This window comes from Diospyros lotus, chromosome 2, assembly GCF_014633365.1.
Source record: "Diospyros lotus cultivar Yz01 chromosome 2, ASM1463336v1, whole genome shotgun sequence".
Taxonomy (NCBI): domain Eukaryota; kingdom Viridiplantae; phylum Streptophyta; class Magnoliopsida; order Ericales; family Ebenaceae; genus Diospyros; species Diospyros lotus.
Genome location: NC_068339.1, coordinates 24,452,991 through 24,597,169, shown reverse-complemented (window position 1 = coordinate 24,597,169; position 144,179 = coordinate 24,452,991). Strand labels below are relative to the sequence as shown.

At 36.0% G+C, this 144,179-nt stretch overlaps 5 protein-coding genes, 1 long non-coding RNA gene and 1 pseudogene across 7 annotated transcripts; 3 read left to right on the top strand and 4 right to left on the bottom strand.

The window, feature by feature from the left end:
- The first annotated feature begins 15,274 nt into the window (after window positions 1-15,274).
- LOC127794043 (cysteine-rich receptor-like protein kinase 8) lies at window positions 15,275-16,839 on the top strand (annotated as a pseudogene).
- A 48,440-nt stretch (window positions 16,840-65,279) lies between these two features.
- LOC127795260 (uncharacterized) lies at window positions 65,280-74,966 on the bottom strand. The gene is made up of 7 exons (XR_008021772.1): window positions 74,774-74,966; window positions 74,444-74,685; window positions 71,479-71,578; window positions 71,314-71,403; window positions 70,684-71,208; window positions 70,501-70,602; window positions 65,280-65,405 (listed from the first exon to the last, which is right to left on the bottom strand). It is a non-coding gene; the product is annotated as an uncharacterized LOC127795260 (long non-coding RNA).
- A 17,122-nt stretch (window positions 74,967-92,088) lies between these two features.
- Window positions 92,089-95,584, top strand: LOC127795258 (cysteine-rich receptor-like protein kinase 44). 2 transcript variants are annotated; one of them, XM_052326830.1, is made up of 7 exons: window positions 92,089-93,359; window positions 93,500-93,634; window positions 93,713-93,858; window positions 94,141-94,351; window positions 94,638-94,734; window positions 94,888-95,038; window positions 95,123-95,584. In XM_052326830.1, exons 1-7 carry the CDS (start codon window positions 92,579-92,581, stop codon window positions 95,462-95,464), a joined length of 1,863 nt encoding a protein of 620 aa, XP_052182790.1. In that variant the 5' UTR covers window positions 92,089-92,578; the 3' UTR covers window positions 95,465-95,584. The 2 variants fall into 2 exon arrangements, with proteins under 2 accessions (XP_052182790.1, XP_052182789.1); XM_052326829.1 differs by having other exon boundaries at window positions 92,093-93,359; window positions 94,497-94,734.
- A 14,976-nt stretch (window positions 95,585-110,560) lies between these two features.
- Window positions 110,561-113,796, top strand: LOC127795259 (cysteine-rich receptor-like protein kinase 44). The gene is made up of 7 exons (XM_052326831.1): window positions 110,561-111,495; window positions 111,619-111,753; window positions 111,838-111,983; window positions 112,320-112,529; window positions 112,674-112,912; window positions 113,066-113,216; window positions 113,302-113,796. Exons 1-7 carry the CDS (start codon window positions 110,715-110,717, stop codon window positions 113,659-113,661), a joined length of 2,022 nt encoding a protein of 673 aa, XP_052182791.1. The 5' UTR covers window positions 110,561-110,714; the 3' UTR covers window positions 113,662-113,796.
- A 13,196-nt stretch (window positions 113,797-126,992) lies between these two features.
- On the bottom strand, window positions 126,993-128,570 carry LOC127794733 (uncharacterized). The gene has a single exon (XM_052325980.1). The coding sequence runs from the start codon at window positions 128,568-128,570 to the stop codon at window positions 126,993-126,995; it is 1,578 nt and encodes a 525-aa protein (XP_052181940.1).
- Window positions 128,571-128,936: 366 nt separating this feature from the next.
- LOC127794731 (uncharacterized) lies at window positions 128,937-130,610 on the bottom strand. Its single transcript, XM_052325979.1, has one exon. It carries the CDS (start codon window positions 130,608-130,610, stop codon window positions 128,937-128,939), a length of 1,674 nt encoding a protein of 557 aa, XP_052181939.1.
- Window positions 130,611-135,911: 5,301 nt separating this feature from the next.
- On the bottom strand, window positions 135,912-136,859 carry LOC127794730 (agamous-like MADS-box protein AGL80). The gene has a single exon (XM_052325978.1). The coding sequence runs from the start codon at window positions 136,842-136,844 to the stop codon at window positions 135,912-135,914; it is 933 nt and encodes a 310-aa protein (XP_052181938.1). The 5' UTR covers window positions 136,845-136,859.
- Between the last annotated feature and the right edge of the window lie 7,320 nt (window positions 136,860-144,179).

The following is a 144,179-nucleotide window of genomic DNA, read 5'->3' as shown; positions in this document are numbered from 1 at the left end:
ATACAACCACAACCCACTGTCTCATAGGGCCCTTAACTCTAATGAAATTGTATCCCTCATGGATACGAAATCCTCTTGAATTGTCCCAGGATGAAATCAACATAATTGTTTCTGAGACGGACCCCACTTCCTGAATAATTCAGTCTCTTATGAGAAGGATTTTCTTGAAAAGATGAGAATCATCCCTCCTAACCCTCAACTCCCAGATGGATGGATCTTTAAGATATTCATGGCTGGCCCATTTGACCCACATGGAATCCTTTTTCCCGTTGATATTCCACAAGGTTTTGCATAATAAAGCATCATTCCAAACTTTAATGTCTTTGAAACCCAGCCCTCCCTCCTTCTTAAAAAGGAAAACATCATGCCAGGCAACAATCGAACTCTTGGAGTTCCACAGAAACATCCTGCAAATCCGATAGACCATCGCAATGACAATGGTAGGAATAGAAAAAGTGGACAACTAGAAACATTCGACCCCTTGAAGGACCGATCGAATAAGCTCCACACGACTCGCATAAGAGAGAGAAGCTACAGTCCAAGAGTTGATATACGCAGCAATTTTATCTACAAATGAAGCATAATGCATAACCTTAAGCTTTTCCCCTGCAAAAGGAATACCTAAATATCGGAAGGGCATAGTGCCTTTGGAAAAATTAGACAGGGCTAAGATATCATCTAGCTCTTGACCAAAAATACCAGTTGTGAAGATGTTAGATTTTCTAGCATTTGCACTTAGCCCAAAACATTTTTCAAAGCTGTCAAGACAGTCCAAGATAATTCTAACCGAGGTAACATCACCACGGGCCATGAGGAGTAGATCATCAGCAAATTCCAAGTGAGAAATCTTGGACTTGGCGCATTTGGGATGAAAATTAAACTTTAAATCCACAGTAACTAATTTGAGGGACCTCAAGAAATAATCAAGGCACAAAACAAAGAGGAAGAGGGATAGAGGATCACTCTGTTGAAGCCCTTTCTTGCCTTTGAAAAATCCATGCAAGCTGTCATTTAGCATAATCGAATAAGAGGGGGTGGACACGTACTCCATCACCCATTTGATAAACCCGGGGGAAAAATAACCCATAGAAAATAGCATGAAGGAACTCCTAATTGATGGAGTCGTAAACTTTAGAAAGATCAATCTTGAGCAAACATCGAGGGGATAGCCTCTTCTAGTTATACTTGCGCAAAATTTCTTAAGCAAGGTGAATATTCTCCACCATGCAATGCCCTTCCACAAAATCGGACTGCGCTGGACCAATAAGGGACCCCAAAATAGGCACCAAACGGGCTGTGTGGATCTTGGATAAACTTTGTAAACCATATTGCAGCATGCAATTGGTCTAAACTCACTAACCATTGATGAGTGGCTTGACTTGGGCATAAGAACAATAGCAATATGGTTAATTTGTTTCAAGATCAAACCAGTACTGGAGAAGAACTCCTTCACAGCATCACAAAATTGGACACCCAAAACATCCCAAGCTTTCTTGAAAAAATCAGAAGAATAACCGTCCGGACCCAGGGACTTATCCTCACCGATGCTAAAGAGAGCCTCCTTAATCTCATGGCTCGAAATGTGCCTAGAAAGACTAGTAGCTTGCTCTTGAGAAACCAATGGACTCGATCTCAGAATACATTGATCAACAGGTGCTCATTTGGGAACTGACGTGCCTACCAATCTATTATAGAACAAGATAAATTCCTCTGCTACTTGTTGTTGAGAAGAGGTAACAAATCCATCCTCCCTACATACGGATATGATGTGATTCCTCTTCACATTTCGTTTCACCAGGCCGTGAAAGAATTTGGAACATTTGTCACTATTCATTAAAAATTCACATTTGGCCTTCTAGGCAAAGAATAACCTTTTGACCTCATTGAGGAACAAAGTAGATTTCCTGAGCCCCTCTACCTTAATCTGAAGCTCAATATTACTCAACCAATCATGAAGCTCTAATTGCGCTTCTTTTAGCTGCTCGATAGCTTTAGCCTCTTTAAAGGATATATGAGAGAAGTGCTTAACATTAAGCATTTTAAGAGGCCTTTTAAGCTGCCTTAAATTCGAACATAGAGCGAATTGATGGTTCCCCTGGATACACTACCTCCATTCAGCCCTAATGAGAGGAAGGAATTTCGCATGACTCGCCCACATGTTAAAGAACTTGAAAGGCATATTAATGGGTCTTTGCTGCTAAAATAGTGAGACAATGCAAGGGGAATGGTCGGATGGTGCTTCCTCCATTCGAATATCTAGCCTCCCAAAGCCCCACACATTTGAATGCCTCTTGATAAACCCTCCTAACCCTTAACCACCCATCCTAAATCTCCCAAAACACTTACATGCACACTTACACCATATCGAAACCCAAGCTAATTTAACAACTAATTCTACCCATGAGACACAAAATAAGATGGAGTTATTCATTAATATTGGCCCCCATCTTCGGGTCGTTACATTAGCACATTAGTTCTTATGGTGATACGACAAGGTTGGGTGATATTATTATTATTTTACTAACGAATATGATGATGAGAACAATGTTTCATTATGCTTGAGCAAGGTTGTTAAAATCGGGATTTTAAGTGGGATCGACAAAGGATTCATAAAATCGAATCGTAAAATCGTAAGATTTTAGAGATAATTAAAAATACCTTTTAATTTTTGTAAATATATGTTTATAATAACATGATTTTGTAGAAAATGAATTAATATCATTTAATAACCTGATTATTCTTTATTATAATTCAAAAGATGATACTTCTAAAATATAGCTCAAAAACTAGCAGGTTGATATAGACAATTTAAAGGCAAAATATAGGTAATTTAGAGGTAAAATATAGCTTAAAATTCTTTAGAGGATGCTTCCAACGTCTTCCATTAGATTTAGATTGCAATTTTTTCTTGATTTAACATTGATTAAATCAAGTAATATCCCGATTTGGGGTTGGGTGGTCCATTAATTAATTATTTGTTTGTCTTAATTTACTTATGCAATTAATGTTAAATTAAGTAAAAATTATAATTTAAATCAGGTAAATTGGAATTTATGCAATCAATGTTAAATCAAGTTCCAATGTCAGATGTTATGTGACATTGAGATGTTGGAAGCATCCTCTAAATTACAACTTAAATCAATGGAGGTCTTTGAATCGTAAAATCATTTGGGAATCTTTGAAGCGTAAAATCATAAAATCGTACATGTAAAATCGAGATTTTATAAGATTTTATCCCAAATTGGATTTTACATGGGATTTGAATCATTCGGGGGTCTTTGAATCGTAAAATCGTACGTGTAAAATCGAGATTTTAACAACAATGTGCTTGAGGATCTTCATAACATGATATTATTATTATATAGTGCGAATATTATGATCAACGGGCATGTTGCATATTTACATCTTGATATGTGGTGGCAAGGCATGACTTAGAGGGCTAAGGTCAGAGAGTTATGAATTTTTCATGGGGAGGTTTATCCTACTCTATTCTTATTATTCATGCCTCTAATTCTTATTGTGTACAATGTTTTGTTATATATTTACTGAGCCTTGTGGCTCATTCTTTTGCTTTGCATCATTCCAGGTATAAACAAAGACAAAGTTGAGGGCGAGTCTAGAAAGGGCTGATCTCGTGTCATATAGATGTGTGCAGAGCTCACCGGAAGAAAGACACTGGGGTGTTTTGTGATATATTATAGCTAAAGGATGTATCTTTTGTAAGGTTAAATGTGTATGCCTAATGGTTTCGTTGTGGTGTCTTGTATGTTATTTATGTAGCCTGTTATGGTGTTGTGGTTTAAGATGTTTTTATATCATTCTATTAATGACCCTCTCACAGATCTTCTATGTTAACGGGGGATTCGAGAGGCGGGTTGTTATACGCGACCTGACCCTAAAATCATATGAAACATTTATGTGTCGACTTGCAAGTATTGGGCTGGAGCCTAAAGTTATATGGGTGTTGGAATCCTACAAATATGAGTTTAATGAAGTGTAACATCAATTGTGTATGTCAAATGATATGGGTGGATGCATAAAATATGCCAAATCATGGGTGCATGCGTGACATGATATTTGTATGCTTATATGTGTATTAAGTAAACTACCTTTACATGACAGGATGTGTCCCCTCGGCATCTGAGCAAGGGCTCTGTTATCGTTGTACCGGTGATGTTTGGGTAGGATAGGCATGTGCTATGCCAAAGAAGGCAGCGTGTGGCTGATGAGTATTGTGAGTTGTGGTATTGAGCATGTACTGTTAAACACATTTACATTTGTGAGCCTACAGGCCATTTGCATTCAATGAGCATAAGCATGTGTTATACATGAAATAAATCATAGCATGGGATAAACCATGTGAAAAGCAAAGCGAGCGAGGAATGTGTTTAGTTGAGATAATATGGTGTGATCACTTATCCGTTGCATGTGCATGATATATTGATATTTGCAATAATACACCTACTATCGTTGCACATCGGCGTGACTGCAAGACGGGGATCTATATCCAACTTTTTATAGACTCGGTGGATAACCGAGAGAGCTACGGCTTGCCACACTCACCTAGGTGGGAGCCAGGATGAGGAATACTGGGTGCGTAACTGAGGGAGCTACGACTTGCCAGACTCACTTGGGTTGAGGCCAGGATGAGGGTGGATGATAGTTTACAGTGCTGATGAGACATCCTCATATACATAGATATGGAATATGGAGTGCACATTGATGAATGTTGTGCAAACCAATGACTATATCTTAGTATTTGCATCTATAAACGACATGTGGTGTGCGAGCAAGTAGTTATGTCATGGCATATCTGTATGTATATACATTTGACTTGTGGAGTGCACAATAGTGTGTGTGGTATGAGCATTTGTGCATTAGTGAGTGTCTATACTATAGCGTGGGTGTCAAATGTGGAAAAGTATAGTGTTATGGATGATGTGACTTGAGATATAGCATGGGGCTTAATGGGGTATAGCATGGCATGGCATGGTACATGATGTGTTTGGTTGCGTGATATTGAAAAGTTTAGCATGAGCATATGGTGTTATGAGTCATAGCATAGTAGTTTCTCATGTGATGGGAAATGTAGTTCCATATTGCTTCGATTCCCCACTGTGCCCTTTTCTTTCAGATAGACTTGTTGAGCCTTGTGACTCACCTTGGTTTTAACCTTATTCCAAGTATAGAAGCTGATGTCAGGAGCGAGTTGGCGTTGCGTCGATCTTGGGTGGCTATGTGTACAGAACAATCCTAGCCAAAAGATCTTTAGAAGTGAGTTGTAGGCAAAAGTGCGGGCATTGTGATTATTATACCTAGTTGATTGATAACTCGTTATGAATGAGGAAGCCCTAATATATGTAATGGTAATTAAATTGCTTTCGTTGTTGTAAATAAAAGTTGAGAAAAATTATGGGCCGTTACAGTTTAAATTTGAGATGGATTTTGAGACAGATTTTATCAGTCTCAAAAAATAGAGAAAAAAAAAATCATCTCAAAATCCGTCTAAAAAAATTCGTTTGAAAAAACATCTCAATAATCCGTCTCAAATTAGAGACAGAGAAATTCATCTGAAAAAATTATCTCAAAATTCGTCTCAAATTAGATACAAAAAAAATTTATCTCAAATTTTAGACATCAAAAATTTGTCTCAAATTACAAATGGAAAAATTCATCTGAAAATCCATCTAAAATTTTCATCTCAAAATTCATCTAAAATTTTAAATAGAAAAAATCCATCTTAAATTTAGTATCAAATTTTGCGACGAGCATTTTTTAGAGGACTCGAAATTCATCTCAAAATCCCTCTCAAATTGAAAATCCATCTCAAATCGACTATTTTCTTATAATGTATGTTCTGTGAGATTCTATTGTTACAAGTGATGCTTATGTTTCTACCTCTTCTTTATCTAATATCGATATCACTTAGTTATGGCATATGCGTTTTTTACATATGAGTGAAATATGTATGACTGAATTGAGCAAAAAATGACTTCTTGAAGGGCAGAGTACTGAAAAACTAGAGTTCTATGAGCACTGCATCTTTGGTAAGTAAAAAGAATAAAGGCATTCACATTGCGAAAAGTTTACTAAACTATATGTAACATCCCGCATCGAGCGATAGGAAGGACCGGAATAACTTACCCTGATGGGCCTACGCGAACTTCCCAGGGGGTCACACATCCTTGAGTTACCCTAGCTCAAGCACGCTTAACCCCGGAGTTCGTTGCCTACATTCAACCCAAAAGGTATCCAGTTGGTGTTGTTTCCATCCTTACTTATCCTCGATATATACTATCATTCTTTGCGCTCTTGGGGTATTACATTCTCCTTCTCTTGAGCACATAACATCCTCGTCATGCGACCTTACAACCGGCCCTAGATCTCTCCCCGTTGCATGACCGATGTGGGATTCACCTAAGGTGCCTACACGCACCCCTCCTTAGCTCAGCATCCTCGCTGAGGTTTGCCCCACCACCACGCTCAGAGGCTCGGGGGTCAGCTCTGATACCACCTGTAACATCCCGCATCGAGCGATAGGAAGGACCAGAACAACTTACCCTAATAGGCCTACGCGAACTTCCTAGGGGGTCATCCATCTTTGAGCTACCCTAGCTTAAACAAGCTTAACTCCAGGGTTCGTTGCCTACATTCAGCCCAAAAGATATCCAACTAGTGTTGTTTCATTACTTACTTATCATCGATATATACTACCATTCTCTGGACTCTTAGGGTATTACACTATATCCATTCTGATCTTTAGGGTCTGGCTAGAGTACTCTCTAAATGTGTTGTCATAAACATGTTAACTTTCATTAATGATTTTTTTAGAAAAGTTTGGGTATTATTTTTAAAATAGAAGAGTGCTGTTTTTGCTACTTTCAAGCAATGGAAAACTATGATTGAAAAACAAATCGAAAGACAAATTAAGCATCTTAGCACTAAAACTCTGTGAGTAAGACAACATACTGAAATTTCATCAAGATCAAAGCTGAAATCACCACTTGATCTTGGCCAAAAGTATGCAAAATCAAAACCTTTTTTATTTCTCTTTTTCCACGTTGTCCTACCCTCTCGATCTTAATCTCAATTTGCTTTTTCTTTTTCTAATTACCCTAATGCACACACACAACACCCTTATATTAAAGCGGGCCCTAATGGGTGGGACCTCACTTAACAATATTTTCTTTCCCATATGAACCCCAAAAACCCTCATGATATGATAACTAGCAAAGCTACCAATTCCCATCAAAGCATGCGTAGAAAGTTTGGCCATTACATTGTCTTGATCATTGATTACATTCAAAATATCAAGGTTGCCATTTTTATTCCTTCATTCTAATGAACAACAATGCACAAACTAAACTCAACCAAAATCGTGACATTAAATTAACCTTTCCAAGAATAGACCAAAACCCTTATCAACAAAGAAATTGATATAAAATAGCAAAGGGCCTTTGTCTTTAGTGTGATGAGAAATTTATACCAAGTCATAAATGTAAATAGGAAAGTCAATTACATATAATCATTCATTACAAAAAATCCGTAATTTAGTGATGGATTTAGCGACGAAATTTTTCCGTTGCTATTTAGAGATGGAAATTCGGATTTGCGACGAAATATTCCGTCATCAAATTTTTTATTTTTTTAAATTTAGCGACGGGTGTGACTCTGTCACTAAATTTTGTATTTTTTATTTATTTTATTTTTATTTTTTAGCGACTGGGGTTGCCCCGTTACTGAATTTTAGATTTTTATTTTTATTTTTATTTTTTTGGCGACGGGTGTGACGCCATCGCTAAATTTAGTATTTTTAATTAATTTATTTTTATTTTTTAACAATGGGGTCTATCCCGTCCCTAAATTTGGTATTTTTAATTAATTTATTTTTATCTTTTAGCGACGAGGTCTATCCCGTTGCTAAATTTTATTTTTTTTAATTAATTTATTTTTATTTTTTAACAATAGGGCTATCCCTGTCGCTAAATTTTATATTTTTTATTTAATTAAATTAAATATATTTAGCGATGGAATATTCCGTCGCTAATTAATAAAAAAAATTAAATAAATAATAAAAAATTAAATTTAAATTAAATATAAAATCACTAAATAATTAAAAAAAATTAAATTAATAATTAAAAATTTTAGCCATTCGTTACAAATGAAAAAAATAAATTAAAAAATAAAATTTATTAATTATGTATTAAACAAAGATTAAATAAATATTAAAATGTATTAAATGCATATTTTATGTATTTTATTTACAAACCAAAAATATCTAAATTGATATGATATTGAAAATTTATAATAACAAATATGTATTAAACTAATTTTTAATCAAATAAAACTTAAATATTTAATAGATAAATTAATTACAACATTTAAGTGGTATATTAGTTGAGTTAAAATTTACAGTATTTATTTTTTTAAGTATTAATTTATGAATTTAAAAAATTTAAAATTTAAAAACTTAATTTAAAATAAAATTAAATGGCTGGCAGCTAAGTATAATATATAATTAATATGTGCAGTGTATATCATAAGGAAGCTCGCAGCTCTGATCGTTGTGCGCGCGCGGGCGACTAGGGATTGAAACTGAGGAAGAGAAGAAAGGAGTGCACTAGGAAATTATCACAGTGCTACACGTGGCGGCTCAAGGCGGTCCCACGTGGCGCTACAAGGTAGCGCACGTGTCCTTCCAGCACGGGCTATTTTTTTTTTCTGTCGCTAAAATAATATTTAATTTTTTAAATAAATTTTATTTTTTATTTTTTAATTAGCTCGCTAATTTTTCTCGTTGCTAATTCCGTCGCTGAAATTTTGCGATGCCATTTTTAGCGACGGGAAGCTGCCCATCACTAAATTTTTTAACGACAAATTTTTCTGTCACTAAATTTCATTTTTCTTGTAGTGTCTTTGTTATATAAGGTTGGTGGAAAGAATTGGCTACAAATTGGGAAGTTCTAGTCAAAAAAATTTGACTTAGGATAGATTGTATATGCAACATCTTGTAATTTAGCTAATGAATAAGCTTGTTGTAAGGTTCTAAGTAGGAACATGTAGCATCCCAAAAATTTGGAGACAAGTAAAAATAATTAATTTGGGTGTTTGAGAATATTTTAGAATATTTGGAGATTTTTGAAAAAAAAAAAAACTTATTTGTGATATTTTGAAGAAATAGGAAATTAAGGTGATTAATTAAATTAATTAGAAGTATTTATAATAATAATAATAATAATAATAATAATAATAATGATAATAGAAAAGTTAATCAAATCAAATTAAATTGAATTAATTAATATATATATATATAGATAGATAGATAGATAGAGATTTGTATGCGTGAGTGCGTGGCCCATCCTTAGCCATTTCATTTTGTGGCTTAAAAGCCACTTAAGTTGATATATAAAAGGCAAAGCTCGGGCAGCAAGCATTGGAGGCAATTTAAGCCACTTAAGTTGATATATAAAAGGCAAAGCTTGGGCAGCAAGCATTGGAGACAATTTAAGGCCATTCCAGTGGCTATTTTGGGCCACATTTTTCTTCCAAATCAGAGAGGAAAAGAGGGAGAGGAAGGAGAGAAGAATTGAAGAAGAAAGAAGAGGCGCGCGACCGTGGAAAATGGAAGGAAAATAGGGAAATCTAGGGGATTTTGGGATTAATTGGTGTCTAAAATTTTCAAGTAAGTGAGTAAAAATTAATATTAGTGTTATATGTTCAAATTACAGCTTTTATACGGTTAAATTATACAGTTTATACGGTTAGAATTAATTAATTTAAGTTACAGGTGTGTTAACTACAAAGAAATATTTTACTTCGCAACGGGAGCACAAGAGAGGCTGAAAGCAACCGATTTCAGGCAAGCTCCTAACACTCTCCTCGCGTTATTTATTTCCCGTGAAAGTCTTCGAGGTTTCTTATACTCTAAATCCTCCCTGACCTTGACTCGGTTCCACGCATCAATAACAATAATTCGCGTGGTAACCACTTAATGACTTTTATTATATTAATGGGTTTATTGTTAATGGAATGAGCTAATCAATGGTGTCATGGTATTTTTTATTTCAACCGTCACGGAGCTTCGTATCGCTCCACTTTCCTTGGGAATGATGTCGTACCCATTGGGCTAGGTTCTTAGAAAAGTTGTTTATGGTTTAATGGGATTTTATTAATAATTTATTATGTATGTTGAGATGGCTTTATGTGAATGAAAAGTAATGAGAATGATATTACGATGTTATGCGGTTATGTACATGAAGGGTTATGAGTTATGGAGAAATGTTATGTAAAGTTAAGTTGGGAAGATATAAAGTTAATAGTGTCAGTAAGTGTGTCTAAGGGTATGGGTACAAAGCCACTAACTGTCAATCGTGGGTCGTGGCAGTTGATGGCTGGATGTATGGGCGCCAGTCATCGGTTGTTACGATAAGCGCTAGACGGCCAGAAGAGCTGGTACTCCAGATTCCCACCTTGGTTTGTGCATTTCATGATGTGTGTGCTACAAGGGGCTGGGTTGCATTCACGTGGGGACATGCTTTGTGTGTGATGGGATGTATGAGCATTTGCATGACCCGGTTGGTCTAAGAGCCAATTTGGGTATCCTAGGTGAACATATGCATTTAGAGCATGCTGCATGTGTGTATTCCTATGTGAGGCATAGCAGGGCCTGATGCTTGGTTTATGGGGGCCTTGTCATCACGTTTATGCTATAGAAGCCCTTGCATTTCTTATGTGTTGCATTACATGGTTCTAATGTTATTGTTATTCTGGACGAGAGTACCGTGCCAGGTGTTGGGAGTACCGACTCAGTGAGCTTCGGCTCGGCTTAGATATTAGCTCGGGGTTAGCCCGAGGGAAGACCAAGATCGAGTATGGGTGGCAGCGTAGTCCACGATAAGACCTTGGGGTGAGACCCACGACAACATAAAGACCTTAGGGGTGAGACCCACGGCAACAGTAAGACCTTGGGGTGAGACCCACAGCAACAGATTATGATGTGGGCGACAGGAATGAGCATGTAAAGGAAATGGTATGGGGGTAGCTTATAAAAGGCTGCCAACAGGTATGTATGTTGGACTTGGGTGCCAGTGTGTGTTTTATGTGGGCCCCAATGATCGTTTATGTGAGATTTATTATATGTTTGTGTATCTAGAAATAAGACAGGTATTGGGCATGGCATGATATGACGTTGCATTGGCATGATTTGCATGGGAAGTCATGGGAAGAGTCCTATCCTAAACCTATAGCCTTCCTTTCTAGAGCTTGCTGAGTCTTGCGACTCATGTTGTTTTACATCATTCCAGGTAAGAGAGTGTCCTGAGACCGCAGGTGCGATCAGCAAGGTTTGGGTCCAGGCCATCGTGTCATGGTAGCAAGTGCAGAGCTCTCTGAATCTAGATCATCGGTGTCATTGTGCCTTTGTTAAGGTTAATGTTTACGTTTTTGAGATTGTCATATGTTATGTAAGCCCAGGTGGGCCCAAGTGATGAATGATTTTGTAAAGATGTTTATGAGATGTTATAATAAAAAGAGATTATGATTAAATAAGGGTTGTGTTATTGTTCGATATCATTTTAGTAATAACCCTCTCACGGATCCTCTATGCTAGCGGGGGCTCCGGGAGGCGGGCCGTTACAGAACATATGAATAGAAATTTAAATTTCGTTATTCAATCTAGTCAAGAAGCAACTTAAAGCATATTTTTCACTCAATATCACCTTATTCAACAAAATATCAAATTCATTGAGATATTCTTGAAGAGTACTTGTTGATTTCAAATTATTTATATCTCCCATAGGATCTTCAAAAGCTCATTCTCCAAATCTTATAGTTAGACAATTTTCCTATTCTTCCTAGGTCATCAAATTTTTTGAACCATTCTTCATAATATATTGATAATGCTCTTCCCTCCAAATGAATAGTTGCTATCTTAAACTTAGATTTAATAGGTGTAGTATCAATTTCAAAGAACTGTTCTATGTACTCAAAAAGGCCAACCTCTCAAATAGTCACTAGAAATTATGGGAAATTTGATGTTTATCAATTGATTTTTATTGTCATTGTTAGATTTAGAATTTCATTCGCGTAGTAAATATGTCTTTTGAACTTGTTTCATCAACGTAGAATGCTAGTAATGAAGGCTATTCAACAAGATTTTCAATTTTAAAATTAATTCAGTTATCAAAAGCCACAAATCCCCAATTGATTTCTCCAACTACGTACTCTAATGGATAGTGTCCTTTGAAAACCCTTTAAGAGATTCTTTTACGTTTTCAAATCTTGAAATCAAGTATTCTCAAAGACAACCATGATCAAAGAGCTGGAACCAAGATCTCTCTGATACAAGAATTATGTGAGTAGGAAAGATGAAGAAGAAGAAGAAGAAGAGGATAAGAATTGAAGAAAAACGTAGATAATTTCAAGAGAAGAATTCTAGGAAAAGAAGAAAAGAATAATTTTCATTTCATTTCTTATAATACCAGAGAGATGAATTACAGGGTTTTTTTTATCCTTTCCATCTTTACTTTGTTAACTTCTCGCTAAATACAACCAAGTAAGAAATAATTCTCAACTAACTATATCTAATTGTTGTTACCATATGTCACCAACAGATTAAGCTTCCTCAATGCTTTAGTTCTTCAAAAACCCTTCCAACTTAGCTTTCTAAGGGTTTTCCAAGTTAGCTCTAGCTCACTCTTAATCAAAAAACCATATCAAGATGTACTAATAAAGATAAACGGATCCAAAGAAACATCTTTCTCTCTCCATCTCTCATCTTTGAAACTAGATATGGGTTCGAGATGCTTCGAAGCTAGATTAGTTCATTCATTTTTCATGATGAATGAACCTATTTGGGATCGAGACAAAGATGAATGAACATATATAGGTTTGCGTTCATTAATTTTTAAAGTCTCTCTCAAACACACACACGCATATTTTTTAACTCATATCTAGATTTGAGATAAACAACAAACTCTTTCATTCATCTTCATGATGGATGAAACCATCTGGTTCAAGATGAAGATCAAAGTCTCTATTCTCCAAGCCCAAATAGGTCTCTTCATCTTTTAGTTAACTATTAAAAGATGATCTGGATTCGTTATTTTTAAAGATGAGCACCTTAGATCAAGATTACTAGGATCGACTCACAATAGTAAATTGGCAAGAAATGAGAGAGGTTAAAGGTGTTCGTGATTTTATGTAACTCATGAATAATACGCAAGTATATGCAATCAAGACAAGTAAAGGGGTAAATAAAGATCGTTTCCATAGAGATTGGTAACTAAACCTCTTAATTATTAAAATTAGTCACAATTAACTATATTTGGATAATTGATCACTCAAATAATTTACTCCTTAAATTGTGTAACTAGAAAGAAAATAAATTAAACAATTCACAATCACTTAAAAATTAAAATTCAATTGATTAAGACTTAGGGTTTTCTAAATTCACCTAGCAAATCCACTTTATCGAATTATCTCAACTTTAAATTGATTAAGTTACGAACCTTGTCAATCAAGCACTCTAATGTATTTATTAGTCTATGTCTAGGTCTAACAAATTTATTCAACTAACATAACTCACTATATGTCTATGTAAATTAGAATTAGAGAATATATTAAGTATATGTACTCATAACATGAAAATATTCATTACAAATATATATATAATCAAAGATTACACATGTAATGTCTTCCCCAATTAACATGTGTTATTTTGTTCAAGAGTTTATTCCTTACTTATCTATGTCTAGCCTCATAAGAAATCTCAAATTATATAATTGGTGATCAAGCAACTACAAATATTAAGTTTAGAACAAAATAAACATAATTGACGGAATAATCACAATAAAAAATTGAGTAAACTAATAAAGTTTCAATGCATAGAATCTTTTAAAAACTCTACATAAGTATTTAGTCATTCATAATGAATAAAATATTTTAATAATTATTCAAGAATTGTTGCATAATTAATATTCTAAATAATTAAAGAAAAAGAAAAACTCAAAAGAAGAAGGAAGGAAGCTCCTTTGTTTATTCTCTTCCCTTTTACAATATTTTATGTAGGTGCACAGCTTCCATAGTCCTCCTCAATATGACGTCAACTCCAATTGCACTTCTTCTCTCCTCTCAATTGCCTTCAATTGCCGCTGCCAATTTATTAATTATTAATTCTCTTATTGTATTATAATATTAATTATAAAATTGATATTATAAATTAATTTATAATATCTTCTTTAAAGATCAATAATTTTTTAATTCATTTCCTTTGCTTGATTCCTATAAAAAAATATAAAATTATGTAAAATTCATATAATACACATTTTAAGTAAGAAAAATAGTACAAAATTAAGATAAAAATATGTATACAATTAAGACCTATCAAAAGACAGAGGAAGAAAGAGGAAAATTATACAATTATATTTTGGTTTTTTTTTTTAACAATAAGAAAGATTGTCATCGTTTTTCAAAACTAAGAGTGTCAGTACTATTTTTATCAAACTATGAGGATGATTTGTGAAATTTATCTTATTTATTTTGATAAATTTTATTTAGGGCATCGGAGGAGGTAGATGGTTAAGTAATGAAACTAATAATTCTGTGATCCAATCCAAATAAGGAAGTGAACATGTAAATGTATAAAAATATATATGTAAAAAAATATTTTTAAATATAAGAAGATATCCTGTAAGGAAATTTAAAAAAATTACCGAATATAATTATTGGGAATCACAATGAATTTTAATTTCATATTAGAATTCGAGAATTTGAGGTTTGATCCTAATTAATGTTTTTGAAAATGAAATAATAATTATTTTTAATTTAAAAAATATAAGAAAATTTAGAGTTGATGTCGTGGCATTTACTAAATAAAATTGATGTCTATTGGAAGAGGGAAAAATACTATGAAACAAATAACATCCCAATAATTAAAAAGAAAAAGCAAGGTAGGGTGTCTCAAGTTAATTTCCTACATTTGTTGATCTAAAATCCAGCACTTGAAAATGATTTGACCAGAAGGAATATTGGTTTTGCAGGAGACGATGATACAAAAATCGTTGTCCTTATTGTTGTTGTTTCGACTGTTTGTTTTGTGCTCGTACCCAACATTGTTATCTGCTTTCCGTTGATGAGGAGCCAAAGAAAGTCGGAGCACAGATTTGGATGTGAGTTAAATATTGCACATTATTTGAGCCTCATGTGAATTAGGCTTCAATTTTTGCTACTTTGATTAACATATTTAGTTTGTGAAGTTATCAATCAATATGGAGCCATGGACAGCATTAGCATCCCAGAATCCTTGCAATACGATTTCAATACTATCTGTGTTGCAATAGATTACTTCTCTGACAATAATAAACTTGGAAGAGGTGGTTTCGAAATTGTTTATAAGGTAATGAAACGTTCAAACTATGTATAAGATATGTTACTCCTATTTTAAAAAATCAATTCTTTTACACTGAAATTGGTTGTTTTGCTTTTGAGTTACTTTGTTGATCTTTAGGGTAAGTTTCGTAATGGGCAAGAAATTGCTGTGAAAAGGCTGTCCTTGAATTCCATACAAGGGGAACAAGAATTCAAAAATGAAATTATGCTACTAGCTAAGCTTCAACATAGGAATCTAGTCAGGCTTCTTGGTTTCTGCTTGGAGGGAAAAGAAAGGCTTCTTGTCTACGAGTTTGTGAACAACTTAAGCCTTGATCACTTCTTATTCGGTATAACTAAACTACAGCACTTGTGGGTAGCAAATTCTGTTGCTATCAACCAAAATTTTATAACTTCCTTTAATATGTATGTTGTGGAAGTTTTAACCCATTTTTAAGTTTTGATTCAATCGTATGAATGGATAATTTTGCAAATCCTATGAAACGTAGATATTTGGATTGGGAAATACGTTACAAGATCATAGAGGGCATTGCTCGAGGAATTTTGTACTTTCATGAAGATTCAAGACTTAGGATAATTCATCGAGATCTAAAAGCTAACAATGTTTTGTTAAACGAAGAGATGAATTCCAAAATATCAGACTTTGGTATGGCAAGATTGTTTATGATGGATGAAAGTCAAGGGGATACAAGTAGAATTGTTGGGACTTTGTAAGTTCTAAATTCCATGAATATCTTATTTAATTACTTAACCAACACTTATATGTTACTTTTATTATAAAAATTGTGTTAAAAGGAACATTTTATTTAATTTGTATAAATAAATCTTCTAATCACACTATTGTTTTGGCCACTACAGCGGATATATGGCTCCAGAGTATGCAATGCATGGACATTTTTCAGTAAAGTCAAATATCTTTAGTTTCGGTGTCTTAATTCTAGAAATTATTACTAGCCAAAAGAACAACTCTTTGCAACAAGGTGAGAATTTAGAGGACCTTTTAAGCAATGTAAGTATGAATATTCACCACCAATTTGGTATGTCATTTACAAGTTTTTGAATGATTTTTAGCACACATTAAATGCATGCAGGTTTGGAAGGCTTGAAATGAAAGGACAGCTTCAAATTTGATAGATCCCATGTTAAGGTCTAGTTCAAGTTCAACATGTGAGATGATAAGATGTATCCATATCGGTTTGCTATGCGTTCAAGAAAATGTTGCAGATAGACCAACCATAGCTTTGCTTTCTATTGCTTAATATCTTGTCTCTCCCCCTTGCAACTCCTTCAAAGCTGTCCTTCTTTATGCACTGTGGTATGAATCAAGAGATGCCAGTGCTCCAAGAAAATAGTTCTAGTTTTGCAGCAACAATTGAGTCTAATAAATCAAAAAACAAATATGTCCTTTCATCAATCAATGAGACTTCAATTACTGAGATATATCCTCAATAATTATTGGGGTTGTTATTCCACTGGTGAACTTATGTGCATGAGTTCATAGAAGTTGGCCTTGTTAGGGATATAGAGAGTATGGATACGTACGTAATACAAAAATAACTTGCTTGATACAAGAAAGTAGTTCTAACCGACTACGATACAAGAAAAACAGTTCTATATACTTGACCACTATTATAACAGCTGATATTCAAGGTAACAAGAGCTTATAATTAAATGAACAACAACAGAGGTTACCAGACTAAAACAGCAAATCAGAGAAGATGGTTGAACAGCACCGCTCCCAGCTGGAAAGACAAGGAATCGGGAACAAACTTTTGGATCATGGAAGAGGCAGGAACAGAAGTAGGTCGAGTTGCGCTTTGCGCTGTCCTGAAGACAGTTAGCGCCCTGCACCAGCGGCAAGCAGACTACGGCAACTATCTCAGCAGGATGAAATGACCTCTCCGGTGAACGGCAGCCACGAACAACCGGAGCTAGCAGAACTCAAGACGGGCTCACTCTCAGTGATGAAAAACTTGAGAATACCAAACTCTTCCAAAGCTCAAAGAAAATAACTCGATATGAGAGATAAAACTTGAGAAAAGATAACAATGTGAGAGCTTGTGAAGAATGGAAAACTTCACACCAATATATATAGGCGCCCACCAAACTTGGAGACCAAGCCAATCAAGAAGTGCTTGGAGACCAAGTATTTCTAGAAGAACTTGGGGGCCAAGTTGTTCTAGAACATCTTGGGGACCAAGCAAAAAATAAAAATAAAATTAAAAATAAAACCACACACACACACATCCAACAATCCCCCACATGAGTGTGTGTGCACTAAAATCATACAAAACAACATGGATTCACTGAGAGCAAATAGACAAGTTATGCATCAACAAGGTGTCTTTTGGACTTGAACCTTCCTTAGTGAATGTCTATCGAATTTACCGAAGAAATAATGAGACTAGCTCTTGAACTATCCTTTTGAAGGTAAATCGAGACAATAGACATCATACACAACATGTCTTAACCCATTGAGTTCTATACGATTGTGTCCATTTTGGTCCTAGACAGCATCCTGGATTTCATGAGAGCTCTACAGAACCCAAGCCATTGAACAGTTCTCATAGAAGCGACCCCACTTCTACTCTCATATAGGGAAGCATTGACTAAGAGTACCTTGTCACTACTCCTCTTATATCAAGATATCAACCTTCCCTTTAACATCGACAGGACACACTCTTCAATTTCTGAGACATGGGGAGAAACTAAAAGTTTCATAGTGTGTCGACTATGACTTATTCCAGCCAGTTGGCCAATTTAACCTAGATCTTGGGATCTCCAGTCAACTAGGTTTGGTTACCACCGGAAAAGTCATTTAAAAGGCTTTAACCCCATTCCCTTCGATGTAAATTTGACTTGCTCACGAGTCACTCCTTTCGTCAAAGGATCAATTAGATTTTCTTTCGATTTTACATAATCAATGGAAATTATTCCATTTGTGAGCAACTCTCTGACAGTGTTATGCCTGCGCCTAATGTGTCTTGACTTTCCATTGTAGACACTGTTCTTAGCCCTCATTGAGGCAGCTAAGTTGTCACAATATATGCAAATGGCGTTAACAGGCTTTGGCCATAATGGAACGTCTTCGAGGAAATGGCGAAGCCACTCAGCTTCTTCGCTTGCTTTGTCCAGAGCTATAAACTCTGACTCCATGGTTGACCGTGCTATACACGTCTGCTTTGAAGACTTCCACGACACAGCAGCACCACCTAGGGTGAACACATACCCACTGGTTGATTTAGTCTCTAAGCTATCGGAGATCCAATTAGCATCACTAAATCCTTCCAGTACATGTGGATATTTTGTATATTGCAATTCATAGTCCAGGGTGTACTTCAAGTACCTAAGTACCCTGACCAATGCACCCTAATGGTCATGCCCAGGATTGCTCGTGTATATCGCTAGCCTGCCTACGGAGTAGGCGATGTCAGGTCTAGTACAATTCATGATGTACATCAGACTCCCAATAATTCTGGCATATTCCAGAGAAGATACACCTTCATCATGGTTTTTCTTCAACTTTGAATTTGGATCAAACAGAGTAATTGCTGGCTTACTCTCGAAGTGACCAAACTTCTCAACACTTTCTCTATGTAATGCGACTAAGAAAGAGCATACCTTTCGGAATTTCTTATTATTCGAATTCCAAGCATAACATTAACAAGACCGAGGTCTTTCATGTCAAAGTGTGAGTTCAACATTTGCTTTGTGGATTGTATGACACTTCTATTCGTGCCCATTATCAACATGTCATCCACATACAGGCACACAATGACACATTCTTGGTTTATGTTTTTCACATAAACACATTTATCACACTCATTTATCTTAAATCCATTTGATAACATTGTGTGATCAAACTTCTCATGCCATTGTTTAGGCGTTTGTTTCAATCCATACAAAGACTTTACTAATTTACAAACTTTCATTTCATGTCCCTTTACGACAAACCCTTCAGGTTGTTCCATGTAGACTTCTTCTTCTAAATCTCCATTCAGGAATGTTGTTTTTACATCCATTTGATGTATCTCCAAATTATATAACGCTGCAATAGCAACCAGCATCCTGATAGACATGATTCTTGTCACTGGAGAATACGTGTCAAAGAAGTCTTGTCCTTCTTTTTTACGATAGCCTTTAGCTACCAACCGAGCTTTGTACTTATCAATAGTACCATCAGCTTTTAATTTCTTTCTCAAAATCCATCTACACCCAACTGGTTTACACCCAAGTGGCAAATTGACCAATACCCAAGTATTGTTTTGCAAGATGGAATCCATTTCACTATTAATAGCCTATTTCCAATAAGGAGCATCAGGAGATGACATTGCATCACCATATGTTTGCGGCTCATCTTCTAACACAAAGGTTAGGAAATCTGGACCAAAGGAAGAGGCCTTCCTTGCCTTTTTGCTTCTTCGAGGCTCGATGTCAATTTCTTGCCCATCTTGGCCTTTTGAAGAACTTGCTTCATGAGTTCTCTTGGAACCACTTGCACAGGGTTTATCTCTCTTAAAAGGGAAGATGTTCTCAAAGAACTCCACTTCTATAGATTCCAGAACAGTATTAACATTAATGTCAGGAATTTCTGACTTTGTTACCAGCAACCTATAGGCAGCACTATGCGAGCCATAGCCTATAAAGACACAATCAATAGTTTTTGGACCAAGTTTAGTTCTCTTAGGTAAAGGAACCTGCACCTTGGCCAAACACCCCCACACTTTTAGGATTTTGTAGGAGGGTTGTCTACTATTCCACACTTCATAAGGTGACTTACCAGACTTCTTATGTGGATTTCTATTTAATATAAAGTTTGCAGTAAGCAACGCTTCCCCCCACAAATTATGGGGTAAACCCGAACTATTTAACATGTAATTTATCATGTCCTTCAAAGTTCGGTTCTTCCTTTCAGCTACACCATTTTGTTGTTGTGTATAAGGTGCTGTCGTCTGATGGATTATACCATGAGATTCACAAAACTCAGATAGAGTTGATGATTCATACTCACCACCCCTATCTAATCTGAACACCTTAATTTTCTTTCCCAGTTGATTTTCAACTTCTGCCTTGAATGTTTTAAAAACATCAAAGGTCTCATCTTTACTGCGTAGTAAATATACATAGCAATATTTACTCCAGTCGTCAATAAATGTGACAAAATAATTCTTTCCACCTCTAGTGGGAGTACTTTTCATGTCACAAACATCACTGTGAATTAGGTCGAGTAATTCACTATTCTTTTCCACAGATGGAAACGGCTTTCTTGTAAACTTTGATTCAACACAAACTTCACATTTGTGTCCCTTATCAATGTTAAAACTAGGTAATAACCCTAGATTAACCATTCTTTGGAGGGAACGATAATTGACATGTCCTAATCTTGAATGCCAAACATCACACGACTCAACAATATAAGTAGAAGAGTCATTCTTATTAATCTTCTTAGGCACTTGGGCCTGTACATTCAACTTGAACATGCCATCATCTAGATATCCTCGACCCACATACATTCCCCCATTGGTAAGAGTAAATTTATCAGATTCAAAAACGAGTTTAAACCCATTTTTGTTCAGCAAGGTTCCAGACACCAGATTCTTGCGAATCTCAGGCACATGCCATACATCTGTGAGGGTCAAGATCTTCCCAGATGTCCACTTTAGCAGTACCTTGCCCTTGCCTTCCACAATCGAGGCTGCGGCATTTCCCATGTACACCTTTTCGGTGCCATCCATTTTCTCATAAGTTGAGAACAAGGATCTATCCTTGCAAATGTGCCTTGAAGCACCTGTATCGATCCACCAGCCTTTGGCGTTATCAACCATGTAAACTTCAGTGATGACTGCAACGAGCTCATCATCTTCCACCATATTGGCATAAGAAGGCTTAGACTTGCGCTGGTTACTACCAGAGCTTTGACCCTTCTTGTGTCTGCAATCCATAGCCCTATGGCCTGTCTTACCGCACACCCAACAAGTGCCTTGAATGCGTTTGTTGGTAGTAGACTTCTTCGGACCCAGCGACCCACTTACTCTCTTGCCTTGCTACTTCTTAGGCTGAGATTTGAGAGCCTCAGCTAAGTGAGCCTTAGCTTCAAATCTGTCTGAGACTTTATCTCCTTTGCGATTGTCTTCTTCAATACGAAGACGAAGAGCCAGATCTTCCATAGACAGCTCCTTGTGCTTGTGCTTGAGATAGTTTTTGAAATCCTTCCATGAAGGTGGCAGCTTCTCAATCACAGCAGCAACTTGGAATGGCTCATTAATGACCAATCCCTCGCTATGCAAATCACTAATGATGATTTGCAGTTCCTCCATCTGGTTGACCACCAATTTTGTATCAACCATCTTGTAATCCAAGAACTTACCTACTAGAAATTTCTTGGTGCCAGCATCCTCAAGCTTATATTTCTTCTCCAAGGTCTCCCACAATTGCTTGGAAGTAGCATACGCTGTGCAATACACATTGTACAGCGGGTCTGCCAAGCCACTCAGAATATAATTTTTACAAAGAAAATATGAGTGCATCCATGCCTCCCTCGTAGCCACAGTCTCTGTTGTCATATTCTCCTCTGAGACAACGGGACAATCCTCTTTGAGGATGTGGGCTAGATTCGTTGTGGTCAGATAGAATAACATCTTCTGTTGCCACCCTTTAAAATCTTCACCATTAAATGGTGGTGGCTTCTCAACATGTGGGGTTGGCTTGGCCACGGCTAAATCGAGCCCTTGCATAGAAGCTATTGCAGAAACGGCGACAGTTGGTGGGCATAGACCCGGGACAGCAACAGGGGGCGGGTTTGAACCCGAGGCAACACCAGCAGCAGCGACACCGGAACCATCAGCAGGAATAGGGGCATCCATCTTTCCTAAACTCTCTTACTAACTGTCTTCAGATTGTTAGGGATACAGAGAGTATGAATGCGTACGTAATACAAAAATAACTTGCTTAATACAAGAAAGTAGTTCTAACCGACTACGATACAAGAAAAATAGTTCTATATACTTGACCACTATTATAACAGCTGATATTCACGGTAACAAGAGCTTATAATTAAATGAACAACAACAGAGGTTACCAGACTAAAACAGCAAATCAGAGAAGATGGTTGAACAGCACCACTCCTAGTTGGAAAGACAAGGAATTAGGAACAAACTGCTGGATCGTGGAAGAGGCAAGAACAGAAGTAGGTCGAGTCGCACTTTGCGCTGTCCTGAAGACAGTTAGTGCCCTGCACCGGCGGCAAGCAGACTACAGCGACTGTCTCAGCAGGATGAAACGACCTCTCCAGTGAACGGCAGCCACGAACAACCGGAGCTAGCAGAACTCAAGACGGGCTCACTCTCAGTGATGAAAAACTTGAGAATACCAAACTCTTCCAAAGCTCAAAGAAAAGAACTCGATATGAGAGATAAAACTTGAGAAGAGATAACAATGTGAGAGCTTGTGAAGAATGGAAAACTTCAAACCAATATATATAGGTACCCACGAAACTTGGAGACCAAGCCAATCAAGAAGTGCTTGGAGACCAAGTATTTCTAGAAGAACTTGGGGGCCAAGTTGTTCTAGAACATCTTGGGGACCAAGCAAGAAATAAAAATAAAATTAAAAATAAAACCACACACACATCCAACAGGCCTTGCGAAACAAAACACTTCCTTGTAAATTGTTGACCAATAACTCAATGTAGAAGATTACGTTTATGGAGAAGTTGATGATTGATCTCAACTCTCAAAATCAAGTCATTTCTGTATTATATATAGAGGGAAAGAAGTAACTCTACTTTTTTATGCCCTGCATACTTGTGACGGCACTTTTATACCCATTTAAGTTTGCAAGTCGTACATCCAACTCCAATTCAAAATTCTCATTTCAACCATCTCCTGCTCATGGGGCTACCTACCTACACTAATCAACTCTAAAACACCATCTGGGTGGTAGTTAATTTAATGGTAGATCGTATGTGTTGCCAAGTCTAGAATTAATCATGTACTCTAATCTAGTTAATTTTACTGTTTTTCTTTTCTTTGGGTTTCACAGATTCACACCATGTGTTTATCTGGTTCTAAGATCGAGATAAACAACCAACCTCCATAATTGTTATATTATTATACTGTTATGAGAACAACTGTTACAAATATGAAAGGCTAGTTGGAACAGTAATTAGTTCAAAATTAATTTAAAAAAGGGGGTAAAATATCATACAAACAACTATATTTTAGCTTGAGACTCAAAGAACCTCACAAACTTGAGAACTCTCAAATTGAATTAAAAATTTGAATTCGAATAATCACACACAGATGCAATTTAGCCATTTTCAAAGTACAAAAGTCTATTTGGCTTCAAGTCCAAAAATATGTTGATTTGTTTGACCCTTTTTAAAAGATAATAACTAATTAGTCCCTAAACCAAAATGTAGTGATTTATTTAATATTTGGCACTTAAAAATAACCCTTATCGATGTAAAGTTTTGTAATGAGATCAAATTAATTAAATTAAGAAAATTTCAAATAACAATAAACCTACAGAGTAATAAGAAATGCTTTGGACCATTTAAAATGATAAGTATCTTTGCTAAGAATTAACTCAACTAATCTTACCAACTTTTTTGGAATCAATTAGTTGTGGCAGATGTTGTTGAGAAAATCTTAAAATTTCAAATTTAGATAATTTAACCTAAAGCATGATAGAGTTGGCAAAACTTAATGTGATAATTGTGATCCAAAATTCAGGTTTATCTGAGATTGGGACTCTTATGTAAGTTTCAAATGATGGCAAATATATTTCAAGAGGGGGGGTGAATTGGGATTAGGGTTAATTTTTCGAATGATTAAAGACCTATTGATGGCAGAACACTATGTTTCGAAATATCAATGAGTTTGTTTTGAAATCAACTTTTCTGTTAAGTATGTTTCGAAACCTACTATGATATGTTTTGAAACCTTATTTTCTGTTTTGCTTATTTTAAAACTTTTAGCTTTTGAAAGCATGAACAATAAGAATAGATAAGTAAAATAGTAAAACAAATGCACACGAGATTAATAGTGATTCGGCACCCCGCCTAGTCCACTACCTTCAAACTTACCCATTTGAAGGATTTTCAAACACAATCACTTTTGCTGGTGATCAACTACAACAAGGGTTTTACCACAGTTCACCCTAAAACCTTATACACGATGAGTTTTTGTGGCTCGACTCAAACCTTACACCACAATGAGTTTTACTGCTAAACTCAAACCTCACAATCAATTAACAAGATAAATAAAACTTATCTTTTACAACCCAACAATTTTAATGTAATGAAAAATCTTACCAAATGGTTGTAGTTTTGCAGCAACAACTGAGTCTAATAAATTAAAAAACAAATATGTCTTTTCATCAGTCAACGAAACTTCAATTACTGAGATATATCCTCGATGATTATTGGAGTTGTTATTCCACCGGTGAACTTACGTGTATGAGTTTATAGAAGTTGGCCTTGAGAAACAAAATGCTTCTTGTAAATTGTTGACCAATAACTCAATGTAGAAGATTACGTTTATAGAGAAGTTGATGATTGATCTCAACTCTCAAAATCAAGAGTCATTTCTGTATTATATATAGACCGAGAGATGTAACTCTACTTTTTTATGCCCTGCATACTTGTGACGGCACTTTTATACCCATTTAAGTTTGCAAGTCGTACATCCAACTCCAATTCAAAATTCTCATTACAACCATCTCCTGCTCATGGGGCTACCTACCTACACTAATCAACTCTAAAACACCATCTGGGTGGTAGTTAATTTAATGGTAGATCGTATGTGTTGCCAAGTCTAGAATTAATCATGTACTCTAATCTAGTTAATTTTACTGTTTTTCTTTTCTTTGGGTTTCACAGATTCACACCATGTGTTTATCTGGTTCTAAGATCGAGATAAACAACCAACCTCCATAATTGTTATATTATTATATTGTTATGAGAACAACTGTTACAAATATGAAAGGCTAGTTGGAACAGTAATTAGTTCAAAATTAATTTAAAAAAGGGGGTAAAATATCATACAAACAACTATATTTTAAGAAAAGTCAAATAAATCAATCTACTTTTATATTTGGAGTCATGTTAACCATCTTGGTAGATGCTATCTTAATATTTTTGAAGGACATTAACTTTATTTCCAATCAAAAGAACCTCACAAAGTTGAGAACTCTCAAATTGAATTCAAAATTTGAATTCGAATAATCACACACAGATGCAATTTAGCCATTTTCAAAATACAAAAGTCGATTTGGCTTCGAGTCTAAAAATATGTTGATTTGTTCGACTCTTTTTAAAATATAATAACTAATTAGTCCCTAAACAAAAATATAGTGATTTATTTCATATTTGGCACGTAAAAATAACCCTTATCAATGTAAAGTTATGTAATGAGATCAAATTTATTAAATTAAAAAAATTTCAAATAACAATAAACCTACAGAATAATAAGAAATGCTTTGGACCATTTAAAATGATAAGTATCTTTGCTAAGAATTAACTCAACTAATCTTACCAACTTTTTTAGAATCAATTAGTCGTGGAGATGTTGTTGAGAAAATCTCAAAATTCAAATTTAGATAATTTAACCTAAAGCATGATAGAGTTCACCAAATTTAATGTGATAATTGTGATCCCAAATTCAAGTTCATCTAAGATTGAGACTCTTAATTTGACTGTGATTATGACTTTAAATTTGACAATAATTGAGACATCAAATTTGATTGTGATTGGGATTTATCTCAAATCAAAGATTTATCTACTTTGTTCATCTTCTAATCAGAATATAATTTCTTGTGTACATCTACAAATGAGTGTTAGGTCTATAAATAGATGTCCAATACCTTGAAATTAAGGTAGCAATATTACTTTTGTAGTACTAATATTATCGTAGTAATATTTTGTTCTTCATGCACGTGATTTTTCCCAATTTGGGTTTTTTACATTAAATTTATGTGTTCGTTTGTGTGTTTGATGATTTGATTTATTTTCAATCTAAAATCCTAACAAACTGGTATCAGAGTAATTGGATCAAACCATCAGCTTTTAGTAGATCCCAACTGTTGGATTGCAACTTTTCATCATCTTTTTGTGCTAGGGTTTCTAGCTACTGCAACTGTCAATGCTGTTAGTCGTTGCTGCCTCCGTCACTGTTGACTGTCGTTGTTGTTGATCCCCTCCTTGTTTGACGTCGCCATCATCGTCTTAGCCCAGATTCTACCCATATCTGCCAAGACCCATTCGCCCAATTCAAATTTGGTCATCCCAGATTTGACCCACAATGTTTTCCTAGCCCAGATCTGTTTTGCCCAAATTTGTTGCTTAGATCTCACTAGAAAAAATCAACGTTTTAGCGAAAGTTTACGATAAGTTGTATCTCAGAAAAAATCAACGTCCTAGCCCAGAAAAAATTGTTGTTCCTCTATGGGTTGATACTAGAACAATTGTGTATAACTAAAAACTTAACCAATAAGTTGTATCTCAAAAAGAGGTTATATTATTACCGAATGGCAGAAGGTATGTATGTTAAAAACCATTTAACAGTTTTTAGGCAAATTGTTTTTAATTTGGAAAGAATGGAGATTAAATATGATTATAAAGATTTGGGCTTAATTTTGTTTATCTACTGAACTGGTCATATTCAACTTTTAGAGACACCATACTCTATAGTTGTGATACTCTCACTTTAGATAAAGTTTACGATACTCTATTTTTAAAAGAGAAAATCGATAAGCAGTTATTGAAAAATTTCAAAAATCGGGGAGAGGGTCTGTTGATTAAAGGGAGAACACATGATAAAAATTCTGGTAATAAAGGAAAAAGTAGATCCAGTTATAGAAATAAAGATAAAACCTATAATTATTGTAAAAAGAAAGAACATATCAAAAAAGAGTGTTATAAACTGTAAAACAAACTTAAGAGATAAGAATCTGACTAGAATGGAAAAAAATAGATTTTAAGTAAAACCAATATTGTTGAAGACAACAATAATGATGGAAAACTTATGGGGGTAACTAATGAAATTATCAAACCTTATAAAGATTGGATTCTTGACATAACATTTCATATGTCTACTAATAGATTGATTTTCGACATATAAAACTTTAACTATTGGTGATGTGTTGATGGAAATAATTCTTCTTATAAAATTGTTGGTATTTGAAAAATTAAAATTAAGATGTTTGATGGTATTGTTAAAATTTTAACTGATGTCAAACATATTCCCGATCTTAAGAGAAACCTTATTTCATTAAGTACTTTTGATTTAAATGGGTACAGGTTCATTGGTGAATGTGGAGTCATTAAAGTCAGTAAATGTGTTCTTGTTGTGATGAAATGCAAAAAACAGTATGGTAGATTATATGTTCTGCAAGATTCTACTATTACAAGCGATGTTGTTGTTTCTACTTCTTCTTTGTTAGACACCAATATCACTTAATTATGGCATATGCATCTTGGACATATGAATGAAATAAGCATGGTTAAATTAAGCAAAAGAAGACTTCTTCAAAGGCAAAATACTAGAAAGCTATAGTTCTGTGAGCATTACATGTTTGGTAAGCAAAAATGAGTCATATTTAATAAAGGTATTCACAATATGAAAGGGATACTGGACTATGTCCATTCTGATCTTTAGGGTCTTACTAGAGTACCCTCTAAAAGTGGTGCCAAATATTTATTGACTTTCATTTATGATTTTTCTAAAAAAGTTTGGGTATTCTTTTTGAAATAGAAGATTGATGTTTTGCTACTTTCAAGCAGTGAAAAATTATGATTAAGAAACAAACCGAAGACAAATTAAGCGTCTCCGCACTGATAATGGTTTAAATTTTTTTTTAAATGAATTTAATGATTTCTACAAGAAAAGAAGAATTCTAAGGTATTTAATAGTTCTAGGTACGCCATAGTAAAATAGTATAGCCAAGCGAATAAACAAAACGTTGATGGAAAAGGTGCGATGCATGCTGTCTAATTCAGGTTTACTTAAGTCATTTTAGACTGAGGTTGCAAACATGACATATTTTCTAGTTAATCGGTCCCTTCATTTGTTATTGATAAGAAAACTCTAGAAGAGATATAGTCTAGTACTCCTACAAATTATTCTAATTTGAAAATTTTCTGATGTCTTGCATTTGTTCATTTTGATGATAGAAAATTAGAACTAAGATCTAAACGATGTCTCTTCCTTGGTTATAAATTTGATGTTAAGGGTTATAAATTATGGGATCTAGAAGTATCTAAAGTTGTAATTAGTAAAATGTTATTTTTGATTAAATTGCTATGCTTCGTGATTTGTCTGCTAAAGAATCTAACCCTATAGGTCAACAGAGTTCTGATATTTAGGTGAATAGGTCAGCAGAGTTCTGAGATTCAGGTGGAGCTTGAAATTAATAATAGTCAGACATTTGAGTCTTCATCTCAGATTGAGTCAAACCCCAAGTAGAGACTAAAAGAAAATACAGATCCATCATAGTATTGTATTGCAAAAGACAAACCGAGAAGAAATATCAAACCCTTTCAAAGGTATGTTGAGGTTTAACTTTTTGTCTATATTTTGAGTGTGGTTGAAGATATCCACTAAAGTAAGGGTTGTGTGGATTTAGTTGGTATTCCCCGTAGTGTGAATTTAGTTGGTATTCGTCATGGAGATTAATTCTCCGTTATTTTGTTAGAAGAAAGAATTATGGATACTTTCGTATTTGAATTTTGTGTCAATGTAGAAATTGTGATAATTGTGACCCAAAATTCAAGTTCATTTTGAGATTGAGACTCCTAATTTGACTGCAATTATGACTTCAAATTTAACTATGATAGGGACATCAAATTTGACTTTGATTAGAATTTATCTCAAACCGAAGACTTATCTTCTTGACTTATTTTCTTATCAAAATATAATTTATTGTGTATATCTACAAATGAATGTTAGAACTATAAATAGATACCCAATACCCTAGAATTATGGTAGCAATGTTACTTTTGTACTACCAATATTATCATAGTAATATTTTGTTCTTTCTGCTAGTGATTTTTCCTGATTTGAATTTTTCATATTAAATTTCCATATTCGTTTGTGTATTTGATTTGATTGTTGTTTGTTTTTTTTTTTTTTTTTTTATCTAAAATCATAACACTTAATAAGTTTCTAGATTTAAGACTTATGTTCTCTATTTATAGACTGGCATGGTGAGTTTTTGTGTAAATTATTAAAGTTATGGGGTTGAGAGAGAGAATTAAGTTTGCATTTAATAAAAAAAGTAATAGAAAGAAAAATAATTAATTAAATATATAGAAATAATAAAATAAAAGGTAAATATGATTTAGTTTATAATTAAAGTGCTTCTAAAGAAATTTGTTATATAATGACAATTTCAAAAATGATGTTAAAATAAATTTACAACTGGCAAAGTAAATCTTCACCCATCACTCAAAAAAATAAAACATAGAAATAAATATCATCAAATTATCATAAATAAAACTGAAAATATAAAAACATCAATTAAAAACGTCTAAAAGTAAACCACTCACCAGAGAGCACTACAGCAATATAAAAATTCACCAAAAACTTAAACTACGAGAGAGACAGGGGGCCTTGCTAATGAGTTGGTAGCCATCTTCATCTTATTCTGTTTTCCTTCTACTGGTAGAAAAACAGATACAATGAAGTTGATAACAATGTTGTAGAAAATTAAGAAATTAATGGCATATCAACGTTGTAGGAAGGGATTGATGTCATAAACGTGGTGGTGTTTATGGATGTAATTCATTTTAAGGGACAAAAAAAATAACCTTATATATGTATTGAAACATCACTTAGTTTCTCTCGGTTCAAAGGTGCTCTTAGTTATTTTTTACCCCGATCTTGTCTGGGATGTACTTGATCTACAAAAAAAGGGTGGGGCTCAATCTTTCGGTGTGTCCTCAACAATGAAGTTTGTCACAAGATCTAAGGTTGAGTGACACAGAAATAATACAATAATTATGCAATTAATTTTATACTTCAATCTTTGAAATTTGCACATTTATATAGGCATGTTGTAAAGTCACTGAGGGGCCATGATTTCTCTAATGGACGGTTAGATGTATGCCTAATAGAAGCCTATGATTCTTCCAAGTAGAAGATTGGATTTAAGCTCATAGGCCACTTCGGATGTGGAGGGGCCTTGGCTTGGGTCCAAGTTTGGGTCTAGGCTCCACTCTTTCAGTTGTGGCCTAATGGGCGTCCAAGTCAAGTTTGGGCTTTGGGTTTGGATTTCATCCTAGTGAGGGGGTACTTTTGTACCCAAAGAGTTGGAATGCCCCATCATGACTTGGCCCCCACTCCCTAGGTTAAATCCCAATGGTCAAGATAGAAGCAACGCCAAAGTTCTTTTTAGATTTTAATCATTGCACCCTTGGTGTTTATTTCCTTGCTCAGTTATTAGTTGCACATTTCTAGCCAGTGGGTAGAGCCTTCTTTGTTTTTTCACACTTAAAAGTGAACGAATTAGGGGTTGCCACGTCACCTTTATGCAGAAACAAGTGTCGATTGGCCTTTTATACAAGCTTATGAAAAAAGACCTGATCTAAGCCTTTCCATACTTTGCATTTGCACTTCTCTACTCTCTTCTTAGACTTCAAAGTCCTCTGTTTAGTCTTCCTCAAAGCTTGGTTTTTCACTTCCCAATCTTTAGTGGGTATGTCTTCTTTTCCCAAGTAGGTAGATGTAGAAAGGGTGAACTCAAGCTCTAGCATGGTCTCTTCTCCTAGCATTATCACTAATACTTCAAAATAAAAGAAATTAATTTTGAAAATTTTTAGAAATTTTTAAGTTGAAAATATTTAGATAATGAGTTTTATGAATGACCCTTGAGTGATTCAAAGAATTAGAGGTCAGTTTAATAATTTTAAACAACCGAATCAATGGAAGGGAGTACTTCATAACTTAAATGTTTAAAGAAAATGGTATGATATGGACGAGCATATCAAGATGAGATTTATGACACTGAAAGCATTTGAGCAAAGACAGTTTTCGATACAGTTAAAATATAATCTAAAAAATCGAATGATCGTAAGAGACTTCTAAAAAGCCAACGGAACCCTAAGAAGGCTCCGATTTTATATAAGAATCAACCCTAAAATGGTTAGAGGACGAAACGATAGTCCTGTGAAAACATTAGGATAAAAACATGGTTATCGAGTAAGTCTTGAGTTATTAATTTTAGATTTTAAGTATTTCAATGATTATTAATTTAGTGTTTAAGGGTACAATTGAAATTAAAGAAATACCCAAGTAAGATGATGAATAAATTTGAGAATTAAATAAATAATTTTTTTAAATATTATATTACATAATATATTATATAAATATAATATAATAGAAATACATATATATAATATATATATATGTGCATGTGTATAGAAAGTATGTATGCGTGATGACCTAGTTTGGGATTTCTTGGCCAAGTGATAGCTATAATATATAATATTTAAATAATATATATACTTGGAGCCCAAGTATAGACAAATATAAATAGGCATTGGGCATAAGAAGTAAAAGACACAAGGAAAAGAAGAAGTAGAGGAAAAGAGAAGAGAGGAAGAAGGGGGAGGAAAGAGAAGAAGATGAAAAGGAAAAGGAAAAAAATAGTAGAAAGCTTTCAAAAAGTTTTAGAAATTTATTTAAAGTTCGAAGAATGTACTCAGGCTAAGGGAGTGTTAGGGCTCAGAATTTAGCATTTAAAAGCCTGACACGAGAGTCGAGATTGATCACAAATTTTGAGGCATTCTGAATTGTATCTAAGGTGAATAGTTCTACTGAAAAACTAGTTTTGTTGCATGTGAAAGTTTTTACTTAAAAACTTAGTTTATTGTGGGTGGTTCAACCCTATATTTGATTTGTTTAATACAAATGATTTGACATGTGATAGGTTATTTTCATGGTTCATCCAAAGTGGTTATTTACATGTGCATTGAATTTTGTGTTTTAAATTATATGCATGGAAATGTTAGCTTTAAATGATGCATCAAATCATGGTATGTGGCATTGGCATGTTTATTTGTTGTCCATGTGGGATGTCAATATGTGTTGTGGCACTCGAGTGATAACACTAGGGAAGCGTGCCAAGGAATAAGACCCACTTGTGGCGGGGGCTGAGAGTGGACACCATCCCAAATTCCTTTGACCAATAGCATTATTTTCAAGGTGGATGTAGATTACTAGAGTTAGTGTTGACCTTTTGTGGACAGGGTCAGTGTTAACGTGGTCCGGAATGCTTTTGAGTAGGAGCGTAATACCTGACATGATAGTAAGGTGATACCCAAGTTCATGCGTTGAGGTTGTCCCTCTTGAGCAGAATTGTGTTATGTCAATATGTCAATGCAGTTTTATTGCCTTCAAAGAGATTGTTCTTTCCTCAGGGTACGGGTTAAGCGCTTTGTGGGATTCTTTCAGACAGGGACAGGTCCAGATATGTCAGCTTGTTTCATGGTCTTGCATGTATTCATTAAAATATTTTTGAACTCTCACTTAAATGATTTATCATCTAATTTGGATTATGTTCCTAGAATATTCAAATGTTTCAGGTGAAACCAGCGATGCCAAGGGGAAAGAGGTTATCGAGATGTAGTTGTTATTAACATATTAGATATATAGTAGGTCTTTGACTTTGTGCGAGATATTCAGTTATCATGTTGTTTTGAAGATATTATGTAAAACGATGGTATGGTTTCTATAACACCCCATTTTCTCGGGCGTGTTATAACTTGGGACAATTTTGGGATAATAATTTTTTTTCTTTCAAACTTAAAGCTAAATCATATCATTCCTTAAATCTATCCCAAAATTTTCATACATTTTCTCGAAAGATAATCATTATACACATCAAATGCGAAAGCAAGGATCGAACTTGACATCTTAACATTAATCGAAATTTAAATCTTACATTAATGTTCCTCAATATAACTTAATACAAAGCATAAGTTCTCAACTAACATTAACCATAAATAGGGTTATACATCATCATTCTTTCAAAACGTCTAGAATTCACAGTAGCAAAACTTAAATACATGGGCTACATAACATACATTCCATTCATCATTCAATTTATCATGCACTTTGCCAAGTGCCATTTGTTAGAACGGGAGATGCTATGACACACACCAAGAGGGGGGGTGAATTGGTATAATTAAAAAGACTTGATAGAAACTTGAAAACTTTTTGACCCAATTGAGGTTTTAGTGACTTAAAACATTGAATATATGAGATGATAAATGTAAAGCAAGAAGAATAAAAGACACAAAGGATTTATAGTGGTTCGGCTTAAACCAAGCTTAATTCACTACCTTAGCTCCCACTAAGGATTTTAAACCAATTCACTCAAACCTCCTACTTACACAAGTAGGCCCTCTAGTTACACAAGTTAGGAAATACAACCTCCCAATTTAATGGGCCCTCTAGCTACTGCTAGGAAAAATACAACCTCCCAATTTAATGGGCCTTCTAACTACACAAGTTAGGAAAATAGAAACGATACAAATGAAAGAGATAAGCTAAGAGTTAACACTCTTAGTTACAAGTTCTCTCACAATGAAAAACAAGGCTTAACAATAAATTTACAATAATAGAACAGCCAAGCCTTGGAGAGAAAAATAAAACAATGAAAGCCCAAACACTGTAAGCTCGAATAAAATTATTTGCAATTGCTAGATCGTCTCGTTTCCGTCCATTAGCCTCATCTTGATCATCTATGACATGTATATATAAGTGTCCCACGAAGTTGAAAAGAAATATAGCCGTTTGGAGCCGTTGGGATTTGAAAAAATAGCCGTTGGAGCTTTTTGCAAAAAGAAATAGTCGATAGAAGAAATATATAGTTGACTATTTTTACAACTAAAGCAAGAAATAGTCGACAGACAAAACGAATAGTCGATTATTTTATAACACAAAATTTCAATAGTCGACAGACACATTCCAATAGTCGACAGATGCTGAGATATGAAGAAATTTTTGAATTTCATGAACAAAAATAGTCGACAGACCAAAAGGCATAGTCGACTATTTTTACTCGATAGTCGACAGATGTTAAAAATAGTCAACAGATGCTTGAATAGTCGACAGAACAATCAAAATAGTCGACTATTTCAAGGCATAGTCAACAGAATGAACCTGATAGTCGACTATTCTTTAGAAAAACTTGAATTTTCAATACATCCTTATTCGATTCTTTAAAAACTCATTTTGATTATCTTTAAAGTAAGTTGAGATTATCAAAAGTATGATTTGAAACAAATTATTCTTAACAAATCAATCTTTCATCCATACTCAATATTTCATATCTTACTTTAAGATTTATATACTAAAAATGCATTTTCTCATTCATATAATCCATATAGTAGAAATTGATTTTCATATAGACATTCATCAAAACCATTTCATTACTAAGAGATATTAGATATCAAAATACTAGGAGATAGTTTTCTAAAATGAACATACTTTCAAAAACATGTTCTAGTTGGTCTTTTACCTTAGAATTATTTTGACCAATGATTTCAAGGAGATTCTTTTTAGATCTTAAAACTTATTTATGCTAATCTCTAACTAATATAAAAGATCATAGATCATTTTAACAAAGCACTTTGAAATTGATTTTAGTTTCCAAACCATATGCTTTGATTGAGAGAAAATAAAAAGACATTTGAAATTTTTCATCATCAAAATTAAACACAAGAGTAAAATATCATCATTTCATGCCTCATTTATCCTCGTATCTGCTACAATCTCCATCTGGAATGTTTGAATATTCTAGGGGCAAAGCTCAAATTAGATGATGAATCATCTAAGTAAGAGAACTTCCGTGCATGAAAGTAAAATGCAAAATATCATTTCCATATTATTTCGGTTTGAGTCGATCACACCCAACTGCTGCTCCCTATTTTTACAACCTCCTTACCAAGTCGAGGTGTATGGGTGCACTCTTGGCAGAGCAGCGGTGCCAATGCATAATTCCAAACCCTTATGCAATGCATGATTAACAATATCATCATGAACATATGCACATTTCGCCATCAATACATGTAAATGCAATCTACATGATATATTCACGTTAAGGTATGACAACATGATAAAATCATTTACTTAAAATTGAGTTTTGGGTTGAACAATTTACAAACTAAGCATTTTCCATAAAACTAAATTCAGTTGGAAAGTACCACTTACTTTCTCAAGCTTATCGGGCTACCTCGATATTCGTGCTTTATCTCGAAATAAGTGCACTACCTCGATTTGTGTGCCAACCTCAAAATTCACACAAGTCACTTCAACTTTAAGCCTCAAAGCATTCTAATCACCATATTTAATTAAACAAGCATTAAAACCTATTTCTATATTTTCTTGCATTTTCCCCTATTATTTCCTCAAGATCCAAACTAAATATTTCTCAAATATTTTCTCAAATATTTCGTTATGAAAATTCATAAAATAATATTTCTGAATTTCTAAAATTTTTTAGGGAATTTTATTTACCTTAACTTAACCTCTCAGGTTTTCTTAGCATGCGTGTCATATTCTCAAAACGCGTGCCCAAACCATTTTCTCTCCCAAAATCTTCGGAATATTAATAAATATCAACTTCCTATTTTTTGGAATTTTTCAGGAATTTTCTCTATTTTGTTTTCTATTTTTCTTTCATTTCATTTCTTTTCTTCCTTTTTCTTCTTTTCTTTTCTTTTTTCTTTTCTTTTTCTTCTTTTCTTCTTCTCATTCCTTCATTCTTCTTCTTCTTCCTTTCTTCCTACCTCCACTGCTCTTGCAACTCACGAACAGGGGTTGCGCACGGCCACTTCGCTTGGCCTCCGTCGCCGCTAACCTCAACCACAGCCAACACCGCTGCCGCCTGCACACACCCGGCCATATTATCAGCCATCACCTCACGGCCATCGACCAGCCTCCTGCGTGCAGCTTGCGCAGCTACTACTGCCACGGCCATTGATGCTATGCGGCCAATCTCTAGCCGCCTTCATGGCCATCACTAACCTTTTCGAGCGTTACCCAGCTCCGCCTAGCTTCTTGCTGCCATCATCCCTCAAACGACTACCATTGCACAGTAGCTTAAAGTTGCCAGCTGCCATTGCCATGGCCAAAATCAGCCCAAGCTCTCCCTCTTTCCCTCATCTTCCTTACGACACTTGGCCAAGCTCTCATGAGCTCTCTCTCTTTCTCTCATTTGATCTCTCTCCTTATTTCTCTCACATTCTCTCGGTCGAAGCTCTCATGGGCTCACTACCATTTCCTTCTTCATTTGCTTCCCTCAATCTCTCCACTCTAAGTCTATTTATAGGCTCACACCACAGCCTCACGCCTGCCTCGACCATCCCTCTTTGTGTGCAAAACCATCCAAAACTTGCAGAGGTATGGCTTTCAGGTTGTAGAGGCATGGCTACTTCGTGCCTGTGCATGCGTAGATATATATATATATATATAACTATATATTATACCATAATATAAAGAAATTTACACATTTAATCTCAAATTTCATCTTTATTTCACTTGAGCAATTCCTTAATTGCAATTATATCATCAAACATCCAATTAATTTGCATTTTAGTACTGAAAATACAAAATTAATAATTCAAAATTACTCGATAATGACGATGCCGCCCAGTATCCTCACCGGGCTATCGCTTCATCCCGAAACCACTGAAAGGTTGCTTTTTACTAAAAATCGGAGTCCCCTCAGGCTTTATTGATTTCTCGGAAGTCCCCAACGATAATTCGGTTTCTTAACTAGATTCGCAGTTGCATTTTACACTACAAGAAAAATGTATTTTAGCGACGAAATTTAGAGACAAAATTATTTCGTCGCCTGACGAAATTTCAGTCACTAATTTATTTAAATATTTTTTTAATTTAGCGACGAAAACCTCGTCACTAAAACTAAAAAGTATTAAATAAAAAAGTTTAAAATTTAGCAACGGGCGCAATCCGTCGCTAAAAAATAAAAAATATTAAATAAAAAATAAAAATTTAGCGACGGGGACCTCGTCGCTAAAAAATAAATAAAAAAATTAAAATTTAGCGACAGGTCAACCCGTTGCTAAAAAATAAAAAAAATGAAATTAAAAAAATTAAAAATTTAGCGACGGGGCCAATCCCGTCGCTAAAAATAAAAAAAAAATTAAAATTTAGATAAAAAGAATTCAAATAAAATTAAATAAAAAAATAAAAAATAAAAAAATTTAAAGTTTAGTGACAAGGTAAGCTTGTGGCTAAAAAATTAAATAAAAAATTAAAATTTAGTGACGGGAAATTTTCATTGCTAAAAAATAAAAACAATTAAATAAAAAATAAAAATTTAGCAATGGGGTACTCCCCGTTGCTAAAAAATGAAAATAAATAAATAAATAATTCAATTTAGTGACGAGGACAACTCATTTCATATAAAATAAAATAAAAATTAAATTAAAAAAATTAAAATTTAGCAACGGGCCAATCCCGTGGTTAAAAAATAAAAAAAAAATTAAATAAAACTTAAAATTTAAATAAAAAGAATTTAAATAAAATTAAATATAGAAAAAAATAAAAAAATTTAAAATTTAGCGACGGGTACGCCCTGCTCTAAAAAAATAAAAAAATTAGATAAAAAAATTAAAATTTAGCGACGGGGGATCTCCGTAGTTAAAAAATAAAAAATAATTAAATAACGAATTAAGATTTGGCGACAGGACAACCCTGTGGCTAAAAAATAAAAAAAATAAAATTTAGCGACAAGAACATCCTGTAGTTAAAAAATAAAAAAAATTAAATAAAATTATTCAAATTTAGCGACGGGTCAACCCGTCACTAAAAAAATAAAAAAAATAAATAAAAACATAATTTTTCACTCCTAACTTTAATATTAGTAAAAATTAAACTAATACTTTTTAAATATATTTCAAATTAAAATCAAAATAAAAACAGAATTTTCACTGCTAATATAATAATTAATAAAATTTTATTTGAATTAATAATGAAATAAAATTAAAATTAAAATTAATATTCATTTCCCTTTACAAATATTAATATTAAAATTAATATCATTAAATAAGTTTAAAAATTTGGTTGTATAAATATAATTTTGAAATATTTAAAAGAGAATACTATAAATATATTTTATATACATCAATAAACAAGAAGGCTTACAGATCGGTTAGCTCACGTGTAGAACTTGGTCATAAGAGATTAGGGGTTCAAATCCGGTAAAGAGCAAAGATAGTAGCTAGAAATAATATCCCAACGCTGCCACATGGCGCCAATGAGGGGAAGAGGGGCTTGCTGTGCGTTGAATTTTGAATTTTGGGGTTGAATTTAGCGACAGGGTTGACCCCATTGCAATAAAATAAAATAAAAAAATTAAAATTTAGTGACGGGCTCAAACCCATCACTAAAAAATAAAAAATAAATAATTAATTAAATTAAAAAAAATAAAATTTAGAGACAAGCTCAACCTCGTCGTTAAAAAATAAAAAAAATTTAAAAAAATTTAATAAAAAAATTAAAATTTAGTGACGGGGTCAACCTATCGCTAATTCCGTCACTGATCAGCGACGGGGGCAACGGGTACAACCCCCGTCGCTGATTATGTCGCTAAAAATTACCCGTCGCTAACCCTGTCGCTAAATTTCAGTTACACCCCTTTTAGCGAAGGAAAGGTTTCCATCATTGAATTCATCGCTAAAAAATTTAACGACGGACTTTGATGTTTTAGTGACAAAATTTTTCGTCGCTAAAACGCTGATTTTTTGTGGTGTTAGCTGTACCGAAAATCGTTCCTAATCCGATTTCTTTTGATACCATAAATCTTATCTCGGAATGCTCATTAAGACCATATCATTTTCCTTAGACAATTCACTTCGGGGCATCCTCTATAGTTGATTCGGTACTTATAACTGTTATCAAGCCAATTTTTCAGTATTCTAAACTTGCCTAAATTACGTGGCAACCTTATGAAAATATGGGTTCTTACATTCTCCCTTTCTTACAAAAATTTTGTCCTCAAAATTTGCCACATGTTCTAAATATCAAAATTTCATCATCGAAATTAGCACCTGACTGATCAAATAACTAGGGAAGAACATACCTCAATACCTTATTTCAAATAATCCTGTTGTAGCTCTTCACAGGAAATCACATATCCCAAGAAAAATTTATACTGACTATAATTCTCTCTTAATCACAAGATCTTTGGCATGTATATCCTATTCAAAACTTGAGAATGCCACTGCTCATCTCAAATTAAAACCCTTGGGTTGACCATGCTCACCAATCCCTAGACAAGTACACTTGCATGCCTTTCGCCTTGGTCCCTAGGCTCAAATCCGCTATTAACAGGCCACACACCCATGGTGTTATCGTCATTCCAGAGCCTCCTTGTTCCATCTCCGAGAGTTGTAATTGACCCGACTCCCTTCACTTCTGATACTTTTCTCATGACCAGTCTAAATTTCCAATTCTCACGGATCCTCTATCCTTTTTTCACAGTTACACTTACTCAGGCTACCAACCTTTGCTCGAACCAACCTCTATTCAAAGCATTTGGTTCATCTCCCGAAACCTATGGAGATATCTGACATTTCGAAGCTTCCAATGCTTATGGTGCTTATGACAATCAATCTTGATTTCACGTTCACTAATATGGAGCCTCATGCTCTCATCATTTCTTTCTCGATTTGCTTACAACCTAGCAAGCCAATCTCGATCTCAACATCTATCGTGATGTTTCCTAACATTATCCTCAATGTTCCTCATGCATCTCCCTATCCGAGGAGTACACCAATATTATCAATAGACACGATTACCACGCGACTTCAATGCAGATGGTACTTTGGTCAAATCATCAAATCATGAATCCATTGCCGATTTTCGAGACACCTCATTCCTTAATCGCACATCAATTTAGAAAATATCCTTACCTCTTGCAGCTGTTTTATAATTCATCAAATTAAAGGTAAAAGATATCGACTTTTAATTATCACCTCTTTCAAAGCCTGATAATTACATCCTTAATCAAGTCGCACACGGCTAATCATCCTATAACCTCTAGCTATCATTGGCAATCATCATTAAGAAATAATCCCGATAAATCTTCTGAGAATACATCATAGTATTTCTCATTTTTCTTACGGACTTTAATTGACCGCAAGTGCTTGTACAACAGATCGATAAGCTCCTTATAATCATAATTTGCTAACATTACTTTAAAGATTATCCAGGTATACGTCTCTTAATTTGCCTACCAGGCTACCTAAACTAACCGTGTAGCCATACGAGAGCTTCATTCTCCGAAATTGAAATTCTCTGATTTCCAATCGATCTAAGGTTTGTAGCTTCTCCTACTGCGACCTGTTATTCTGGCACATATGCCATTACTTGATTCTCTAAATCTCGCCAAAGATTCACACAATTTTCGAGACTTTAATCCATCGCTACACTATCAGGTAAAGCAGGCAGGTACTTACATCACCTACCGTACTCCAATCCTCGCTGAATTTCTTCCTAAAACTCTGAAGTTTCATCACGAGTCCTTAGATCCTCAATCAATTCTTTCAAGAAATTCCTCAAGAATCCCAAAGCCAATTTATCTCCAAAAATCTCGAATCAAATCACGATATCTGGTTCCAATCATCTTCCGTGAACTCTATTTCCTTGCAACTATTGCTCTCAATCCACCATTTATCATGGGCTTCCGAGTTCTCCTCGTCAGGTTGACCACTGATAACTTTACCTAATTCTGGAGGTCTATTTGGCACACTGAACCGTAGTCACAACCTCTGTTGACTAGGTCGCCTCATCATTCCTTTCACGATCGATATACGACCTATTAAGAAACTCTTTCCTTTTTTTTTTGGGTACCCGAATCTACCTTGAACCAAGCATGCCATCTCACAACTCTTCGTTAAGGTTTTAGACTAGCCATGCTCTACTACCTGAAATATTTTTAACCAATAATCCACTGACTCTCACATTTCGTTCTTCAGATCCAATTAATTATCGGCACAAGACCATTAAATTAGTTCTTCCTAGGCATTACACTTACTGTCAGCCAGCACACAAGCTGTCATCATCACCCCGATCACATAGTAGGTTTACTCCTACACCATACGTCGACCCTCACACGAGTACGTCTCAGGTGAAAACTGCACGGTCTCGTGGTTGTTCTCCAAGTACTATCATTCGTTATCGCTGCCTCGAGTCTAACTCCTTTTGTAAGAACATTCATTCTAGGCCCTCATCACGATCGGTGATTTCCTTACCTTATAGGTAGCGCCTAAATGGCTCACAAGCATGCATCTGCCATGTTCATTTCATACGTCAGGCAACATTTCCTTTACAACCCAACTCTTTCTTTGAGGCAATTGCAAACAAAACCATGTCATGATCTTATTGCCATACTAGATACCGAGGTACTCTACTATTCGAGCCTCGCACTGTTCGTCATGTCACCCATTCCCAAGATGACCGTGAACACCAATGCAATTCTTTAAATAGGACACTCAGTCCATATTCAATCCTTTTTATTTCGGGTTGATTCCCTAGGTTTTCGGCCTCGATCAATCACTGCTAGTGGCACACCTCGCATCCTAAACCATTGAGACTTAGACCCATACAAGGTTCAGACCCTACTGGGTTGTCCCAGATCTTCAGCATCTGATCGTCTCCTACGAAGTCCGCTATGATGCTTTGGTCGATAGGTCTCTAGTGCCTTACCATAAGCCATCCATCAGCCCTCTGCACGTGGGTCCCTAGATCCAGATCCGTCGCTGCGAACACCGAACCAGCAATGCTGTTGTAACACCCCACTTTCTCGGGCGCTACTAAACTGGGACAATTCTGGGATAATAATTTTTTTCTATTTAAAACCACCACTAAACCATATAGTTGCTTTTAACCATCCCAAAATTTCCATACATTTATCTCAAAAGAGAATCATCATATATATCAAATGCGGAAGCTATAATCGAACCTGACATCTTAACATTAATCAACTCTTACATCATCGCTTTTTGAACTTAATCCTTAATACAAGGCTATTCATTAATGGAACATAAGTTCTCAACATAACTTAATACATAACATAAGTTCTTAACCAATATTAACCCTAAATAGGGTTATACATTATCATTCTTTCAGAACGTCCAGAATTCAAAGTAGCAAAACTTAAATACATAGGCTACATAACATACACTACATTCATCATTTAATTCATCATGCAATTTGCCAAATGCCATTTCATGCCTCATTCATCCTCGTATCTACTAGAATTTTCATCTGGAACGTTTGAATATTCTATGGGCAAGGCTCAAGTTAGATAATGAATCATCTAAGTAAGGGAACAATAAATATATTTTGTGCATGAACGCAAAATGCAAAATGTCATTTCCATATCATTTCGGTTTGAGTCGACCACACCCAACTATTGCTCCCCATTTTTACAGCCTCCTTACCAAGCCGAGGTGTATGGGTGCACCCTTGGCAGAGTAGTGGTGCCAGTCCATAATCCCAAACTCTTATACAATGCATGATCAATAACATCATTGTGAACATATGCACATTTCATTATCAATACATGTAAATATAATCTACATGATATATTCATATCAAGGTATGACAACATGATAAAATCATTTACTTAAAACCGAGTTTTAGGTTGAACCACTTACAAACCAAGCATTTTTCATAAACCTAAATTTAGTTGGGAAGTACCACTTACCTTCCCAAGCTTATCGGGCTATCATGATATTCGTGCCTTGTCTCGAAATATGTGCATCATCTCGATTTACATGCCAACCTCAAAATTCATGGAAGTCGCTTCAACTTTAACCCTCAAAGCATCCTAATCACCATATTTAATTAAATAAGCATTAAAATTTATTTTCCATAATTTCTTGCATTTTCTCCTATTATTTTCTCAAGATCCAAACTAAATATTTCTCAAATATTTCGCTATAACAATTCATAAAATAATATTCCTTAATTTCTGAAATTTTTTAAAAAATGTTACTTACCTTAACTTAGTCTCTCAGGCTTCCTTGCTATGCGTGTTATATCTTCAAAACACGTGCATGAACCATTTTCTCTCCCAAAATCTCTGAAATATTAATAAATATCCACTTCCTATGTTTTGAAGTTTTTCTAGAAATTTTCTCTATTTTTTTCTTTTTCTTCTTTTCTTTTCTTCCTTTTTCTTTTTTTTTTTTTTTCTTTTCTTTCTTTTTTCTTTTCTTTTTCTTCTTTTCTTCTTCTCCTTCTTTTCTTCTTCTTCTTCTTCTTCCTTTCTTCCTCCCTCCCCTGTTCCTGTAACTCACGAACAAAGGTTACGCACAGCCACTCCTCTTGGCCTCCATCACCGCTAGTCGCCAGCATGCACCCAGCCGCACTATCGGCCATCACCTCATAGCCAACAACCTGTCTCCCGCGCACAGCTACGGCTACCATGGCTGCTGATGCTGTGCGACCAATCTCTGGCCTCCTTCATGGCCATCACCGACCTTTTCGAGCGCTACCTACCTCTGTCCATCTTCTTCCTGCCATAATCCTTCAAACGACCACCATTGCACAACATCTTAAAGCTGCCCGCTGCCATTACCATGGCTGAAATCAGCCCAAGCTCTCACGAGCTCTCCCTCTTTCCCTCATCTCCTTTATGGCTCTCGGCCAAGCTCTCACGAGCTCTCTCCCTTTTTCTCATTTGATCTCTCTCCTTATCTCTCTTGCATTATCTCGGTTGAAGCTCTCATGGGCTCACTACCATTTCCTTCTTCATTTGCTTCCCTCTATCTCTCCACTCTTAGTCTATTTATAGGCTCACACCATAGCCTTACGCCTGCCTCGACCATCCCTCTTTGCGTGCAAAACCTTCCAAAACTTGCAGAGGTTTGGCTTTCGGGTTGCAGAGGCATGGCCATTACGTGCCTGTGCATGCGTAGATATATATATATATATGTATAACTATATATTACACCAGAATATAAAGAAATTTACACATTTAATCTCAAATTTCATCTTTATTTCACTTGAGCAATTCCTTAATTGCAATTATATACTCAAACATCCAATTAATTTGCATTTCAATACCGAAAATGTAAATTAATAATCCAAGATTACTCGATAATGACGATACCGCCCCAATATCCTCACCAAGCTATCACTTCATCCCGAAACTACTAAAGGGTTGCTCATTACAAAAAATTGGAGCCCTCTCAAGCTTCTGTTGACTTCCAGGAAGTCCCCTACGACAATTTAGTTTCTTAGCCTGATTCGCAGCTGCATTTTAGTTATACCGAAAATCGTTCCCAATCTGATTTCTTTCGATACCATAAATCTTATCTCGAAATGCTCATTGAGACCATATCATTTTACTCAGACAATTTCACTATGAGGCATCCTCTACAGTCGATTCGGTACTTATTACTACTATCAAGCTAATTTTTTGGTGTTCTAAACTTGCCTAAATTACGTGAAAACCTCACGAAAATATGGGTTCTTATAGTTTTTATGTGATAAATGAAGCATTTGCAGTTATGTATCATTGGAGGTTTTGATCTTGCTTCCGCATTTTTGATTAGCTTACCTGTTTTAGCTTATTGATTATTAAGTTTGATATGTTGAGAATGTAGAATTAAGATTATTGGGAAATGATTTATGTTGAGTGTTTATTGGGAAAAAAAATATTCCTAAAATCCCGAATTAATGCACGCTTGAAAAAACTGAGGTGTTATATTAACTTTTCGAGCTTTGAGGATTGATCCAAAGTTAGGATTCATTGGGAGTTGTGGTGTCTTTTCTAGTAGGTCGCAAGGATAATGAGGGATTTAATTCTGATTTGGATGTTCTTCTTACCAAGGAGGTTACTCGCCTTAGTAAGAAAGGTTCTAAAGTCACTGATAGGTAAGCTTGAAATACCAGAAGATGAGTATTGCTATACTTACCTAAAGTTTCATTGAGCCCATGCTCGTTGATAATTACCACTACAAAAAAATCGAATTTTAACGGCAATTTTAATTGCTACAAAGTGATTTTGCAACGATTTTCAAAATCGTCGCAAATACAACCACCGTAAAGTATTTAGCGGCGATTTTCAACAACTGCTAGAGTAATCGCCTCAAAGTTGTATTTTTTGCGACAGTTTAAGAATTGCAACGAAATAATAGATTTTGCGACAGTTGGTAACATTTAATTAGCGGCGATTTTAGAATCGTCGCTAAAATCTGTTAAAATCATTGAAGTTTAGCAAGGGCTTTGTAACCACCACTGTTTCTGACATGCACACGCGTTGCCACCTTACACGCCTTGTGGCAATGCTGAAATTTTATTCTAGCTGCTACTTTTCTTAATTTCGATCTCAGGATCTCCTGTACATGTGCGCACACGTGAAGCCAATCGATTTGCAAAGCCTCCTTATTACATACCCATGCATATTAATTATATACTAATTTAACTATTATTTTTCAGAATTACATTTTATATTTTTTAATATAAATTAAAAATTAATTAATTGATTAAATTAAAAATATATTTTTTAAAATAAGAATGCAATAAATTAAAAATAAATTAATTGAATTAAATTAAATAAATTAATTGATTAAAAATAAAAAGAAGAGTTAACATATTTTTATTTTATTTTATTTTTTAATTATTAAAATATTTTCTAAATTTTGCAATGATTTTTCAAAAATCGCCACAAATGTTAATTTTATTTTATTTTTAAATTATTAAATTATTTTCTAAATTTATTGATAATTTTTTTAAATTTAATTATCTAAAATTTAATTTTTAAATTTTGCTTACAATAATTTTTAAAATGATCATAAAAAAATCATCACAAAATATCAATTTTTTTATTGTGTACGCAGGTGCCTTAGGAGCCAGTCTTCGCATTCCCCTTACCTATTAGTTACTGAGGTCTTTTTGATCTTATGGATGAAACCCTCAAAATTAGTTCCCAATGAGTAGAGGATCTTCTTTTCCTTTCTCATTTGTTGCACAACCAAGCATATTCGTCTAAGACTCAAATCTCTTTTTCCTTGTTCTGAGTTGTTGCCTGTGATCAAAGGCGGTACTTTTTCACCACTATCACCCATTGATAATTCATAATTGACACCTGGTCTTCCATCAAATGGTGGAAAAGTTAATTTTTATTTGTTCCTCGAAAATAGGGACGGATCTAAAAACAGATACGGAAAGAGTTAGCCCCATATTCATAAGCCATTTTAACTCTTCTTCTCCAAACTAAATTTACTTGGGACTGGGCTGAATTTGGAAGCTGCATCTGATGCCTAAACACTCCAAATATAGGAACAAATCTAGAAAGAGCTGACCCAGATTCATAAGCTATTTTAACTCTCCTCCTCACAGGTGGAGGATGACCCCCCCAAAAAAAAGATTCCGCCCCTGCTTGGAAGGGTCACCTCCTGACAGGTGGAGGACTCCCCCCCCCAAAAAAAAAAAAAAAAATCCGCCCCAGCTTGGAAGGGTCAATTCTCTTTTCACATCTTTCTCGAGAAAGGGGGATGTCAGTGTTCGTCCATTAAGTTGACCAAGGAGGAGAACACTATAATCAAGCAGTTGGTTTATTTAGAGTATGCCAGTGCTCAGAAGTTTGTGACCCACTGCTCCTTCAAATTAAGTGGCTTCTCCTTTCAAACTTGCTTGGAACCAGGTTGTACCCCACTTCTCTTATGCATTTTTCTTTGGAAATTCAAGAAATTTTTTATTTCTATTTTATCCTTTTTTATTCTTAAATTACCTGTACATTTAGTCATTTCCATGAACTCTCCCTTTAGTCCTTAATCATAATTAAGGTGACTAATTAGAGTTTTTGTATTAAACACAGTATAGATTGAAACTAAATAACATATAACAACAGTGAACAATTTTAATAAAACAAAATTTATTGTAAACCCAAATCCTGTCTATACAATTCAAGAAAATTTAAATAAATTTGAAAGAGGTATTATGACTTGATAAAAATAAAATAAGATTCCCCTCTATCCCATCATCTTTTATTTCTCCTTTAACATTTTTGAATTACCTGTTGACAAGTAAGAATATAATGATTAGATGATGAACCGCATAATGACACGTCCAAAACATTTTTATTCCATGCACGTAAACAAATATGATATGCGATACTTCCTACACCTATTATCATAAACAATGTGATAATTGTCACTTATTGATTATCAAGCAAACCTATATCATTTGATTCCAGAATAAACACAGATCACCACTATTAAACAATCAATCCCCTCATTATCCACCAAATCATAAGGGCAATGATAACACGTGCATGCCATGACATATAATTGTTTGTGCAATATACCATAACTTTTACAACATGTGATAATAATCCAAAATTTTGGGGTAAAAGTGTCACTTGATGAAAGTTCAAACGTGTTGAAAATGCCACCCTTCCCCTTTCTTTTCTTCTTCTTCTTCTTTCCTTCTTTTTTTTTTCATGACCTAGGTGTCCGGTCTTCATCCGCCTAGTTCTGGAAAAGATTGATCTTCCCCCTTGCTATGGGCTCTGAGTAAATCAAATGCGATCATAAACTTATACATTCCTAAGCGGAAACGCAATCAGCCCCTACCAAATGGGGAATTTTTGCCTTCACCAAGACTTGATCACCCACCACTCTCAAGGAAACTTGAAAACTTTACCACTTACGACATCCACTTTCTTCTTTGATGAACCTTTTTGTCGTTGGTAAGCCTCTAACGCATATTTCGTTATTGTTATTATTATTGAAATTCATTGTTGGTCACCTCTAGATTGTAGCCACCTCCATTACTTCTCCAGATGTCTTTCTCACATTTTTATTTGATTGGTCTCATTTATGCCTCAAAAATGAAAGAAAACATCATTTTATGGTGTAAAACTTTTCGTTTTCAATTTTATGGAACTATTGGGTGTCACCTCAAAAGTGTCACTTTGATGAAAGTTAAACTTGTTGAAAATGCCACATCTATCCCCTTTCTTTTCTTTTTTTTTTTTTTTTTTGATGATTCAGGTGTATGGGCTTTGCTCGCCTAATACTAGAGGAGATCAGTTTTCTCCCTAGTTCAGCTTCCAGGTAAATCGAATGCAGTCACAACCTTATACACTCTCTAGCGCTTATTTCGTTACTGTTGTTATTATGGGAATTCATTGTTAATCACCACTACATTGTTGCTAGCCAACTCCATTACTTCTCCAGATGTCTTTCTCACCTTTTTATATGTTTGGTCTCATTTATACCTCAAAAACAAAAGAAAACCATCATTTTATGGTGTAAAAGTTTTCGTTTTCAATTTTATGAAACTATTGCGTGTCATCAGATTTTTCACTAGAATTTGCCAATTCACCCATTTTCCAAGGTTAATCCAACACTTGATTGATTCTCAATCAATCTTCCATTTTGATTTTGGAGATCCAATCTACCCTTGATTTATTTTGGGAAAGTTTAAAATGAATTTAAAAAAAAAATTCAAAAGATGTAAGATCAATTTACTTAATATCATTAGTAATATGGAAATATCATGACTAATTTTGAAAATTTTAAAAATTAATTAAGCAAATATTAAAGTTCAGGATGTATCTAGGTTAAATAACTAATGTTCACAATTGTATGATGAATTTACTCTAGCTCATTGTAAAGTTGACAATTTATTATCGTTACAGAGATATCTCCCATATCCTCTCAAGATCAAGTTAGACAGATTCATTCCAAAGATCAAATCCCTTAATTATAGATAACAGATGTAAATAGAATATTTGAATGATTTGTGTTTGATTTTGAATTATATATCTAATCGGCAACTTGTATGTAAAATCTCCATTATAAATACAAGGCATCTCCACCCATATCAAAGTGGTGGGTTTTACAAAACCATTTACATGGTAACAAAGCTCTTTTTTTTGGATTAAAATCCTCGATCCCATGGCCTCTGTGAACCTTACCACCACCCTACCTTTCAAAATCATGGTCCACCTTCTCACCATCTAATTATCTTCTTCAAACTATCCTCTTTGGCGTAGCCAATTCTTGTCACTGTTTCAATGTCAACATCTCCTCCGCTATGTTGATGGTTCCTTTGCAGAGCCCCCTACCACCATTGGCTCCGGTGCTTCCATCTCTGCAAATCCCAAGTTGGATGAGTGGAAACAAACTGATTAGCTCGTGCTCAGTTTGCTACTCTCCACCTTAACATAGGAAGCCATGTCTGCTCTATGGTTGGATTAACCACGTCTTGGGCTATTTGGTCTTGGCTGGAAAATACTTTCAGCCATCGATCTAAATCTTGTAAACTTCGCCTCAAAGATGATCTTCAGACCATGAAGAAGAGTGACAAGAGTGTCCCTGAATTCTCTCGTGATTTCAAGGCAATCTATGATCAACTTGCTGCAATGGGACGTCCTATTTATGATCTCAACAAACTCCACTGGTATTTACGTGGTCTTGGTTCCTCCTTTTCTTATTTTTCTACTACTCAATTATCTCTATCACCCCTTCCCATCTTTGATAAGGTTGTGCCCAAAGCTAAAAGCTATGAAATATTTGTTCGTTCATTGGAGTCGACTCCCCCTTCTAGCTCTATTACCACTGCCGCCTTCATTGTTTCCCGCAGCTTCAAATCCAGTTCAAATTTAAGTGGTCGTGGGGAAGGTCGCTCCTCCCGTGGAGGACGTGGTCGTGGTGGCCACAATAATAAAGAATGCTATTGCCCCATCCACTGGCAGATTTGTCGTGGTGAAGGTTACTACGCCTTCTCTTGCCTCGACCGTTATACTCGGCCCCTTACTGCTGCTAACTTGGTCGAGGCTTTCACCTCCTGCTCTCTTAATGATGGCCAAGACTCTAATTGGTATACGAACACCGGCGCTACCACTCATATGACTCATGATCCTGCTCAGTTGGACAAGGTCGACCCGTATTCTGGCAAGGATTGTGTTGAATTGGTAATAATGCCTCTCTTCCCATTTCTCACACCGGTTACTTTTCTCTGACTTCCTCTCTTCATTTAAAAGATGTTTCAATTGTGCCTAGCCTCACTAAAAATCTTATATCCATTAGTAAACTCGCCTCTAATTTTCCTTTCTCTATTATCTTTACTAATGATCACTTCACTGTACAGACTCGCGACACAAAAAGGATGGTGGCAACCGGTCGACATGAAAATGGACTATATGTTCTTGAGTGTGGTCATAAATCTTTACTTTCCGTTTTTCCTAATAATTGCCCGTGGGCATCCTTTGATATATGGGATGCTCGTTTGGGTTATGTTTCTCGTAACATTATTTCTCTTTTGAATAATAATCGTCAATTGTGTTAGTTCTTTGTTTCCTAATCCTACTGTCTGTTCTAGTTGCCAACTTGCTAAAAGTAAAAGACTTCCCTTTTCTCTGAATGCCAATCGTGCTTCTCATGTCTTGGATCTTATTCGTTGTGATTTGTGGGGACCGTTATCTATCCCTTCAAACCTTGGGTTTCGATATTATGTTATATTTATTGACGATTATTCCCGGTTTACTTGGCTCTATCCTCTCAAACATAAATCTGATTTCTTTTGCATTTTTTTACAATTTCAGAAATTTGTTGAAAATCAATTTTTCACTAAACTCAAGATTTTCCAAAGTGATGGAGACTCTGAATTCACTAATCATCACTTTCAAAATCATTTAATTTCCTTAGGAATTCATCATCAAATGTCATGTCCATACACTCCGTCTCAAAATGGACATGCCAAGCTAAACACAAATACATAACCGAAATAGGTCTTGTTATGCTTTTTCACTCTCATGTCCCTCTTAAATTCTGGGTTGATGCATTTAGCACTGCCACTTTCATTATTAATGTAATGACTCGAATTTAGATAATTGATGTTGTGTCGTGCCTTGAGGTTGAATTGGGTAGTCTTGATGTTTAATATTTTATTTTTAGTGTTTATTAATTAAGTGTTGCGTATAAGTTTGGAGTATCGGAATGAATTTAATTGGTACTCAAATAGGATAATGAGTGATCAGAATTGAGAGATTAATTCGAATCGAGAGAGAGTGATTCAAATTGGGTGCAAGTGATTCGGATTTGCCCATATTTTCAGTGTGCAATATTTTCATTTTAACCCAATTTTGACCCTCATGTAGTCCAAATCTCTAAAACCCAAAGCATGAAAGTTGTAGCTATTTCTCTTAGCTTTTTATATCATCTTGAATCACCCAAATTGGAGCTCATATGAGAGAGTTATAGCCAAATTAGTACGATATGTCAGAGCTGTCCAGAATTTCGCAAGCCATGCGTTTCAGCATTTTGTCTCCTCTTTCAAGCTAAATTTCGACTGTGATTAAGCCCAATTCTTTAAAAACTTAAATCATAAAAGTTGTAGATCTGTCTCTTGGCTTTCCATACCATTTTGAATCAGCTCAATTGAAACTCTGACGAGTGAGTTATGACCGAAATTCGAAAGTATGTCGAATCTATCCAGAACCATCCATTCTTCATTTAAGCTTCTCAAATCCGGATCCGGGTCGGGCCATTCGGGTATCTTCTTAAACCCAGCGGGTGCGTTTTCTGCAAACAAGTTTCAGAGCCATTATCTTGATTTTAGAGTGGTGGTAGAGAGCGTGTGTTAGCCATCACATAATCTGTCTCTTGCCTTGTATATATATATTTAGAGAGTTGCAGAGAGAATGTGGAGAGAATAGAGAATTTACAGAGAGTTGCTGAGGAAGAAAGAAGAAGAAGAGAAGGTGTAGCTTTGCTTCTAGGTGGTTTTCCTCTTCGCGCATCAGGCACGCATTCCCGTTCCCTTTCCTTCTTCTTCTCCTTCATTGATTATGCAAGCTCATCTTTTCCATTTCTCCCTCTCGAGTCCCTGTTAATTATTGGCAAGTGGGTGAGCAGTGATTTTCTGTCATTGTTACTGTATGTATATATATACGCGGGTGCTGTGAGTTTAGTTTCTGGAAGAAGAAGATGGAAACATGAAGTATATATATATAAATATGTATGTGCTGGTCCAACCGTAAGTGTGCAGCCTTCATCTTCTTCTTCTTGTTTTTCCTTTATTTTGTTTCGTTGCTTCGGTAATGGTTTGCGGATGGCCTGGTTAATAGCCTGTTTCTGGATAAATGTAGTGTGGATATGTATATATGTATCGTAGCAGATGGGCTGTGCAACAGGGGAGAATCTTGTAAGTGTATATGGGTGTCCGTGGGTGCCGAGATATATATATATATATATATAACCATGTGGTGTGTGCAGCGAGCAGCAGGGAGACCGTGAGCCGAGGAGTTCACTGTGTGTGTGCGCGTTTGAGTGTTAGGTGCAGAAGATGGCCCTTGGCCGAGAGGTTGCTGTGAGTGAGTTTGTCTGTGTGTAAATATATATGTGCGTAGGTGCGCAGAGTGAGTGTATGTCTTAGTGTTCATTTAGTTTCGGAGTCTGGGCAGAGATTGAATTGGGCGTGATGAGGTGATAAGCAAAGGAATGTTATATATATATATATGTATGTATTTGCATGTATGAGGTAGCAGTGAGTTGTAGTTGCCGTGAATCTAAGAGAAGGGCCTTAATAAGATATAAGTGGAGTCAGTGCCAGACCTGAGTTTTTGGGGCCTTGAGGCGAGATGTGAAAATGGGCCCCAAATTGTATAATACATCAAGAGACAGCGAGCCATCAGCCACAACCCATAAGGGCGAGTGACGGAGGGCGATGGCGAGCCAACGATCGAGCAGAGCAGCGAGAGGCGATGCTTGCTTTGCTGGGCGAGCGCCAGAGCAGCGAGCCACCGGCCACGAGGGTGAGGCAAGTCGGTGAGGACGAGCGATCACCGATCGAGCAGCGAGAGGCAAGAAAGCAAGGGCGAAGGGCGAGGAGCAGCAAGAGGAGAGAGAGGCAGTGAGCTACCGGCGACGGAGCAGCAGCAAGAGGCGAGGGCGAGGCTCGATGAAGCCAGAGAGGTAGGGTTAGGGCAAGAAGCGAAAGAGAGGGAAGGAGAACGGTCATGAGAAGGGGTGGGCTGGCGAAAAATGCATGGGGCCCTAACTTGTGAAATTTTCATGCGCCCCTAAGTTGTGAAATTTGCATGGGCCACTTTCAATTTATGGGCCCCTAAATTGTGAAATTTCCATGGGCCCTGAGGCAGCTGTCTCATTGGCCTCATGGAAGGTCTCGCCCTGAGTGGAGTTTATGTTTATTGATAGAATAAAATAATAATGTGAGATAGTTGTGTATGCTGAGGTTCACCATGCGTGAGTGCAAGGTGTGGGGGGGGGGGGGGAATTTTAATAATAACTAATATTATTATTGTTATTATTTTATTTACTATTTTATTTTTTCTAATCCTCAATAATTGCTGATAAATTGTTCTTGTCCTTATATGGTTAAACCACGATTGGTCGGGATAAGTTTTGATAAATAGTAACTGGGTTGTGAAAAGTAAGTTGATCGTGAATAGTAAATTGGGTCTTGTTCTTGTTTCAATGGAGAGTTAGTTTCCTTTCCTATTCCTTTGTGGAATGAAGCTAAGGTTACATATGGGATAGGTTTCAACTTGTGGGTCCCATGTTAGAGATTATTGGGTTTACTCTGTATTTAATATTTTAATACTTATTGGGCATAGGATATGCATTTGGGGGTTTCCATGAGATTTGTGTGCTTGACCACGAGCATATTGCTTTATTTGTGTCTTCCTTTCGAGGCGAGCAAGGCTTGATGCATGGCTTATGGGGGCTATGTATCATCGTTTATGCTTAGGATGCCTCTGCATTACACGAGCACTGCATGGTATGTGATTTCTTATATCGGCGAGCAGGGCTTGATGCACGGCTTATGGGGGCTATGTATCATCGTTTATGCCCATTATGCCACTGCATTATATCTGTGCATTGCATGGTTACTTGCGTTGTGTATGTGTGTGTTGTGATGTTTTTCGGACGTTCTAGCGTGTCGAGCGAGCTTTGGCTTGATTCTTGTTGTCCCGACTAGCGTGCCTGATTTATGGCCGCAGCTTGCATTTTTAGATTTGTATGTGTTGATCCAGGTTTCGGTAGCGTTGGCCCGAGAAAGCTTCGGCTCTGGAGATTCTTACATTACCTTTCAGGGCAACGACAAGTTTGTAGTAGGGACTTGGGTGCCGAGTGTCTTATGTGAACCCCAAGGACTATTATGTGCATATTTTATTATGCTGTACTTTTGTATATCTATCATGTGATTCATGGACATGTGATGTATGGTTGGTTGTCATGCTCGGCGTGAGTTAAGCACTTGGACATGCTAGTTATCTTTAGCTTCCATACTCTTATTAGCCTTTTATTTTTTATATGTTTGCTGAGTCTTATGACTCACTCTTGCTTCTTTTTATTCCAGGTAGGGGCAAAGTTAAGTATGGGGGCAATGCTAGCAGTCCTTGAGGTATCTCGATAAGTGGTGTGCAGAGCAGTCCTAGTAGATCTTGGCTTGGTGTGTATCTTGTGATTTTGTGCCCGTTTAGCACTTGAGTGCTTGGCGCAGTCTTATATATGTATATGTATATACCATGAAACCCTGTGACCAATTATCTTTTGTATGTATGCCTAGGATATGAGTATTGCTTCCGTTGTCATCTCTTATGTATGAGTTCAGGTGATCCTAGTTGAGTATGCATGGCAGGTCAGGATGGTTTTTATTTTGTTTCTTTATCCCTCGTGCGGGCTCTCACTCGGGTTCTTCGGCTTGGCCGGGGTATCCGGGAAGGCGGTCTCACAATTAACCACTTGCCAATGCCTTTTCTTTAAGGTCGCTCTCCCTTTGAGGTTCCATTTGATAAGCCTATTTCCTACACTAATTTTCATCCCTTTGATTGTCTTGTTTTTCCTTATTTATGTGATTATGCTTCTCACAAAGTAGCTCCCCAAAGTCATTCTTGTGTTTTTCTTGGCTATAGTATGTCTCATAATGTTTTTCTGTGTCTTAATCATCTCACTAATCAAGTGTTTATTTCCCGACATGCTGTCTTTGATGACCTTGGCTACCCATACAAACATACCACTTGCTCTGGGCCTTTACCTACTACCTCAATTTCTACTTTTTTAGAGCCCACTACAAACCCCTCCCACAACATAGTCACCTCAAGGGCCTCTTTACCTTCTCATCCTAATCCAATCCTAAATTTTTGTGGCCCATGTTTAACTGATCCATCTTGTAGTTTTGTGCCCGCTTTGGTTTTGCATGTACCTGTTATCGATGGGCCGAGATCCTTTTCAGCACCTGTTTTGTCCGCAGATCCAACTCCAGCTGTCTCTTTGGACCTATCTTCCTTTAACTTTGGTCTCCTTGGATCTCACCCAATGCAAACACGGGCCAAATCAGGGATTTTCAAGCCTTCTACTTGAGCCTTTCATACATGCACTGCTCAAAATTCTAATCTTATTCAATCTTTACTCACCATGTGTGAGCTAAAGGGGTTCAAAACCGTTGCCAAGCACCCCAAATGGAATGCTTCCATGGATAAGGAGATTCAAGCCTTACATCAAGTATCTCGTAAATGGTTCAGTTGATCATCTCAAGGCCCGTCTTGTTGCTAAAGGCTACACTTAGTAACCAGGCCTCAATTTTAATAATACTTTCAGCCCAGTTGTCAAAGCCTCTACTATTCGAGTTGTTCTTTCCTTGGTGATTTCTAATAACTAGCCACTTCACCAACTTGATGTGAAAAATTCCTTTCTGAATGTCATTCTTCAAGAGGAAGTTTATATGGAGTAGCCTCCAAGCAACTTGATGTGAAAAATGCCTTTCTGAATGGCATTCTTCAAGAGGAAGTTAATATGGAGCAGCCTCGAGGCTATGTTGATTCAAGATATCCCTCCCATGTCTGCAGGCTCTGTCGCGCTTTATACGGGCTCAAAGAAGCTCCATAGGCCTAGTTCCATCGGTTTAGTGCCTTCCATCTTGCTATTGGTTTTTCTTGTAGTTGGGCTGACTCGTCATTGTTTGTTTTTTCTAAGGGTGCTGATTTAATCTATCTACTATTATAAATTGATGATATTATAATGACCAGCAACAATTTAGTTCTCCTTGATGCTTTTATTGGCAAATTAACTAAGGAGTTTGTCACCAAGGACATGGGTTCCTTAAGCTATTTTTTAGGCCTCGAAGCACATCAAACTTTCTCTTGTCTCTTTCTCAATTAGGCTAAGTATGCTCATGAAATTTTGTAGCGTGCCAAATCAGTTAACAATAAGCCCGTGAGCACTCCCATGGTTGTTACACATCATCTGTCCACTGCCACTACAAAAAATGAAGGATTTAGCGACGAAAAATTCCGTCGCTAAAACCTTAAAATTCGTCGCTAATTTTTTAGCAATGAATTTAGTGACGGGCAACTCTTCTTCACTAAAAATAAAGTCGCTAAAATTTGGCGACAGGGAAAATTAGCGACAGGTGTCACACCTATCGCTGAATTTAGTGACGAGAACAACACCCGTCGCTGATCCTAGCTGATTCAGCGATGGGTGTGCACCCATCTCTAATCCTAGCTGAATCAGCGACGGGTGTGCACCCATCGCTAAATAGAGAAAAAAAATAAAAAATAAAATTTATATAAAAAATATTTAATAAATATTCAAAAAATATTATATTTTATATTTATTTAGAAATAAATATTTATATATATAAATAATATTTAAAAAATAATAATTTATTTTAATTAATTAAAATCATTAATTTAAAAAAATAAAATTAACATTCATATATTCATACAAAATTAACATTCATAAATATTCAATTACAATCATCATCATTATAATCATCATTTTGTTCCTCATTATAAAAATGATCTCTTGGTCGATGTTGAGTTAACAGTCTAGGTTGAAACGATGGTCCATGTTGTTGTAACGCCATCATCTGTTTATTCATCTGCTCTTGCCATATCATCATCTATTGCTACTACTGACGCAACTGTACATTCTCATTTTTCATCTCTATCACCTGGGACCGAGATGCATGCAACACCTCATTCATATGGGTCAACGTGAAATACTGTAACACCTTGAAATTTTGGAGATAAATATAAATTATTAATTATGGTATTTGTGGAATATTTTAAGGATTTAAGGAAAATAATAATTGATGTTGTTTTGTGAAAATGGGTAATTAAGGTAATTAATTATTTTGTTTGGGTATTTATGGAAATAAGAAAAAAAAGTTAAAATAAACTGATTTGGGTGAATTTTTGAAAATTTGGGGTAAAAGTGGAATAATGAATAAAATAAGTGGGGGGTATGAGTGGCGATTCAGGAAACTTTGGGGGCTGTAGAGCAATTTCAAGAAGGGTCGTGAAGTCCCCTTAAATTTAATGAAATGCATTATATGTATGAGGATGGCAGCCAGTATGGACGATCGTGTGCGCGTGTGCGAGGGAGGTGGTTGCAGGTTCGATTCCACGTGAGGTTGCGTGCACTAGGGAAAATGGCTGAATTTTTTAGCCAAAGGGAAGGGCCGAAATAACGTCGTTTCAGCCCTGAGGCGATGGGCTCCCAGCGTAGCCCAGCAACTGCCACGTGCCTGCGTCCTGGCCACTAATTTTTTGCCTTTTTAAGCCCATTTTGGGCATTTCTAAAGCAGCAGCAGAGAAGGAAAATTGGGGAGAAGAAGATAGCGTGCAGAAGCTTGAAAATGGGTGAAAATTCGATATAAATTATAGGTAAATTTAGTGTAATTGAAGATTAAATTAGCCATGGAAGTGGGAAAATTATATTGAGAATATTGTGCGGTTGAAATTTATTTAGGGTGCGATTTTATGAATTTTTAGTTGAATTAAACTAACTTACATCGTGTATTAATTTAGCTGCATGTGGTTAGAAAAAAGTCGAAATCAGTTAATTTAAGATAATCTCTTTACTCTTTACTCCCTTGCAAGTCTCATTTGATTTATGAATTTCATTTCTTTCCTTCACCCAATTTGGTCATAGAAATTATTTATATACGTTATGTCGCCCCTACTTCCTTGCTAAATTAAATTAGTAAGAGACTTCCGGGGTTTAATTCGATAAGTGCTTACGGGGTATTGTGTCGCCCCTACTTCCTTGGGAATCATGCTGAACCTGGTATGGGATAGGTTCTTAGTGAGTCAATTGTGGTTGTGGGTACCCTCCGGGGTGAATTGTTGTAACCGGGAGTCCCAGGATTTGCATGTATAAGTCGTAGGTTATGGGATACAAAGCTACAAACTGTCGACCGTTGGTTGTGGCAGTTGATGGCTAGACGTATGGGTTTTAGTTATCAGGTAAGCTGGTATCACCAAACACCCACTGTTGGTGTTGTGCATATCATAATGTGATTATGGTTTTATTTTGTAAGCATGAGTGGTAATAACTGGCGGCGGGAGCTATCGTCCAATAAGGTAATGTGTTGACTATTTGGTGACACTGGGGCAAACCGTCATCAGGTCGGGCGGCTGTCGACTAGTTGTTCCGGTCACGAATAGTCAACAAGTACTTGATCACTGTTGATTGGCTCTGCCATTATATGGCATATTGCATGACATTACAGTGCATAGGATTAGGCTTACATTTATTTGGGGGTCATGCTTTGTATGTACAAGGAAGTGTGCACATTAGCATAACCCGATCAGCCTGTTAGGTGTTGACTTTGTTATGGTAGGTGAGCATGTGCATTTAGAGCATTTCGCTTGTGTGGGTTTTATATGGGCGTAGCATAGCCTGATGCTTGGCTTATGGAGGCTTTGCCATCACGTTAATGCTTCAAAAGCCATTGCATCTATGAACTATGCATTGCATGATTACCATTCGATATGAACTGTGTTATGGAGTTAACCCTCGATAGCTATGAGTGAGAGTTGGGCTCCAGATAGCTATGATTCGAGAACTCCGATGTGTGACTATGGATCGTGATATGGAGTTGACCCTCGATAATTATGAGTGGAAGTTGGGCTCCAAATAGCTATGACTCAAGAACCCCGATATGTGATTGTGATGGGAGCCTCAGGCTTGTATGGATCATGTTATGGGAGCCTTGGGCTCATGGGCTTTATGCTAGCCAGTTCATAACTGTGGCAGGTTTGTATATCGGGACTTGGGTGCCAGGATGTGCATTTTCTATGTGGTCCTCAAGGACTGTTATGTGCATTGTTATATTTTTATGTGGAGTATTAGATTCTCTGTTGCACGGTATGGCATGGCATGGTCATTTGTTGCATTGCACTTTGTGTGAGTGTATTCTGGGTAAGGGATGTATTCCCAACATTGTCATTGTTGTGTTGCAAGGTATACTTTAATTGCGGTTTATTTCTTTCTAGTTTATCTTTGTCTAACGAGGCATATGTCGGGTATGGTTATTTCTGGTTTTGGTATGTTTTACCTGCATTTAGTGGGATGCACTCTGGTGTGGAAGGTCTATACCCAGCATTACCTATATTCATTTGTTATGCTTGCTGAGCCTTGTGGCTCATCTTGTTTTACCATCATTCCAAGTATGGAAGATGATGTCCTGGCTAGCCCATTGGGCATGTCAATCGTTGATAGCTGTGTGTACAGGGCAATCCCAACTAAAAGATCCATGAAGTGTGAGTCGTGATCAGGGGCTCAAATATCGCGATTTGTCAGATTTGATTGGTTGTTATGTATGATTAAGCCCCTGAGAGATTGGTTTATGTTCATTTTGCTTCCGCTGTTGTATTATTTTGGGGTAAAATCCCAACCTATGTATTTGGAATACTAGAGAATTGTTATTTAAAAATTGAGGAAATTCTAGGTCGTCACAGCAGCTCAATTTGCACCTTAGTCACCTAGGTTCGAGCGACATGCATCTCCTCATTCATCTGGGTGACCCTCAGTTTCATTTATTCTAATTCTGACGACAACCCATATGAACCACTGGAACTGCTATCGGATCCAACCAGATAAGACTGTCTAGCTTAAGAGTCGAGACCGTAGACACGACCCTTCTTGTTCCTACCAGAGATAGCCTGATAAAAGATGTGACGCTCATCGACTGTAGGTGGAGATGACGACTCGCTACCGCCGGCTGATGCTGATGATGCCTCTGCACTTAATCTCTCAAACGTCTCATATATAAATTAAAATATTGACTTATTAATTAATAAAAAAATTATTAAATTATAATGTTATTTAAATTATACATAAATACAATTACCGTGATGGCCTTTGTTTTAGAAAACATGATCTGATCATACGCAACGAAAAAATAAAATCTGATTTTATTGGTATCACGTTTTTCAAATCTTACAGTTTAAATCGAAGACACAAAACAAAAAGTTACCTCGAAACGAAATCTGATTTCGTACCTAATAACCCGCCTGATATCTCCCATGCATTAGATGCCGAGTCGGTCCATCCGAAACCGTCAAGACTTCAATAGACTTGAGAGAAAAAAGGACACGAAAATTTTCTCTAAAATTTTCGTTTTGATTCAACTGATTGATCATACAGATTCTGGGTTTAATGTTATATTTATAGATAAAAAAAATCCTAAAACCCTAAGTGTTATTGGACTAGGCTTTAGGTTCTAGCAAAAAGCCCAATCCAATTAAATAAATAATCATATTACTTATTTAATTATTCTTATTTCTTTAATAAATAATTGCACTTATAATTTAGTAATTCCATAATTACCAAATTTGCCCCTTTTTCTTTTAATACGATTTCTATTGGGTGGGATTTTCTAAGTTCACAATTAAATTGGCAACGAGAATTAATCAATTATTAATTCTCGTAAATCATGAGTGACATCTAACAATATGTTATGATTACCCAATTTAATGTGAAGTAGGAATGTGAACCTTACACTATGGTGCCCTACAATACATACCCTCTATCATACTATATCCCGACGAGATATAAGATCACGGTCAGCAGGTCAAATCTCTCGATCTCCTCATATAACCAAATCCAATAATCACACTTGACTAATATGACATAACCTCTACGGAATCCAAATTCCGTCGTCATATTACCCCGGCCAAGGATTTATCGTCCAGTGACCACTGGATCGCATAGGATATCCTTCTCGTATATCTCAAGATGATAGATTTCATGTCTGATGCACACATACCTTGTGTGTTACTAAACTAGGCACATAGATACATACGGCTATCCCTGATTAGGACAACCATATAATATCGATGATATCCTAATCCACTAACACACAGATATCCATGTCATCTCAGGTCTAAGGACTAATGCAAATCCGTAGTTAATATTGAATCATTGACCCGTGAGATAAAACCCATGTGATTCAATATTAACAATCCCGTTCAGTGAACTCGTTCCTATAACGAGCACCCATTCGTCTTCCTTTTGTATCTCATATAGAGTGGTACGAGACCTACCAATCTTATCTTTCAATATCTTATACCGAACAAGAAGGAAGACGATGTGCCGGCCTTTGCAAGTTGCTAATTATTCGGATTAGAAACTCTATGGACAGGAACATATTTATAGTATAACGTATTGTGGATTATCCGTCTCGATTATTTTTAACAATTAAGAATGGTATCCACTCCTTATTATACTAAAGGATATTTGTATGTTCAATTCAAACCATATTGCAGTTTAAATTAAACATAAAACTTGCCATTAAATAGTGTTTAAAGAATTACAAGATCAAGCCCTATTGTGTCACTAGAACTGGTTTTAAGGGCATATATCTAACACTTTGATCTATTATCAACCCACACTTCTTGTCCTTGATCATTCTTTCGAGTGTCTGTTCTCCTGAAATTCTCAAATTCATTGGGCTCGCGGTCTAATTCTTTTGCTTGCATGACAAATGTATAAAGTAAATAAAATAAAATATAAACCATTTTATATGTCTGTAAAATTTACATTTAAGTCCAAAAACTAATTATCATCATTCTTCAGCTCTCGATGAAAGGAATGGATCCACCTGTGTGGACTGAACCACCAGTCTCGGAGGCGCGATTCTTTTTGTATTCATATTTATCCCACTTTGCCTGCAATGCCCGCTGCACCATCGAATTCATCCACTCACTCTTATCACCACTTTCTTTAATTTTGTTCAAATTATTTTTGAAACTTCTCCGACTAGATTTATTCAAAGTGATCCATGTACGATCACTCTTATCAAGTTACCACTTGAACTCCTTCTACAAAAAGTTAAAAATGAATAAATATGTATAAAATTTTAAATTAAAACTTTCTATAATTAAGAATTACAATTATACTAACGCTAAATTCTTCCAGTCACATCCGTCGTGTTAATTTTGGCCCGTCATCCTAATGAAGCCAAGCTTCAGTGTACCGTTTTTCCAAATTTTTTATTGTACATTTGGTGGGCCAACCTCAGGGAAAAAATTGTAAAACCAATATTGATCAAATAAGAATATGCATTTCTGTGTATAATAATAACAAACAATCAAATAAAATTAATATATAAGATACTCACTTATCACAATTCTGATTGTAGGATAACTCTACTCAATGATCAACTTAATCAATATCCACTGGATGAGATGGAGCCGGCTCAATATTCTGCATAGGAAAATATGACACATGAGGTGCATGTGGTGTCGGCATAAATGAGTATGGGTATGGACCTCCTGGGGGATGAAAAGTCGGCCTATGAGATAGGGTAGACTATAGTGCAATCTCAAGTGGGTAGGATGCGAGTAGGACTGTAGTATAACCCATAACATATAGCATCCCAGCAAATGGCTGCTGGAACTAGGGCTGGCAATAAGCCGAGCTACTCATGAGCTGGCTCAAGACTCGACTTGATAATTAGCTTAATAAGTAAGTTCGTGATACAAATGAGCCGAGTTTGAGCTACCATTAGCTGGACTCATTCGGCTCATGAGCCAGCTCGATATGCTTATATATATTAATTTTTTAAATTTATTAAATAAAAAAATATTTATTACTTAATACTCAATAATATAAATATATACTTAATAATTTTATAAATATATTATTTAAATATATATATACATAAAAGTAAGGTGATAGTTAGTTTCAAGCTGAGCCGAACCAGCTCGTAATCATCATCGAGTCGAGCTCGAGCTAAAAAAATCAGCTCATATCGAGCTCGAGCCGAGCATGAGCCATTCTAAAATCAATCGAGCTGAGCTCAAGCTACGCTTAGCTCGGCTCAACTCGACTTATTGTATAATACCCCAAGAGTCTAGAGAATGTTAGTATATATCAAGGATAAGTAAGGAAGGAAATAACACCAGTTAGACACTTTTTGGGCTAAATATAGGCAAGGAACTCCGAGGTTAAGCGTGCTTGAGCTAGGGAAGCTCAAGGATGGGTGACCCCCTGGGAAGTTCGCGTAGGCCCATTAGGGTAAGTTGTTCTGGTCCTTCCTATTGCTCGATGAGGGATGTTACAGGTGGTATCAGAGCCAACCCTCGAGCCTCTGAGCGCGGTGGTGGGACAAACCTTAGTGAAGATGCTAAGTCTCTAAGGAGGGGTGCGTGTAAGCACCTTAGGCAAATCCCACATCGGCTATGCAAATGGGGAGATATGGGACCAGTTGTAAGGTCGCATGACGAGGACGTCATGTGCTCAAGGGAGGAGAATGTAATACCCCAAGAGCCTAAAAAATGGTAGTATATATCGAGGATAGGTAATGAATAAAATAACACCAGCTGTATACCTTTTAGGCTGAATGTAGGCAAGGAACTCCAGGGTTAAGCGTACTTGAGCTGAGAAAGCTCAATGATGGGTGACCCCCTGGGAAGTTCACGTAGGCCCATTAGGGTAAATTGTTTCGATCCTTCCTATCGCTCGATGCGGGATGTTACATATTGCCAGCTTTAGCTGGAACTAAGTCATTGAAACGAAAGAATGTGAGTGCGATGACTAAGGATATAAAGAAGTAGACGGGACAGCACGTATGGAGATAGAAAAAAAATATTGTGAACCATCACTACTACCCCTACCCATGGGGAAGGTGTATCCCTATAAGATCAACGTCTTCATCTACCCTTACTACCCCTACTATCCCTACCCCTGCTTGGTTCGGTAGGTGAATGTCCTGATATCTGTTTTTGAGAATTACATAAAAAATAAAAATATGGTATAACGTACAAGGTCACACACATTAAATAATACAAAAGATATTATATCATTGCATATACAAGTGAATTAACATATTCAAAAATAAATCAATTTTCTTCTATATATTCATCACTATCTATGTCATCAAACAATAACTCTTTCTCGTCATCTTCTGATATAGATTATTCCTCTACATCATCATCGTCTTCTTATTATTGAACAACATTTGAAATATCTATTTCCTTGACTATTTCATCTAAATCTTGTAAAGTACCTCTAAGGTCATCATTTTGATCAATTTGTGAGAGTTATGGTATCTCATCCTCACTATAAGAGGTTCGATTTTTCCTGGTGGTGAGAAAATAACCAGAAAAAGTAAAAAAATCGTTGGTAAAATTTTTACCAACGGTAATTATTTTTGCCAAAAATACCTCATTCGGAAAAGTTTTCCGATGGTTTTCAACCGCCGGAAAATAAAATGAAAACCGCCGATAAAAAAATCATTACCGGCGGTATTTTAAATCGCCGGTAAATTTCCAGCGATTTAGGAAAACCACCGGCAAAGTTTCCACTTTGCCGGCGGTTTTCCTAAACCGCTGGAAATACTCCAAAATTTTTAAAACAATATGCCAGCAGTAGGTCAACCGCCGGTAAAACCATAAAAACCGTCGGAAATACTCAAAAAAAAATTTAAAAACCGTATACCTGTATAACATTAATCATTTGTATAACAATCAAAACCTGTATAACAAAAAATCACCAACTATTTTAAAAGATTCACCCACTACACATATAATAATTGTATACAATAGATCTATTTAAGTACAACACATTTGATCATTTAGATCAATCTTGTCCCATCTCATTACACAATACATTTTTGCACATACAAATCAACCCTAAACTCAGATAACCCTTGATTACACCACCATGCTGCTCCAACCAAAATTGCATATCATATTTTTTCGATCTGCATTGAAAAATAATAGATCTATAAGTATGTACATTAACTATAAAATTGCATAACAATTGTATACAAAAACACTTACATCAGAGACCCTCCATCGTATCGTAGTTTTATTATTATTAGCATCCCTCAAGACACGTATCCCAGAAAATTGTCGAGGCAATGGATATAAAGGCTTCAGCACTTTTTGAATACTAATTTCAACAAACTCATTACCTAGCTCTACTCTCCCTATAGACTTGGTCGGATTAATGGACACAATGATTGCGTCAGCAACAATGTGGCGAGGTATTCGTCCATTCATCAAGTGAACAAATTCACTAATTTGTCATATCATACAGAATAATAAGAATTAATTAACTCTTTTGGAAAATAATCAGAGGCTAAAAGTAAAAAGATAAAAATGAGTCCTTCATCATCAATGGTAAGTTAACACTAATCCACATGTAAACTGATAATATCATATTTAGTTATTTGCTAAAAGTAAAAAGATAAAAATGAGTCCTTCATCATCAATGGTAAGTTAACACTAATCCACATGTAAACTGATAATATCATATTTAGTTATTTAAAACAATGGGCACTTTGATTATGGAAAGAGGAATATTTAGGGTAAAAAAAAGATCAATCAGTGTTAATTGGTAGTGGCACCTTCAAGACATGATGCAGGCTTGCAACTGTATATTTTACACAAATTTTCAAGGTTTAATACTCTGTCTGCCTATTTCTACAACTGATGCCAAGAAAACTAACTTCAATTTTCTTGATCACAAGCAAATGAAAGCTACACGTTTCCTGTTAGTGTTTTTATATTTATATGATCTTTTATCATACTTAAATTATAATAAAGTTGAGTTGTCTCATCTAGATGCAGAACTAAGGCTGCTTGAAGTTTTCTATCACAAGATCTACAAGGTACTTTATGCAACTTGATGGGCTGGCCTTTTCTATGTGAAAGTTTCTTGCCTTTTCGATTTGTTTCTTTTTGTCATGAGCTGTGTTTTAAAGTATTATAGTGATTGAAGTGACCTCCTTTTGGATGAATCTAAATGAAGTAAAATGTTTGAACAAAGTGGCCTTTCAATGTTATTATAGATTTTAAGTATAACCAGAATATTTTCATTATCAAATCATATTCTCAAATTACTTCCTAAAACTCCTACAGTTTCTTTGTTGATATTGGACACTGCTTTACCTGTGTCTTGCATTTGTTTTATCCTTTTCATGTCAGGAAGTTGCTGAATTAAGATCTAATTAGTTTAAGGTGCTCAATTTATTTGGGAAATGTTTATATTAATTAAGTTGCTGAATTAAGTTCACAATTTATAGATTTATTTGCTGAATTAAGATCTAATAATAAATGTTTATATTTATTGAGCAATGTCTACCTAGACTACTACTTGCTTCATCCTTGCCCAATTCTCTGAGTCTAACATATGCCCCATTCTCCCTCCATATATATTTTGCAGATTTTCCCACTAAGTGAGAAGATTGAGAATATTAAAGATCAGTATTGGACATTGCGAGCATAGGAGGTAACGTTTAAGAATTTCTTTTGTTTGTCTGGTTTATTTATTAGGGATCATACTTATTCTTGTTTTAACAAGTTCAGTCTCTGAAAAACTTTCTGAGGAACAGTTTGGTCTGTTTGTGCTGAATGAGAAACTGTCCAACCCTTGATTTTTAGCAGTGTCCTTTTCAACTGTTGCGATCAGCGCCTAACAGTTTCATGCATTTCATAAGATCTCCTAGTGGGCACTAGAATGACTAAAGTAAATTTAAGCATATGATTTCTTAGGGCATCTTTAGTAGTGTTTTCATTTTTAAAATTTTGAAAACAAAAAAAGAAGACTGTGTTTGGATACCTGTTTTTGTTTTAAAAATGCAAAAATTTTCAAAAAAGAAAAGGACATTGTGTTTCCATTTTTTCAATTCCTTTTGTTTACTTCATTCAGCCCCCCACCCTCACCTTCACATAGGCTGGCTCTGTGCTTTTGGCTCTGTGCTTTTGGTTGTTATACAATTTCATAGATAGCATGCAAAACTTAATTAACAAATCGTACGTTTTAAATAAAAACTGTGAATAAAAATTTAACTTGCATGTCATTGCCAAGTCACAAAGAAAGGAACAATAAATGTAACGCCCCATTTTTTCGGGCGCGTTATAAATTGGGATATTTTCGGGATAATAAATTTTTTTTTCTTTTCTACTTAATTCTAAATCACAACATACCTCGAAACTCGTCCCAGAATTCTCATACATTAATCTCGAAAGAAAATCACTATACTCATCAAATGCGGAAGCAAAGATCGAAACCTGATATCTTAACATTAATCAAATAAATTCTTACATTTTCAACATTCCTCAAAAGGTTCAAGATCTAAAGTAGCAGAACTTAAATACAGGGGCTACGTTACATACATTTCATTTCTCATGCACTTAGCTAAGTGCCATTTCATGCCTCATTTATCTTCGTATCTACTACAATCTCCACCTGGAACATTTGAATATTCCAGGGGCAAATCCCAAGTTAGATGATGAATCATCTAAGTAAGGGTACAGAAAACATATTTCGTGTATGAATGCAATGTCTTTCATCGTAGGTGTCAACTGCACCCCTCATGCTACCTACTATTTTAGCGGCCCCCTTCTTTCGAAGCCGAGGTGTATGGGTGCACCCTTGGTAAGGCAGCGGTGCCAGTTCGTACTCCCTACGGCCTCATATGCGAGTGATCAATGATATCAACGTGTATTTATGCATTTCATAGTCATGTCATGTATGCAGTCTACGTGATGGATTCATATCAAGGCATATCAATATGATGAAAACATTTTCGAGGAAACATAAATCACTTACTAACCAAGCATTTTCCGTAAAACTAACTTTAATTGGGGAGTACCACTTACCTTTTCAAGCTTATCGGACTACCTCGATATCCGTGCCTTGTCTCGATTTGCGTACCAATCTCAAAATTTGCACCAGTCTCTTCAACTTCAGCATCAAAATATCCTAATCACCATAATTATTTAAATAAACATTAAAACCTATTTTTCCATAATTTTTGGCATTTTCTATAATTTTCTCTCTATTTCTTCCTATTTTTCCTCAATAAATCCAGATTAAATATTTCTAAAATATTTTCTCAAATATTTCACTACGATAATTCATAAAATAATATTCTTGAATTTCTGAAATTTTCTAAGGAATTTTACTCACCTTAACTTAGCATCTCGAATTTCCTCGGTATGCATGCCCTATCCTTGAAACGCGTGCCCGGACTTTTCTTTTCTTTTTCTTCCTTTTCTTTCTTTTTTCTTTTTTTCTTTTTCTTTTCTATTTTTCTTTTTCTCTTTTCTTCTTACTGTTCATCTTCCTCCTTCCCTTCACGCACCTGCAACTTCTCTTATTCATTTCCTCTTCTTTCTTTTCTTCTTTCTTTCTTTTTCTTCTTCTTCTTCTTCGTTGTCTTCTTTGCGCAGCCCCTGCACGCGCCCAGCCACCGCCAGCCACTGCCTCGGCAAGCTTCGCCGGCCATCGCGGCCTCCCTCGCCGTGCATCGCGGCTGCCACCACCGGGCTCGCCGCGTCGCTGCTGGCTGCCGCACGCGGTCGCCGTTGGCCGCGATTGCTACTGCCTTGTTGCAGCATTTTGCGGCCATGGCCGCCGCTGCTGCTGTGCGGCTGGCTTTGGCGCCTTTCAGCACTCTGGCCGACGCTCCAACCTCCCGCTACCCCGCCGACCTTCCTGGACTTCGTCTTAGCTGCTGATGACCGCCCCGCGCGCTGCCCTGCTCCTTCTTCCTTGTCCACCATGGCCAGCATCGAAGCTCTGCTTCGCGGCCATGGCCGCTGGAAGTGGCCATTCCTCGGTCGCTCACTCTCTCTCCCACGATCTTACTCTCTGATCTCACAAGCTCTCTCTCGATCTCTAGGCCGGCTTCTCCCGTGGCTTGCTTTATTTCCTCTTCCTCTTCCCCTTATATAGCCGAAGCCTCCATCATCTCCCCTACCTGCGCCATCTCTTGTTGCGTGAAGATCACACTTACTAACAGCCATCAATTAGCAGGGGCATGGGATTCGCGTGTAAATCTATCCAAATGTTGCAAGTGATGGGGTTGCAGAACATGGCGGAATTGCAGGGGCGCCTGCTACACGCAACACATATATATAATTATATGCTATTTTAATATATATATATATATAAATTGCATAATTAATTCTAAAAATTATACATTAAATCTCAAATTTTATCCCTATTACACTAGTGTAATTCCCTAATTGCAACTACGGCCTTAAACTTCAAATTAATTTACATTACTATATCGAAATCCCCAATTAATAATTCAAATCTTAGTTGAAAAGGACGATTTCGCGCCAGTGTCCTCACCGGGCTGTCGTTTCCTCTTGAAATCACTGAAGGGTTGCTCGTTACGCAAAACCGGAGCCCCCCTAGAGTTCCGTTGATTTTTCGGGAGCCTCCTACAACGATTCGATTTTTCAGCCTAAATGGTAGCTGTATTTTAGCTGTACCGAAAACTGTTCCTGATTCAATTTCTTTCGATATCATAAATCCTATCTCGATACGCTCGTCGAGTCCATATAATTTTCCTTAGACAATTTCACTCTGAGGCATTCCCTGCAGTTGATTCGGTACTTATAACTGCTATCAATCCAATTTTTCGGTATCCTAAATTCATCGAAATTACGTGGCAGCTCACACGAACATGGGGTATTACAGTAAACACATGGGAGAAAAGAACACTAAACACAATCCTTTGTCTAAAATCCATTGTGATCACATTCATACAAAACCCAAACTATTTTCTTGGAATAACTTCCATTACTATATAAGGTACCACCACATCCACTAGAGAAAGGAACACCAAACACAACCATTCACTTAAATTTCATTTTGATCATGCCTCTACAAAATTCAAAATTCTATCACAAAATAAGTTTTATCATCATATCAGATGGATTATTATCTGTTTTGATCTTCTCAAGTTACATTAGCAACATATCCATAATTATGCATATTTGTAATTAACACAATTGTAATTAACAAAATACTTGGTATTTAAACTCAATTGTAATTACCTCTAAATGATGACCACATTCTGGTGTTGATAATCCAGCGCATTCAGCTTCAGGTGATGGTTTGCTTGTATGTGCAGCAGAAGCACTAGCATATGAGGATGGCTATATTTCAAAATAATTTAGTTAATATTTAAAGTAAACATGTAATTTTAAATCACGAAATGCACTAATGGAACGACATACCTGTCTCGGTTGTGGTGTATTGCTTGGAGTCGGTGGTGCATGTCTCATTGCCTCAAGTATTGCACGAACTTGCATTTGAACTTGACTTTGGATTTGAACTTGAAATTTTTCTTCTAGCTCGGCAGTAATTTGCACACGCATTTGGTCATACTACTCTTGGGGCACCTGATATTGTTGTCTTTGTCTAACCTTAGTTGGGCATGTTCCAAGTCCTCCCATCCTTACCCTGCCATGCCCATCTTTGCCTAATATTTGAGTAAAGACATCCTCTAGCGAATCTGGGGTTTGTTCATCAGCAGGTATTTGTGACAACCTTTCATCCATTTATTCCTCAAGAAACATTTCACAAATTAGTTACATAAATCGACAAGTAAAAGAAATAAAATATATCTACAACTTTCAAATTTTAGAAATACATACGATTATATATGAAGATGTAGAGTCTACTATTTCTCCGCTCTTTTTGGTGTGTATCTTTTTAAAAAGCTTGATTCTATCTGGGTCATCTCCATTTTCAATAGTCATCTAAAAACATATATAAGACATGAAATATATTAAATGTTTAAAGTTTAGGCATTACTAATTAAATTATCAATAAATATATATAACTAATATCCATTATATTCTTACCTGGTGTCTAACCTGAGGATGTGATCGCCTACCGCTTGTGTGACCCATCTTTTGCTTATTTCGATTGGCACGATTTGTCGCACTACGTTCCTACTTATAATATGAAATTAGAACTAGGTATAGAGAATCCATTTGATATATCTACCATACATAAATCATACATACCTGTGTTTGCTCACATCTCCAATACTTTACAAGAACCTTCCAATGTTCTAGGTCCACCCGAGGCGGTATTTTTGATAAACGAGCCGCATCTGTCTCATGGCTGTAATACCCGAGAAATTTGGGGTAATTAAAAATAAGCAATTTATTAGAGAAATGGGATTTCAGAGAAAATTGGTATTTGAATAACCCAAAAAATTGACCAAATCGACTGCCGGGGATGCCCTGGAGCCGAGATGCCGAAAGAAAATGATGTGGCATTAATGAGCACCCCGAGATATGATTTATAGCGTCGAAAAAAATAAGATCGAGAACAGTTTTCGGTACAGCTAAAATGCAACAACCAATTAGGCTGCAATATCGAATTGTTATAGACGGCTTCCCGGAAGTCAACGGGAGCTTGAGGGGGCTTCGGTTTTTCATAAGGAACGACCCTTCAGTGGTTTCGGGAAGAAACAAAGAGGTTTAGGGCCCAAGTGAAGATTCGAGCCTAACTACAGTTTTTGGAAATTGCTAAGGGGAGGCCGAAACGATATTTTTTTGGAATCCTCTGGGGTCAAAATGACGTTTTAGGACTTGGTCTTAAATGCGATTATGGAAAGTCAAGGGGTTAAGTGGAGAACAGCCAAAATGAGAATATCAAAAGTTGAGGGGCCAAAATGCAATTTTTCGAAAAAGCTAGCATGGGCAAATCTGACCGGTCGGCCATGGCCGATTTTGGCCATGGGGTTGCACGAGGCTTGGTCGGGGGAGCATCTTTTGTAAAGAGCTTGCCCGACAAAAGCCATCGTGGTGGCCGAATTTTGAAGAAAAAGCAACCAAAGTTGGCCAGATTTTGGTGCGCCTGCAACTTGCAATTGCTGTCGGATAAGGCTCGATCGAGGGCCATCTGAGGGAGGTCGAGACTCTAAGAGGCGTGGGTAGGTCGGCCAAAGGCATTTGAGGCATCGAGGATGCCTATAAATAAGGGTTCTTGATAGCCGAATTTTGGATAAGTGGAAGCTTCAAATCGGCCTTTGTTTTGAACGAATTGAGGCTCAATAATAAGGGGCTTTTGAAGCCCATGAGATGTAGTTTCATTCTGGAAACTTTAGAGCATTTTGGTGCTCATTTGATAGGCGTCAATAGTGGCCGAAAATAGAGGGTTTTTGAGTTTCAAATCGACCAACTTATTGAATGAATTGGCATTCCATTTTAAGGGGCTTTTGTTGCCCATAGTGAGAGGAACATTTCTGGTAAGTTTGGAGAATTTTGGAGCAAGTTTCATGGGGTTTCAAGGCCTCGCCGGAGTCAGGAGGCGGTCCGCCTAGCCGAACATTCGAGGCCCCGATAGGACGTCTTCCGATGGTCCTTTCAAGGCTCAAGATGGCCCATTCAGATCGACTGAAGAAGGGGGAGAAGATGGCATTGAAAACCAGGTTTTCCGGCACGGCCGTCGCCGGAGAAGACGACCGGCACGTGCCGGTCACGCGCGGTCATCCACGCGCCGTCACTTGCCCTAGAGCGTGCGGGCGGGTGGTGAGTCCAAAAATTCTGAAAAAAATGTTAGAAAATCCGGAAAATTATTTTACGGAGGTCTGTGGAAAAAGATTTGAAGTTGGGATTCTGAATGTCTCGGTTTTTGCACCAAAGAGCCTCGTTTTGCATGAAAACGCAACATCCGGGTATGTCCAGTATTTTTCCTTGGAATTTTATAGTCTATTATGAATTGTTGTGAAGAAAGATTTGAAAAAATAGTCCCGATATATTTATTGGGATTTTTAGAAGGAAAAATGAAGGAAAATAGGAAATAAATGGAATATTGAGGATATTTAGTGATTAAATATTATTTTATGATTGAGGAGATCGAGATGATGTGATTGGTGCAACTTTTGAGAGTTGTCATGAAAATCGAGGCGGGGCAAGCATATCGAGGTGATGCACGCTTTTCGAGAAAATGCAAGTTTATTTCAAAAGGTGAGTTGTTCTATTCTAAGTATGATTTCGTGAGTGGTTTTCTCACAAGAACTTATAATTATGATATGATTGTTTATATGCATGCTATTTATGAATGCAATGTTCATTTTGTCATATTACATTGAAAGTCGTGATAATTATATGGCATGATATTATTGTCATATTGATATCTGTGCATGGGAATAGGATGTCGCCCCCAGAGTGTAGCCGTAATTCCCCAAGGGCGTTGAGGGAATAACGTTAGGTTTATCCTACAGAGGTTCGGGATTAGCCTAGGATTCCTAGCCGGGCTTGCGGGCCAGGGAAGTTACATTAAGAGCAAATGTTGTTCATGTTATTGCATCATGCATTCGTATATATGTTTTAGACCCTCACTAGAAGTTTCATCTTCTAATGGGTTATGCCCCTAGAACATTTCACGTTCCAGTTTTAGACTTGCAGTTAGGGCAGGGAGCAGGTTGAGATATGACGGCACGTGATGGCGTGGCCAATGATTCAACAGGTTGTCTCGGATATATTTTAGCTGATACTTTATTGATGTTTAGCCTTGTTAGAATATTATGGAATCTCCATGTATTTATGTATTTCAATATTGAGGATATGATGTTAATTATGGTACGAATTCTTATGTTATAAATAAAGTGATTTGATTATGTACCATATCAGGTTTCGATTATCGCTTCTGCATTTTTAATGATTTGCTGGGGGTTTTGTTCAGGACTCGGTACTTAAGGTTTAAGTTATGTACCGGGAAAGAAAGAAAAAAATAAATTATGTATATTTTGGGCCCCAGCATAGTGACACGCTCGGTAAGAGAAAAGCGGGGTGTTACAATGGCAATCATAATGTCTCTTCAAGGTGGCTTTGTACTCTCTCCACTTCTTGGAAGCATGTTGCAAGAAAATTGATCTCCATGTTGTGGGTACATCAGTGTTATCTTGTAATGATACACTTATTAGAGTATAAAAGTTCAAGGTCAAATAGATAAGAATCAGAGACGTTATTTACTCACCAAGACCTCTTGCCAGATGCGCTCCTTATATGGTTTCATCCCTGGTGATCTCTAATCAGTAAATGTAAAAGGAGCAATACTCCCTACCATCACACCTAGTTGGGTTTCCAACTTAGTTGCCATCTCCCCAATTGGTTGTCCTTCAGCATCAAATTCAATATGAATCTTTTCCTTTCCCCACTTTGAAATTTGTCTTAATATTCCTCTTCCTTTCTTGGCAGTAGATGACATGGAACTTGTACCTGCTAAAATATAATAACACAATAAATTCACATTGAATTAGGAAAGAATAGTAATTTATTATTGTTCATATAAATTTTTGGTATTTACCTTGCTGACTATGTGAGTCTTGGGGGTTGGATTGTGAGTGGATCAAGTCCTCTTCAGGATGCTGGGGATGTGACGGGACTGGGTTTGGGGTTGGATTATGGGATGGAACTGATTGTGAATCATTGTGGTGTGAATCTGTACTACATGACATGGATCCAATTGGCCAACGAGTCTGCCTCTTAGGTGCCATCAGTGTAATTGCCTATTATTGATTTGAATGTAAAAAACAATCTGTTAGCATATCAATTTAGGTTAAAACAAAAATAACAAATCAAAACATAAAAAGCTAAAAACATAAACATATATACATACCACACTATTAAATATTATGCAAGGAAGACATATACATGTCACTTCAATATTAGAAATCATTATCATCACTATGTGCAGTATAAGGAATGGAATTGTCGTCGTCATCTGATATATCAACTAGCATACCATCCTCATCAGATTCTCCAGAAGAGTAGTTTTCGTCAGATTCTCCTAACTCTACATGTAAGGACTGATCACTGTTGATTTCAACATGATTACTAATTAAAACATCTTTCTCGTCACAGCTCCCTGCCACATTTCTTTGACCCATGTTATATAAATCTCTAGGTGTCATCTTCATGACAACGTGCCATTCTTCATCAAGAGGATCAGCCACATATCACACTTGTGATGCTTGAGTTGCAAGTATAAAAGGTTCGTCTGTTGGTTTATTCTCTTGATACATTAAACAATTAAAATTTACAATTATGAAATTCAAACTATCAACCTTCATCCCTCTGTTATTGTCAACCCAGTCACACTTAAATAAAACAAATTTGAATTCGTTAAAGTACCGTATCTCAACAACATCTGTTAGGACTCCATAGAAGGTAACATCACCACTGATAGCACATTTATCTTTTGAACTAACATAACTTTCAGTATTTGCAATTAGTAATACTCCACTGTTTTGAGTCATTCTTCTCCTTTCTCGACGCCTTGTGTGGAATTTGAATCCATTTATGATGTACCTAGAATACTTCCACGCCCATGAGTGAGGCCCAACAGCTAATGTTTTCACTTCATTGGGTACATCGTGACCACTTACTTGCAATTCATAAGCCTGTTTTGTAACATGTTTATAATTCGTTATGCAAATAAATATATGCAAATTCTAAAATGGTTAGACATGGATGTTTAGGGTATGGTGGCAGCATGTTAAGACATCACTTACATGTTTTTCAAACCATCATGGGAAGTTTTCATGGTGCTTTTGTGTAATTTCACGATTGCTAGCACATTTTCTTTCCAATCTAATGGATTGTAAGTGTGTCCTACATTGTATGCAAATGATAAGAATTGTGAAATTAAAGTATAATTTTTATTTTTTTTATTATAAAACAAAATTGATCAACTAGATTAGGTTATAATAATCTTACTCTCGATAAGATGAAATTGTACTACAATTTGCTAGCACATAACGATGGGCTTGCTGCAATGAAATCTCATCCAATGTGACTAATTTCCCTTTTTTTGGGATAGGTTGACCATGTGCACCCTCATAATTTCGAACCGGCCTATTAAACTTTGTTTCCACATCATCCAAATACCTTGCACAAAAGGTCAAACACTCTTCTGCCAAGTAACCTTCAGCAATAGATCCTTCTGGATGACTTCTAGTTCTTACATACTTTTTCAATGTCAATAAGAACCTACATGATAAGTTACATTGTCAAGTAAATCCACAATATTTACTTAAAATAGAACAAACAAATTCATAAATTAAAAAAATCATGGCTTAATATACCTCTCGACTGGATACATCCATCGGAACATTACCGGTCCCGCAATTTAGACTTCGTCAGGCAGGTGAACAACTAAATGCTCCATTATATTGAAGAAGCTCGGTAGAAATATTTTCTCGAGGTGACAGAGCACCAATATAATGCGTGATCTCAATTGGTTACACTCGTCTACTGTAATGTTTTTAGAACACAACTGTTTAAAGTAATTGCATAGTTTAATCAAAGTTTTACTGACATACTTCCTCTAGAACACCCTCCTAATTGCCAATGGAAGCAAATGCTACATCAAAACATGATTGTCATGGCTCTTAAGTCCACTCATTGTGTGTTCTTTGAGTTGGACACGACGTGATATGTTTGATGAGAATCCATCAGGTGATTTTATACTTTTCAATACTTTTAAAAATATATGTTTTTGTTCTCGATTCAACGTGAAAGACGCAGGAGGTAAATACTTCTTCCCACCAAAACGATCTTCAGGATGCAATTTTTTTCTTATCCCTAGTTCTTTCAAATCAAGACGTGCTTTCAAGTTGTCCTTTGTTTAACCTAAAACATTTAATAACGTCCAAATTATGTTGTCACAAACATTTTTCTCAATGTGCATGACGTCGAGATTATGTCGGATCAAATTGTCTTGCCAATATGGAAGCTCAAAGAATATACTATGTTTTTTCCAACCACCCATTCCTCTCCCAACACTAACGCCAGAATTCTCACAGTTTCCATACATCTTCTTAACAAATTCAACATCTTTGAATACATCATAGCCAGATAACTGAGGAGAAGCAACACGGTTCTCAATGGCTCCATCAAAATTCTTCTTGTCTAACCAAAAATGATGACTCATGTCCTCCAAGAATCTACGGTGACCCATATAACAAAACTTACCACCATGTTTTAACCATTTGGACTTAGTCTCTTTCATGCAACAAGGACAAGCAACTCTTCCTCGAGTACTTCATCCAGATAAATTAGCATATGCAGGAAAATCATTAATCGTCCATAACAATACTGCATGCATGTGAAACGTTTCTTTTCTTGAAGCATCGTAAGTTTCTATCCCCTCGCTCCATAATTCTCGTAACTCTTGAATCAACGGTTACAGAAACACATCAATATTGTCTCCCAGTGCACGAGGTCCATCAATCAATAAAGACAAGATAAAGGAAAGTGTCGTACTTGTTTAGAAGCGACTTTTTTCACCTTAGTTATATTGTCGTCCACGTGCACCTCGTATTCTTTGTACCTTGACTCCCCACAAAAAGTACATTTATCCAACTTTGACGCATCTTTCCAAAATAGCATACAATTGTTAGGGCATGCATCGTACTTATAGTACTTAAAACCTAAATCCTCACTCAATTTCTTAGTCTCTCGATACGATCGTGGCAATGACACTTCTTTTGGGAATGTCTCATTCAACAACTCAAGCAACATATCAAATATTTTATCCGACAACTCACCCAATACCTTCAAGTGTTGTAAACGAATAATAAACGATAATGTCATGAAGTTCTTACAACTAGGCCATAACTCTGTTTCTGCCTTCTCCAACAATTCATAGAATCTCGTAGCTTCTTCACTATTTCCAACATTTTGTCTGGGAACTCCATGTGCATCATGTATCATTCCCACCATATCATCTCCAATATTACATTCCTGATCTTGAAATTCTTTTCGACTATGACGAGGCACATATAGCTCTCCATGAACCGTCCATATCATGTAATTAGTGTCAAATCCATTCAAAATGAAGTGTTCTTCCACAACATCTCGTTTATGAAAATATCTATTAACACATTTAATATATGGACAATATATACTTGCCCCAGGAGCCTTATGGCTATAGGCAAACTAAAGGAACTCCTGAATTCCTTGTTCGTATCGAGAATCTAGCATGTTCGATATGTTAATTCAACTCTTATTCAGCTCCATTAGAACAATTCATATATCAAACTTGATAAGAATAAGGATTCAATTAAATAAGAGAAACAACTTGAATTAAGAATAAGGATTCAATTAAAATAATTTTAATAATTTATATATAATTTTTTATTATTATTTATTCGAAATAATAATTTTTTGGCCTGTGATTTAAAGTTTGATTACTGAGAATGATTCAAACACTCAGTAATCATTTGTAGTTTTCTTCAACTATATTACTTCATATTCTTTTGTTTTAGTAAATTATTGTCCATAATTTACTAAAACACCATATAATAGGGTACCAAATTCTAATTTCACTAGACTAAGATCAATAAATTGTGGAGGGAGTATCCTAATTGTACCTAATTGTAAATGGAATTCTAAGGAGAAAAACAAAACACAAAGGGATTTTGGATACCTACTCTTATATATATGATTTCCCTCGTCTTTTAAAATTTCAGCATTTTGGGACTCTTTTAATGACAAAAGCTTCTCAAAATTCTTTTTTTGCCTTGTAATAATTTTATTAAGATTCTTAATATCATTTATGAGATGGACGGCATTTCCCAGAATTAATTGAAGTTCCCAAAGAATAAATAAGCATCCAGAACCATCCAATTTTCATGAGAACATAAAAAAAAAAAAATCATATATGAATCAGACCCAATGGGCAAGAATGACAGATCTAAAGTTGCGCTGTCTTTTTCCCATTTTCACGGCACGGCAAGTTAATGACAAAGTTTTCACATGGGTTTTCTGCATAATGTCCCCTGGAAAGAGAAAAAGAGGCCAACATCCAACCAAAAAAGGGGAAACAAAAATGAAGAACCCAAACATGTCAGAAAAGGATGACATAGTACCAGTTGTGTGGCCATGGAAAGAGCAAGCAATTGGGGAGTTATCCTTGTCTTGGTAGCTAGTGCTGCATCTCAAGCATCTTTTCTGGGCAGGGAATTGAACTGTATGTGGCGTGTTATGGCTGATGTCTGAAGCCAGCTTGATCTTCATGGAATTTGGTGGCTGAGAAAGAGGTTTTGAGCAGCACTATTGCAAGACAAAGCCATTTTGGGTTGAGATTTGAAGCTGAGATGGGTCTTTTGGGGTTGCTGGTCTTGCTGGCAATTAGGGTTTGTTTTGTGAAATAAAAAATCCACTAGAGGGACAGGAGGGTACTGGAAAAGACAGGTGGCAACTTGACAAGCCACATTACAAACTAGGATTAAACATTTTCTTTTTCCTAATAAACTTAGATTATTTATACAAAATGAATTTTATTTGAATTTTTAATTTTAAATAATTTTCTATCACCTCATTGTTTTTGCTTAGTGTAATTTGTTGAAAGTACCATTATCTATATTTTCAGTGCCATTAAAATTAAAAATGCCAAAAGATAACTAAAACCTATCCATACTCTAAATGTCATTTTTTTTAAATGAATTGTTTTGTGTCATTTTCATTAAAAATAACACTAAATTAATGCCAGAAAAAAAAAAAGAGTTTTAAATGAATTGTTTTGTGTCATTTTCATTAAAAATAACACTAAATTAATGCCACTAAAACTCTTTTTTTTTTTCTACCAATTATATTTTAACGTAACAAGATAGAGTAGAGATTCATAATCAAAATTAAATAAAAGTATGATGCTGTTATTGAGAACTCAACATTTATTTTAAAATTGAAAAGTAGAGTAAATTTCAGTTTTTTTATAATTAACAAAAAAGAAAAGGATTATAAAAATAGTAAACGTGGGAGTAGATGACAATTATAAAATTCTGATTTAAACATAGAGCATGGCCTGGAAAAATGTTTGGTATTTTACAAGGAACTGCAACAATTATAAAAATGTTTGTTATTTATGTCCAGCAACAAAACACTGATATAACAATAGAATATTAGATGAGTAGATCCCACATTTGTTACCCGATGCAAGTAACAAAAGATTAGTCCTCACTTTAAAATCATTTCATTTAAAATTTAAGTTCTAATGTGTTGTTTTATATCTCTTTTTAAAGCCTACAACTTCTCTATTAGATAAAGTTATTAAAGCCTACAAACAAAAGATATGATTTTACTGACTCTTACCCAATTAGATAAAGTTACTGCCCATTCAGGCTAGTTCGTCGCTACAAGTAGGAACCAAAAGCAGTCAATTGAGACATTCTATGTACGAGACTTTACCCCCTCTGATTTTTATCTCAGGTACTCGACCAACACAATTGCAGTGCCTAATCTAATAGCTTTGAGTTTATTTAATGCCACACAGTTTGCTGATTCCCCTTTATCTGGTGTGCTGTTACTGTTAGCATAACACTTGAGAATTCATCTATCAATCATTCAAACAGAAGCAATCGAACATACAAAAAGGTTTTATTTTCTCAGATTAGTATCATCATAATGTGAACTAGCACTACTCGGTGTCATGGTCTAGAAATTGGTACATGAAGATGAAGAAAGAAAAGCTACATAAAGATGAGAAACATATTGGACATAGAAAACAAAATAAAACAAATAGACAGATCAATAAATACCTCAAGCAAGAGGAACACAAGATGTGGCGAGAGCGAGCGCAGCTGAGCGAGTGCGGGCGAGCGCGACTGAGCGAGCAGCGAGGGCGAAAGCGACTGAGAGTGAGCAAGCGAGGGCGAGGGCGAAAGCGAGAGAGGTAGCGACTTAGGGCGTGAGCGAGGGTGGGCGAGCAAGCGAAAGAGACACAGCGAGGCGCGAGCGATCGAAAGAGGGCTCTAGGGTTTGCAGGGGAAATTTGGAAGAGAATGAGGTGAGGGGAAGATTTGGGTGGGGGCGCGAGTTGGGGGGGGGGAATTTTGGTGTGTTATTATACTAAAGCATATTCCCGGCGGTTAAAAAACTGTCGGGGATGTGCATGCTATAGCCGGCGATTACTTTAATCGCTTGGGATTGTGTTAAATCCTCGGCGATTTTTAGAAACCGTCGGGGATATGTATGCTATATCTGACGGTTTTGTTAACTGTCCATGATTGTAGTGTATTCCCGACAATTATTCAAACCGTCGGGAAAATTTCGCCGGCAATACCTCTTCTTCTTGTAGTGCCTCTTGGAAAGGTTCTTCCATATTAGTTTCTGGAGCAATAATTGTATATCGTGTATTTATTTTAATAACGACCATCCAATTATGTTTATTAATAAAACACCCCCAAACAACCCCCTTAACAGCTACCCCTTCACCCCTGTTATTTAATTTTAATATTTTATAATTAAAAATAAAAAAATTAAACTTTATTTAAAATTTTATTAATAAATTATTATTTAAACCCCCCTCCCCACCCAAACAAGCCCCCCTTCCCCCTGATCGCCCCCTCCTCCGTCAATCCTAGTGATTATTATTAATTTTGTTTGAATTATATATTAAATTATCTAATTTGGGGGCAATTTATTTTAATTAAATTTAAAATTAAAATATCTCATTTGGTGCAAAATAATTTTATTTTTAGTTACAAAAATTATTTAACAATTATATTATTAATATTAATAACATATTATTAATTTATAAAATAAATCTAAATAAAAAAATTTAAATTTAAATTTATTATTAAAACAACCCCCTCCCCCTTCTGTTATTTATTTTAATTTTTTTAATTAAAACTAAATAAAAAATTTATATTTAATTGTGAGGTTTGAACAACCCCCACTAAAACCTTCTAACTCGCTTATTATTTATCTCTGTATAATAATAATAATAATAATAATAATAATAATAATAATAGAGTATATAATAATAATATATATATAATAAACAATAATAACATTCAATAAATATAAATAACAAAAATATTTAGATTAACAGTTAATCAATAAACAGATATATTAATAAAGTAATAAATAACTATTTATTTCCTAATAACATTCAATATTGCATTTTAAAACTAAAATTATTAACAACTAAAAATATAATAATAACATTCAATATTATATTTTAGACTTAAAATGATTAACAACTAAAAATATAATATACAAAAAATTAAATACCTTCACTTGTTGATGAGGCTCATCTTTGTTGGATGATTTGCTATCAAATGAGATTGAAAAACAGAGAACAATGAGAAAGAGAAAAACGGACGTAAATGAGGGCATTTAAATAGGGGAGAGGGGTGGGGTTGTTTGGGGGCGGGGGGGGCACATGGCACGAGAGAGGGTGGGTGGGGGGCGGGGGCAGGTGCCTTAGTCAACGACAGGCAGGTGTCCATCATTGATATTAAACAAATATATATATATTTTAATTTATCCTCCAAATCAATAAATATATATATTTTAAATTCATATATAATTTGTTTACATAAATATATATTTATCAACTATTTTAAAATATAATTAATTTATAAATATTTAATTTTACGATATTAAACTAATCAAAATAAATTTAAGAAATAAAGAGAAAAAAATAAAAAAAATAAATTACTAAAAGTTCTGAAATGATTAATAATAATTATGTTATAAAAATAATAATTATATAAAATATTTTACCAATTAACTTATAATTTTAAATTATATATTTTCTTTAAGTTAAAAATTATAAGTCTCTTAACAGAAAAGCAAAATCAATAATCAATTAGAAAATATAAGTATAAGAGATAAAGAAAGAGGGAAAGAATTAAAAAATTATGTAATACAAATAAAACGCTAAGAGTACTTGAAGGACAATGATTGAAGAATGAAATAAATTATTTATTTATTAAAATATTTTTAATAGTATGCAAATTTATTCTTAGTTATAAACTGGGAGATTAATATTAATCTTTTATTTTATAAATGATCAATAGTTTAAATGTTATAAATAATAATAATTATATAAATTATTTGACTAATTAATTTTTAGTTTTAAATTATATATATTTTTTAAACTAAAAATTATTCTTAACTAGTCCATTATTTAATGCAGCTCAACCGTCCTCAACGGCTCAATTTTTGGCATTGGTAGGCCTGAACTATAAATACTTGGTTAGTGCAGTATTTATGGGATTAGAGAACATTCATTACAATAGTCCAAATATTCTAACTTATAAGTGCTCATACTTTATCTCTCATGCTTTAAATTGAAATAATTTTACTCAAGGCTATTGTTATATTCATTGTTATTATTTATTTTCTATGCCTTATATCAATTGAGAGATATTATAACTAAAAAGTTTAATTCTCATTTTCTCTCTTTTGATAGACTGTTATTTTTTTGGTATTACTTAGCAAGTGTTACAGGCTCTATAAGTATTGTAGGAGGTTATATCATTTAACATTCTTTCTAAAAAGCGAGTATTGTGGATAGAATAAATCTCCTAAGAGGAAAACAAAATCAACAATCATTTATCTAAAAGTGGCATATACAGACAACAACGACATGCAACACGTTTAACTTGAGAAATCTCCCTAACATACTCAACCTCTCGTTGAAAATCCATTCCACACACCTTTGGATTGACCTTGCCGCGACATACTTAATCCCTGAGTGCCCTACCATGGCACCCGATCATTAGGATTAACCTTGTCCCATTCTTGAGAAGACCTCATCCCGTCCCCCATGGACGTAACAATGACACGAAAATTAATATTCTGATGATATGAAAAATTACACACCATGCACCAACTATTTTACAAATAAAATAGTTGATGCAATATACCCCATGTTCAATATGCATATGATGTCACAAGTACATAAATAAAATGCCTATGCATAGCATCCCGAGTTTTTGAGGGTATAACCACTCACTTGAACTGTTTCAATCACATATAATCTAAGCTCGGGAAGGTAAAACCACTCACCTGAACCCACTACACACACTCCAACACACTTTCAAGCAAGGTTAAGAATGGAATCAGATCACTCACCTTAATTTTAAAAAAGTAATTTTTTGCCTCAAAATGCGTGTCGTGTCTTGAAAAGCATGCAATCCTTCTCCTTAACAATCTAATCGTCTCTCGTTTACCATTGTGACCTTAGAAATCAATATTTCTATTTTTTCCATAATTTCCTCAATTTTTCATCTTTTTTCTATTTTTCCAAACCTTTATTTCATTCGAAAATTCATAATAAATACCTAACACCAGATTTTACCAAATCTTTTTCCATGAAAATTACTAAAATAATTTTAGAAAAATTATAAAATTAATTTCAAGCCCAAACAGTATCTCACGCACTCTCACGCGCCTTACCCAAGCTCTGGCGTGTGAAGCCCACGTGCATCATCTTATCTGGTCTTCTTCCCCAGCTCTGGCAGTCTGTAACGTCCTCCGATGGCCAAACCGATTATAGGGCCTTGAAGCTCTTAAAGAGGCGACCTCGATCGCACCTTTAAATGGCCAAAGTAGTTATTGGAAAATGCCTTAAAAGGCGATTGCAGGTCGCGGTTCGGCGAGGCCCAACTCTCTGGCCAAGGCTCTAAAACTCTATCAAACGCACACGAATCCCCTCAAAACTCTCCAAAAATGATCCCCACAGCACAAGGAAAAAATCCCTCTAACCTCTTTGCTCGATTCTAGCCAAACTAGGAGTAATTTCGCTCGATTGTGCTTCGAAACCCTAGCCATCAACCTCCTTTTATACTCGTTCTTGACCCGAATTCCCACCAAATCTCAGTTGCTCTTATCCCTTAAGTCCCAAATCTAGCCTTCAAACCAATCAAATAGCCCTAAATCACGTGATGAAGCCTTTGAAAAATCCAGTCGAATCGGCGATCACTTCCGCCATTAAAACCGATTGCATCACAACTTTTTCCGGCCAATAGCAATCCTCAATACAACCATCATCACCTGGAGGCTACTCTAGAGCCTCCAAGCGAGCTTCCCGATGTCCCAGAGGCAGCTACTGACGGCCATGTGCAGTGGTCAAGTTCACACCTTGAAACTTCTATTTTTTGCACTTTAATCCCTCAATTATTTTTCAACCTCATTTCTTCCTATCCAAGATACCCCTAGACTTTTCATTAATTCCTCAACTACCCACAAGTTCTAAAATTCTCATTCTCCTCAAGAATTTTTGAAAAATTCATTGTTTCGACCTCCCTCAGGCAGTTTACATAATTTGCATTTTTGCCCGGATGCTCCTAATAGCGTGTTTTTGACCTCAAATCTTCACAAATCTCTTGGTTTTGTTGAACATCGCTTAGTTAGGCAATTTTACCTTCATTTACTTGCTTTGACATAGACCCTCGCCTTTCGTTTAAGTTTTGAATATTACACGTAGGCCCAAAATTTTGCTAAATTTCATTTTGACCCCATAATTTTCAAAAATACTCTTGATATTAAATACTAGGTATTACAACAAGGGAGGAAAATTGAGTCCCAGATATATCAGGCCATATGACATTATAGAAAGAATTGGGCCTGTTACTTATCGACTTGCCTTGCCCATGGCTTTATCCAACCTCCACGATGTATTTCATGTATCACAACTTCAAAAGCATGAGCCAAATCCGTCACAAGTTATGCCATCAGAAGCGGTCGAGGTTCAAGAGAATCTTTCCTACCTCAAGAGACCAGTTAAAATTTTGGATCGAAGAGATCAAGTCTTGAGGAACAAGTCAATTCCACTAGTGTAGGTGCTTTAGAGAAATCCAGTAAGCGAGGAACTAATATGGGAGCGAGAAGAAGATATAAGAAGTAATTTTTCCCTTTTGTTCAAAGACTTAGTCGGTAGAATGGATTTGGGGTAAACAAATTTCGAGGGCAAAATTTCTGTAAGGAGAAGAGAATGTAAGGTCACATATTTGTAATGAATAAAACGTATCATGTTTCATTATTCCATGATGTCAAAATAGTCGTATCCAAGGATCTAAAAGACATATTGTCAATCTTGGTCAACCGAATTGATGAAGGGAAATACTCGAGATGTAAGAATCCAGAAATAAAGGCATGTGTATGCCAGGTGTTTCAAAGCAAGATTTTTGACACTAATGAGGTTTATATTTAGTATATAGAACAACCCTTCAGTGGTTTCGGCTTGAAATGAAAAAGTCTACGATCAAAACGTAGATTCAGACCTAAGTGTAATTTTTTAATTTTGCCTGAAGGAGGTCGAAATGACATTATTTCTAAATCTTCAAGGAAATGAAAGGTATAGAGCATAAGGGTCATAATGGAACTATTGGGAAGGTTAAGGGCTTCAAATAAAGAACCAAAGTGAAATTGAAAATTTGTAGAAGGGCTAAAGTGTAATTTTTGTTACTTGAACAGTGAGGTGATTGCCATGGCCGACCAGCCATCTTGCTGGTCATTGATCAGCCACTTTTTGGCCATGGGAAGATTAGGAAGGTGATAATGTGGATGCTCAGGGTCGGGCCTAGGCCGACATTAGCCACAAATGTGGCTGATTTTTTCCATTTTTTCGGCCATTTTTGGCCGAATTTTGGTGAATAATTTAAGGGTTAAGTGATGATGTTTTGGCTCGATCCGGGAAAAGTATAAACTTTAGAGGCGTGGGATTGAGTAGTCATGAGCATTTGAGAGCTCGAGATTGCCTATAAATAGAGATTATGGGATAACCAAAATTCTTCAAAAAATTATCTCTCAAATTTGTGGGTTTGAGGAAAAATTGAGGGAGAAGGGTAAGGGGCTTTTTTTACTCATATTTTTAGGATTATTTCTGAAAAATTTGGTGAGATTTCGTGTTCATTTGAGTGGGTTTTAAGAGTTCGAAAATTGAGCGAGTCTTGAATTCGCATGTTTGAGGAAAAATTGATGGAGAAGGATAGGGGCTTTTGTTCCTCATATTTTTAGGATCATTTCTGAAAATTTTGGTGTAATTTTGTGTTCATTTGAGCTTGTTTTAATAGTTCGCTTGAAAAACGGGTGTCGATTGTAATTTGTCGATTTAAGGCATTTCCAGATGTTTTTTCAAGTATCCAAGGGCACCATTGTGATCAAATTGAGGATATCTTTTAGATGGTGAAGTCAGATTGACTATCGGAGCAAGTTGCAGGTTGCCATCGTCGAAGATGATGATTGGAGAAGATAATAAAATTAGGAAAATAGAGAAAAAGAAGAAAAAAAAGGAAAAAAATTCTGAAAAATTATAGAAAACCCAAAAAACTATTGTGGGTATTATTGTGGAGGAAAGTTTGGAAAATGATGTGAGAAATATTTATTTTTGTAATTTTGGAGAAAAAAAGGATTATGGAAATTAGAGAAAAATAGGAGAAAAGCCAAAAAAAATGTAGAAAATTCCAGATTATCTGGAATAGTATTTTATGAATTTTGGTGTGAACATATTTGAATAAATATTTGAGTAGGTATTTATTTTAGAGTTTTTAAAGAGAAAAATAGAAAGAAAATAAAAAAATGCAAAAAAATTATGGAAAAATGGATCTTGATGTTCATTTAAGTAAATATGATGAATAGGATACTTTGAGACTTGAGATGAAATGATTTGTATGATAATTGAGGTCGGGCACGCAAATTGAAATAGTGCACGTTTTTTAAGGTCTTCTGAATTTAGTACAAAAAGGAAAATGATACTATTCAACTAGATTTAGTTTTATGGAAAATACTTTATTTGTAAGTGGTTCAATCCAAAACCAGTTTTATGCAAATGATTTTATCATATTGACATGTTGTGTTAAGTTACGCATCATGTATAGTGCATTTACATGTATTGATGATGTTTTATGCATATGATGATATTATTGATTATGCCACACATACGGGTTTGGGATTAGGGATTGGCGCCGCTACTTTGCCAAAGGTGCACCCATACACCTCGACCTGATAATTAAGGAAACTGTTAAAATGTAGAGTAGTAGTTGGGTACGGTCGATTCAAACGAAATGAATGATGTTATGTTGCATTGCATACATGCATGAGATATGAATAATGTACCCTTACTTAGATGATTCATCATCTAACTTGGGCTATGCCACTAGAACATTTAAACGTTCCAAATAGGGTTTGCAGCGAAGGCACGAAAATGGGCGAGATGTAACGATTCAAGCTGTCATGGTTTTGATAAAAATGTTTCTCTGCATTTTTCTTCTTCATGAGGAACCAAATATGTCCTGCTTATGTTATGTTTCAAGTTTTGTTAAAAAACTTATGTTCTGTTGATAAATAATCTTGTATTATTGATTTATAATATATGATGGTTCTCATGATAGGTAGGTAAATAAGAAAGTTTGAGATTTAATATGATATTGAGATTATTTTTAAGAAAAAAAATCTCAAATTTCTTAAATTATGACATGTTCGAGAGAGTGGGGTGTTACAGTAATAAATATACATATATATATATATATAAAAGCCTAGGCAACCTAGCCCAACTAGATATTAATATAGCCCACCCCTAGAGTCCCCCCTACATCCGTCCCGGGTTCCTACCAATCTCCAACTTAATAACATATTTACCAAGAGCATTGGTCGTCTTGCATTCATATTTTTTCATTCCAAGCTTCGAGTTTGAGAATTGGGATTCTCAAACGCCAAGCTAGGGGGAGTATTACGGTTACAAGAGATTTCCCATACCCTCTTAAAATCAAGTTGGACAGATTGATTCCAAAGATCAGATCCATTAATTATAGGTGACAAATGTAAATAATATTCGAATGATTTGTATTTGATTTTGAATTACATAGTTAATCGTCAACCTGTAGGTAAAATCTCTATTATAAATGCACGACATCTCCACCCATATCAAAGTGGTGGGTTTTACAACACCATTTACACAATTGCCGCTACCACAATGGATCATGGATCGGAGTTGGAAGTATGCGACTAGCAAATTACACGGCATAAGAAGAAGGGCTATTGTTAAAATGTTAAATGTTACCATGTATACAAGTTTTTTATTTGACAAGTGAACTTGTCTTGACGTTGACCCTAGCAGCCAGCCTAATTTGTAGACCATGCATGCATGCATGCATCCATCCATCATTCTTAATGTTTATTGAGAATATAATTCTGTAAGATAGCTTGATTGATTGATACATGAAAGGACTTGAGGAATTAAAAGCCACAACAATGTGGCTACAAGTTGGGAAAACTAAATGAAGAGAGAGACTCGAGTGGCTGTCGAAAGGCTTTTGCTGGACTGTGGAGTGGTCACCAGTGGTGTGCTGCGGGGAAAGAAACAAAAAATGAGAGGAAAGAAGAGTGAGGACAGAAAAGAGAGGGATGTATTAGTTTATATATGAAAATAAAATGGTTAATTTGTCTAATCCATTAACTCTAAAGAAGTCAGTGTTATTTTGAAAAATAAAAAAAAAATTAATTGATATAATTTAATTAAAACTCAAAAGATAGATAGATGATATATGAAATGGGATGTCCAAATTTTATATTTATATATGGTGATATTCTAGACACTTGTGTCTTATATTAAAATAAATATTCAAAATATAAATACAAAATATTTTTACCAATCATAACTTATATTTAAATAATATTTTCATATTATTATATTTGGTTGACTTGTCGGACTGCAGAGACAGACAGGAGTCTTCTCACTGCAGACTGCAGTGCCTGTCCCCCTCACGAGACCTTTCCACCCACGTGGTCGGAATCTTCCCATTCAACGGCACTTTTAAAAATAATAAACAAATATTTCCATATTTTTCACCTGCACCTGGTTGGCATTGATGCGGTATTTTTGTAAAAATCTCTTTTTACACACAAACCGCCTTTTATTATTGTTAGATATATCTAATTGTATATCTAAAAATATCTTAACGTGAATTCACCATCAATTTATGAAAAATAAATTTTTTTTTTTTTTGAAAGGCCTTCATCTTCTTGGCCCAATCAAGATTGGCTTAATTGCGATTCTAGTCTTTTCTACAAAAAAAAAAAAAAAAAAAAAAAAGGCTAATTAATTGTGGTGAGAGGGACACGATCCGTGGCGGTCTGGCGATGGAGTTGATGATTCAGAGCAGAACATTAAATCAGTTCTTGCTTTTTTCTTTTTCTTGAGAAATTAATTATTGCTTTTAATACAGAAAACTTTACCGAAAGAATTAAATTTTATTTTTAATTTTTTTATTTTATTTTCTTTCTGAAATCCCGCTAACACCTTTTCACTCCCTCTCTCTCCCTCTTTCACTGCTCTCCCACTCTCCCTCTAAATCTCGACGCCGCCGCTTGCACCGCCGTCGCCCCCCTCCCCCCCGGGCTCTCCCCTGGCACAGCCGTCGCCCGCCCCCTCTCGGCCGCCGCTCACCCCGCACCCACCGCCGTTGCAGGTTTGAAAGGATTGACAAAAACTGGCCAAGTGTGACGTTCTCGTCGAAGAAGCTGATAGGAATGGGATTCAAGTTCAAGTACAACTTGGAGGACATGTTCAAAGCAGCATTGACACCTGCAGGGATAAGGGATTACTTCCCTACTCCTTTGAAACCCCTGTCGATGACCATTCCTCCCAAAGCCCTGTCACTGGCACCAAGATTTTGAATCATTCACCAAATAAAAAAGCTAGCTTAAGCAATTATCCTTTTTTTTTTCCTTTCTATTTTTCTGTTTTTGACGATTGGCTTTAAGCAATTGTCCTCTTAAATGGGCTCTTTTGTTATCTTTTCAAAAGAATAATTAAGTGGATGATGTGCTCCCGCTGTGATTAAAGGAAGAGCCCTGTTAATGTTTTCTGCATTCTATTCTTGAAAATACAACAGGTACTGGATTATCAACTTCTCAACTGAAATTGTTGAGGAAATGAATTCCATTTTGAGGGAAAATTCATGTTCTATCTGGGAAGGAGGGGGAGACAGCTCCAGATACAAAAAAAAAAAAAAATGAGAAGTTATAACAGCTAGATTTGCCCAGAAAGGGAAAGAAATGGAACCAATTAACTTCCTGTAATTTGGAAATCTATGTTGCCCCTGTTACAGAAATTATTAAGGTAATCAAGGAGTGAAATGATTTCAGGTTTCAATTGCGACAATTGCAGTTGCAGTTGAATGCCCTATTGGAAAACCACCAAATCGGGTCCATAATCAATCACATGGCAAATCAAGTTCTTGCGTTCCAGAGAAACTGCAATGCCATTCCTCTGTTCCTATCATTCTTACATCAACTGCTCTAGATAGTGAATAATAATGGATGCATTGAGCATTTGTGGGCAAACATTCATATGAGTCAATCCTAAGTAATCTCCTATTCAAGACTGAATACATTATTCGGCCTCAAGTATATCCGGATGTTGCAAATTTTTCATGACCAGTGACCAAATCCCACAGGGCACAAACATGGTAATTCAACTCTAAACGGAACCATTCCCCTTGTTGGTTTATATAATGCAACCTCAAGGAACAGCAGAAAAATCATCACTTCACCTAATACCGTCCCCATTTCTAGCCTCAAATTCTATCAATCTTTGTTCCGAATATTCCCACCTTCAAACTTTAGCTCTAGCCTTTAGCCATGGAAGTTTCTCCACCGTATGCGTCACCAGAGCTTCCAGGTTCATCGGCTCGTGGCTCGTCATGAGGCTTCTTCAACGCGGCCATACTGTTCGCGCAACCGTTCGCGACCCAGGTACACAAACCAGCTTTAGTTCCCATCCATTAATGGGAAGAATTCAAGCAGGATCAAAGGGAAGAAGAATTAGAATAAGGAGAACAATTCTATGATGATTTTTCGTTTAATGTTAGGGAACATGAAGAAGGTGAAGCCGATGATGGAGTAGCCAAATGCCGACACCAACTTGACGCTGTGGAAGGCGGATCTGGGCGAAGACGGGAGCTTCGATGAGGCCATCGAAGGTTGCTCCGGCATGTTTCATGTAGCCACGCCCATGGGCTTCGACTCAAAGGACCCTGATGTTCGACGGCGGTGCGAGCGGCGGTGGTGTGGGCGATCGGGTGGGGGCGACGGCGAGCGGTGCAAGCGGCGATGACGGACGGCGCGAGCGGCGGCTGTGGGATTCAAAGAGAGTGGAGAGACAGTGAAAGAGGGAGAGAGAGCGGGAGTGAAAAGGCACTGGCGGGATTTCAGAAAGAAAATAAGATAAAAAAATTAAAAGTAAAATTTAATTCTTTCTGTAAAACTTCCTGTAAAACTTTTCTGTACAAGTAGCATAATCCTTTAAAAACTGGAACAATATGAACGCCACCCATTTCTTCATTCATTCCTCGCCACTGCCAAATAACCCAAAATGCCCTCCCCCAAACAGCTTCTTCTCCTCTTCCACGTTTTCACAGCGATCGCCGGCCTCGCCGCCGGCCAGCCTACCCCACTTTTCGGGACAGAATGCGTGCCCACCGGCAATTACACCGCCAACAGCACATACCAGAAAAACCTCGACATGCTCCTCTCTTCTCTCTCGCCTAACATCGATAAGTACGGCTTCTACAGCTCCTCCATTGGCCAAAACTCCGACCGGGCTTACGCCATGGCGCTTTGCAGAGGAGACGTTCGGCCGGAAACTTGTCACAGTTGTGTCAATGAGTCCATTAGAGCGGTCACACAACTCTGTCCAAACTACAAGGAAGCAATCGGCTGGTTCGATAATTGCACGCTGCGTTACTCCAACGAGTCGATGAACGGGAAAGTGGTAACGCGTCCGGATATATGTATGTTCAACGTGAATAACGCAACGAACAAGGATCGGTTCAATGAGAAGGTAGAGAACTTACTGAGCAGCCTACGCGTCAAGGCTGCCGCGGGTGGCTCCCTCCGCAAGTTTGCCTCCGGAACTGCCCTCGGTCCAGATTTCGAAACTATATATGGTCTGGTGCAGTGTACACCGGATTTGTCGGAGCAGCAGTGCAATGATTGCCTGGCTCGAGCCTCGACCCTTGATTCGAGATGTTGTAGTGGGATGGTTGGTGGGATAGTTTTATTCCCCAGTTGTAATATCCGGTACGAGATTTACACATTCTTCGAGGAGATTCCGGTCGATGCGCCGCCACCCAATCCGCCACCAGCATCGCCAGGTGTGGTGAAAATATTAGATTAATTAGCTGTTAGATTGATTAGCTGTGTATGGCTTGCCTCTCATGATCATTCAAAAGTAGCCAAATGCATACCCACAATCTCCACTGGCAGCTTAACTACTTCAATTTTTCTTTGGCAGGAAAGGACAGTAATGCAACTAAAATAGTCACTATAGTGGTTGTTTCATCTGTCACTTCTGTGATAGCACTAATTATCTGCCTTTGCATCCTTAAAAGAAAGTGGAAGAAGAGGAGACCAGAGCGTAGATTTGAAAGTAAGTTAAAAAGTCATGACTTAGTTTTATTTTATATATATATTTTTGGTCGATTGATCAATAACTTGTTGTCTCTAGGTGAAGCCACCACTGAATTTAATACTATGGACAAAATTAACAGTTTGGAATCCTTGAAATACGACTTTCACACTCTCTGTGCTGCAACAGATAACTTTTCCAATGCTAATAAACTTGGTCAAGGTGGTTTCGGAATTGTTTACAAGGTAATTCAACATTCCAACTTTATATATGATCTCTTCCCTTCAAAAATCACTTTTAGGAGTCAAAAAGTTTAAACTGGAGGACCCTCACACTTCCACTAGTGAATTGAGGCTAGGAAAAGTGATTTCACCCCATCAAAACACACAGCAAGGGACCTTCACAGGCACTTGTTCCCTCGGGTGGTCTTTTTCCTTTTCATTCGCAAAAAGGAAATTAAGAAAAAATAATATTTTTTAATGAAAAACCATTTAAGTTGATTCTTGTATATTTATTGTGTTCTTTAGGGTAAGCTTGATGAAGGACAAGAAATTGCTGTGAAGAGGTTATCTACAAATTCTGTACAAGGGGAATTGGAATTCAAGAATGAGGTTATGTTAATGGCCAAGCTTCAACATAGAAATTTGGTTAGACTTCTTGGTTTTTGCTTGCAAGGAATAGAAAGGCTTCTTGTCTATGAGTTTGTGCCCAACTCAAGCCTTGATCATTTCTTATTTGGTATGATGGCTATACTATTTATCCACATAAAAATTTTACACATATTATCTTAAACTTTAGAAGATCCTTTTTAAGTACAATTATGGAGGTATTTAGCCCATTTAAGTTTAATTTGATTCAATCATATGAACAAATAATTTTGTAGATCCCACCAAACGAACATATTTGGATTGGGAAAGACGTTCCAAGATCATAAGTGGAGTCGCTCGAGGACTTCTATACCTTCACGAAGATTCAAGACTTCGAATAATTCATCGAGATCTAAAAGCTAGCAATGTTCTTTTAGATGCAGAAATGAATCCCAAAATATCAGATTTTGGCATGGCAAGATTATTTGTGACGGATGAAACTCAAGGGAGCACAAATAGAATTGTCGGGACTTAGTAAGATCTAAATTCCATGCATAGCTAGCTTACATAATTACTTTATCAAAGTCTATACTTGATTTTTATTGTAAAAAGTTAGGCATAAAAGATAAATTTATTTAATTTGTAATAATAAATCTACTAATTATGTCTATTATTCAACAATTGCAGTGGATACATGGCTCCAGAGTACGCAATGCATGGGAACTTTTCAATAAAGTCTGATATTTTTAGCTTTGGTGTACTAATTCTAGAAATTGTCACGGGAAAAAAGAACACTTCTTTTCAAAATGACGAGAATTTAGAGGACCTTTTGAGCTATGTAAGGATCGATGCATATTCACAACCAACTACACTATCATTTACACGTTCTCTAAATCTTATAGCACATACTGAATGCTTTCAGGTTTGGAAAGCTTGGAAGGAAGGAACAGCTTCGAATTTGATTGATCCAATGTTAAGTTCTGGTTCAAGATCAATGCGTGAGATGATGCGATGCCTCAATATTGGTTTGCTATGCGTTCAAGAAAAAGTTGCAGATCGACCAACCATGGCTTCTGTTGTTCTTATGTTTACTAGCTTATCTCTCACTCTTCCAGCTCCTTCAAAGCCTGCATTTTTTATGCAAGGAAGCATGGATGAAAATATGCAAGTAGCCAAAGAAAAGAATCCTAGTTCTTCAGGAGTGACCGAGTCTTCCCATGGATCGATTAATGAGGCTTCAATTACAGAATTATATCCTCGATGATTGTTGAGGATGTCATTGTGTTAGTGAACACATTTGACATTTGTATGTTGTTCGGAGGTTGGCTATGAGCGCTCTAGTGTAAGTTATACTACTTATCAAAGAAAAGCTTCTTTGTATTACGATATCTTTTTTTTCTCTCTCTCTCTCTCTTTTTAATTAGTTGTAATAGGATCTCTTTTTTTTTTTTTTTTTAACAATTTGGTCATTTAGAAGATTAATTCATTTTATTGCTCTTATTTATACATATATTCTCAAAACTTATTGTCATCTACAATTCTTATACTATATATATAAAGAAGAGATAAATGTATCTTTCATCATTATATATATAGAGGTGAGCAAGAGTTCGGGTAAATTGAACTAATCGAATGGAACCGACCGAACTTGTCAATTTGATTTGATTTTTCATTAGTAGCGGTTCGATTCGGTTATTTCCCTCAAGATTTTCAATTATTCATTTCGGTTTGGTTCAGTTATTCCCCTCAAGAATTTCATTTATTTGGTCCATTTTTTTTTTTTTGTATTAACTGAAAAACTGAATTGAATCGACAACTCAACCCTCTTTTATTAGGTTTGGTTCGGTTATTAGGTTCGGTTCGATTTTTTTGGTAAGAATTTCGGTTAGGTTACAGCAACTCAAAATTAGATTAGTTCGATTTCTATTATTTCGATTAGTTTAGGTGACTAGGTCTGTTCAGTTCGGTTATATGCCTCTGTTTAATTCAATTTGGTTAGTGATTTTCGATCGGTTCGATTCAATTATAACCGATTGCACACCACCTACTTATATGCATATTTGCAAATTTTCATTTTTATGTAAATGTTAAGGGTTGTTCACTTACAAAAAATTGGAGTAGTTTTTCAAAAAAAAAAATCACAGAAACAAAAAATTAAAAATTGTGTTCAAATTAAAATTTTCTAAATTAGAAAACAGAAAATAATAAGGTTGCATTCTCTTTACTTTTCAATTTTCAATTTTGAGTTTTGAATTCATTTTCAGTTTTCTGTTTTGATAGTCTATTTTTAAAAAATTGAAAACGCATTCTCTTTGTCATTTTGAAAAATTATTTCTCAAAACAGAAAATTAAAAAATGCGTTCTCTTTGAACTTTTGAAAATAATTTTTTAATGATATTTTATTCAATAAATTTGATTATTTAGTAAATTAAAAATATTTAATGTTAATATATTATTAAAAAATATATACATTTTAAAGTTAATGAATTTTGTAATATTTTTTCCTATTATAATAATAAAATACAAATAAATAAATGTGTTTTGAGTTTTAAGTTTGTTTTGGATGAAAACACTCAAAATAATTTTTTGTTGTTTTGAGTTTTCTTTGTAATTTTTTTTTTTTGTTTTCAAAAATGTATTTTTAAAAACAGTAAAGAGAACGAGTTTTCTTTATTTTAGAAAACTGAAAACTAAAAATAACTTGAAAACAATAAAGAGAACGTAACCTAAGTTTTCTGTTTTTCAAACTTGTATTGAAAATCAGAAAATGTTTTATGATGCCTTTATTAAACCATGTTTTTCAAAGTTATCCTTTGGAAGGTCCTGAGATCAAATTTGGCTTTTTCACAAATTTAAAAACGACTTCCTTCACATTTTTTTCTTGCAGCCTTCTTCTTTACGTTCCTTGCAGTCATCTTCTTCACATCCATCGTCGCCTAACTAAGCACCATTAGCTGTTACTTCTTTCTTCATCATCCACTGTCATCGTTTGTCATTGACTATCACTATCATTTCATTTTTCTCTATCGATCTCTCATCTTTAAATTCGTAGGTCCTTCGCCACCATTGTTGCAAATCCCTTGCCATGAGTTGTGTTGATTGTCACTAGGAGTCATCGACCTTCGCAGACCCTTAGTTCCCTCTATCAATCGTTCCTTATTAGCTTCACAGACTAGTTGACACCAATCGTCGTAGATCCTTCACCGATCATGGCAAATTCGTAGCCGCCATGACTTGTCAACCTTTTCTGGTTAGCTTTGTAGACCCTTTATATATCGTTGATTGTCACAGATTCATCGTCGCTGTTAGTCACCTTTTCAGCTTCGTTGTCGTTCATTGCCGCCATAATGGATTTGTTTGGTAGCTATTTTTCATAAATTGTCGTGAATTTATTAGTTAATGTTTCCAGTTTTGATTTGTTTATTTTCGGTTAATGTTTTTAAGTAGAAAATTTCTTGATTTTGAACACGTTTTCTTATTTTTTGAAGACTAAAATTGGTTTCATATTTGATAAAATGAACTCGTTTTTCATTTTTTCTAATTTTTTTATAAAAAAATATAAAAAATAAAAATGAAAACTAGAGATGAAAAACAAAAAGCATTCTCATAAGTAAACAACCCTTTAGTTTTCTGGACATATATTTTTCAACTCCAAGCTACCATGATAGCTACACTAACAAGCTCTAGAAGAGCGAGAGTTAATGAGATGAGCATTTTTATCTTTGGTTTTTGGTTAATTATATAAAAAATAATATTAATTATAAAAATAGTTAAAATTATAAAAATAATTTTAAAAACTTATCAAATTTTGACAGAGTTCTATAATAAATTTTAGAATTTATTAATTTTTATATTTGAATTTTTGATTCTGCATCAATTATACAACAACATTAAAACTTAAATAACTAATATCATTTTGATGTATTAATTATTTTTATAAGCTCTCTCTATGTATGTTGGTATAACAACAAACGAGTCCGCACATTACACAAGAGATATGTGTGAATTTAAATGTATAAATTATTTTTATATATAGAATTATATGAATTTATTTTAATTTTAAAACATAATTTAAATATTTTTTTTTTGAAATTATTAAAAAAATACTAGACTAGATATTGAGTGTGATATTTTATATTTATGGAAATATCTTAAAAGGAAAAAACATTTATCTGGTTCAAAAGCTCATAATATTTACAGATTCTCTTAAATTTATTTTAACACAACAAATTCATTTGAATAATAAAAACGAGAAAACAGAACAGGAATTCATTTTGATAATAGAAGTGTTAAACGAGCGGCTTGGAGTGGATTGGACTAGCATGCCCACTTGGCCCTTTTCGTTGATGAGTCAAGCCAAGTTGAATGGTCATATCAGCTATTGATTGATCCTAAAAAGAAAGCAACCTCACACAGCCTAGTTAAAACAGGTTTAGAAGGTATTTTGTAATTATTTTAAAATATAAAATTTAATTAAAATATAAATAAAAACTATTTCAAACATTTTATTTGTTTACACAAATTTAAATGAACCTTCAACCTTCATCTTATAAGACAGTATTTTAATTTTTTAAATTGAATCTATAATTTTAAAATATATTTTTTAAATTTATTGTAATCAATTGTAATTGTTGTGGGGGAGTCATGGAAAATAAAAATTTAAATATTCATAAATCATAAAAGCATCCCAAAGAAAGTCAGAGACAAAAATCTTCTAAGCAAGAGTCTTTTAAAGATTTTGAAGATTTTTCGAATCAGCCAAGTCCTTAAGCTCATATAAGCTCATGACTCATTTGAAAAGTTTTTTGAGCTTAAGTCATTTGATGACTTCGAGAAATCTTCAAAACACACTTATTCTCTTGAAAAATCAAGACACGTCATGTCACATGTCATGCAACCCCACCACCAATGCCTATAAATATCTCCCTATTGATATGTTTTTATGGTATCATCATCTAATTTAGGTATTAGAGAGCCTGCGTGGGGAGCTCTCCACTTGCCTTTTGAATTCTCTTATGTTGCAAATCCATCCAAAGTCTACTTATCTGAAAACTAGAACCATTGGAGAGAACGGCTCCAAAGACTCCTAAAAGCCATCTAAAGACCCATACATCTTTTTTGCTCTTGTGAACAGATCAAGGCAGGCATCTGTTAACCCTCCTTGTCATTGTGGACTTTATTCTCTCGTAAGAATTTTGCTAAGCTTTTCTTAAGATATAAATTTAATTATTGTATTAAAACAACAACATTAATACCACTAGACTAATGCATAATACTCTAATAAGTATTGACTAAATAAGTAAATATTGAATATAAGATTAATTTCAAAACTTAAATTATAGTAAAGGATATTTGATTTATTAATTTTTTTTTAATTTTTGTAATTTCTTAAAATTTTGTTTTCAAACTGGCCAAATGGGCCACGCCACGTACTAGCATACAAGCATGATGTGATGGGCTAAAAGGACGTGTCAAGTTATACCAAATTAATGAGTCGTGTCATGCCAGACCACAAGCTACGTACCCTTGGCCTAACATGATCTTAAATTCTAGACCATCCAATTATTACAATAATGGGTGACTAGAGACAGGCGAGTTGGGCCGGCCCACTGAGTACATCAAACCTGTTTGACACCCCTATCTATATAATAAGAGCATCAAAAATGAATTTTAAGTTATGTAATTTTATATATATATTTTTTTAACTTCAGCGTGTTATTATAGCCCATCGGCCGCCACTGTTAGCGGCATTTGATTGGTGGTTCTAGTAATTGAAACCAACAACTGAATTTATCTAATCTCAGTGATTAACATAATTAAAAATTACCAACGGTTCAACATTTGAATTTTATAGATTGAAAAATTAATTTTTAGCTTAAAAGTCGCCAACGACTAGAATCGAAAATTTTTATATCTAAAAATTAGATATAAAAATAAGAATGATCCACCAGTGAGATTTTATCAATGTAAGTTTTAATTTTTAGCCAAACATTATTTAATTCGACTAAAACACCGTCAGTCATAGGGTGAGTTTTTATGATCGAAGCCTATAATCAGTCTCCTCCGATCAGGGTGATCAACATATTCAAAACAGAATATTATCTGATGGCTCATTTTTAATAGATCTAAATTTTAAAAAAAAAAAAAATGGATGTATATAACATATATACTTGTGTTGGCAGTGATGTTTTTTTCCGACAGTTGTTAAACCCAACTAATTTGGATTCGACACAACACGTTTCACAATATAGTATTTGATTATATTTTTTATTTTTTATTTTTTTTTGGTGGCACTATAATTGCTTGAATTATGGTATCATCCAAATTCACTTTCGGGATTGGCAATCGTGGCAACACATAGACATTTTTTTATACTCGCACTCATAATTTATACTCGCATATACATCCAAATTTTTTTATACTCACATATACTCTCATCCCTAGCCATCACCTAAATATATAAATACGCACTCACACATACTTATATATATATATATATACACACAACATGGCCGCGGCCATGACAATCGCAACCCAGTGCACACACACACATACACTCACACACCTATATAAATATATATATACACACTCACACACACTTATATATATATATACAAGTTCCATGGTCGTGGCCATGGCAGCCACGGCCATGGAAACCCCCGCACCGCGAGGTGAGGGAGTTTTGAAATCCCCGCACCTCGCGGTGCGAGGGTTTCAGCAACCCCCGCACCGTGAGGTGCGAGGATTTCTAAAAATTCAACATCATGATTTAAAATTTAAAATTAGTTAAATTATAATTACTTAAAATGCAGAAATTTAAAAATTATTTATTTGTATTATTTTTTAATTTTATTTTATTATAATAAAAAATTTAATTAAAATAAATATATATATATATATATAAAGTCTTCTCGACTGCTGGCAGTCGGGGAAACCTGGCTTTCCCAATTGTTGGCAGTCGGGGATTTCAGCAATCCCCGCACCTCGCGGTGCGGGGGTTGCTAAAAACCTCTGCACCGCGAGGTGCGGTGGTTTTCATGACTGCGACCATGCTTTTGTGTGTGTGAGTGTGTATATATATATATATATAGGTGTGTGTGTATATATATATATATATATGGGTGTGTGTGTGAGCTTGCTAGCGCGACCATGCTCTGTATATATGTATGTGTTTGTGTGTATATGATGTAAGAGGGAAAGAGAGATGCGAGATGATGGTCGGCGATGAGAGGTGATCGGAGAAGAGGGTTGGTTGTGGGCTGTAGGGTGATAAAATAGGTATTTTAAAATTATTAGAAATTTTGTGGGACGTGGGTTATGAAGAGTAATTTTTCGGGTTCGCAATAGAATTTCCCTATTCCAATTGAACTTTAACTTTTCGATTTTCTTTGATAATTTAATTATCAGAATATTCGATCTAAAAAGCCTAATTTAATTATTGATAAGTATTGAGAGTTAGTGACGGATTGCTTAGAAAATTGATAATTTTTATTGTCTAGATTTTTTATTTAATTTACTTTTAATAATTTAAGTAAATTATTTAGGTAATATGGGGGATAATAAATTTTGAGTTAGTCTAAGCATAATTGAAAATTCAAATGATGTAAATTGAGAGCTTGCTGGAAAAGTGTAAGTCAAGAGAGAAAATAAGAAATGTGAAAAAGTCAAGGAGAAATTTGAAAAGTCAAAATAGCCAAAATGAAAATTTGAAGAAGTGCAGTAATCGGATGGCTTGAGAAGGCAAATGAAGATGGCTTCTAGAAGCATGAAATTGGTGAGAGCAAAAGTCAAGACTTTAGGGTTAAGGGAAGACCATCTAGAAGCATGGAGTTAGAAATAATGGTCTCAATTTAGAATTAATAATAAGTGTTTACAAGGAAAAAATTGGCAAAAGTGGAGGGGAATTAGTGAAAATATAAAGGGGTAAAAATCTGACAATTTGAGAAAAATAAGGCATTTGGCAAGGAGTCTCTCGTGGGTCTCTTTTCACTCTCAAATTCAACATTTCTCCTCCAATTTTAAATTTGAATACAACTCTCTCTGACGCCTTACATCCATCAATCAAGTATGAAAGAAAGAAGTAAATAAGGCAAGTTCATTCACTTTTTTATTTTTTTTTAAGCATTGAATTTTCTTTTTGGTTTGAGGTTTTGAAAGCAGAAGTTATGCAACATCCCATATTTTCAAGCGTATTAAATAACTTAAGATTTCAAAAATATATTTTTTTCTCATAACACATAAGATAAATTATTTTCCAGCAAATCTCACTTTACCTTCTCAGCATATCAAACTTAAAATCAATAAGTTAAGACAGATAACATCATTATAAATATAAAAGTTAGATCAAAATCTCAAATAATACATAACCGAAACCACTTTATTCTTAACATAAAGATCACACCATCGTTTAACATGACATCATTTAAATAAAATACATCATAATCAAAAGTCATACTATGAACCATCTACAAATCGTCGTCACTCCTTGGCAATTCTTTTTCCATTGACACCGCTGTCTTCACCTAGAACGTTTGAATATTTTAAGGACAAAGTCCAAATAAGATGCTAAATAATCTAAATGAGGGTTCAAAATAATTTCATGAATGTATGTAAGATATGAAAAAAAAAAAAACAAGTTGAGAGGGTTGTGCTAGCTGTCGAGAGCGGTAGCTAGATTATTTGGCTAAACGAGTCAGTTATGTAAATTAAAAAAAATTGTCATTTTTTAGAAGGTATTTTGTAATTATTTTAAAATATAAAATTTAATTAAAATATAAATAAAAACTATTTCAAACATTTTTATTTGTTTACACAAATTTAAATGAACCTTCAACCTTTATCTTACAGTATTTTTAAATTGAATTCATAATTTTAAAATATATATTTTAAATTTATTGTAATTGTTGTGGGGTGTCATGGGAAAATAAAAAATTTAAATATCCATAAATCATAGAAGTATTCCAAAGAAAGTTGAAGACCTGAATGATTCTAAAGAATTTTCTGGACAAGAGTCTCCGGATTAGCCAAGTCCTTAAGCTCATATAAAGCCATGACTCGTGACTCATCTGAAGAGTCTTTTGAACTTAATTCACCTAATGACTCTGAGAAGTCTTTAAGAAAAACCTATACAGACGATACTTTTGGGGGCATTCCATTCTCGAAGGCACCTCCAGCCCTTCCAACCTCATTCAAAGCATTTTTCCCTTGAAAAGTCAGCACACACATCAATATGTCACATGTCACGTGGCCCTCACCACAAATGTCTATAAATATCTCCTCGTTACACAATAAGAGGGGAAAAAACCCTAGATCTAGGATCCGGAAACTCTGATCCAAGTCATACTATAAACCCATCAAAAGACTACCCATTAGAAGATTCTCATCAAATGACACCCATCTAGAACCTTATAGCATACATACATACATCATTCTTTTTCATGGCATCATCATCTGACTTAAGCATTAGAGGGGTTCGTGTGGGGAGCTCTCTGTTTGCCTTCTAACTTCTCTTGTGTTGCAAATCCATCTAGAGTCTACTTTTCCGAAGACTAGAGCTATCGGAGAGCAAGGCTCCTAAAGATGCCTAAAAGCCATCCGAAGAACCCATACATCATTTTTGTATTCCTGAACAGTGGATCAAGGTAGGCATCTGTTAACCCTCATCGTCGTCGTGGACTTTACTCTCTCACCAGGACTTTGCCAAGCTTTTTTTAAGATATAAATTTAATTATTATATTAAAACAACAACCATAGTACCACTAGACTAATGCGTAATGCTCTAATAAGTATTGATTAAATAAGTAAATATTAAATATAAGTAGGGGTGGAGCCAAGAATTTTAGGCAAGATGGGAAAAAATGAAATAACACAAAAAATTTAAAATAACATAATATTAAAAAAAAATATATCTATAAATTATTACAATTGTTCTTGACATGTTCAACTTTCTGATTTTTCCTCCACGTGTCTTCGGAATGTCTAGCGATGGCTGTCACGATCCCAGTTGTATCCAAGATTTTCTCCGACGTGTCACGGTATCCTTCCATCATTTGTGCAGACTTTTTGGTGTTGCTTTCTAGAATTTGCGGTCAATTTTCATGGCCTATCTGTCGGGTTGTTTGCCACAATGTCAGGTCGGATTCAACTATATATATCCAAACTTTGCAATTCTCTCTTATTGTTTCACTATTTACCAGAGAGCTCTTCTACTAGCTAAAAATCGAGAGCCCATGTCGTTTTTTTAGTCTTCTTTCTGTCCAAAAAATAGAGAGCAAATACCACTTCTAGTTTTACCATGGCCATCGACGCTACTGCTGCTGATGTTGCTCATTCAACCTTCTTTGCTGCCTTGATTGCAACTCCTGCCACAACTCCAACATCTAGTTTTTAATGCGATGCTTGCAGGTTTTTGAGAAGAAAATATATCCAAGAGTGTGTCTTTGCCCTTTACTTCAATCATGAACAATGACTTATTTCTTTTGTAGCTATCCACATGATTTTTAGTGCCAAAAATACCTTTAATCTCCTGGCCTGGCTTTCGGTAAACGAGTGCCATTACATTCTCATATGAAGCTCAAGTTAAGCTTCAAAATTCCATTTATGGTTGTGTATCCAAAATTTTTTCCCTCCAATAGCAAGTATGATGAAACCCTAAATCCTTAATCTCTTTGAGTTTCTGGACTTAATTTGCTAATGTATAATTTTTAGGTCAACAATCTGCAAGTTTATCTAGTATTATTAAAGGAGTTTGCAAACTATTGTACAAACTCTCAAGATGTTTAAAATTGGTTTCACCCAGAAACCAATTCAAACCCTATTCCAAAACTAGATTTGAGCTTCGCCTGAAATTTTGGATACATCCCAAAAGAAAATGTCAATGAACTTGAATCCTTTGTGTTCGGCAAACATTATTAACATTGAGTATTGTCGATGAACTTAGATCTGTCGTGCCAGAAATGTCTTTTTTGGGGGGTTAGACTGTTTGTATGATTTATTAAGTTACAATAATGAGAATTTGGTTGAGAGAAATGAAGGTTTTTTCCAAGTTGTTATTTTTTTTTTTAGATTAACCATAATAAGCTCATCTATAGGTCTTTCGATTAGGAGTAAGCATTTAGTTATAATTGAACCAAAAATATAACCCAAAAAATAGGGGCGTTCGACCTCCACAGACCGACTATCCATCTAAGTAGAGAGACAGAGAGAAAAAAAGAGCAAATGAAGGTTAGATTAGGTGAGGTGGGTGGCTCTTTGGAATCAGAAAAAATAAAAAAAAATTAAAAGAAAATAAATTACAAATATATAGTATAATTTTTAAAATTTAAGGGCGGGCTAAAAGGACGTGTCAAGTTATACCAAATTAGTGAGTCGTGTCATGCCAGACCAAAAGCTACATACCCTTGGCCTAACATGATCTTATATTCTAGACCATCCAATTACTACAATAATGGGTTATGCCAAGTTAGACGGGCGAGTTGGGCCGGCCCACTGAGTACATCAAACCTGTTTGACACCCCTATATAAATGAATTTTAAGTTATGTAATTTTATATATTTAAATTTTTATTTATTTTTTTAACTTCGGCGTATTATTATAGCCCATCGGCCGCCACTGTTAGCGGCATTTGATTGGTGGTTCTGGTAATTGAAACCAACAACTGAATTTATCTAATCTCAGTGTGTTAGTGGTTGTTAGTGGAGGAGACAATGCGAGAGAACTTCCTAAAAAAGTAGAAAACAAAAGAACTTTCAGTTTCTCTTTTCTTCTTCCTAATCTTCATATATATATAATTTGCTTTCTTAGTTGATTCCATCAGTCTGGTATCAGCGCCTGTCAACCTTGCAACTTGCAGAATATTTATTTTAATTTCCGGTTGTGAAGCATGACAAACAATTTTAATATTGTTTCGTCGGTTCCCAGATTAGACGGGAAACTTGATTACAATTATTGACAAATTTTGTTGACTTACACATCTGAAGGCTCAAAATCTTTGTAGCTTTCGTTGGTCAAGGAATTCCAGATGGAGCTAATGCAAGGGGTGTGCAAACGATTTGGTACTTGAGCCTTGATCACTTCTTATTCAGTATAACTAAACTACAACACTTGTGGGTAGCAAATTTTGTTGCTATCAACCAAAATTTTATAAGTTCCTTTAATATGTATGTTGTGGAAGTTTTAACCTATTTTTAAGTTTTGATTCAATCGTATGAATGGATAATTTTGCAGATCCTATGAAACGTAGATATTTGGATTGGGAAACACGTTACAAGATCATAGAGGGCATTGCTCGAAAAATTTTGTACTTTAATGAAGATTAAAGACTTAGAATAATTCATCAAGATCTTAAAGCTAGCAATGTTTTGTTAGACGAAGAGACGAAGAGATGAATCTCAAAATATCAGACTTTGGTATGGTAAGATTATTTATGATGGAAGAAAGTCAAGGGGATACAAGTAGAATTGTTAGGACTTTCTAAGTTCTAAATTCCATGAATACCTTATTTAATTACTTAACCAACACCTATATGTTACTTCTATTATAAAAATTTTGTTAAAAAGAAAATTTTATTTAATTTGTATAGATAAATCTTCTAATCACACTAATTGTTTTGGCCACTACAGCGGATATATGGCTCCAGAGTATGCAATGCATGAACATTTTTCAATAAAATCAAATATCTTTAGTTTCGGTGTCTTAATTCTAGAAATTGTTATTGGCCAAAAGAACAACTCTTTGCAACAAGACGAGAATTTAGAGGACCTTTAAAGCAATGTAAGTATGAATATTCACCACCAATTTGGTATGTTATTTACAAGTTTTTGAATGATTTGTAGCACATATTAAATGCATGCAGGTTTGGAAGGCTTGGAATGAAGGGATAACTTCAAATTTGATAGATCACATGTTAAGGTCTAGCTCAAGTTCAATATATGAGATGATAAAATGCATCCATATCGGTTTGCTATGCGTTCAAGAAAATGTTGCAGATAGACCAACCATAGCTTTGATTGTTCTAATGCTTAATAGCTCGTCTCTCCCCCCACAACTCCTTCTAAGCCGGCTTTCTTTATGCACGGTGGTATGAGTCTAGAATGCTTGTGCTCCAAGAAAATAGTTCTAGTTTTGCAGCAACAACTGAGTCTAATAAATCAAAAAACAAATATGTCATTTCATCAATCAACGAGACTTCATCAATTATTGAGGTATATCCTCGATGATTATTGGGGTTGTCATTCCACCGGTGAACTTACGTGCATGAGTTCATAGAAGTTGGCCTTGTGAAACAAAACACTTCCTTGTAAATTGTTGACCAATAACTCAATGTAGAAGATTACGTTTATGGAGAAGTTGATGATTGATCTCAACTCTCAAAATCAAGTCATTTCTGTATTATATATAGAGGGAGAGAAGTAACTTTACTTTTTTATGCCCTGTATACTTGTGACGGCACTTTTATACCCATTTAAGTTTGCAAGTCGTACATCCAACTCCAATTCAAAATTCTCATTACAACCATCTCCTGCTCATGGGGCTACCTACCTACACTAATCAACTCTAAAACACCATCTGGGTGGTAGTTAATTTAATGGTCGATTTGGCTTCAAGTCTAAAAATATGTTGATTTGTTTGACTCTTTTTAAAATATAATAACTAATTAGTCCCTAAACCAAAATATAGTGATTTATTTAATATTTGGCACTTAAAAATAACCCTTATCAATGTAAAGTATTGTAATGAGATCAAATTTATTAAATTAAAAAAATTTCAAATAACAATAAACCTACAGAGTAACAAGAAATGTTTTGGACGATTTAAAATGATAAGTATCTTTGCTAAGAATTAACTCAACTAATCTTACCCACTTTTTTAGAATCAATTAGTTGTGACAGATGTTGTTGAGAAAATCTTAAAATTTAAATTTAGATAATTTAACCTAAAGCATGATAGAGTTCACCAAATTTAATGTGATAATTGTAATCCAAAATTCAAGTTCACTTGAGATTGGGGCTCTTAATTTAACTATGATTATGACTTCAAATTTGACTATGATTGGAATTTATCTCAAATTGAAGACTTTTCTTCTTGATTCATTTTCTGATCAGAATATAATTTCTCGTTATATATAGAGATAAGTGTTATGTCTATAAATAAGTGCTCAATACTCTGAAATTATGGTAGCAATATTACTTTTGTAGTACTAATATTATGATAGTGATATTTTATTTCTCATGCTCGTGATATTTCTTCATAGAGATTAATTCTTCATGATTTTGTTAGAAGAAAGAATTATGAATAATTCTGTATTTGAATTTTGTGTCAAAGTAGAGATTATGATAATTATAACCCAAAATTCAAGTTCATTTGAGATTGAGATTCCTAATTTAATCGTGATTAAGACTTCAAATTTGACTATGATACAGACATCAAATTTGATTATGATTAGAATTTATCTCACATCAAAAACTTATCTTCTGGACTTATTTTCTTATCAGAGTACAAATTTTCATGTACATCTACAAATGAATGTTAAGTCTATAAATAAAAGACCGTGCTACATGTACCAAGAATATGTACAAATTCGATAATCGAATCGGACTTTATTCGATGGTGAAGGCTGATCATATGAAGTTTGATTCAGATATATCCAATGATGAAGTCCGGACTTTTTTGCCCAGACTTCATCCTATTTGGACTTCATCATGAATCCTGATCGGGCTTAATTCATAAAGCCTAATCGGGCCTAATAAGCGAATTAAGCCTGATCGGGCTTAATCAGTAAATTAAGCCTGATCACTAGGCTTAATTCATAAAGCATAACCAGCCTTCATCCAGAGACAACAGCGACAAGGTGATGAGATGGTGCAACAACGGTCGATGCGAGGCGCTACGGTGAGGTGATGACAGGATGCAATGAGATCGCGTGAGGAATTGTAACGGAGCGATGACAGGATGCATCGCCCTACCATAATGGATCGGAGTTGGAAGTATGCGACTAGCAAATTACATAGCATAAGAAGAAGGGCTATATGGGAGGACTTGAGGAATTAAAAATCACAACTTATGAAGAAGAGATACGGCTCGAAGAGGCGTCGTTTTTGAACCGTTTCTTAATTTCAAAATGAGAAAAATGGCCCAAAACATTATAAGAAAAATAATTTTTAGCGACGAAATTTAGTAATGAAATTATTTCATCGCTAATTAGTGATAGATAGCGACGGAATTTTTGTCGTTAATTTTTTTAAATATTTTTTTAATTTAGTGACGAAATTAGTAATAGAAAACCCGTCACTAAATTTAGCAATGGAATTAACAAAAGAAATTTCGTAGCTAAATTTTAATTTTTTTTATTTTTTAGCGACGAGGTTGACCTGTCGCTAAATTTTAATTTTTTTATTTTTTAAAAACGGAATCTCCCGATACTAAATTTGAATTTTTTATTTAATTTTTTTATTTTTTAACCCCGTCGCTAAATTTTTCTACCGATGCGAGCGCCAGATCACCTCTACAGACTGCAATGCAAGGGCGTACGATGATGTCTCCGTCACGAGAGTGATTTTGTTCGTCCCCTTTAACGGAGATGACCATCACCCTCACTATTTTTGTAAAGATAAAAAATAACAGAACGATATAAAAATAATATTTGATTGTCCTTCTATTATTTTTCAGCTTCGGAGGTGATGATCAAAGGGGTGAACAAAATGGCACTCCTCCCCCACGGGCTGGAGCAGTGCTGTCCCCCTCGCGAGACTTTTCCACCCACGTGCTCGGAATCTTCCCATTCAACGGCACTTTTAAAAATAATAAACAAATATTTCCATATTTTTCACCTGCACCTGGTTGGCATTGATGCGGTATTTTTTTAAAAATCTCTTTTTACACACAAACTGCCTTTATTATTGTTAGATATATCTACAAAATTTTTAACGTGAATTCACCACCAACTTATGAAAAAACAAAATCAAAAGCCCCACGATTTTTTTTATGTAAGAATATAAAAATATTATTATATATAGCATCTTATACTTTTCTTTAATTACACATAAATTATAGAAGAAAAACTATTAATGCAAATATAGCTAGTGGAGAGTGGAGACAACCCATTACAAGTATCTTCTCCGCAGTATTTTGCAGACTGAAGAGATAAATTAACTAAAGGCCAATATTAGAAAGAAAAACACTTCTTCTTTTTTTTTTTTTCTGTTTGCTATGTAAAAGAAAAATAAAAAACTTTTTTTTTTTTGAAAGGCGTTCATCTTCTTGGCCCAATCAAGAAGATGAAGTTGGTAGCTGGAGTCCCAGTCAAGCTTGGCTTAATTGCGATCCTAGTCTTTCCTACAAAAAAGGCTAATTAATTGTGGTGAGAGGGACATGATCCGTGGTGGTCTGGCAATGGAGTTGATGATTCAGAGCAGAACATTAAATCAGTTCTTACTTTTTTCTCTTTCTTGACAAATTAATTAATGAACGCGCACCCATTTCTTCATTCATTCCTCGCCGCTGCCAAATAACCCAAAATGCCCTCCCCCAAACAGCTTCTTCTCTTCTTCCACGTTTTCACAGCCATCGCCGGCCTCGCCGCCGGCCAGCCTAGCCCATTTTTCGGGACAAAATGCGTGCCCACCGGCAATTACACCGCCAACAGCACATACCAGAAAAACCTCGACATGCTCCTCTCTTCTCTCTCGCCTAACATCGATAAGTACGGCTTCTACAGCTCCTCCATTGGCCAAAACTCCGACCGGGCTTACGCCATGGCGCTTTGCAGAGGAGACGTTCGGCCGGAAACTTGTCACAGTTGTATCGATGAGTCCATTAGAGCGGTCCCACAACTCTGTCCAAACTACAAGGAAGCAATCGGCTGGTACGATAATTGCACGCTGCGTTACTCCAACGAGTCGATGAACGGGACAGTGGTAGCGAGTCCGGATAGATGTATGTACAACGTGAATAACGCAACGAACAAGGATCGGTTCAATGAGAAGGTAGAGAACTTACTGAGCAGCCTACGCGTCAAGGCTGCCGCGGGTGGCTCCCTCCGCAAGTTTGCTTCCGGAACTGCCCTCGGTCCAGATTTCGAAACTATATATGGTCTGGTGCAGTGTACACCGGATTTGTCGGAGCAGCAGTGCAATGATTGCCTGGCTCGAGCCTCGACTCTTGATTCGAGATGCTGTAGTGGGATGCGAGGTGGGATAGTTTTATTCCCCAGTTGTAATATCCGGTACGAGGTTTACACATTCTTCGAGGAGATTCCGGCCGATGCCCCGCCACCCAATCCGCCACCAGCATCGCCAGGTGTGGTGAAAATATTAGATTAATTAGCCGTGTATGGCTTGCTCTTGTGATCATTCAAAAGTAGCCAAATGCATACCCGCAATCTCCACTGGCAGCTTAACTACTTCAATTTTTCTTTGGCAGGAAAGGACAGTAATGCAACTAAAGTAGTCACAATAGTGGTTGTTTCATCTGTCACTTCTGTGATAGCACTAATGATCTGCCTTTGCATCCTTAAAAGAAAGTGGAAGAAGAGGAGACCAGAGCGTAGATTTGGAAGTAAGTTAAAAAGTCATGGCCTAGTTTTATTATATATATATATATATATTTTAAGTTGATTAATCAATAACTTGTTGTCTCTAGCTGAAGCCACGACTGAATTTAATACTGTGGACGAAATTAGCACTTTGGAATCCTTGAAATACGGCTTTCACACTCTCTCTGCTGCAACAGATAACTTCTCCAATGCTAATAAACTTGGTCGGGGTGGTTTCGGAGTTGTTTACAAGGTAATTCAATATTCTAACTCTATATATGATCTCTTGCCTTCAAAAATCACTTTTAGGGTGGTAGTTTAGTGGTGGTGTGGTGGGATCCAAGGCTAACGATTTTTCTAGGAGTCAAAAGTTTAAACTGGAGGACCGTCACACTTCCACCAGTGAATTGAGGCTAGGAAAAGTGATTTCAACCCATCAAAACACACAGCAAGGGACCTTCACAAGCACTTGTTCCCTCGGGTGGGGTCTTTTTCCTTTTTGATTCGCAAAAAGGAAAACAAGAAAAAATAACATTTTTTAATGAAAAACCATTTAAGTTGATTCTTGTATATTTATTGTGTTCTTTAGGGTAAGCTTGATGAAGGACAAGAAATAGCTGTAAAGAGGTTGTCTGCGAATTCTGTACAAGGGGAACTGGAATTCAAGAATGAGGTTATGTTAGTGGCCAAACTTCAACATAGAAATTTGGTTAGACTTCTTGGTTTTTGCTTGCAAGGAATAGAAAGGCTTCTTGTCTATGAGTTTGTGCCCAACTCAAGCCTTGATCATTTCTTATTTGTTATGATGGCAATACTACTTATCCACGAAAAAATTTTACACATTATCTTCAACTTTAGAAGATCCTTTTTTAAGTACAATTATGGAGGTATTTAATCCATTTATGTTTAATTTAATTCAATTATATGAACAAATAATTTTGTAGATCCCACCAAACGAACATATTTGGATTGGAAAAGACGTTCCAAGATCATAAGTGGAGTCGCTCGAGGGCTTTTATACCTTCACGAAGATTCAAGACTTCGAATAATTCATCGAGATCTAAAAGCTAGCAATGTTCTTTTAGATGCAGAAATGAATCCCAAAATTTCAGACTTTGGCATGGCAAGATTATTTGTGACGGATGAAACTCAAGGGAGCACAAATAGAATTGTCGGGACTTAGTAAGATCTAAATTCCATGCATGGCTAGCTTACATAATTACTTTATCAAAGTCTATACTTGATTTTTATTGTAAAAAGTTAGGCATAAAAGATCTCTTTATTTAATTTGTAATAATAAATCTACTAATTATGTCAATTATTCAACAATTGCAGTGGATACATGGCTCCAGAGTACGCAATGCATGGGAACTTTTCAATAAAGTCTGATGTCTTTAGCTTTGGTGTACTAATTCTAGAAATTGTCACGGGCAAAAAGAACACCTCTTTTCGAAATGGCGAGAATTTAGAGGACCTTTTGAGCTATGTAAGGATAGATGAATATTCACAACCAACTACGTGTGTCATTTACATGTTCTCAAAAGCTTATAGCACACACCGAATGCTTTCAGGTTTGGAAAGCTTGGAGGGAAGGAACAACTTCGAATTTGATCGATCCAATGTTAAGTTCTGGTTCGGGTTCAATGCATGAGATGATGCGATGCCTCAATATTGGTTTGCTATGCGTTCAAGAAAATGTAGCAGATCGACCAACCATGGCTACTGTTGTTCTTATGTTTACTAGCTTATCTCTCACCCTTCCAGCTCCTTCAAAGCCTGCATTTTTTATGCAAGGTAACATGAATGAAAATATGCCAGTAGCCACAGAAACTAATCCTACCACAGAAACTAATCCTAGTTCTTCAGGAGTAACCGAGTCCTCCCATGGATCGATTAATGAGACTTCAATTACAGAATTATATCCTCGATGATTGTTGAGGATGTCATTGTGTTAGTGAACACATTTGACATTTGTATGTTGTTCGGAGGCTGGCTATGAGCGCTCTAGTGCAAGTTATACTACTTATCAAAGAAAAGCTTCTTTGTATTACGATATCTTTTTTTTTTCCTCTCTTCTTTTAATTAGTCCTCCCATGGATCCTCCCATGGATCGAATTTTTTTTTTTTTTAACAATTTGGTCACTTAGAAGATTAATTCATTTTATTGCTCTTATTTATACTTATATTCTCAAAACTTATGGTCGTCTACAATTCTTATATACTATATATATAAAGAAGGGATAAATGTATCTTTTATCATTATATATAGGGGTGAGCAAGAGGTTAGGTAAATCGAACTAATCGAACCGAACTAATTGAACTTGTCAATTTGATTCGATTTTTCACTGGTAACAATTCGATTCAGTTATTTCCCTCAAGATTTTTAGGTATTTGGTCTGATTTTTTTTTTTTTTTTTTTTGTATTACTGAAAAACCGAATTGAATCACCAACTCAACCCTCTTTTATTAGGTTTGGTTCGGTTATTAGGTTCGGTTCAATTTTTTTGGTAAGAATTTCGGTTTGGTTACAGCAGCTCAAAATTCGATTAGTTTGATTTCTATTATTTCGATTAGTTTAGATGACTCAGTCGGTTCAATTTGGTTATATGCCTTGGTTAATTTAGTTTAGTTCGGTTAGTGATTTTTGATAAGTTCAATTCAGTTATAATCGACTGCACACCACCTACCTACATGCATATTTGGAAATTCTCATTTTTATGTAAATTTTAAGGGTTGTTCACTTACAAAAAATTGGAGTAGTTTTTCAAAAAAATTCACTGGAATAGAAAATTAAAAATTGTGTACAAATTAAATTTTTATAAATTAGAAAATAGAAATAAGTTTTCTATTTTTTAAACTTGTATTGAAAATCATAAAATGTTTTATGATGCCTTTATTAAACCATGTTTTTCAAAGTTATCCTTTGGAACGTCTCGAGATCAAATTTAGCTTCTCCACAAATTTAAAAACAACTTCTTTCACATTTTCTTCTTTATGTTCCTTGCAATCACCTTCTTCACATTCATCATCGCCTAGCCAAGTGCTATCAATTGTTGCTTCTTTTTTCATCATCCACCGTCGTCATTTGTCATTAACTGTCACCATCATCTCTTTTTCCTCTATCGACCTCTCATCTTTAGATTCGCAGGTCCTTCGCGACCATCATTGCAAATCCCTTGCCATGAGTGACATCGATTATTTCTGGGGAGTCATTGACCTTTGCAGACCCTTCAATTCCCTTTAGCGACCGTTCCTCATTAGTTTCACAGAGTAATTGCCACCAATCGTCGTAGATCCTTCACCGATCATGGCAAATTCATAGCCGCCATGACTCATCAACCTTTCATCTTTAGCTTTGTAGACCCTTTATATATTGCTGATCGTCACAAATTCATCGTCATTGTTAGTCATCTTTTCAGCTTTGTTGTTGTTCGTTGCAACCATAATGGATTTGTTTGGTAGCTGTTTTTGATAAATTGTCGTGAATTTATTAGTTAATGTTTCCAATTTTGATTTGTTTATTTTCAGTTAATGTTTTCAAGTAGAAATTTTCTTGATTTTGAACGTTTTCTTATTTTTTAAAGACTAAAATTGGTTTCATATTTGACAAAATGAACTCGTTTTTCATTTTTTCTAACTTTTTATAGAAAAAATATAAAAATAGAAATGAAAACTAGAGATGAAAAATAAAAAGCATTCTCCATAAGTACACAACCCCTTAATTTGCTAGACATATTTTCAACTCTAAGCTACGATGATAGCAACACTAGCAAGCTCTAGAATGGGGAGAGCCAATGAGATGAGCATTTTTATCTTTGGTTTTTGGTTAATTATATGAAAAGATAATATTAATAATAAAAATAGTTAAAGTACAATAAATGCAATTTTTTAAGACTATATATATATATATTTAGGGTATATTTATTATATACCTTTGTTTTTAGCTCTTAAAACACTATCATTGATTGGTGAAATGTTACAAAACACAATATATTTATTTATCAATTAGTAAAATTATTTTTTGGATAAAAAAGAAAAATGCTCCTTTTTTAAAAATTAGATGCTACAATAGCACCTCAACACTATTTTTAAAAACTTATCAAATTTTGACAGAGTTCTATAATAAACTTTAAAATTTATTAATTTTTAAATTTGAATGTTTTATTCTGCATCAATTATACAATAACATTAAAACTTAAAGTTGCGTTCTCTTTACATTTTCATTTTTTAGTTTTGAATTTTAAATTCATTTTTAGTTTTCTGTTTTGATAGTCTATTTTTAGAAAACTGAAAACGTGTTCTTTTTGTTATTTTAAAAAATTATTTTATAAAATAGAAAATTAAAAAATGCGTTTATTTTAAAATTTTGAGAAAAATTATTTTATAATATTTTATTCAATAAATTTAATTATTAAATGAAAAAATTAACTATTTTTAATAAAATTTTACTATTAAAATAAAATAATAAATTTGATTAATAAATTAGTGATAATTTATAATAAATATTATTATACATAATATGTGTAATATACTTAATAATATATTTTATATTATTCTATATTTTTAATTATAATATAGATATACTATATTTTTAAATTTTTAAATAAATATATAATTTTATTTTTAAAATTTAAGAATACATTTTTTCTTTTTTCCTTCTTTTCTTTTTCAGAACAAAAACATGGAAAATGAATTGTGTTTGCATATTTTAGACTTAAAATATTTATATTCTAGTAAATTTATTTTAACACAACAAATTCATTTGAATAATAAAAATGAGAAAACAGAACAGGAATTCATTTTGATAATAGAAGTGTTAAACGAGCGGCTTGGAGTGGATTGGACTAGCATGCCCACTTGGCCCTTTTCGTTGATGAGCCAAGCCAAGTTGAATGGTCATATCAGCTATTGATTGATCCTAAAAAGAAAGCAACCTCACACAGCCTAGTTAAAACAGGTTTAGAAGGTATTTTGTAATTATTTTAAAATATAAAATTTAATTAAAATATAAATAAAAACTATTTCAAACATTTTATTTGTTTACACAAATTTAAATGAACCTTCAACCTTCATCTTATAAGACAGTATTTTTAAATTTTTAAATTGAATCTATAATTTTAAAATACATTTTTAAATTTAATTGTAATCAATTGTAATTGTTGTGGGGGAGTCATGGAAAATAAAAAATTTAAATATTCATAAATCATAAAAGCATTCCAAAGAAGGTCGAAGACCCAAATGATTCTGAAGAATTTTCTAAGCAATAGTCTTTTAAAGATTTTGAAGATTCTCCAAATTAGCCAAGTTTTTAAGCTCATATAAACTCATTTGAAAAGTTTTTTAAGTTTAAGTCACCCAATAACTTCGAAAAATCTTCAAGAAAAATCTATTCAGATGATACTCTTCGAGGCATTCTATTCTCAAAGGCACCTCTAGCTCTTCCAACTTCATCCAAAGCATTTTTTTTCTTGAAAAATCAAGACACATCATGTCACATGTCATGCAACCCCACCACCAATGTCTATAAATATGTCTTTGTTAATAAGAGAGAAAATACCCTAGATCTAGGATTGGATTGGACTAGCATGCCCACTTGGCCCTTTTCATTGGTGAGTCAAGCCTAGTTGAATGGTCATGTCAGCTTTAATTGATACTAAAAAAGAAAGCAACCTCACACAGCCTAGTCAAAACAGGTTGAGAGGGTTGTCCTAGCTGTCGAGAGCGGTAGCTAGATTATTTGGCTAAATGAGTCAGTTATGTAAATTAAAAAAAATGTCCATTTTTAGAAGGTATTTTGTAATTATTTTAAAATATAAAATTTAATTAAAATATAAATAAAAACTATTTCAAACATTTTTATTTGTTTACACAAATTTAAATGAACCTTCAACCTTCATCTTATAAGACAGTATTTTTAAATTGAATTCATAATTTTAAAATATATATTTTAAATTTGTTATAATTGTTGTGGGGTGTCATGAGAAAATAAAAAATTTAAATATCCATAAATCATAGAAGTATTCCAAAGAAGGTTGAAGACCTAATGATTTTAAAAAAAAAATTGGACAAGAGTCTTCTGGAGACTTTAAAGAGTCTCCGGATCAGTCTAGTCCCTAAACTCATATAAGTCTATGACTCATGACTCATCTAAAGAGTCTTATGAACTTAAGTCACCTGATGACTCTGAGAAATCTTCAAGAAAAACCTATACGGATGATACTTTTCGGGGCATTCTATACTTGAAGGCACCTCCAACCCTTCCAACCTCATTCAAAGCATTTTTCCCTTGAAAAGTCAGGACACACATCGATATGTCACATATCACATGGGCCCCACCACCAATGTCTATAAATATCTCCTCGTTACACAATAAGAGAGAAAATACCCTAGATCTAGGACCTAGAGACTCTGACCCAAGTCATACCATAAACCCATCAAAAGACTGCCCATTAGAAGACTCTGATCAGATGACACCCATCTAGAACCTTACAGCATACATACATACATCATTCTTTTTCATGGCATCATCATCTGACTTAAGCATTAAAGGGGTTTGCGTGGGGAGCTCTCCGCTTGCCTTCTGACTTCTCTTGTGTTGCAAATCCATCTAGAGTCTACTTATCTGAAGACTAGAGCTATCGGAGAGCAAGGCTCCTAAAGATGCCTAAAAACCATTCGAAGAACCCATACATCCTTTTTGTTCTCCTGAATAGTGGATCAAGGCAGGTATCTATTAATCCTCATTGTCGTCGTGAACTTTACTCTCTTACCAGGACTTTGCCAAGCTTTTTCTTAAGATATAAATTTAATTATTGTATTAAAACAACAACCGTAGTACCACTAGACTAATGCATAATTCTCTAATAAGTATTGACTAAATAAGTAAATATTGAATATAAGTAGGGTTGGAGCCAGGAATTTTAGGCTAGATGGGTAAAAATGAAATAACACAAAAAATTTAAAATAACATAATATTAAAAAAAATATCTATAAATTATTACAATTGTTCTTGACAAGTTCAACTTTTTGATTTTTCCTCCACGTGTCTCCAAAATGTCTAGCGGTGTTTGTCACGGTCCAAGCTGCATCCGAAATTTTCTCTAACGTGTCGCGGTATCTTTCCAGCATTTGCGCGGACTTTTTGGTGCTGCTTTCCAGAATTTGCTGTCAGTTTTCATGGCCTGTCTACCGAGTTGTTTGCCACCATGTTTGGTCGGATTCAGCTATATATATCCAACTTTGCAATTCTCTCTTATTGTTTCACTATTCACCAGAGAGCTCTTCTACTAGCTAAAAATCGAGAGTTTGGGTTGTTTTTCCAGTCTTTCTTCTGTCCAAAAAATAGAGAGCAAATACCACTTCGAGTTCTACCATGGCCATCGACGCTACTACTGCTGATGTTGCTCCCTCAACCTTCTTTGCTGCCCCAGGTGCAGCTCTTGCCACAACTCCAGCATTTGGTTTTTGATGCGGTGCATACAGGTTCTTGAGAAGAAAATGTATCCAATGGTGTGTTTTTACCCCTTATTTCAGCCATGAACAAGGACCTACTTCTTTTGCAACTATCCACACGATTTTGGTGCCAAAAATGACTTTAATCTTTTGGCCAGACTTTCGGTAAACGATTACCATTACACTCTCATATGAAACTCAAGTTAGACTTCAATATTCCATTTATGACTGTGTATCTGAACTTTTTGCTCTCCAACAGCAGGTATGATGAAACCCTAAATCCTTAATCTCTTTGAGTTTTTAAATTTAATTTGCTAATATATGATTTTTAGGTCGACAATCTGCAAGTTTATCTAGCATTATTGAAGGAGTTTGTAAACTCTTGTGCAAACCCTCAAAATGTTCAAAATTGGTTTCACCCAGAAACCAATTCAATTCCTATTCCAAAATTAGATTTGAGCTTCGTTGAAAATTTTGGATACATCCCAAAAGAAAATGTCAATGAACTTGGATTCTATTGATATTTCACTCTTAGTAATAAAATAGTTTTGATAATGACTATATGAAAATCAATTTCTACTATGTGGATTATATGAATGAGAAAATGAATTTTTAGTATATAAGCTTTGAAGCAAGATATGAAATCTTATAGAAGAAATATTGAGTATGGTTGAGAGTGATTTGAAAAACTTGCTTGTTGAGAGTGATTTGTTTCAAAATATACTTTTGATAATCTCAACTTGCTTTTAAGATAATCAAAAAGAGTTTCTAACAGAATCAATTAAGGATGTATTAAAAATTTAAGATTTTCTATAAAATAGTCGACTATCAGGATCATTCTGTCGACTATGCTTCAAAATAGTCGACTGTTTTTAATGTTCTGTCGACTATTTAAGCATCTGTCGACTATTTCAGCAACTGTCGACTATCGAGTAAAAATAGTCGACTATGCATTCTGATCTGTCGACTATTTTTGTTCATAAAATTCAAAAATTTCTTCTAATTTCAGCAACTGTCGACTATTCAAGTATGTCTGTCGACTATTGGATTTTTGTATTAAAAATAGTCGACTATCAGTATATGTCTGTAGACTATTCTTAGTTTTACTTGTAAAAATAGTTGACTAATCTTTTCTTCTGTCGACTATCATGTTTCACAGATTTTATAACGGCTAGTTTTTGATGCATTAAATGCTCGCCAACCACCCACAACAGTCCAAATTTCAAATTTACCCACCATCAACTATAAATAGGTGGTTGAAGATGCATTAAAGGCTGCTGAAAATATATTGGATATCTTGAACGATCGTGCCTTCACTGTTACATCGAGCTTTAACTTTTCTCTCTGTATTTTTCATTTAAGAGGCTTTGATATTTTACTGTTATATTACTTTTAAGCCTCGATCTTACATTTAAAAGAGAGAGCTTGTAACTAAGAGTTGTACTCTTAGAATCTTCATTTCATTCTTTGTAATTTTTTTTCCTAGCAGTAGCTAGAGAGCCCATTAAGTTGGGAGGTTGTAAGTTCCCTAGTCAAGGACTAGAGGACCTGCTCATATTTGAGTAGGGGGTTTGAGAGTAAAGATTGGTTTTAAAATTCTTAGTTGATAGCTAAGGTAGTGGACTAAGCTTGGAAAGCTGAACCACTATAAATACGTGTCCTCACTGCTTTCCAATTTTTTTTTTCTTCATTTGCATTTCTGTTTCTACTAACTTTGAATGCTCATTGATAAAATTCTATATTTACTCTTCACTATTTGAAAGTATCTTTGCTTCTCAAAAGAATTTTTTTTAATTATACCAATTCACCCCCCCTCTTGGTGTGTGTCATATAAGTTCAAATCTATCAGATTCTTCGTATTCGGCAAACATAATCAACACTGAGTATTGTCGATGAACTTGGATTCGTCGTGCCAGAAATGTCTTTTTTTGGGGGGTTGGACTGTTTGTATGATTTATTAAGTTACAATAATGAGAATTGAATTGAGAGAAATGAAGATTTTTTCTAAGTTGCTATTTTTTTTTTTTTTTAGATTAGCCATAATAAGCTCATCTATAGGTCTTTCGATCAAGGGTGAGCATTTGGTCATAACTGAATCAGTAATATAGCCCAAAAAATGTGGGCGTTCGACCTCCACAGACCAACTGTCCATCTGAGTAGAGAGAGAGAGAGAGAACAAAAAAAAAAAACAAAAAACAAATGAAGGTTGGATTAGGTGAGGTGAGTGGTCCTTTGAAATAAAAAAAAGTCTTAAAAGAAAATAAATTACATATATATAGTATAATTTTTAAAATTTAAGCGTGGGCAATTATAGCCACGGGTGGCTCGGTTAAAAAAATAAATTATATATATACAGTAATAATTTTTTAAAATGAAGGGTGGACAAATTGCTGTATATAGCTTTCCCTCTGAAAATAAGATTAATTTCAAAACTTAAATTATTATAAAGAATACTTGATTTATTAATTTTTTTTTAATTTTTGTAATTTCGTAAAATGTTTGTTTTCAAACTGGCCAAATGGGCCATGCCACGTATTAGCATACAAGCATGATGTGATGGGCTAAAAGGACGTGTCAAGTTATACCAAATTAATGCGTCGTGTCATGCCAGACCACAAGCTACATACCCTTAGCCTAACATGATCTTTTATATTCTACACCATCCAATTACTACAATAATGGGTTATGCCAGGCTGGGTGACTAGACAGGCGAATTGGGCCGGCCCACTGAGTACCTCAGACCTGTTTGACACCCCTATCTATATAATAAGAGTATCAAAAATAAATTTTAAGTTATGTAATTTTATATATTTAATTTTTTTTTTAACTTTAGCGTATCATAGCCCATCGGCCGCCGCTGTTAGCGGCATTTGATTGGTGGTTTTAGTAATTGAAACCAACCACTGAATTTTTCTAATCTCAGAGATAAACATAATTAAAAATGACCAACGGATCAACATTTAAATTTTATAGATTGAAAAATTAATTTTTAGCTTAAAAGTCGCCAACGACCAGAATCGATCAACGAGTCCGATGATTAATACTGATAATTGAATTTCCCCAATTACGATAATTTTTATATCTAAAAACTAGAATGATCCATCGGTGATATTTTATCAATGTAAGTTTTAATTCTTAGCCAGACATTATTTAATTCCAATAAAACACCATCAATCATAGGGTGAATTTTAATGATCGAAGCCAATAATCAGTCTCTTCCCATCACGGTGACTAACATATTCAAAACACAATTGATGATACTGGACCGATCACCGAGGTCTGCCTCGAACCAAGTACCTACAAGAGCGGGGTTGTAATCCCCCGGGAGAACTCCGACACTCAAGTCAGTAGAAGAAATATGCCCAAAATAGAAATTAAACTAAGAGTCAGATGATCCGTACCTGTAGAAGTCGACCTCTATTTAAAGATGAGGTAAAGCACACTCTGAAGAGATAAGATAACTTTTGAACCGGACGTTGGAGAGAATCTCGGTTGATTGAGTCAACCTCGTTCAAAATCAAATATGAGATGAATGATGAAGATATAGGTGACACGTGGCACTTTCTTGAGGCAGGCACGTGGCGGCACCATATTGGGGATCTCCAAGGGTAGTATAGTATTTTTGCCCTTAGTAAAATATTCCCTCATCACTTGCCCCCCCCACTCCTTGAGCTGCGAAGGAAAGGAGCTCGGGCAGCTAGAGGAGTAGTCCTCTCAGCTTTCTTGAAAAAAGAGGTTTTACAAAAAAAAAATAAATGAATAAGATTAAAGAGTTCTATTATTGGCTATTGTTGGCTCGCTTTCCAACTAAAAATCCCATCACCACTCCCCATGGCCCTCCAAGAATTCTATAAAAAGGGGGGTGGGGATGGTCCCCTCCTCATAAACACTATTGGAGTGGAAACATACTTGGGGGTGTAGTGAGAAGGGAAGAGATCTTTCATCTTCCTCTTCCTTTTTTTTTTTTAAAAAAAAAAAGCTTTCTCATTTGCGTGGCCGAGACCAGAGGTCTCGGCCACGTTTGGAGCAGGCTGCGCGCGCCCCAGCAGCGCGGCTTGCCCGTGCGCGCGGGCCGAGGCCGCGTTGGCCGAGCCCTCGCGCCTCGGCCGCGCAGGCGCGCGGCTTGCCCGTGCGCGCGGGCCGAGGTCGCGCTGGCTGAGCCCTCGCGCCTCAGCCGCGCGAGGGCTTGCCTGCGCGCGCGGGCCGAGGCCGCGCCGGCCGAGTCCTCGCGCCTCGGCCGCGCGAGGGACTCCCTGCCCCCTTTTTTTTTTTTTTTTTGAGAGACCCTTAGTCTCGACTTTGAGACCTCTTTTCCCTTTATCTTTTTTTTTGTGTGTAGGATTCTCACGGGGTTCAAGAGATTCTAAGTGGTGCCTTTAAGTTCATCAAGGGATGGACCGGCTCCCTCTTAAGGGTTCTCTCGTGCGTTTTTCTTCCATCCTTGAAATTCTTCTCATAAGCCGGTATTCCTTTGCCTCCCTTCTCTTATTTTTTGTGGCTTTTTCTTGTCTCTCTTCCCATGTCACGTTGCTTTGGTAAGTCAATCTCCATGGCCTCCTCTAGCAACTCAGATGGGAATAGCTCGGACTCTTCCAACTCCTCTAGCTCCTCTTCCCAGTCTAGTAGGCAAATAGGAGACGCTGGGACCTCTCGGCCTCGTCCTCATGCCCTATCTTTTGATAATGATACCGACACAGAGTTAGAGCTCCACCATAACGGTCTTCCTGATGACCTAACCCCCTGCCTATTCTTCCTTGTCTGAGGATGAGGTCTCCGGACTCGCCCGGAAATATCATCTCCCTCTTAAGGGCTATTGGTATTCTACACCCTCCAACCTTAGAGCCCATCAATCCTTTCCGGGGGGTTTAACCATCTATGAAACCTCTTTTGAAGCAGGGTGTCGATTCCCTTTCAAAAGCACCCTTGCTGAGATCTTTCGAGTCGTAGGGTTATCTCCCTCTCAACTAATGCCCAACGGGTGGAGGAACTTAGTATCTTTCGTTATATGTTGTTGGGGGAGAGGTATTGTCCCCAAAGTTAAACTCTTTTTAAAATTATTTCGCCTCGTATGTGTTGATAAGTCCGAGTTTCGCTATTCTTTCATGGCATACCCTCGCTGTAAGTTTCTCGTAGACACCCCGTCCTCCTTAAAAGGTTGGAAAAATCGGTATTTTTTTATGGGATCCGGCTTCGCTACTATAGGTGTGCCCACCGCCTGGCGTCGGCCTTCCTGTAAGAATTTTCCTCGTGAAATGACCCCTTTAGAGAGGAGGGACGCCGAGCTTTTGATGGGTTTGGAGCACGTCAGTATCGCCAGGTTGATTAACGAACAAACCCTGTTTCTCGGGGGTTTATGTCGATACCCCTGCCCGGCAGCCGACACTCCCTTAGGTTGATTTTTTCCGTTCTCTCGCTCCGCTTCTTGTTTCTAATTTCTACTTGCTTCCTTATTCTAACATTTGATCTTATTTTGCTTTGCAGCCAAGATGATCGATGATGCGGAGCTGTGGGGGACCGACAAACAGGCTACTGAAGAGGCCAAACGGGCCCAGAAGAATGCCAAGAGGCATACTCGAGACTCCAGGCTCCTACCTCGGCACAAGAAATCAAAAGCGTCCGGGTCCCGCTCTTCTCTGCCCCACACCGAGACAGGGGGCTCTCAGGGCACCGAGCCCCTCTCTGACATGCTTGAAGAAGAGGCGCCTATTCCTGCCAGGGCTCTTCACCGACCCAACTGGAATGTCCAAGAAACAGACCACAGCAGCGAGGCTTGGGTGGCGACTCAGCTTATTCAGGGCCTTCCCACTCGGGCAGACATGGAGGGGGCCGCCGACCTGACTTCGGAGACCTTGGAGTCTTGCTAGGCCAGGGCTTGGTTCAGGTTAGCCCTTCGGACTTTTAATATAGAGAACTCTCGTCCCCTATATTCTAACTTTGTGCTATTTGAACAGAGTATTGTCGCTCATAACGAGCTCCAAAGGCGAATGGCGAGAAATTCACAAAGGATGTTGGAGATGGATAATGCCCTTGCCGACTGCCATAGGACTATCGACTAGCGGGACGAGGATCTGAGGGCTCAACATCAACGAAACGAGGAGCTTGAGGGACGCCTTCAGGGGCTCGAGATTAGCCACCATGCCCTGAGGAAGAGTTAGGACGGACTCGGGAGCGCAACCGGGAGCTTGAAGAGAAGTATGCAAACCCCACCCAACTCCTTGAGGTGAGAGGATTTATTAGACATGAGCTGCAAGGGGTATGGAAGAGAGGTTTCACTCGCTGCACGGAGGAGGTGCAAAGAGCCTATCCTGACCTCAGTTTTGCTCCCGTCAGGTCCATGGAAGATGTGATCGTCGAGCTTAGCCGAGCATCATCCTCCCAAGCCCCAGCAAACGAATCCGAGGAGTCCGAAGAAGAAGAAACCTAGTTGTTAGTTGCATCTATCTTCTTTCCCCAAGTTTGGGTTATATTGGACTTCTGATCTTTCATTGCATAAAAATGCTTCGTAGTTATGCCTTTTTTGTAATAGTTTGAGCCAAGTGATCTCTGTTACCTGATTTCTCGCCCCTCCATTTTGCTTTTATTTTAGGGGTGGTCCCCTTGGGGCCATATCTGACCCTTGACTCTTCATTTTTATTAGGGGTGGTCCCCCGAGGCCATATTTGACCTGTGACTTTTCTTTTTTATTAGGGGTGGTCCTCTGAGGCCATATTTGACCCGTGACTCTTTCTTTTTATTAGGGGTGGTCCCCTGAGGCCACATTTGACCCTTTGTTCTTGCTAACTCCAATGGGGATGAAAGGACTCAAAAAATTCCATTTGGAGGCCACTGAGTTCGGGGAAGGGAAAACCTTTCCTTCTTTTTTGCCTCTTGCCCCCTCTTCTTATTATTTTTTATATTCCATAGGACAGTCTGCACATATAAAAAGAACAATAATGAGGTTTTATTGAGAAACATACATAGCTTCAAGATCCTTGGGGGTAACCCATTATTGATAAAATTTCTTCAAATTCTGAATATTCCACTCATTCTTTATTGGAGTGCCATCCATAATTCCAAGCCGGTATGCCCTAGAGCTGAGGGTCTCGGTAACCCGATAGGGGCCTTCCCAAGTCGGCGACAACTTGTTGGAGTCTCGGGGGTTGCTCACACTCACTCGTCGAAGGACCAGATCGCCAGGTAGAAAACTCCGAGCTTTCACCATTCGATTATAGTACCTCTCAATTCGCTGATTATAAACCGCTTGGTGGACCCTTGCTTCGTCCCGAAGCTCCTCCACTATATCTAAATTATTCCTCAAGGCTTGTTCATTGGATTCTGGATCAAAATGCTCCACCCTAAAAGTTGGGATCCCGATCTCTACCGGAATAAGGGCATCTGAGCCGTAACATAAGTTGAATGGGGTCTCTCTGGTGGACCCCCTCCTCGTGGTCCGATAAGACCAAAGGATGCTCGGTAACTCATCCACCCAACTTCCATCTGCCTTGTCCACCCGGGCTTTTAATCCATGGAGCATAGTCCTATTAGCAAGCTCAATCTGTCTGTTAGCCTGTGGATGAGCTACTGAGGTGAAGTGCTGCTTGATCCCCAATTCTTGACACCATTCCTTGATCGTCCAATCTGTGAATTGGGTCCTATCGCCGCGATCAAGAATTTTACTTGACTTGCGGCAGGCGGGAACGGACCCAGAATATCAATCCCCCATTGGGCGAAGGGGCACGGCTGAACCAGGTGGGTGAGCATGGCGCTAGAAACATGAATTAGGTTGGAGACCCGTTGGCATCTTTCACATTTCTTGACCAACTGCTCTGCATCAGACACCTTGTCGAAGGGATTTCTGATAAAGAGTTCGGGCTCCTATGTGACTCCCACATATTCCCTCATGGATCTCTCTTAAAACATAGTCAGCCTCACGTGGCTTTACGCACTTCAAGAGTGGTTGAGTGAAGGATCTCTTATACAACTCTTCGTTGATTAGTATAAATTTCTGGGCCCTCATTTTTAGCTCTTGAGCCTCTAAGTCACTCTCTGGTAGCTTTCCATCCTTCAAATAACTAACAAAATGGTCCATCCAACTTAGCTCTAGATCGAGACATAGCTGCTCCACCATCTCATCAATGCTTCTTTGAGGTAATGACTCGATAAGAATCTGTCTAGAATTGGTTGGAAAAGAGGCCGATGCGATCCGGGACAAAGTGTCTGCTTCCATATTCTGGGATCGAGGCACATGCTCAATCTTTACAGATTGAAAATGACTCATCAGTTCCTGAACGAAAACCAAATATTTGGACATGTGGTCCTCCCTAGCCTCGTATTCTCCCTTCACATGCTGAACAACAAGGTTAGAATCAGATTGTATGTTGAGATGCTTCGCCCCAAGCTGTGCTGCGAGCCTCAACCCAGCTATGAGGGCCTCGTACTCTGCCTCATTGTTAGACACCCGAAACTCAAAATGCAGAGCGTATAACCAGGACTGACCCTCTGGGCTCTTTATCATTAGCCCAGCTCCTCCGCCCCTAGAGTTTGAGCTGCCATCCATTGCCAACATCCATGGTCCTAGGCTGTTTTCTAGAGGTTCGCCAAGCCCAAATCCTTCGGCGATGAAATCAGCTAAGGCCTGGGCCTTAATAGCTGACCGAGGTCGATACTCTATGTCGAATGTTGTTAACTCCATTGACCACTTCAACATTCTCCCTGAGAGCTCTGGCTTCCCCAAAATCTGCCTTAGAGGCTGGTCAGTAAGCACGATGATAGAATGTGCCTGGAAGTAGGGTCGTAACTTTCTCCCTGAGACGATCAGGGCAAACGCTAATTTCTCCATGGGGGAATACTGAGCCTCTGCCACAGACAATCGTTTGCTCGTGTAGTATACTGGCCTCTGCCTCTTATTCTCTTCACGCACCAGTACCGAGCTCACTGCCTCTTCTGCCACGGCCAAGTAGAGGTATAGCGGCTCACCCATCTTTGGCTTAGTAAGGACTGGTGGTGAGGCTAGACATTCCTTGAGCTCGTTGAAAGCCTCCTGGCACCCAACGTCCCAGACAAAATCTTTGGTCCTGGATAGGGCTTTGAAAAAAGGGAGGCCCTTTTCTGCCGATCGGGAGAGAAATCTCCCTAGAGCTGCTATCCTTCCGGTGAGTTGCTGGACCTCCTTAATGCTTCTCGGGGTCGGCATGTTTAGTATCGCTTTAATCTTCTCGGGATTCACCTCTATCCCATGATGATGCATGATATACCCAAGGAACTTTCCTGCAGAGACACCAAAAGCGCATTTAGAAGGATTAAGTTTCGATTGGAACCTGCGCAAGGTTTTGAAGCACTCTTCTAGATCTGTCGGATGCTCCTCTACCAGCAGGCTCTTCACTAGCATATCATCCACGTAGGCTTCCATGTTGCGACCCAATTAGTCCTGAAAGAGCCTATTCACGAGCCGTTGGTATGTAGCCCCTGCATTTTTTAAGTCAAAAGGCATAACAGTATAGCAATAAGGGCCCCGATCAGTGACGAATGTTGTTTTCTCCTGATCTTCTTTATGTAACGGGATCTGATGGTATCCCTGAAAAGCATCTAGGAAACTCATGAGGTGGCATCCGGCCGTGCCATCAATTAGGGCATCGATCCGGGGAAGTGGGTAACTATCTTTTGGACAAGCCTTGTTGAGGTCAGTGAAATCAATACATAACCTCCACTTACCTTCCCCCTTAGGAACCAAAACCACATTGGCGAGCCATTCGGGATAATCGACCTCCCGAATATATCATGCCGCCATTAGTTTTTCCACCTCGGCCTCTATGGCCCTTGCCCTATCTAGGGCGAAATTTCTCTTCTTCTGTATGACAGGTCGGTACCCCCGCTTTACTCCCAAACGGTGCGTCATTACTGCCGGGTCTATACCTGGAATGTCGTGGACTGACCATGCGAAAATATCTGCATATTGGCTAAGAAGGGATACAATCTGGGTCCGAATAGGGTCTTTCAATTGGGCGCTCACCCTCACGCATCTATCGACTCTGTCCGGGTCCAATGGTACCTCTACAAGCTCATCCACTGGCTCAGCAGTCTTTGGGTCTTCTGGACCTTCTAGTAAAAAATTGACAGTGGCGGGAAGGGAAATCCCGACCTCCCCCACAGTAGGGCTCCGTCTCCGTCTTGAATCCTCTTGCGGCTCTAACTGCTCCTGCACAACACCCTTAGCTGTGCTAATGGATGCCATGTAACATTCCCGGGCAGACCTTAGGTCTCCTCTAACTTCTCCAACCCCCGCCGCAGTGGGGAACTTAAGCACCATGTGATAAGTACTCGGCACAGCCCGCAGAGCATTTAGCCCCAATCTTCCGAGGATCATATTGTAGGCCGAGGGGACATCCGCTACCAAAATGTCTAACATGACCTGGGCAAACCGAGAACCCTTTCCAAGAGTCAACAAGAGCTGGAAGACACCATCCGCATATACCACTTCCCCGTCGAATCCAATCAAGGGGACACGAGCGGGCTTCAACTGTTCCATTTCGTATCCCATGCTTAAAAAGGCTTGTCGATATAAAACTTCAGAAGAGCTCCCCGGGTCCACAAGAATCCGCCGAAGCTCCCATTTTCCCAATTTTGCTGTGATGACTAGCGGATCATTAGAAACCGGATATCCGAGCAAGTCGTCATCGGTAAAGGAGATAACATCCCCTGGTCGAGCCCTTTTGATTCCCGGACTTCGATGCAGATCAGAACTCTCCCTCGATTCCTTGCTTGGCACCACCCCAGTCGCTAGAGTATGAAAAATCAACTGTTGCGGAGGACTCCCATCCCCCTGGCGATTCTCTTTCCGGGGCGGGGTTTTGGTTCTGCGTCGTTCCTGAGATCTACCGCGCCTGCGAGGGGGGCTCCTCGATCCCCTTCGTTCACCCCTTTGTGGTTCTGTATCCGTAGCTACAAACCTCCTTAGGAAACCTCGATTGATGAGCTCCTGGATCTCTTCTTTAAGTTGATGGCACTCCTCCGTGTCATGTCCATGATCTCGATGGAATCGACAATACTTGTCTTTACTCCGCTTGTTAGCCGGGGCTTTCATGGGTCTCGATTTTTTCAAGTAATCCTTATTCTCGATTGTGGCCAGGATCTCAGCCCGAGGAGTATTAAGCAGGGTGAACTTGACTGGACTCCATCGAGGGCCCGACCTCTCCCCCCGTTGGCCCGATTTATCTTCAGGCTTTTGCTCTCGGTTCTGACTTCTCTTCTCTTTCTTATCTGAGTATTCACTTCTCTTGACCCGCATCACCTCCTCGGCATTAATGTACTTGGTGGCTCGGCTCAGGATCTCTGTGAATGTTTGGGGAGGCCTCTTAGCCAGTGACTGGGTAAAAGGGCCAACCCTCAAGGCATTCTGAAAGGCCACCATAGCGATACTCTGATCAAGATTCTCAATGCTCAATGCCTCCATATTAAACCTGGCCACAAAATCTGTTAACGACTCCCCTTAGTTCTGCTTGAGATTCACGAGGGTCATGGTAGACCTTCGGTGCCTCCGAAGGGGAGCGAAGTGAGCCAAGAACCTATTCCGAAGCTGTCCGAAGTTAGCGATCGACCGATGTGCCAGACTTGAATACCAGGACCGTGCATGTCCTTCCAAAGTGGCTGGGAAGACTCTACACCACATAGCATCAGGTGCCGCCTGGACCATCATGTGAGAGGCGAAGAGATTTAAGTGATCAGTAGGGTCAGTTGTGCCTCCATATGGCTTAATAGCTGGGATTCGAAGGCGCTCGGATGGGGTAATTGCCATGATCTCCCGACTTAATGGCTGATTAGAAATAATGTCGTGCGGCTCTTCTTCCCTCCGTCTCAACTCTGCAACCTCCCTCTCCAAATGCCGCAAACGTCTTTCTCGCTGAGCCCCTCCAGCCCGGGCATAATCGGGACTAGAGGACTCCTCCTCCTCCGAGCCTAGCTTCCCGTACTCGCTACGCCTAGAGGGTCCGCTCCGTCTCTCATCCCGATGGGACTCCTTCCCAGTGCGGGGGGATTCGCCTCCTCGGAATTCTCTATGACTAGAGTGGCGATCCCCCTGATGTCGACTATCATGATTGGAGTGCTCCACCGGTCTCATCTCCGGGGGCTGCTGTTGGGCCAAAAAGGTGTTGAGCAATTCCGTCAGATGTTGGACCTGTCCCTCTAGCTGGGCGACACGATCCTAAGGTGGCGAGGGATTCGGGGGGTGACCCTCTACAGGGCCGCTCTCAGGTGGGTGGTTTTGACTCTGATCTGGGACGGGCTGGGTCCCAGCAGCTCGTGATGGATTTCTTCTTGTCGCCATAACGGGAGGAAACTTGAGCTCGGTCGAGATACTCGACGAATAAGGGCAGATAAAGTAACCGGCCTCACGGTGGGCGCCAAATGATAATACTGGACCGATCACCGAGGTCTGCCTCGAACCAAGTACCTGCAGGAGCGGGGCTGTAATCCCCCGAGAGAACTCCGATGCTCAAGTCAGTAGAAGAAATATGCCCAAAATGGAAATTGAACTAGGAGTCAGATGATCCGTACCTGTAGAAGTCAACCTCTATTTAAAGATGAGGTAAAGCACACTCTGAAAAGATAAGATAACTTCTGAACCGGACGTTGGAGAGAATCTCAGTTGATTGAGTCAATCTCGTTCAAAATCAAATATGAGATGAATGATGAAGATATAGGTGACACGTGGCACTTTCTTGAGGCAGGCACGTGGCGGCACCATATTGGGGATCTCCAAGGGTAGTATAGTATTTTTGCCCTTAGTAAAATATTCCCTCATCAACAATATTATCTGATGTCTCATTTTTAATTAATAGAGAAAATGGATGTATATAACATATATACTTGTGTTTGCGGTGATGTTTTTTTGCGACAGTTATTAAAACTCAATTATAATTTGGATTCGACACAACACGTTTCACAATATAGAATTTGATTATATTTTTTAATTTTTTTCTTTTTAGGGCACTCGTTGCCTGAATTAATTATGCCATCATCCAAATTGGCTTTCGGGATTGGTCATCGTAGCGACACCAATCCCAATTGAAAAAAGGAATCACGTTGTTATGTTGTAAGAAACATTTAATTTATTGAATGCTTAATATAATAATATATAATATCCCAATTAATATATAATAGGAGAGTGGCTACGTCACCTATTGAGTTACAGGTCAATTATAAGTTAGTGGTTGTTAGTGGAGGAGACAATGCAACAGAAGTGAACTTTCAGTTTCTCTTTTCTTCTTCCTAATCTTCATATATATATAATTTGCTTTCTTAGTTGATTCCATCAGTCTGGTATCAGCGCCTGTCAACCTTGCAACTTGCAGAATATTTATTTTAATTTCCGGTTGTGAAGCATGACAAACAATTTTAATATTGTTTCGTCGGTTCCCAGATTAGACGGGAAACTTGATTACAATTATTGACAAATTTTGTTGACTTACACATCTGAAGGCTCAAAATCTTTGTAGCTTTCGTTGGTCAAGGAATTCCAGATGGAGCTAATGCTAGGGGCGTGCAAACCGTTCGGTACCAACTATTTAATTAAAAAAAATTAAATTAATTGATAATTAAAAAAATCAAATACAAATTGTGTAAATCGAATAAAATCGATTAAACCAAAAAAACGTAAAAACCCAAAATAACTGATAGAAAATACATAAAATAAAAAAAAATGATATCATTTTATAAACATCAAAACAACGTATCCAAAAAATCAAATCAAAAATTGAAAATCAAACTTTTGAGAAAAATTAATTGAACCGAACCGATGCAACAAAAAATTAAACTGAACTAACAAGTTCGATTGATTTAGTTCGGTTAGGGCTCCAAGAAAAAAATTAACTACATAGGAGTCATTGTTGTTTTGTTTTAGGGCTTGAGTATCCTTGGAAGTCAAGAGAATCTTCGAGATACGGACGGTTAGTTTGGAGACTCTATTTGTTTTAGGGGAGTCACTAATTTTCTTATTTGTCTAAGAGACTTTCTCTACTCTAAGAGTATCGGTATCTCGTTGTGACTTCTTGAAGACCTTTCCTTATTCTCTTGGAGACTTGTAGCTAGTTCTTTAGCTTTCTTTGATGGTTTCCTAGGGATTGTCTCTCTTGGGGATTGTCAACTATCATAGAGACCTTCATTAGCCTTTCTCAAAGACTATTTGAGTCTTTTAATTAACTTTTTGATTGGTTCCTATATATGATGTCAATTATTGTTGCATAGATACAATAATAAATGTGTAGTTGTGAAAGAATATCTATTTTGAGTTTTTAGTTTATAGGAGACCTACAAAACAAAAGATGATTAGGGGCACGGGGTATCTCTTACGCAGGTCTTTTGATGTTTAAGTTAGTATTTGAGAAAATATATAGAAATAATAGAAATATAGAATAATATTTTGGTCATATCTCGATAGAAAGAATCATATTTATAGAGATTGAGATTGTTAGGCGAAAATACATTTGAGTTTGTAGAGATTGTCCGTTACGGATCTCCAAATTAAGATTTCGAAGACTAGTTGACATATTTTAAGACTTGAGAGAAATTCTCGAAAAGGTTTCTTGGGACATTTGGGAGCGGCATTTGAGAGAGTTTTTTCAGGACTATTATTCTCTCGAGTTTTTCTCAACTTTATTTTCTTGGGTTTGTTTTGGACTTGGACATACTGTATTGTATACAACAATAAAGAATAAAGATAAATATATATGATATATTTTTTTGGAATTTTATTTAATATATATTTTATCAAATTTTTTCTTTCTAAACTAAGTTTTATTTTTGTAATAAAGATAAGACACAATCAGGTGTGTTGGCAAAACCCATCGGCGTGGGCTCGTCTAGAGTTACTAACGTGGATTTCGATCTGGAACCCCATGCACGATGCGTTGGCTGGCAGGAAACTCACCAGCACGGGTCCTATCTAGAACCCATTGACAGGGTTTGACCAAGTTTTTTTTTATTATTTTTAACTTTGGAAGAAAGAGAAAGACAAAACGCATTTTGAGAATACTAAAAAGATTAACCACCGTTATTTGACAAGGGATATAAGTTTCCAAAGGATGTTAGTAATATTATTAGAAACATAGAAATGGTCAGTGAATTTAAACCAAACTTTAGGGATGATGTGGGAAATTTACCTTAACGATAAATATAGATATCATATCTTTCCCAAGAATTTCCAGTTTTTTCTTTTTTAAATTTTGTTATAAAAAAATTCGTTCTAAGTTCAATTTTATTTTTGGAATAAAGATAAATATTGATATGATATTGGAATTGAGATAATTAGAGATATGATATTATTTTAGAATGTTATTTTAATATTTAGAGAAATTTTGAGATGGAGAAAAGCAATTAAGGAGAGTCTAGCCCGTGATAATAGAATTTTTTTAAAAATTAAAACTTTATTATATTTTGTGTATAAAGACAATAAAATAGAAATATATATATATATATATATAAATCTGAAGAACCGAAGGACGCATGGCATAGGCGTCGCCATGGAAAGTGGAGGGAAAGGAGCGTGCATGGAAAGCTTGAGGAATCATTGGTTGGTATTACTCGGAGTTGGAAATATGTGCATTCCAATAAGCGGAGCGACAAGTGGTGGCTCTCACTCTGTCAATGAAATGCGAAGATCTTTCATCCGTTTTGGGCTTCATGATGGGCCAAATCGAATCCCACCAAAGCCGCTCCCATCGCAAAGAATCTGTATATTATTCCCATAGATAGCCTTGATTTAGTGCACCTTCCTTATTGTCCGTTTGTATTATTATTATTATTATTCTAAATCACCTTCCTTATTGTCCGTTTGTATTATTATTATTATTATTATTATTATTATTATTACGATTATTGTCCTTGTATGATCTCTCATCACTCGTGTTTTTAATTACGACAAAAAATATAAATCGCAGATGGAGACTTTACTTTCCTATACAGGACAAAAAATTAAACTTATAATTTATTAGTACAAATCTCAATTTATTATTGTCTAACCGCTTGATCTGTGTTTGGGGCATTATTATTATTATTATTATTATTATTATTATTATTATTAGATATTGTGGTGGTCTGACTTATGCATGTTTAGACTTTAGATAAAAAATAAAAAAGTTTAAATAAAGATTAATTAAGTATTTTTTTTATAATTGTAGTTTAATCTTTATTATTTTAGATAAAAATTTAAATTTTGATGTAATGATAAAATTATTATTATTATTATTATTATTATTTAAAGAGGTTATAAATTCAAATCTTATTAACATAATTGATATTTTATTTTTAGAATAAATATTAAATATACCTTATTGTATATGTATTGAGTGTGTGGAAAATATGGTTAGTTTTAGAAATAAATAAAGTTGGATAAAATTATTCATACCAAATCTAGCTAGTGTTTACGTATTTAATAAAATAGATAGATATAGACATGCAGATTTTGTGAAAAATGTCAACCACGTCCTTATTCCATTATTATCAATTAATTATCTACTATTAACTAATTAATTAGATACTCAATAATTAACCATGCATGTCCACCAATTGATAAATATATGCAGAATATATAAATAAAGCAACATCCATAGTTTTCTTTCTTTCTTTCTTATCAAAACAAAACTAATAACAAATTAATGTCAATTGATGGTTATTAGAGTACTTGAACAGATAATAATAATAAACATAATAAAATACCAACTCACTCAATTTGATCTCAACACATATAACCCTAACTTCAGTTTTGATTCTTCACATGAAATTCACTGACTTCATAGTAGTCGTCTATTCCGTGATGAAGTGCATGCACCTGAGAATTAGGACTTCCGGCAATCATCGGAAGTTGCACATACGGTACCATCGCCTCGGCCGACATGCTGAAGCTGTAGTAACCCATGGCTGCCGCTTGATCGTAACAAACCGGTGCCCGTTCCACCGGAAAGTTACAACTCCCAGAGGCTCCACCAAGCAGCAGATGATCATGATGATGAATACTACTACTACTACTACTACTCGTAAAGTGATTATGGTTCTCGTTCATCAGCATCATCATCGCCGGGTTCACCATGGATTTATAATTATTAGAGTGGAGCTGATGAAGCGATATTCCCTTGCCAGCAGCTGCTTGCAGATTGTACATCGGATGATGATGAATCGACGTCATGTCATCAAAACGATAATCTTGCAATAAGTTGGCCTGATTCTTAGCAATCGCTGATGATCCCCTAATCGCTGCGACTCTGGTTTTCACCTCTTGAAGCTTGTTCTCCAGAACGGCGCCAAATTGTCTCAGTTCTTCCACCGAGAAATCGTTGTATCGATCATTCCAGGTCGGGTACTTTGCCTCGTCGTTCTTCTTTCTCAGCTTCGTCAGGGTTTCTTCGGCCTTCTTGTTCCGATCCTCGAAGAAGTTGGTCAAATCGTTGGTCCTTCTCTTCCGATCTTCGGCCGATTGCTTCCTGTAAGAATCGATCAAAGCCTGGATTTCGTCGTGATTTAGGGGCCAGATTTCTTCCTGATCAGATGGACTCTCGTCCAGTTTTGGGCCATAAACAATAAAGCAAACATCAACGCTGCATAGGGTTTTTAACTCGTAAGCCTTCTTTGTCAAGCCCTTGTTTCTCTTCATAAACGTTCGGTAACGATTCTTCTCGTCGCTTATTAGTTCCATTTTTAGTTTTGCTCTGCCCATCTGCAACATCATCACCATCATCATCATCATCATAACATATATATTACATTGATATATATATATATATATATGTTCTTCGTGAAGAAAGCAAGAACGCCAATTAAAGAGGAAAATTTAGCATATTAATGGAGAAAACACTTACGTTTAATGTTTAATGGCTGTACTGTCAAGACGATCGATAGAGTGCTTTGAAAGAGAGTGCCTTAATTTAATGGCTTCTCGACGATACTACTGTTCAAATCGAACATTTTGAATTAGGCTTCGATAATCTCTGTCAAACAGCCCATTAGTAAATAGCAGCTCTATTTATACTCTACTTCAATAACTTGAAAAATTCAAGTGAAATTTTAATTGTTCCACAACATATCGATCAAATAACTTACCAATATTATCGAATCAATTAGCTTCTATATTTAGATACAAATCGAATTAATTAACTTGATTTGCTAATCCATTTCAATTATGATAACAATACATGCGATCTTTATTATATTACAAAACATATATTTACCCAATTACATCGTATAATTGGATTCGTTTGAGCATATGTCATATATTACGTATCTTCAAAGGTTTGAATCTCATCATTGGATCCATTTGGATCTCTTGTAGCTGTCACATCTAAGTACCATGATCCGTGCAAGTATTATTTAAATCTTCTATCAATAGATTGAAGTATTAATTAATTTTTCAATCTCCCTAAGTATATTGAGTACTTTCTTCCATGTCCATCGAGAGTTAGTGTCGAAGATTAAGTTAAATAAAAGGGAGACAGATAATCAAGGGTTAACGTGTGTCGGTCATAAAGCTTACTGCTTACATATTCACAGAAGAAAATGATATAATGTTATTCTATTCACCTTAGTTGGATTTAATTCAAAGATATACAGTATTCATAAAAGTACTTCAAAAATAGAGAAATTAATATAGTATTTTCAATTTGCATGCACATAATAATAAATTTGAGGGATAGCTTGTATTATGTTTGCGTAAATAAAAAATAAAAAAATTTAAATGAAGATATTTTGGATGGTGACTCACAATTATAGTTTTTATTTTTTTAAGGTAAAATTTTAAAGAAAATAAGTCTTAACAATGTGATAAAATTGTTTACAAATTCATTGTGATAAGTTTAAATTTTGTTAATATAGTTAATTTTTAACTTTAAGTAAGATATTGGAGAATGTTTTACCTATAAAAAAGTTTGATAGATTTTTACACGTCAAATTTGGTCTTATATGTTTAATACTAAAGGTAGTTTGTGTCATGCACATATAAATAAAAAAAATTAAATTAAGATTCACGAGATGATGATGGACAATTGTATTTTTTTTTTGTACTCTGAGAATAATAGAAAATGGTCACACCAAAGGGTGCGGAAAGGATCTAATCCATGACCTCATCCTTACCATAGGAGATGGATTACCACATGAGTCACAATTGGAGACAAAAATGGGTAAGTAGGTGGAATCATTCTTTTTGGTATATAGAAAATTATATGAAATGTTCAAGGGATATGAAAAAAATTCAAACCTATAATCTCATACTGATCACAAGAGGTGGATCACCGCATAAGTAACCTTTAGAAAAAACTTACCAATATATAGTTTAGTTTTTATATCTTTAGACAAAATTTCAAATAAAATAAATTTTGGTGTGGGGATAAATTTATTTACATACTTATGTAATTTAGAGAGGTTATATGTTTAAATTTGATTAAAATAGTTAATTTTTAGAGAGGTTATAGTTAATTTATGTTTTATAAATAAAATATTAAAGGGTATTTTAGGAATAAAAATGTTTGAGACATGGGTTGGATCTGCAAATATGGGTAAAATGCACCTAAAAAAGACAAAGCCAAAAAAGGTGTAATACAAAAACAATTGAAGTATCTTGGCCACCACTTGGTTGCAATCGAGAAGCCTCTCTCGGTTCTTGTTGTGTTCTCGCGGCATTAGACATTTTTCAAATCTCGGGAGCCTTCATCTAAGCCAATGGACCCTTCCAGGGCAAAATACAAAAGCGCGTGACTAGAAGACAAGTATCAATCGAGTGGCTTCTCGGTTCTAAGTGGCCTCGCAATCATAAATGCTTTTCAACCCTGAGAGCCCTCATCGAAGCCAACGAACCCTTCTTGGGGGGTCCTTGATCTGAATATTATGAAAAAATGGTCAATTGTCTGTAAAGAAGTCTAATTCCATAAGAATTTTGGAACAATTGAGATAAACACCTCTATGAGAAATTTCACGATAAACGTCATCCATAAGAGAGTGACGCTATTTATGGCAATTCTAGTTGATTAGTGGTTAAATATGTCAAATATTATCATATTTTCATCCATTTTCTATCTAATAAAAAAGATAATTTGGTATATTTATTTATTTTTGCAAGGACTTATCAAAATTGTGGCTAAGGCATGATCAAAATAGCGAAAGTGATCAAAATCATATCTGGGTGTCTAGAGGGAGAACATTTGGATGTTACTTAGCATATCCGGATGACCATCTAAGCCCATCTAGATATGAAGATGTTGCATCCAAATGCATGAAGATACGTCCGGATGACCATCCAAGGTCATTCGGATACGAAGATGCTGCATCCGGATGTTAGTCAGCACATCCAGATACAAATGAAGAGGCTGCCAAAAGAGATATCCAGATACCCCACAGAATATCCGGATATGAAGAGAAACATATCCGGATGTCCCTTAACACATTTGGATACAAGAACAAAAATCCAAAAAAGATACATCTGAATATCGTCCAACATATTCGAATATTAATGAAGCCTCATCCGGATGCGTCATTGAAGCATCCAGATGCAAGACACAAGACTCACGCAACACATTCGGATACCCCACAATGTATCCTGATATTAGTGAAGCCATATCCGGATATTACATTACATATCCGGATATATGAGAAATAATTGCACAGAGCACACCTTCGCATGATGGGAACAAATTGAGTATAGATATGCTTTACATTTGAAAAGAGAGCATGAGTGGAAAGTCTTTTACAGGAGCATGGGTAGAGGAATGATGAGAAATGAAAAAGAACTGTCGGGAGATTTGAAAAATTGAGAGTTTCGTTAGAAAAAAAAAATAGAAAGAAAGATAAAGGGACTAATGCTCATTGGAGATGGGGGATTTTTATAAAGCAGGGATGCAGTTACTGTAAATTTTTCTGGTTGTTTTATTTTCTTTATTTTCTTGCAATGTTCTTTTCTTCCATTTTGGATTAAACAGATTCATCTTGTTTTTCTTCAAGAAACTCCATCTCAAGCACTTTCAGTTATGTAAGTTTATTTTCACCTTTGATTTTCAAAGTTATGTTTGTGGCACTTTAAACACTGCAAATTACACACTGAAAGTTTACATTTTGTAACTTTATGTTTCTTTCATACTCTGTAATCTCTTGCATATAATAATAAAGATTTGTGGCTAAGCAGTCCAGTGCCATAGACTGCCTAGAATAACCGAACCCTATATGCATGAGTAGAATTCTGATTAACTTAAGTGTTGTGCATACATTGAATCTTTGGATCTAATTTATATGCATGGACCTAGCTTAGAGTCTCCATATCATATATGGAGGTTACTAGAACTGAAGTTGCCATTTTTCCCAGATTGAAATGAATTATTTGCTATTTATTCTGCATATTGATGTACTTTAATTTGTGGTAGTTATTTAATTTAGAATTTCTCGTATCATGTAGGGAAATTACTAAATCTAGAGCTATCATCATCTTGGAATACATTTTAATAGCAGAACCTTAAAATTTGTCCAGATTTGTGCTTCAGTTATCTAGCTATTGGGGAGTCATAGGATTGGTATTGAAATTGCTTTAACTCAAGGGTCTCTACACTTAGTCACAATTTACTTCATTTTGTAACCCTTAGCTTAGTCAAACACACTACTTTTCAAATCCAAAAATTTTGGTATAATTATTTACTTCCAAAGGCAATCTCTCAGTGAATTGACCTGTTGTACTACACGTTCACTCGTACACTGACAAGTATAAACACCTCACTCTTATTTTCCTTAAATAGCATACTAATTTTTGAGTGAGTGTTGCAGTCACTAGTCCTAGCTCAACTAGGGAGAATCACGATAAACACTATCTATAAAGAATCCTAATCCCGTTTTAATTAGGATTACTTCATAAACCTCTATAAATAAAAGGTCCACTTTCTTATTTAGGTACGCTTACTCAGATACTCAAATCTTATTTTGTGCTCAAACACTTGAAGACTGACTTAAGCACCAGAGGGTTTGCACAGAAATAGCCTCCTGCATCTCTCACCATTTGTTCGTTTTGCAGCCCCCTTGGTTCCCCAAGGCCTCTCGATTCTGTCAGTCCTCTCGGTTCCTCAAGGCACTACAAGAAAAATCAGTTTTAGTGACGGGTTTTGTGATGGGGATGCTCCCGTCACTAATTTGTGACGGGTTTAGTGACGGTCTGAAATTACCGTCACAAAATTGTGACGGGATATCTATTTCAGTCTCAAATCAGTGACGGGATAATGTATCCCGTCACAAAATAGTGACGAAAAATAATCTCCCGTTGCAAATCAGCGACGGGAGCGAGGTTTCCCGTCGCAGAACTGCGACGGGACTAATGTTCCGTCGCAGTTCTGCGACGGGACTGACGCCCCGTCACAGAATTGCGACGGGACATGTCAATCCCGTCGCAGTTCTACGATGGGGACTGACGCCCCGTCACAGTTCTGCGACGGGACTTACGCCCCGTCACAATTATGTGATGGGGACTGACGCCCCGTCGCAGAACTGCGACGGGACTTGTCAGTCCCGTCACAGTTTTGCGACGGGACTGACACCCCGTCACAGTTTTGTGACAGGGACTGACGTCCCGTCACAATCGTTCCTTTAAAATAACCCTCGCTCCTCTTTCCCTCCCACTCTTCCTCCACACCTTTGAACGGCCCCCCCTCCCTTTCTCTCACTGTCTCGATTTTTCTTCTTCTTCACAGTTTCCTTGATTCTTCTTCTTCTTCACAGTCTCTTTGTCTCCTTGGTTCTTCACAGTCTTCTTGGTTCTTCTTCTTCTTCAGTTATCTTCGGTGCTCTCAAGCTAAGTATTTTATGTTTTTTTATTTTGTTTTAGTTTTAATTATATTCTGTTAGTTTAATTATAATTTATTTGTGTTAGTTTAGTTGTAGTTATTTTATTTTTGTGTTAGTTTATTTGTAGTTATTATTTTTGTGCTAGTTTAGCAGTTTATTTTTATATTAATTAGTATAGTTTTAGTTTAATTGTTTATATTATTTGTAATGCTTAATTAAATAATTAAACTACAACTAATTAATTATTTAGTTATTTTGATATGTAATAATTGGACTAGGAAACTCGTGCATGTGTAAATAATGTTTATTTTTTTATTTTTAAGTTTAGATATATTTTTAATGAAAAATATTGTAATTTTAAATAAAATACGTAAAAAATTATATACTAAAAATAAACTTACTATTTAAGAAAGCATATATTTTAAGAAACTTAATATTTTCTAAAAATATTAAGTTTATATACTAAAAATATTTTCTTAATATTTTAAGTTTATATACTAAAAATATATACTAAAAATAAACTTAATAAAATATTTTAAGTTTATATACTAAAAATAAACTTAATATTTTCTTATTGTCATAAGAAAATATATATGTGTATACATTAAAAAATTAAAAAAATTCTATTAAAAATATAAAAGAATTCTATTTAAAATATAAAATATAATAAATAATAAATAAAATTTTAATTAAAAATTTTAAAACTAACATATGAAATAAATTAGATAATTCTATTTAAAAAATTAATGTTAAATTTGTTTTATTTTTAATGTGAATGTGGGTAATATTAATTTTATTTAATGTTATTTTTAATATTTTATTTAAAATTTTAAAAAAATTCTTGTTATTTTAAATTTTTTTATTCTTATAAAAGAAAATATTAATTTTAATAAATATAAATTTTAATTTTATAAATTTAAAAATTAAAAATATATTTTTTGAAATTAAAAATATATTAATTTCATAAAAATATATTATTGATTTAAAATATTAATATTAATTTAATATTTTTTTTCAAAATTATTATTTTTTATTTAAAAAATATCTGCGACGGCTGTCCCGTCGCAGATTGATCATATTAATTTTATTATTTTGAAATAAAATTATTTATTTAATATTATTTTTTTATATTTAAGAATATTTGTGACGGGTATTCCCGTCGCAGATCTGTGACGGGGGTACTACCCGTCACAGATTGTTTGTTTTAATTATTTTTTTTTATTTTAAGAGTGTTTGTGACGGGTAGCGCCCGTCACAAATCTGTGACGGGGCAGTACTTCCCATCACAGATTTGTGACGGCTTGTCATATCCGTCACAGATTTGTGACGGACAGTTCCCCGTCACAGATTTGTGACGGGAATCCCCGTCACAAATCTGTGACGGGAAGTACTTCCCCATCACAGATCTGTGACGGGCACTATTTCCCCGTCACAGATTTGTGACGGGCAGCACTTCCCCCGTCACAGATCTGTGACGGGTGGAACTGCCCCGTCACAGATCTGTGACGGGTACTACTGCCCCGTCACAGATCTGTGACGGGTGTCCCGTCACATATCTGTGAAAGAATTGCTATCCCGTCACAGATCTGCGACGGGTAGCACTCACCCCGTCACTAAAATTCTGTCACGTCCCCTTTAGTGACGGATTTTACCCCGTCACAGAAAAATTTAGTGACGAATTTTATGTTTTTAGTGACGGATTTTTCCTTCACTAAAACTGATTTTTTTTGTAGTGAGGCCTCCATGTTCTCAAGGCCTCTTGGTCAAGGCCTCTCGGTTCCTCAAAATCCTTCATGTTCTTGAGGCCTCTCGGTTGTTTTCAGTCTCTCAGTTATTTGGAGTCTCCCATTCATCAGCAAGTATCAACAAGTTATCATCCCTCAGGGCCTCCTAATTCTTTTACTTAATGTCCAAAGGGAAACCTTCAAACATCTAAATCTCCCTAACACTCATCTTCCTTTATAATGTTTACTCAGACATCTAAACCTCTTTGTAATGGTTAATAAAACATCTTCACGAACCTTTCTTAGATGTCTGAACTGAATCCTATCCTTTACCATTTCTTATTCAGAAGTTTGAACAAGAATTTTAGATGTATAAATAAAGACAATTTTGGGTTTCTTTTTAAAAAATTTCACAATCTTCATGAGTTCACAAAAGAGAAGATATTGTTTGTTGTTTGTAATAATCATCTTTGATGAAAATCAGAACTTCTTTTAGATACATT

What these genes read in the sequence shown, in the direction of transcription:
- LOC127795259 (XM_052326831.1), top strand. Translation starts at nt 110,715, where the DNA reads ATGCCCTCCCCCAAACAGCTTCTTCTCTTCTTCCACGTTTTCACAGCC. An exon ending in GTTTCGGAGTTGTTTACAAG is followed by an intron (nt 111,984 to 112,319) that starts GTAATTCAATAT and finishes TGTGTTCTTTAG; the next exon opens with GGTAAGCTTGATGAAGGACA. An exon ending in GCCTTGATCATTTCTTATTT is followed by an intron (nt 112,530 to 112,673) that starts GTTATGATGGCA and finishes AATAATTTTGTA; the next exon opens with GATCCCACCAAACGAACATA.
- LOC127794733 (XM_052325980.1), bottom strand. Translation starts at nt 128,570, where the DNA reads ATGGAAGCCTACGTGGATGATATGCTAGTGAAGAGCCTGCTGGTAGAG.
- LOC127794731 (XM_052325979.1), bottom strand. Translation starts at nt 130,610, where the DNA reads ATGGAGGCATTGAGCATTGAGAATCTTGATCAGAGTATCGCTATGGTG.
- LOC127794730 (XM_052325978.1), bottom strand. Translation starts at nt 136,844, where the DNA reads ATGGAACTAATAAGCGACGAGAAGAATCGTTACCGAACGTTTATGAAG.
- LOC127795258 (XM_052326829.1), top strand. Translation starts at nt 92,579, where the DNA reads ATGCCCTCCCCCAAACAGCTTCTTCTCCTCTTCCACGTTTTCACAGCG. An exon ending in TCCGCCACCAGCATCGCCAG is followed by an intron (nt 93,360 to 93,499) that starts GTGTGGTGAAAA and finishes TTTCTTTGGCAG; the next exon opens with GAAAGGACAGTAATGCAACT. An exon ending in TAGAGGACCTTTTGAGCTAT is followed by an intron (nt 95,039 to 95,122) that starts GTAAGGATCGAT and finishes GAATGCTTTCAG; the next exon opens with GTTTGGAAAGCTTGGAAGGA.